The following is a 115,209-nucleotide window of genomic DNA, read 5'->3' on the forward strand; positions in this document are numbered from 1 at the left end:
TCAAAGGCGAGTCTAGGCTGAGAACGGAATCTCATTGGCTGTCTTTCAAGACTGTTTTCTCAAAATGAGTTCTCTCACACTCTGAGCTCAAACTCCACTTCAGAAGCACGTACATACACCAAACTTTCTAGACTTATGGCTAACAATATGTCGAAGATTTCTACAGAGGGGTTTGTTGATATATTATTCCTAGCCTGACTTACATGACATTTTATGCCTAAAAACATGGAAAAAAATCGATTTTTTTAGGGCTAGTGACATAATTTTCTGATTTACAGGATAACAAAAGTAGATATTCATAAATCCCTCTGTAAATGTTTCCCCATCTAATATCTGAACACAATGAAAACATCATTTTGAACCTAGCTGTATCCAATGCTCAGGTTTAGCGGCCTTAAAATGTATGCAAATTGGCGATATTTAATTAGATAATGCCTAATTTGCATATGTAAACATTAAATTACAGCAAACTTGTAATACATTTTTTTTCTCATATTAATGTAAGTAATCAACTGGGGTAGTTTCATAGTGATATCTGCTTGTTAAAAATTTTACCCTATTCACCTGTAGTGTCTCGCCTTAAACTGTTTAAGAGAAATTGCGTGCGGGAAAAAGTGGTAAGTGGAATAATAATAACTAGAAATGCAATTCCAAGGAATTACCAGTGCATGAAAATGCTAAAGTTGTGATGTAAAATATTAGCCTGGGTGTTCCCATGCTGCCTTGCGCGCGATTTGATTCACGCTGCTAAGGCAGCCTGGAGACCATGGAGCAAATTTTCGCCTGAGATTGGTTCCCCATCACAGAACAGGGGGGAAAGCAAGACGATGATGAGCTATGCACAGACACATTTGATAGACATCCGTGGCACCCAATAAACGGATCTGAGCATTTTTTTCAAATACGAGAAAATGAACATTTGGTTCCCAGACCACGTCTCATTGAGAAGTGTCTTCACGTTATGTGTAAGCTTATTGCAATTTATTCATCTTAATTTCCCTCTGTTCTCTGTTTGCAGGCAGTGAGTTGTGAGGACTGCTTCCCTGAGAACACTGAGTGCATTCTGGAATATTCCAAATGTGTGCCACTTCCATACAGAAGAAGTTTCAATCCCGCAAGAGTTCACTCACCAGGTAGACAGACAGACAGACACACACACGTAGAATAGCAAATAACATTATGTGTGTGCATGTATTTGTGTTTGTTGCTGTGTTTAGTTTATCCCCTTTTTTCATGTGTCTGTTTGTTGTTATGACTGTAGTGGGCTCCATCAACAGACCAGGGCAAAGTCGGTCTGTCCTGCTGCTACTACTACATGCTACTTGACTATGTCTGGAAGCCATGGCTGCTGCCCTCAACATGCTGTAAGTGTTTGTGTGTTTTGAATGAGGGCTATGTCACTGTGCACACTCTAATTTGTTTGACAAATGTGCAATGTAATGCATTAATACAGGAACTAATCATCATTATTGTCGTTTTTAATTATAGTCTTGAATTTTGAAGTTTAGCTGTGTTTACCATTATGTTGGTGGTAATGTAAATAATGTGTTGAATATATGCCAAACTAAGCATAATCATAATTTAGTTCAATCTTATTTTCTATTTACAGAAACTGAAACCCTTACAAATAAACTGATATCAATAATTAACATTGATGGTGGCAAGGGTGCCTTCATAAGGTAATTATCATTTTTGTTTGAACACCTGATTGACTTACCAACTTATTTTTTTAATGTTTTGATTTTTATCTTAATCAACAATACCATAATGTATAGCAATTGCTGTTTTATTTTTTTTAGGTGCCATCCAGCAAGTCCCAGCCTGGAGCCAGAGGCTGGCACTGCACGTCAGATGGGGGGAGGATCTATGTCAGAAAGGTGGTTTAAGCAAGAAGGAAAGAGCTTCTGCAGACAGTGTTGCAATTAGGTATGATACTTTTGAAAATTGATCTTAATGCCTTAATTAAAAAAAAAATAGGAAAAATCCAACCTTTTAAGGACAGCAATTTTCTAAGTGTTCCTTAAAGGTTGGATTTTTCTCTCTTTTTTTTTAAATTTTTATTAAGGCATTAAGATCAGATGATTTTTAAATGTATGTGTATGCTAAGGTTATGTAAACTTATGAGCACAACTGTAAAACATATCTCTGTTACTTCGAACTATTGCATCTATACCAGAAGAGTACGGACAAGGGCCCAAAATGTTTTAAAGGACGTTGCCCGCCCAGACCATGGACTGTTTAAACCACTGTGGTCAAGCAGAAGTCTCTGTTCTCACTCGAGGCAGGTCATTGAGAGGGGGCGAGTGTCACTGCGTAAGCCCCCTACTGCAGGCGAGAAAGCCATGTTGATTTGAATATTGATTGATAAATACAATAAAGGCCATGTAACAAATTTTATTGCCTGTTGTACAGTATATGAATTTTCATGGTAAAGTAAAATAAGTCATTGGGATTTAGCAGGTGTAAGTAAATAATGTAATTAAGTGTATGTAAAATTAATGTGAAATATTATTTAAGTTAAAGATGCACAATAAGCTCAGTACATAACCATCACTATCTCACATTTAAAACCATTACATAAATCACCATATATAAATCACATGATTAATTTTAAAAATAAAGGCATAAAGCCTATCGAAACGCAAATAAAGGCATACACATAAATGCCTGCAAAATTAGCTGTGTCTGGCAGTATATGGGCTGTATATGCATAGTCCCATGTTTGACATATCAGGGGGTATATGGGAACAAGAACAAGAGGTGTCCGGGGTCATATAAGTAGCTAATACTTGAAACATGGATCATATCAGGTGAGAATATGAAGTCTGAATATCTTGCATGTCGTCGCAGTCCCATTCAGGACTTTTGATATGCTCCTGATATGGCAATTGGCACTAAAATATCAGGAGCATATCAACCAATATATTTCCTGATATTACACATATCAGGAAATATATCACTATGATTATTCCCTGATTCAGAGCCTTTTCACCCAGTGTAGGTAGCATAACTCCTAAAAATGATTAGCTAAGTTAGTTAAGTAACATGGTTAGCATAGTTAGCATGCTAGTTAGCATTTTTAACAAAACTGTTAAAAATGATTAGCTAGGTTAGCTAAGTAATATGGTTAGCATAGTTAACATGCTAGTTAGCATAACTATTAAAAATGATAAGCTTGGTTAACTAAGTCACATGGTTAACATAGTTAGCATGTTAACATTGCTAGCATAGTTTAGCAAAACTGCTAGAAAATGTTTAGCAAAACTGCTAGAAAATGTTAGTTAAGTTAGCTAAGTAACATGGTTAGCATGTTAGCATTGCTAGCACTACTATAAAACATTAGCTAAGTAGCATGGTTAGCAGAATTACAAATCTTAGCATAACTGCTAGTAAACATTAGAGCCATTCCAACTTTCAGTTATCGTAAAATATCTACCTATACACAGCCATTAAACTATTTGAATATCAACATTCATTCAACTCCAGTCTGTCAACAACTTTTAAACGGTCTACTTTTAAACTATCTATTAAACTAGCTGTCTATCAACAACTTTTAAACTATCTACTGTCTATCAACAACTTTTAAACTATCTACATTCAGCTTTTAAACAGTCTACTTTTAAACTATCAACTTTTATTGAGCTATGCAACCACCATGTCTATCCTAGCATCACCGTAGTAACCATCTCTGTATTATCTGTTTTAACTACAACTTTACACAACCTTAGCATTTTCATGCACTGGTAATTCCTTGGAATTGCATTTCTAGTTATTATTATTCCGCTTTCCACTTTTTCCGCACGCAATTTCTCTTGAACAGTTTAACTTAGAAACTTCATTCAAACTTTGTAACGTAGGTCTTCAAACAGATCGGGTTGCTATGTCTTTTCAACTTTGAAAGTTTTATACTTTTTAAACTATTAAAGAAAAACTTTTTAAAAATCCCCATAGACTTAACATTGCCGATTGTGACATCATAATACGGCCTAAGGTTAAGTAACGTGGTTAACATTATTATCTTTGATAACATAGTTAGCATAACTGCTAGCAAACATTAGAGCCATTCCAACTGTCAATTATCTACCTAAATAATTTAACCATTTAAATTATCCACCTATTTAACTGTTCAATCATTCCAACTATATTAAACCTTATCTACCAAGCAAATCATTTAACTATATAAACTATCCACCTATTTAACTGTTCAGTCATTCCAACTATATTAAACCTCATCTACCTAGCAACCAATATAGTTTGTTTTTACTCTGTATGATATTTTACATCATATTTTTTGCATTTTCATGCACTGTAATTCCTTCAGGAAATGCTTTTCTAGTTACAGTGCATGAAAATGCACTGTACTGTTCTTCCTAGGCTTCCTTTTGTTCTTATTCTTCCTTCTAACGCGTTTAATGCAGCTTCAACCGTTTAACGTAAAAACTTTATTCAAACTATGTTACGTAGGTCTTACTTAGGACATGGGTGCTATGTATTTTTCAACTTTGTAACTTTTATACTTTTTAAACTATTAATTAAAAACTATCAGAATTTCCCCATTGACTTAACATTATGATTATGACATCACAATACAGCCGTTAAGCAATTAGAATCCTATGGCAGGTGTTCGGGCAACCTGCATCAACTGCCAGTCTCAGTAGCATAGTTAGCATGTTAGCATTGCTAACATCATTAGCATTTTTAGCAAAACTGCTAAAAATGATTAGCTAAGTTAGCTAAGTAACATGGTTAGCATAGTTAGCACGCTATCATGTTAGCATGCTAGTTAGCATAGTTAGCATAACCACTAAAATGATTAGCTAAGTTGGCTAAGTCACATGGTTAGCATAGTTAGAATGCTAACATGTTAGGATGCTAGTTAGCATAACTGTTAAAAATGATTAGCGAAGTTAACTGTCACATGGTTAGCATAATTAGCATGTTAGTTAACATAACATAACTAATAAAAATGATTAGCTAGGTTAGCTAAGTCATATGGTTAGCATAGTTAATATGTTAACATTGTTTACATGCTAGTTAGCATAGTAACTTGGTTAGCATTATTATCTTTGTTAACATAGTTAGCATAACTGCTAGCAAACATTGGAGCCATTCCAACTGTTAGTTATCGTTAACTATCTGCCTAAATAATTTAACCATTTCAATTATCAACCTATTTAACTGTTCAGTCATTCCAACTATATTAAACCTTATCTACCAAGCAAATAATTTAACCATATGAACTCATCATATTTTTGCATTTTCATGCACTGTATTTCCTTCAGGAAATGCTTTTCTAGTTACAGTGCATGAAAATGCACTGTACTGTTCTTCCTAGGCTTCTTATTATTATTATTATTATTACAGTGCATGAAAATGCACTGTACTGTTATTCCAAGGCATTTTATTATTATAGTGCATGAAAATGCACTATACTGTTCTTCCAAAATGTCTTATTACAGTGCATGAAAATGTACTGTACTGTTCTTCCTAGGCTTCTTATTCTTCTGATTCTTATTCTTCTGCTAACGCACTTAATGCAGCTTCAACCGTTTAACATAGAAACTTCATTCAAACTATGTCACGTAGGTCTTACTTAGGACATGGGTGCTATGTATTTTTCAGCTTTGTAACTTTTATACTTTTTAAACTATTAATTAAAAACTAATCAAAATTTCCCCATTGACTTAACATTATGATTATGACATCACAATACGGCCGTTAAGCAATTAGAATCCTATGGCAGGTGTTTGGGCCACCTGGATCAACTGCCAGTCTCAGGCTTTAAGCATACAAACTGGCCCTATTAAGACTACACATCCTGTTCAACTGCTTTCTGCCAAAAACTGTTTCAAAATAAGTCCTCAAAATATTTCACTGTTAAACAATTTAACCCTTTAAACTACTGAACATTTTAACTGTTCAGCCATTGTAACTGTTACTTGTCATCAACTATGACTCCTACCTACTGTAGTTAGTAAGCATGTTAGCATTGTTAGCATTTTTAACAAAACTGCTAAAAATGATTAGCTAATAACATGGTTGCATGCTAGCATAGTTAGCATGTTGGTTAGTTAGCATTTTTAGCAAAACTATTAAAAATGATTAGCTAAGTAACATGGTTAGCTAGTTAGCATAGTTAGCATAACTTTTAAAAATGATTAGCTAGGTTAGCTAAGTAACATGGTTAACATAGTTAGCATGTTAGCATGCTAGTTAGAATAGTTAGCATACCTACTAAAAACTATTAGCTAGGTTAGCTAAGTCACATGGTAAAGCATACTTAACATGTTAACATGTTGTTTAGCATAGTTAGCATACCTACTAAAATGATTAGCTAGGTAAGCTAATTCACATGGTTTTGTTAGTACTAGTTAGCATAACTGCTAGCAAACATTAGAGCCATTCCAACTGTTAGTTATCGTTAACTATCTGCCTAAATAATTTAACCATTTAAACTATCAACCTATTTAACTGTTCAGTCATTCCAACTATATTAAACCTCATCTACTTAGCAACCAAATAGTTTGTTTTTAACCTGTATGATATTTTACATCATATTTTTTTGCATTTTAATGCATTGTATTTCCTTCAGGAAATGCTTTTTTAGTTACAAAATGTCTTATTACAGTGCATGAAAATGTACTGTACTGTTCTTCCTAGGCTTCTTATTCTTCTGATTCTTATTCTTCTGCTAATCCACTTAATGCAGCTTCAACCGTTTAACATAGAAACTTCATTCAAACTATGTCACGTAGGTCTTACTTAGGACATGGGTGCTATGTATTTTTCAGCTTTGTAACTTTTTATACTTTTAAACTATTAATTAAAAAACTAATCAAAATTTCCCCATTGACTTAACATTATGATTATGACATCACAAACGGCCGGGTTAAGCAATTAGAATCCTATGGCAGGTGTTTGGGCCACCTGGATCAACTGCCAGTCTCAGGCTTTAAGCATACAAACTGGCCCTATTAAGACTACACATCCTGTTCAACTGCTTCCTCTGCCAAAAACTGTTTCAAAATAAGTCCTCACTACAATATTTCACTGTTAAACAATTTAACCCTTTAAACTACTGAACATTTTAACTGTTCAGCCATTGTAACTGTTACTTGTCATCAACTATGACTCCTACCTACTGTAGTTAGTAAGCATGTTAGCATTGTTAGCATTTTTAACAAAACTGCTAAAAATGATTAGCTAAGTAACATGGTTAGCATGCTAGCATAGTTAGCATGTTAACATGCTAGTTAGCATTTTTAGCAAAACTATTAAAAATGATTAGCTAAGTAACATGGTTAGCTAGTTAGCATAGTTAGCATAACTTTTAAAAATGATTAGCTAGGTTAGCTAAGTAACATGGTTAACATAGTTAGCATGTTAGCATGCTAGTTAGAATAGTTAGCATACCTACTAAAAACTATTAGCTAAGTTAGCTAAGTCACATGGTAAGCATACTTAACATGTTAGCATGTTAGTTAGCATAGTTAGCATACCTACTAAAAATGATTAGCTAGGTAAGCTAAGTCACATGGTTAACATAGTACTAGTTAGCATAACTGCTAGCAAACATTAGAGGCATTCCAACTGTCAGTTATCGTCAACTATCTACCTAAATAATTTAACCATTTAAACTATCCACCTATTTAACTGTTCAGTCATTCCAACTATATTAAACCTCATCTACTTAGCAACCAATATAGTTTGTTTTTACTCTGTATGATATTTTACATCATATTTTTGCATTTTAATGCATTGTATTTCCTTCAGGAAATGCTTTTTTAGTTATTTTTCTTCTTCTAACGCTTTTTCTGCGTTTTAATGCGGCTTCAACCGTTTAATGTAGAAACTTCATTCAAACTGTGTTACGTAGGTCTTACTTAGGACAGGTGTGGAATGTATTCTTCATATTTGTAACTTTTATACTTTTTGAACTATTAATTAAAAACTATTAACAAATTCCCCATAGACTTAACATTGGCGATTATGGCATCACAATAGGGCACTTAGAATCCTATGCCAAGTGTTCCGGGCCAGAGCCATATGGTTCCGGCCACCTCCAGCAACTGTCTCTCAGGCTTTAAGCATACAATCTGGCTCTCTTAAGACTACAGATCCTGTTCAACTGTTTCCTCTGCCCACCACAACTGTTTCAAAAAAAGTCAACCATTGAAATTAAGCATCTATGTCAGTTTCCATAGCAACCAAGATGACTATACTAGCAAACCACTGTAGTAACTCCTTTATTTCTGATAGTAGCCACCATGAACACCCTAGCAACAACCTAGCAATGACTTCAAGTACCCTAGCAACAGCCTAGCAACCACATTACATTAAAACCTAGCAACCAACGCTGTTTCAAAATAAGTCCTCACTACAATAATTCCCTATGAAATATTTGAACCATTTAAACTATCTAACTATTTAACTGTTCAGTCAATCCAACGGTCATCAGCTATGACTCGCGCCAATTGAGTCCTCTGCCCACAACTGTTTGGCAGCCTGGGCTTTTCAGTCAACTAGTGTGATCAACTCCCAATCTACATTCAACTTTTAAACTGTCTACTTTTAAACTATCAACTTTTAAATTAAGCTGTGCAACCACCCTGTCTGTCCTAGCGTCATTTTCATGCACTCGTAATTCCCTGGAATTACATTCTCTAGTTGCGGAGTAATATGATCAGCAGCACAAAACCCGTTGCCATTGACAGCGGTAATTATATGTTTGCAGCGGTAATTACATGAATTTATTTTACCGTAGAACTTTGGGAAATCCCATTCAAGTCAATGGAGCGTTCTACTAGCATTGTGAAGAGCCGTGTAATATTTTTTTATTCAACAATCTGGCTGTAGAACATACCCGTCAACATTTAGCTTTCCAAAAACGGGAGATTTTTTTTCCGGGGGGGGGGTTCAGTGTTTATACCGGATCTGTGTTTGCATATTTAATACGTTTCATACACGTGTTTCAACACTGCATTTCGGTCGTTGCTTTTACCTTACCAGGTACCCGCTTCCTTATTTGGGTTTTGGGTTGCCAGGTTTTAGATGCAGGGTTCCTACGCAGTATGGGAAAACCTGGAAAAGTATGGAATTTGATTTTAGTAATTTCCAAGTATGGAAAAAAGAAACAAGGGTATGGAGAAATATGTGTTTCCAGACTATTGCATCTACAGTACTAATCACTTCACTCAGGTCATAACGAACCATTCCTACTGTTGTGTAGCTTAAAGGCACACTATGCAGGTTTTTTAGCTTAATATGCAAGTTTTTTTAGCTTAATTTACCTTGATTTAACAGCTTCAGAGTCATTGGAATGGTTATATGACTTTTTTCGGGTTGAATGGTGGCCGTCTCGCTTCCCCTAAGCCTGTGAGCGGAAAACCACCCTTTGCAACTGTGGGCCGGCGGGCCGACGGCCTCAGTGTCAGGAAGTATAACGAGTGTAACGAATTGCTTTACTGCATTCAAATACACATACACGTCAGGCACTGGCTAGAAAAAGGTAGTGATGTTTCTCAGACATTTGTCATGACAGAGCCAGCGAAAAAGAAGCAAAAACCGAGAAAACGGTAAGGAAATTGACAATACTGCATAGTTTACCTTTAACTGTCAGTCCCCATCGTCAAGATACAACTATGATAGGCTACAACTAAGATACAACTAAAAATGACCCAGTTAAATGAATGAATATTAAGTGTCATTTTTTACTTCACTTCAGTTGTCCACACTTTTGTTTTCACCGAGTTATCCCAAACCAGATGTGGCCGCAATGTCGAATATGGTCAGAAATTTGGAAATTTGAGTATGGAAAAAGTATGGAATTTTGAAATGGAAAATGTGTAGGAACCCAAGATGACAAAACGGTTGAAATTGAAACTAAGTGATCGTGTATGTGTAGGGTGCATTTCATACACAATCTGCCAACCTGAATGCATCAATGATTTTAAAATGAAGTTTGATGGCCATGCAAATTACGGGAGTTTTCCGGGAGAAATAACAAAACGGGAGGGTGCTGGGAGATGACCTTGCAACACGGGAGAAACCCGGGAAAAACGGGTGTTGACAGGTATGCTGTAGAAGTGCAATCCCAGACAAAGTTTAAGTTGTGTTAATTTTACTGTTCATCGATATTCAGGCTGTCTTCCTCAGTCATCTCCATGGTCAATCTGAAACAACACAAAATAAACATCAGCCATTTATACCTTTTTGAAAATAGGCTAAGTCACAATTACACTCGTTTTTTATCATCAGTGAGTGATCCTGTTAGCGTTATCAATGTTTTTCCAAAATAGTTATTGTGATGGATGTTTTGCTCAAGCTAAGCTAGTATATTGCTGGAAAATAAATAATAGCATTAACCTTACAGTAAAGTTATCAATCGCTCGGCTGCCTCTGAATAAACCAACAGAGATAAAAAGCAGATAGCCTACCTTGAAAAGTTGAGCTGCGTCCTAGTCCAACCTCAGGCTGGCAAATCATGTCAAAAGATTGATAGTGAGCAAACCAAATATCCTTGATTAACGTTACTGCTTGGACTTCTGCATGTGTGGCAAGAATATGGGGTTGTCTCATAGCACTGTTAGTTCTACCAGAAAGACTCAGTAGACAGAATAGAATCAGTTAACGATTTAATTAGTAAAGGAACGGCTTGGATGCAAGCATGATAGAGTCCTGAATAGGTAACAGTCTTTGGCGTAGGCCCGTCTTGGATCCGTCCAGCGATGAGAGGATCTCGTCTCCTGCCGATGGATGAAGGCAGGGGCGGGGAGCCTACCCCCAAAAGGATGAGTGATGCCCGCCAGGGCGGTGACTCAGTAATCTGGTTCTGAGAGGAGCAGAGACATTAGTATACATACAAGATGAATTAAACAGCATGACTGGGCCGGGGTGAAGACGTTGTGCCAGGACGCCGACTTTTAAAGTAGCTAGGTGTTAACCATAAACCTAGGGTTGTAGTGGGGCCCGCAGCATGCTTTCGCTTTAGTGGGATTTAGAAGCTTGACGAGCTGGGCAACCAGCGTCTAGGGCAACCTAGACCAATGCGGCGGCCGGGCAACCGGCGTCCAGGGCAACCTGGACCATAAGCACTTCACGATCTGGGCGCCCAGTGACTAGCAAGCTAGTACATCGTGACAAGCCAGGCCACCAGCATCCAGAGCAACCTGGACTTTAGTGCTTATGCGAGCTGGGCAACCAGCGTCTAGGGCAACCTAGACCACGAGACGTGCCGGGCTACCGGCGTCCAAGGCAACCTGGACCATTAGCTGGGCAACCAGCGTCTAGGGCAAACCTAGACCAACGTGGACGGCGGGCGACCGGCATCCAGGGCAACCTGGACCGAACTGGGCAACCAGCGTCTAGGGCAACCCTAGGCGGCGTCCACGAGCGGGCAACCGGGCGTACAAGCGTGACCTGAACCATGAGCTGGGCAACCAGCGTCTAGAACAACCTAGACAGACATGACGGCGGGCAACCGCATCCAGGGCCACCTGGACCAAACTGGGCAACCAGCGTCTAGGGCAACCTAGACGAGCGTCATGAGCCGGGCAACCGGCGTCCAAGGCAACCTGGACCGAACTGGGCAACCAGCGTCTAGGGCAACCTAGACGAGCGTCATGAGCCGGGCAACCGGCGTCCAAGGCAACCTGGACAGTGAGCTGGGCAACCAGCGTCTAGGGCAACCTAGACGAGCGTCATGAGCCGGGCAACCGGCGTCCAAGGCAACCTGGACAGTGAGCTGGTCAACCAGCGTATAGGGCAACCTAGACCGATGTGATGGCCGGATGACCGGCATCCAGGGCAACCTGGACCAAACTGGGCAACCAGTGTCTAGGGCAACCAGTGTCTAGGGCAACCTAGACGTGCATCACGAGCCGGGCGACCGGCGAGAAGTGACCTGAACCATAAGCGTCGAACGAGCTGGGCAACCAGTGAAAAGGACAACATGCCCATGGCTGAGACTAAATCACCACAAGCTACCGGCATGCTGGGCCCCAATATGTTTCAGCGATTAGTGCAAGGCGAATGCCAGAATTTAACCACCGCCACCAGGATTTGTGAAGGTAAAAGAGGTACCGGAGTTAACATGGGAGAGCAACTTCTGAGCATCGAAAATGCCAAGAGGAGTTAGTTTGATGCATCCTGATGGATGACGTGGATAGCCCTTTTTGGCCGGCAGTCTTGGCTGCGCCGATGCGGAATGAGTGAGAAGGGAACCTCTTTGAAGAGAGGTTACATTTAAGCAGCACGTTAGCTAGATGGCTGCTGAAAATCAGGTAAAGTGTGAGCCGTAGTTTAAGGTAGTGAACGGGGACCAGGGAAGCAAAACATGATTAGGGTTAAAAGGTTAAACATGATGTACTCAGGATCAATGCAAGGGAATAGAGCTTTTGGTTTCAGATGCTTGGGACCAGAGCAATGAGTTAGTTGATATGGGTGCTTGAGTATATTCACATCGAAGTCATGTGGTTTAATATTTAGGATAGATAAGCATTATGACTAGTTTTGTAGAAGACTAGTGCTTGTGAAGCCAGATGTGTGTTCTGGTTCGATAGCTCACCTGCAGCGGCTAGAGTGAAATGAATGCATTGAGCTGCAGACCCAAGGCCAAGATGGATGCGTGTGAGCTACACCTTAGCACCTGCTCTTGGAAAGCCCCCCAAAATAAGATGAGCAGCATCAGTAATGCGAGGGAAGCATGACCTTGCGACGTAGACAAAGGACTTCAGGACAATTCATGCCTGTATGTGACAGGAGGAAGAAACATATGTAACTGAAATATGACGAGACAACGAACAGATGAGTGCTGGGGTACCACCATGGTGCTTATGCATCTCAGAGTGCAGAGGAGCTCTGAGAATGACCTGAGAATGAGCTCGCTATACCAGCTGCACCACTGTGGCAGGATGGTACAGTTTAGAACTGGCTGCTGGAGAGACAATGAGTAAAGGTAGCAATGAGGAGAGAATAAGCAATACATATCGCCCAACTGGATGCAGAAATTATATTAGTCATGCGCCAAGCACTGGCCCCTGAGTGAGTGGAGGGGTGTGCATTCACGTGACATTCCATGTGGCCAGGACATTAATCAAAGCGACTGACAATGTACCCTGGGAATCCAGCGTTCTCACGGAAGCGTTTGCTCAGGTAGAGACACGAGTCTGGCAAGGAGTATGATGCACGTAACTTTTGCCCCTTGCATCGCGGGGAACCAATATATGTGTAGCTGATATAGCAGGCCAGAGGCGATCTAAACAGATGACAGACGTAGTGTCATCCAATTGCGAAATCAGGCAGTTAACATTGACTGTATAGTGGTATCCTGAACCATGAGCTGGGCAACCAGCGTCCAGGGCAACCCAGACAGACATGACGGCCGGGCAACCGGCATCCAGGGCCACCTGGACCAAACTGGGCAACCAGCGTCTAGGGCAACCTAGACGAGAGTCATGAGCGGGCAAAGCGGCGTCCAAGGCAACCTGGACAGTGAGCTGGGCAACCAGCGTCTAGGGCAACCCTAGACCAGCGTGACGGCAAACAGGCTAAAAGCTAAAACAATTCTCCCACAATGCCAGTGCAATTAAAACAATTTACAAGGTAGAGCACAATAACGAAAAGTGCATCAGTGAGTGCTGGTTTTACACAGTCAAGAGTCAGTTCTAGACAGGTGATAAGTGCTGGGATTAGGAAGGCTAGTTTTAAGCCATGCTACAAGAGGAGATATCCTCGAAAAGCTGGCCGGAGATTTGTGAAGGCGGAGGGATGACCCCCTCCAGTATGAACTGGAAACTTGATCCACACGATTGCGTGATTCCGTGAACCGGCACTGCCATCCCTGTAAGAAAGTAGATGTTAGTGTGATATGTGGAACTGCTTCTCCATTGACGAACTGCATCCCCTCAACGGAAGAGGGGAGGCATGATGCACCTGCAGGGGTTATCAAGTTAAAGATTGGGAGGAGAATGTAAAAGGAACTTGCACGTCCTCCCTGGCGCGATCACTTCGGGTGAGCATATCTGCCAAAAACAAAACAGTGGAGAATGGAAATTAGAGTACACATTATTTGCAGAGGATCCTGCTAAAACGGCAATTCGAGTCAGCAATCAATGTGACTGATGGCGTGACTAGATGGGCTGAAATCACACGGACATGCAGAGACCCGTTGTGTCTAAAGAGAGTGCATGAAGGGCGCGGCGTTGGCCTGAAGGAGACTTGAGTCTGCCAGTGATGATGGACCGCTCCGTTTGACCTGCGAGAAGGAAGGAGTGGTTAGACAGGTGACATGTAGCATCGTCATCGGTAAAACAACCAGCCAACGGCTACGTTGGTAGTCGTGATCAACGAACTTCCAGCATAGGCCACCATTTAAACCACAACTAGCAAAATGTAAAATTGCCGACATAATCATGAACAGCTGGTAACCATTAAAACCAATATATGGAGTGCTGAAGCGACCCACTGGTGGGCAGTGAGCAAAGTGAGGCCTGCCATAGAATTCCTAGGAACCCAATACACGATACGGAATCAGAAAAGACATTTTAACCATACAAAGACGCTAGAAGGATATGTTACATACACAAATGACACAGCTTCTTAATTAAAAGCTCAACCATGTGGAAAACACCTATTATTGCATAGATAATAGCTTGTGTGACATACTGGCAATTGATGACCATGGGCCGGCGTGCCGTCATTTTGGTTCGAGCTTTGGTGTAAGACCCCCCAAAATTGAGAACCCAGATAGCTGAGAACGTCGGGGACGTCACGGCATACCTGGGACATCACAGATCAGCGGTAGCTGAGAGTAGTTTGAGCAACGGCAAGTGCATGCAGAGAATCACCCGAGGAAGGCCGTGTAGACTTCCTACCAGAAGGTATGGGGCGCAATCCCAGATGATTAAGCAGAATGCAGCGATGAACTGGCTTCCCGCAGCCATGCACAAGGAGTGATACCTGACCCGAAGGTCCAGCAGGCAAGTAGCCTAGCCTAAAGCCTATGCAGCCCAGCGAGCAGTGAGGCAAATTAAGAGGCTACACAAAAAGACAACTGGTTTGGCGACGGCTCAACCAAGGTAGACATCGAGATAACCACAGTGAGTGTAGAACATCAATTAAACAGGTCTTAATACAGGGTTGGGTTCAACGGCAGCGTGGAGCAGGCCAGCAATTTACAGCACAAATGCATAAAGGATTATAAAATCAGCAGGAATTATGTAAGGAGGCTTAAGTGAAAGTTAAACCGTGTCAGACAAGTCAGTTTGTTTGCTGCCCGCCGAATATCGTTGGCAAGCAGGTTGCATGACTGTGGGTGGAGTGTAGCCCAGCCTCGAGGAGCTTGGGAAGAGAGCACGATAACCTTACCAACCAGGCGCTGAAGCTTGAGAAATTGTTGCGAAAGCGACATGGGCCTGCAACAGAGTTGCGCGAGGGCGGCGACCCGCAGTAGGCTATCGTGAATTGAAGGCTGCAACAGCGTGGCGTGACTGGCTCGATAGGCAGAGATTAGCGATGAAGCGACATGCAATGGCCCTGACTGAAGGGACGACAGGTCTGAGCGCGCAACAAACGAGCGGTAGGATTGTAACAAATGCGCCACTGAGGGGCAGAAAGGCGAATGTAAAAATGCAGAGAGCCCAGGTCCACGGAAGCCTGAGCTAGGGACGTCAAAGTCAGCGTACTGAGAAGCAGAAGCAGTGTTAGGTGGTACATATTTAAAGAGCCCACTGAATTCCTATAGGCTAAGCTGATTGAATGAGTGAATGATCAGATTGCAGGGCTTTCGAAAAGTAGGCAAAGCTAAGATTGGCTCGATGTAAGCATGGGAGGAGTAAGCTACACTACGAGTCTTCCTAGTAGAACTTTTCGCTGAAGCTATCATTTCTGACACAAACAACAATTGACTACTTTTACCACTGCTAGGCAGAGATGGCAAAAATACCCACTTTCCATACTCAAGAAGAAGTACAAATACTTAAAAAAAATACTCTGGTTTAACTTCTTTACTCAAGTAAAAGTAACAAAGTACAGGCATGGAAATTTACTTAAAGTATAAAAGTAAAAGTAAAAGTAGTCTTGTGAATGACAACCATTTTTTATGCAACAGCACCTGGACAACACAAATGTTACCAGAGTGCAAGAGTGCCAGTCTCTCTTTTTAAATCTTCCCATAACCTGTTTGGCAATTTATTGGCTTTCTCCCCCAACATTGCACTGCCTACTTTAGAGGGCAGTGTGTTCTTTTGGCCTACCATCAAATGTTGGACATCTTTAGAAAGTTAAGATCCTGTAGTTTCTTAGGATGCACTGGAACAGAGTTACAGAGCCTAGAATATTGTTTTTTTCTTTCTGCGAGAGCATCTCTGAACCGATTACATTCCAGCCCTCTAGGTCACTTGATATGATTTTAGAAACACAATTGAGCCCTAGCACCAGCGAAGCTGTATGCAAAAGTAGATCAATATCAAATAAAAAATCAGTATTTTAGACCATTATTTGCCAAGGTATGCTCATGCGTTTTGTAATGCCTTATGGAAACTCCTCATAGGACTTTTGGTTACCCAAAATGCATACTGACAATAAAAGTCTGCATTCCTGAGGTTTCTTGTAGACTATTTGGATTGTGTGCAGTTTCTGATATAGGCCTACAGTAGAATGACTACACAAAATGGAAAAATTACACACATGGCACTATTTTTGCATTTTCTTTGTTGGCTTCATGCGTGTGTATAAGATGGACTATACATCTGCACAATTAATATTGGATAAAACAACATGAATATTTAATTCCTATGGATTCCTGTGAATATTTCAAGACCAGGAATGTAGTGGTAAAATAAGAGGTGGGTAAACTATGAATTCTGTGATCACAGTAAGGTATCAGATTTTTAGAAAAGGCATTCAGAACATGTTTGATGATGGTGCGGTTATTGTCAAATGTTTATGTAAATGTTTACGGTCGATTATTAGTGGAGTAATTTACGAGATAAAAGTTGATTCCATCACGATTGCAGAACGTCATTAGTTTCTGACGGCGCTACTCGACCAGGGATCGACCAAGGGAAAAAAGGTTCTGGGAGGGTGTTTGGCTCGGGGTCATGGTGCAAAGGACCCTAGGCTGAAATTACTCCGAACCATCGCTTTAAAACACTGGTCTTGTTTTCAAGTGCAATCAATAATTTAATTGTACATTTTGAAGAAACTTAAATCAGGGATTAAACTGTACATAGCAAAAAAGTCAGGGGACAGACATTTTTAAAATTTGGTTTAGGGAAAAATTTAACGCACATGCACTATTACTTCACAAAATCTCACTCCAGCCAAACACCCAAAGTTGGCAACCCTGTATTAAGTAAGTATAAGTAAGTATATATACTCTTTGATCCTGTGAGGGAAATTTGGTCTCTGCATTTATCCCAATCTATGAATTAGTGAAACGCACTCAGCACACAGTGAACACACAGTGAGGTGAAGCACACACTAATCCCGACGCAGTGAGCTGCCTGCTACAACAGTGCTCGGGGAGCAGTGAGGGGTTAGGTACCTTGCTCAAGGGCACTTCAGCCGTTCCTACTGGTCGGGGTTCAAACCGGCAACCCTCCGGTTACAAGTCTGAAGTGCTAACCAGTAGGCCACGGCTGCCCCGACTATTAGCAGGTACATTGAAAAAGAACGTTCAGCAAAAGGCCTAATGAACAGATTAATTTCCAACCAAAGTAGCTCTACTGCAGACCTTTCTTGACACTGATAGATGGTCCTCTTGTTCACAATTTTTGCTTCTTTGACAGTGTGCAGAGTCGGTGGTGATAGCCTTTCTTCACCTTGAAGAAGGCAACTAGTGTCGTGCTGCCAAGTGCAAGCATAAATGCTTATAGCGCTTTGGTGATGTCATACACTCTGCGTGCAGTGACCAATGGGTTGAGTGTGTAAAAGCTTTTACAGTTGTAGGTTATATAAAGCTCTAATAATCTGTCAAATGTCAATTCCATATATCCAAATTTCAGATTGAATGTGTGCAAGGAATATGGGACTTCATTTGGATAGTGATGAGAGGCTGATTGGGGTAGAAAACATTTTGTGTCCCCCTATTGTAAAGAGAATGTAGGCTAAGTTTGATATAGAACAATAAAGCATGGTCAATTTCAGAGCAGACGTTCAAGGAAATCAAGAAGATTGGAAGTAGGCCCAATATTTGAAAAAGACATTTCATCAGACTTTTTCTTTAGAGAGCATCGCCCCTTAAAAAGACATCTGTTTGCTTTGTAATTTTCCAAAACATTCAGTTGATGAAATCGGGGAGGTTCTGGTAGAGTATTTTCTAAATATTCTGGTGAGTATTGTAGGCTGTACAAAACAGACAGCATTCGTGCATGTAGAGAAAAGGATTTGTTGCGTTCTTGGATAAAATTTGACAAATCTGGGCTGCTGCTGAGCTACCCACATGAATAGCCTATAACAAAGTGCGTTGCTGTGTCGAGAGCACATCAAATCCCTCTTCAGTGGGAACAAGTAGGTCAACAAATCAATACACCTCTCAATGGTCGGCTCCTTAAGAGGTTCAAGTCATCTGGGGAGCACAAATACAGAACCAATGCAACAGCGTACTACATCTACAGTACAAAAAACTCTGTCGTACAGAGTCACTGGGCAGAGACTCCTAATCAATGCAAGTTCACTGCTTTCCGTTTTACACACAACATCAGAACCATCTTTTTTGAGGGTTTTTGGATAAATCAGTAGGCCTATGGCACACAGTGTGTAAAGTCAGAGGGAACAGGGACACGATTGGTACAGTAATAGGTGCCTTTTCTTTCATAACTATGTCATGTTTTTTAATAGAATGATGACTACCATGAAAGACACAGAGAGGAATGGAAGTCAGATGCGGTTAGAGAGACATGCGGAGTGTCGTTGGTCCGTGTTTGACGGATGACAGGCACGGTGCTGAGGGGCGGCTGGTTATTTTTATACTCCAAGAACACAGGCCAGGTCTACAGTCTCTGCCTTCAGGACACCACGGGATTCCATTGTCTTTCAGCCGTCTTGCGACATAAACACCTGCCCCGGCCCTCAAAATGATTATACACATGCCGCGCGGCTGTTCAAGAGCTTCCCGCGCACGCGGAGCGAGTGCATTCCGTTTCTCAGCTTTCAGCCTCTTGCTCAGAGCTCAAGAATCCCTCCGTCGAGTGCAGGTCTGTTTACCCTGAATTATACAGGACGTTTATGTAATCTCTTACTCTTAAAATGAACTTAATGCAGGTGGGGATAGCCTTGTGTGCTTCCTCTTCTCACCGGCCGTGTTCCAGGAAGATGTTTATCTCATAACTACCAGCCAGTGTTTAATTATATATGGCTCCTGTCCTCTGCCCAGACCTGCTGTACTCTACAGCAGGCTTCTGAATTTAATTGAGAATGACTCCTAAATTCCAATTCAATTCTTGAATTTGAATTGAATTTGAATTGAGGTCAAAAACAGGATGTAGAATTATACTGTCACAGCAGCCAAGAAGGCCCCATTCAGCAGAAAGTGACATTTCCCATGGTGGTAAAAATGCTGCTACCTACACCTCTAACTTCACACACACACACACACACACACACACAAAGCCTTTGGGGAATTGATGAATTACCAGGTCTCTGGGGAGGAGGGTGACGGTGGGTTGAGGAGTGTATAACGCTGTGATTGGCCTTTACTACGGTGTTCATTTTAGGACATCCTCAGACTCAGAAAAACATCGGTCATTTTCAGACAAAACTGCCTCAGCGTAAGAAAAACCTCTGTCATCCTCAGATAAAACTGCTTCAAACCAATCTGCCTCAGAAAAAGTGGAGTCAGGTCTCAGAAAAAATGCTGTCAGAAAAAGTGGAGTCAGGTCTCAGAAAATCAGGTCTCAGAAAAAACGCTGTCAGAAAAAGTGGAGTCAGGTCTCAGAAAATCAGGTCTCAGAAAAGTATTAAGTATTAAATAAAGACAAATGTGCTATGCCATGATGTAATACCATATAATACCATTATAAAACGTTAGCAGTTGTCATTGTCATTGCACAACAATAATAGACAGACATAAAGATAGACAGGTACTTGAAATGTAATCCCCAGGGGACAATAACTGCAGCGTTGTTGAATTAATTTGATATGAGATGTTATCTTAACGTATTTAGAGAAATGTGCCTTGTTGTTGGTACCTGCTATTTCATGTATTATCATAATGGTATTATATGGTATTACATCATGACATAGCACATTTGTCTTTATGGGGGTTTGGGAATAATGATGTGATGATAATGATGCGGTTTCTTACTGGTAGGTAGTGTACAACTGGGAAAGCGGTTAGCAAAAGTAAGAAATAATGGTCCAGGTGTCGTTCTGGACTTTTTCGTGGTGGAAAAATGTTTAACCCACTTTTCCCTAGCTCATTGAATGTACCGTAATCCTCACGAAAAACAAATTATTTTGCTGTATGTAGTGCGTAGCTTACTCGGTATGTGCCTTACAGCAGCTGCTAATGTTACTAGCGAAGTGAGGTTAGCTAAGTTACATCCATGGATTTCCTACAATGCGTATACCATTGGATCACTTTCTACCTTTACTTATAATTTCTACATCTAACCAAGCACCAAATATAACATGCCAGTGACCAGGCTTGGAATTTCACCATTCTGGGGGCAAGGCCACTTGGCCTTCAGTTGGGCATATTTGGTGGGGGGCACAAAGGCCACATGGGCACCAAGGCCAAAGTTAACTATACAGTAGTAGGCTATAAAAATTATCAAAGTTGTATTTAGCCTATTCACTGCAGTAGACCTGCATCATTGTATGAAACATTACAAAAACATGAAACATGACATATTACATTTAACTGTAAATCATCTGATCATCTAATAAAAACAGATATCTAGGCTATATATAACATTTATTTTATATTTGGCCTGCTATGAAATCATGTATTGAACAATTTAAATTTAAGCACAGCTCATCTTTAAGAAACTCAAATAGCCTAGATGCATGCTTAGCATTTTGTGATCAGGCTACTTTAATAAACTCTTAGTCAGCCGTCCTCTGATTTACCAATATCTAGGCGATATTTGTAACATTTATTTTGTATTTGGCCCGTTATGAAATCATGTGGAACAATTTAAACACATTGTAAAACTTAGCCCAAATTTGGAGACATCAATGCATGTCGAAATTTACTGCAAATTCAAAACTGGAACGGCTAACTGTACAGGGGACTGCTTTACACCTTTATGTTCGGTAAGGTCTGCTGTTTATTCTGATATGTGGTTTGTCATGTGTTAAAAGAAGGGTTCGTAAAGTATTCCACCGAGATGAATGGGTAGGGAGATCATGGACCTTAAAACCTTCAGTAGAATGTATGATTAAATTGAATTATATTATTTACTTTTCATGAACCGTTCAACAGCAATTATCGGCTAACATCGTTTAAAAGCTGAGAAAAAGCTCTTTCATGTGACATCACTTGTGATGTCTGTGTGATGAATAGGCGCGAGTAGTTCAACTGAGAAGAATGGGTGAATTTGGACGCACTTTCTTGCGATGTCACTTTCTCCACTGTGTAAAAGACTAAATTAATTTGCGCTGTGAATGCTAAGATTATTTTGACAGGCCGCAGGCTAAATAAAAATCGCTATTAGTAGGACACAAAGCAGAATATTGAAAGAAGGGGGCACCAAGGCCACCGTGGCCTGTAAACCTATGATTTTCAAAGGGGCTACCACGGTCGTCGTCACCGCCGTGAAATTCCTACCCTGCCAGTGACAGAATAACGTATTAAGCATAATATTAAACTCACCGTTCTGTATCCGTCGTCTTCTTCTGTCCCCACAATAACTTTTCATTTGAGACTTTTTCGCCTGACTCTGACTCTTTTTTTCTGAGACCTGATTTTCTGAGACCTGACTCCACTTTTTTTCTGACAGCGTTTTTCTGAGACCTGACTCCTCTTTTTTCTGACAGCGTTTTTTCTGAGACCTGATTTTCTGAGACCTGACTCCACTTTTTCTGACAGCGTTTTTTCTGAGACCTGACTCCACTTTTTCTGAGGCAGTTTGGTTTGAAGCAGTTTTATCTGAGGATGACAGAGGTTTTTCTTACGCTGAGGCAGTTTTGTCTGAAGATGACAGATGTTTTTCTGAGTCTGACACCTGAGTCTGGTTTTTCTGACGCTGAGGCAGTTTTGTCTGAAGATGACCGATGTTTGTCTGACACCTGAGTCTGAGGATGTCCTAAAATGAACACCGTACTTTACCCTCGGTGATGAGAATGCCTCTCTGCCCAGATCATCCTCCCAGGAGAAGGCACTCCGCTGGCCTCCCTCTCTAGCACAGCGCCGGCATGCACCAGTTAGCACACTCACTACCCGCATCCTCTGTGGGGCTTTGAACATTCTAACATAAGATTCCGATCTGCAACAATTCAAGGTTCTAAAATTCTATGTTGAATTCAATGAACCCAGATGTTCTGGCTTGGCATCAGTTTGTGAGCCTGAGTGAAGATATAACCTCAGAGATGAAGAGCATTCTGATGTATCTTTTGTCTTTGGGATCAACATGCCTCCACTTTAGTGCTGTCCCACAAAAACAATCGGCGTTTTTTGCTTTCTTAAATTAATCCTATGTACTGATCTCCATCATGCTCATGCCAAAGATACGCATGATAAATTAAGCTGCTGGGAGAGTTACTGAGAGAGAATACTTTGTTTCGCCAGGCTAAAATGTCCAGTATATTATGAGTCTATTTATGTGCCACAACTATTTTATGATATAAAGTAGCATACTAAGCCAAAGTTGGTTGACAGTTGATTAAGCCACAGGAGCATCGATGGCATATTTTGATGAATATTTGATGATTCCATGATGGCATGGTTTTGATGGGAGTGTAAACCAACTTGGCCTGCTCCTATTCTAGGGGGGGAAATCTACCATGGCTACCATACCTGCATGGCAGGGGGCTGTGGGGGAGAGAGTGAGGGGCTGCAACTGCACAGTAAAGGCGGGTGGAGGCCTCTGCAAAAAAAAAGTGACATCATGCCCTTTTGAATCAGATCATAATAATCAACCCAGCCTCAAAACACTACCGGCCGACCGGGAATTCTCCCGATTCTCCCGATTACCATTCCATTACTGCCACTGGTGTCTAAAGTGGAGCAATAAACAGCTAACTAGGGATGTTGCTGGAGAACGGTGCTGAGGGGCTCAAGGAATGCTATGGCATGAGACATGGGTATGGGACTTATCTAGGGACATGATACAAGGTCAAGGTCATTCACTGTAAAAGCAATTTACTACATTATTCAAATGCTTTCCTATCCCAGTCCAGTAAATGAAGGCCAGGACTCGCAATCTAAACTGCATGTGCAACACTCTCAACATGCAAAAGATCTCATTGGATAAATAGTGTTCATAACAGATGTAAACAGTGCCTTGTTTCCTGCCTCGGTAATTAGATTCTCTAATGAGGTATAGGTCATTACAGAGAGAATACAGAAGCTATGCAGAACATATACGTAGTCAGCTCAGCTACTGTGGGCCCTCAGTTATTCTTTCAAAGTCATTCCATTCACGGTTCATTTACAATCTAACAATGAGGCCAACCTGTTTTTGCCTGTAAGGCTCTGTGGCTTAGCGGCAGCATTAAAGATTGCTTAGGCTATGTGTTATTCACAATAATCGTTTGTACTCATGTAATGAAATGGTCTTCCCATTAGATCCATGATCATAAATGGCCTGATTAGCTTTAATTGCAAAAACGTTGATCCACCACTCTTGCCACAGCCTGAGAACAACTCCTGACCTTGTGTGAACTGCAGTGTTTTTTGTTTGTGTTGCAGGAGGGAATACACACACAATGAAATATGATCCAATTAGGTATGTGGAAACAAAAGGGAGGGGGGAGGGGTAGTCAACAACCCAGAATGACCCAGAATTCCTCAGTCTGACCCAGAACGACCCCAAAAGACCCAGAACAACATAATACATTCATATAGCTCTTTGAATACCCAAAGTGCTTTACAATGAAGGGAATAAATGTCACCGCAACAACCACCAGTGAACAGCCCCAGTTCACATCATAAACCCATTAGGGAGAAGACAACATGCATGAGAAGTGTGATTACATGTGCAGCATGATTACAGCGTATGGTCTTGTTCTACACTGTAAAAAGGGAAAGTCAGGGCTGTCCAATTTGTCAGTGTTACACAACCTTATTATGTTTGAGTAGTCATTCCAATTGAGCATTTATTTTTTCTTATTGAATCACATGTAAGCATATGCACTGTCAAAAAAGAGGGGTTGTCACAGTTTGAGCCCCAAATTATGTTCCTCTTTAAAACACAATGCTGTTACGCTGAACTAATACTTTGCCACAGCAACGAATTTATCCAATATCATCATGTAAGATCAATGTGACGCACTGAACTTCTGAACCAGGAAGGCAAGTGATCACATCCCTTGGTATCACTAGAGACTTTCTAATGAGGAGACACAGCACTCTTGAATTTCCCCTTGGGGATCAATAAAGTATCTATCTATCTATCAAAATATCCTCCATAGAAATGCATGGAGTTAGTTTGTAACGCCATTATGGCAGTTGTCCACACATATCACACCCCTTCCGCGGCAAAACGTCAACATGTGAATACATTGAGCCAATCATGTGCTGTATTGTGAATACATTACATTGAGCCAATAATGGGGTGTGTTGTGAAGACATCGTGCCAATCATGTGTTGTGATCTCGCTGCTAGAGCAAGATTAGTGTCGTGAAGCCTTGCGCACATGCATTTCTGCCGAAATAGACGCCCGATAAGTGCCCAAAAAGCGTTGCAATATGGCCGCCGAGTGGAGGGACTTGCCTAAAAAGACTTTGGTATCACCACTTCATTGTCTTCACATAAGTCTTTGCAAGAACAACTGAGATAATCAAGCAGCTAGTTGTGCCTGCAGACTAGAAGAATTTTGGAGCTGGGTTGTATCATATGTTATGCTTTGAGATGAGCCGTGCTTTGTTCCCACCATGAGTGTGTTAGCTATTGAGCATGTAAAATCAGTGGCGTAAAATCAATAATTCTTTATTGTAATAAGTGCTTCTGAATACAGTGGCATGACTTAATCAAAATGTTAAATCTCAATTGAGTAGCACTGTTGCAAGTTATCTTGAGTTATCATTGGCACTGCAATATTAGTGGCAACATGAATGCCTATAGGTACAGGTCTCAACTTGTATAACACAATGATGTTGAAATGACATGTCAAACTCAATTTGAAATATTTAATTGGAATTAGTGGCTCAAATTGGGTCACCACGGCATGAATGAATTTGTAAACAGAAAGAAAAATGCCACTTCAATTTTAAACATCTAAAATCCAAAGGGGTTAGCTGTAGCTTTGTGGCTTTCTGGGGCTCATGGATTATTTGGTAGCATTTCATAGTGTGATGGCTTTTACTTTTGCACTAGTTACTGTGTAAAGTTTGAGATGTGCCTTTTTGTTTTCATTTTAAGATTAAATTTAAACTTAATTTGAATCCAGTAGTAAACATTTTTCAGCTATATTGTTCAATCTGTGTCTGTTTTCTGAATGGTCTCTTTTTTTAGTCCTATAATGGAATGGCTGATTGTACGATAACCTTTTCACAGTTTGTGATAGAAATTATGTAATAGGCTACAAAGAACCAGAGATAGGAAGGGCAGATAGAGAATGACAAGACCTGTGTCAGGACACACAGACTCAGACAGAAGATTAAGTTCAAGGTTTTCAGAATTTAATGATCCACAAGGTTAAACAAGGAAGTCGTAGGCCCAAGGCTCAGCAAACACACAGGAGACACAAGTTAACGGAAATTAGGCAAAAGGTCCAAAGCACAAAAGATCCAATAAAGAGTTCAAGTAAGAGGTCCAGCTGTCGCAATCCAGTTCCGGCAAACACTGGTGTAGGCGTGGGAAGACTCTAGTGATTCTAGATTAGAGTCATTCTAGATTAGAGTCTAGTGATTCTAGATTAGAGTCATTCTAGATTACAGTCTAGTGATTCTAGATTAGAGTTCTCTAATTCAATAATCAGGGGAAAGTGAATGGGAGACATGAGCTATGAGGGACTGATTGATGCGCGTGGCTGAGGGATTTGTCGTGTTTGAAGGTGGGTGAGTGTGGCTTCTGGGGAACCTGAGAGTATTGAAATAAGAGTCATACGATCTAAACCTTCTTGTCACAGCGTCTAGCACAGCATCTAACTCACAAACTAGATTCAGGATACCCACTCGAACTAGGTTAATTGATCAACAAAGTGACATACTGTATCAGTGATGAGAAGCAATAGAAGATAGAAAATAGGTTTTTGTTGCCATGCATCTCCCCAGTAAGATGCCAACATGATGCCTACAGGCCGGATTCACAGACATTTTCTTAACATACATCTTAAGTAGATTCCTAAGAAAAAAATAAGAAGTTCCTAATATTTTCGTGTTTCTGAGGAACTTCTTTGTTTTCCCACTTAAGAACTTAGATAAGAATGGCCTGCATCGTTCAACAGTGCCCATACCCAAATCCACCACTGGACCTGAAATCCTGTCATGAATGACAGTTAACACAGGGTACAGTAGGTCTGAATATATGTCATTCACACTGATATTCTCCTCTCAGAGAGTGGAGGAAGGACTGGTAAAAGGCATCCTTTACAATGCATTCCCCTAGTACATCAGAGTTATGTTCATACTTTGTTGCGAATAAAAATGAAAGGACGCATATTTAGTTTATTACTGCTTATTACTTCTCAAGCAGAGGGGGACCTTGAGAGCAAATCTTGTTAAGGGTGTCTTTAAATTTTGCAAGGATCATTTAATCACTTTATCAATACCATATGGAAAAACCGAACACATGACGGCTGGACCATGAAGCCTACCATGAAGAGGCAGGCATAAAAGACACACATTAGTAAACAAAAACACCTGTGGCTCTGGAAATGGTTGGGCTGTGTGTGCATCTGACAAATTAGGCCCAGAAGATGTGATGTGATGTGTGAAATTCTGGATGTTGTTTTGTACAGGGAAATAATTAGGCACGCTTCTGTCTTCCAGTGTATCCAGACTTGGCCACGTTGGCGATCGTTCATGACGAACGCTCACCGCATTCTCACTGTTTGTCTGTTATCCATCAGCCTCCAGCCTAATAAGAAGGAATGGCAACTGAATCCATGCCTGTGTGAGCTGCCTATTGTGTCTGAGGGGGGGGGGGTGGGGGGGGGGTTTTGGATGTTGTGATGCAGCGTGCTTTTTCACAATGGTGTGCGCTAATTGCACACATCATCTACCTCTGAGGAGTGCACTCAAGCCCACTGTATAGGCACTGACAACTGAAAGATTTAAAGGCAGGGAGTACACACACACACACACCACCCCACCATGTTTCAGCATACTTTTACATGTGGATGAAATGTTTGTGCATTGGGGGTGGGGGGGGGGGGGTCAAGGCACCCAGCAGGAGCATTTCTACATGACTGATGTTTCTGGTATGACCCGATTTGGGGCCAGTGTGCAGGTTGTTTGACAAAAGCTGGTCACAGAAGGACGTTAAAAGAGAGCTGGTCTTAAAAAAACAAAACAAATTGTGATGTCAGCTAGCACCTGACAGATCCCCCAGGTTTAGGCTTATGAGTCTTAGGCTACCTGGTTATCTTATGAAGCTTAAGACTACTGGGTCTCGTAGTAGGATCGCCCACCCCCGGTCCGATGTTTATCTGGAAGAGCCTAGGGGTACTTCTGCTTTCGAAAGGGTTGGTCATTTTTTGTAGTTTTATATTTTGGAAAAGTGTGTATATCCCAGGCTTGTTTCAAAAAATAAACATAATATAAATGTATGTAGGTGTACCTGGTTGGGTGTACTGTACTGTATATACAGGTGTATGTAACATGGGGGGGACTCTAGCTTAGTCTTCCTCTTCAGTTGAATCATCACCAGGCCCTCCCACCATGGCTCCCTCTCCCTGCCTTTCCTCCCCTGACTGAAGCACAGGGACACAGCAAAGCAAGCAAATTGGATTTAGCAAAGCACGTAGCAGAGTCACGTCTTCAATGAAATAGCGCTTGCACTGCAGTGTGCCCTGTATTTCAGAGAGTATTTTGGATAACTTTACTGCATTATAAGGAGCCTGATGAGCTGTTTGGTGTTTCATGCCCCCAAAGTCATCTTCAAGGCAGCGCTGCATGGAAGGCACTAAGTTAAGGCGAGGGTTAGGGTTAAGGGTTAAGGTTAGGGGCCTTGAAGTCGACAGACGCAGCGCTGCCTTGAAGTTGACGGTGGGCTTAAAACACCATCGAGCGCCTGATGAACAAGAGAACGCAGCGTATTGTATTTCAGAAGTGCCACTTCTGAGAGGATCTTCTCCTCCCACTCTATTCTACTGGGCTGGTTGTTAATGGGCCTGCTGACAGCTCCTTTCCTTCCTCCTGACACTGATGAAGCCGTTTCCTTACTCTGCATACAAAAGTCCTTAAGTGCCTGGCAAAAAAACTGCCTCTGTATTTTCATCTCAACCCCTCTAAGCTACAGTATATCAGGCATTTGAGGTAATGCAATAAAAGGAGTCTTTCTCTCTCTCTTTCTGTCTTTCTGTCTTTCTTTTTTCTTTCTTTCTTTCTCTCCCCTCTTTCTGAGTGTGTGTGTGTGTGTGTTTCAATGCAGTGTTTCCCAAAGTTCAAAGTTCTGAGGAGTTTCTTTCTTTCTGGTTTTAAGACCAGATGTCTCCAGAGCCTCCTCAGGCAGAAGCAAATGTCTTTTTTTTCGGCTGTGGCTTTTGTAACATCAGAGGACCCCTGCTCAGGCCACTTCTGTCCGTAGTCATTTGGGTGCTCAGCAAAGCGGTGTGAGCTAACGAGATGAACAGTTAAAGCAGGGTGCAGTGTGCTGTGTCGTGTGATTCTGTGCTGTATCTCTCTCTCTCTCTCTTTCTGTGTGTGTGTGTGTGTTTGAGTGTGTGTGTGTGTGTGTGTGTGTGTGTGTGTGTGTGTGTGTGTGTGTGTGTGTGAATGTGTGTGTGTCATATTTGAGCATGAGCAATATATAGAGCACACCCACATTGTTTTTTCATATGTTGGATGCATCACATTTCTTGATGTTGACACACACACACACACATACACACACATACATACACACACACACATACACACACACACATACACACACACACACTTTGGGGGACCGGCGTATTTACCCTTATTGGTCTCCAGTTTGTCGGCAGGGCTGGGTGTGAAGATGACTGTTTTTTTTTTCTTTTACAGTGCACTCAGAGAATAGCCTGGCCTCGGCCTGCCTACGTACGGATCGCGAGGACTAAGAAATATCTATATGGCTCTGGTTGAATTCAATGAACTGCAGATATTCTTTAGAATGTTCATTTTCCAACATTCCTGTCATACCGGTGCGACGGTGCACCTTTAAGGGTTTTAGATAGCCATAAAGTGGTTGTTATGAAGTAGCCTACAGTATAGGCTACAGCTCTATTCTGCAGCGCTGTCAACACCATGTGAACAAATGCCTATCACTGTGGTCTCAGCTCATGAACAAGGCATAGACAAAACATATGGAAATAAGAATGAACACCCCTGTTAAAGCCTATAATAATGACTGACATGCTTCATAATCAGTCATCATAAGTCGGTGTGCCTTGGCATTTTTTGCTTTGACCTCTGATGTGCCTTAGCCCCAAAAAGGTTGGCAACCTCTGCAATACACAATCCTGTTCATTCAACCACTCACCACAGAGAGATGATACCTGAAAACTGAACTCCATGCACATTCGATTAAATAACAGCTATTACATAAAAGGGATTACTGATAACATTCAATTTACCCTACTCTGGCTTGTAGTTCAGACTTGAGCAGAACAGTCAGCAGAACTTGATTGACAGGTCTCTGTGATCTGCGTAACTGATCTATTTACACAGATGAAACAGCGGCATCTTGGGTACTGCTGTTGGCTTTCAGCTTTGGGCCTGGTGCTTGCTGTGCTTGAACTTGGTCCATGTTTATCCTCTTGATTCAAATCTGTTCTTGTGAACAGACAGTGGAACTAACATGGAGTCTATTTTGGTTTTTCCCTAGCAATGTTTGACTCCAAGTGCCACTATTTCAAACTTTATGATCAATGGCCTAAGGAGAAAACTTTGGCATTTGGTCAGAAGGTGGAGTTCAAAACAACCAAGTCTGCCTGCTGTTTCTCATTTATCACCTAAAAGTGCTGCTCTGCTAACAGTGGCGTCCAGTTTGACTAGAGACACTTCATCACATTTTTTGTTTGTGCGAATCCATTTGTCAGTGTGGACATGAGGTGGAGGCCAAACAGATGGACATACTGGACAGACAGAAATGTGGTGGTCCAGACCTGACTGGACAAGCATGAAGAATCAGAAGCATATGGTTACCTACAAAAAATGGTGTGAAAGTGCTCAGCAAACACATCTTGACGTGGCTTTAAATGCAACTAAGCACTAAGAATCGGCGACGTTTTACCTCTGTGAGAGTAACAGAGACAGCAGGGAGTGTTGCTTGGGTAAGAGTTGTAGGGAATACGTTGGGTGACTTCTCTTCAGAGTAAAAAACACTATCTAAACGGGCTCATCGAAGAAGACCTTGTATAAGATAGTACTTAGTCAGACAACAATGACAAACTATGGTGGTGACCGCTGAGCCACTTAGTCTGCTTATCTGCAGTGGTCTGGCCATTGAACCTCTCTGAAGGGCAAACTTCAAAAGTGAAAGGGAGAGTTTAATGGATTTTAGGGGAAAAGCTCAAACAACTTTTGAAGTTTTATTGAACCAAGGTCAACTGATGTTTGACAAAGCTGCATACAGCTTTAAGTCTAAAATATTATTTACGACGGCACAAAAGAACAATAACAAGACAAATAATAATAAAAAAAATGGTTGATCAGTTCTGTCTCTGTCATGTTCCTTCTTAACTTATCTAAACTTGCAGGTCATCCAGCTCATTTACCTCAAAATGTTACTGTATGGTACCACACGCGAGGTGCACCCAGTCGCCCATGATCGTCAGCGATGCATGCCCACTAGATTTATTTCAGCTTGGCATTTCACTGGACCGAGGCACACGCACAATGTTTCATATGCTGTGTCTGTGGGCAAGTGTGGTGCACCCTGCCTGGGCCCAAGTCCCCACATGCCTATGGTCAGACGAGACCTGCTCACAGATGTCATTACTGTGCCAGTCTATGTCACAACAGCCCCCACCATGAAACCACAAGCACATGTCAGATTGGGGTCGAACCAGAGAGAAGGAGGGAGAGAGAGAGAGAGAGAGAGTGTGTGTTGGAGAACTGTTTTTATTTGGACAACAACAGGGCTGTGGGCCTATCTAAGACAGAGGTTAAAGAGTGTAAGGGATTACGGGGGCATGACCCTAATATGATGAAGGGTTGAAGGGTTTCTTTGTCGTTGTATCAATATCAAGTGCACTAAAGTGAGTGACACATGTGCATGGATGGTTTAATATGTACAAGACTGCCTGGAATTGATGATCATAGCCAACATGGCTGCTATGCAAATATTTCCCCCGCGGTAGGGGAAGGGGCCCAATTGATTTGTTTGGGTGCATAGACTCCTGTAGTGAATTACCCACTCAGGCTACACACATATAATTGCAGTGTTAGTCAGTCTGTGTCCAGTCTACCTCATGAAGTGGTGATTTGGCACTACAGTGACAAGGTCTCAAGGTCTCCGTTGTTGCTGGAGCAGTGTTCTGTGTGGTGCTTTGTTATCCTCAGATCAGACCTCTTCAAGCCAATCTTTCACATCATGTTTATACCTGCAACCTAATTAAAGCACTCTCAATGATGGTATTCATGGTAGACCTCCCATGCAGGCTAAACCAACCCCAGGCTAGCACAGAGATTCAGACCCAAAGCATCTTGTAAGATGTCCGGGTCTGGAATAATTCTTGGAGAAATGGATCAAGTTTTATGAGCGCAGGGACTAGTACACGCTCAGAATCAGTGTCTGAATCCCAACGGTGAGTCACAAGAGGTGAATGTAAAATCAACAACGGCAACAAAAAAGCCTATCACAGTGCCCACCGTGGGCTGTAATAAACTTTATGTTGCCTCTGGTAGTATTGAATTTATTTCCGTTTTATTCATAGATTATATATTTGGACTGATTATTTGAAATAAGCAAGAAACTGTATATCAATTTTTTATCAGCAAAGATAACGGCATATGAACAACAACATAAAAAGTATTTTGCATGCGCCTCCTGCACAACAGCAAACATTCCAGTCTGATAGTTGTTCAATCCCAATGTTGACGTCATGTACCCAAACAGACATTTCCCCTTTGCGCTCAGCGCGCACCACACCACAAGGCGCGTCCCACTGTCACAACTTATTCGTGCGTCTACTGCATATCTGGTGCAGCAATTCTGGCCAGGAAGGAGACGCACATTTATTCATTTGTCCTTTAAATGTATTCTGTTCTTTCTATTTGGTATTGGATTACACGGTTTGAACTTCGTGGACACCATCAGCCACTCTCATGTCGTTCATCAGAAGATGAACGAAGTAGGGATTGAGGACTCAAGAACACCTTCAAGCCTTCCAAGGTATCGATCTTTGTCCGTTGTAAAAGTGTTTTTTAGTTGTATATTACGTTTGCTGTTTTTTCAAGGTTAGTAATGTGCAGTTCAAATAATCATAAGTGTCTAAATAAGAACATTGCTATGTGGGCTACAGGGTGACGGAGTGAAGAGTTTTCGGTACTGAAATAAAATCGTGGATCTGACTCTGATAAATTGCATGTGTAGCGTAATTTGGTTCAGTTCAAATATGCAATCATAACAACCAATCAACGATAGGGTGCATAATCTATTAAAATGCATCCTGACATGGTCCTGGCCCTTGTGGGACTTTATTAAACTGTAAATGATCAGACTTACTCCAATAGAAAAAAAAATGTTGTTGAAATAGCCCTTTGCTACCCAAATCGAACTTAATGATATCACATGTTGTCTTTTAATTTAATAAAGTGCCCTGCCATGTTAGTTTTCATAATTTTGGCCAGTGCATTGGTAGAGTTAAGAGTTTTGTCTTATTTAATCTGAATTTTGTAAGTTTCTGAGTCTACTCCACACAGCAGCTTTGCGCCCTCGTCTTAATAATTTTGCTGTGTGAACAATGGTCAATTGCTAATGTATTTTTCATTAATGCAGCAGGCTATATCAGTAAGCATGCTATTCGTATCATTCTATGATAATGTCCGCGATACGAGGCATTTATATCCGAAAGACTCGCGCTGGTTCGCCGCGTATCGCGTAGCCTACATTGGTGAATTTGGTGTCCGCTTGCTCAGCAGTCTGAGGGCTGTGTATGGGGGAAGCAAATGTAAATAAATGGACAATTCGTTTTACCGCGTAATATCCGTTAAACTAATTATAATTCATGGATTATTCCACTGTCAAGCCATTTGCCTGTCAACTTTCTTTTAACACTATTGTGAGTTATCACCTCGGGTTACAGTAGCCTATATAAGCAATGATTCCTCAAGAATTTTGAAGACCCTCCTAATTCATTGAAAGGTTTTACGTGCTCAGAAAAAAAACCTACGATGATTTGAGGAATGAAACAACAGGTGTGGCGAACCTCAGGCTTATGCACTTCATTTTATAGGCCATACCGACTTATTTGAACACTCTAAAGCACAAACATCCATATGGCACCGCGTCTATGTGATTATATGGGTATTTAGCAGTCATTGGTGGAGGTGTCATTAACATAAACTGGACGGCCTTGTAGTTGCATCCCAGCAATATTCAAGGCAGCGCTGCCTTGAAGGCGTTAGGGTTAGGTATAAGCCTGGTAATACCCACAGGAACGTTTAGCAAATTTGGGATTTGCTTTGCAGGTCTGAGGCCGTTGAAGCCCATTTCCAATGTATCTAAAATACAAGATTGCTACAGTTCTGAAACAATTGGGTAAGACTTTAATTTAAGTTTAATTTCACTGCTAGTTATGTCCCTGCTGGAAGTCATAAGTCAATGAACCTCAATTGAGAAGGGTCTGGTGTCATCGAGGCTAGTTAGGTATGGCAGCGCTGCCTTGAAGTCGGCAGTGGGGGCCCAAAAGACCATCAAGTCATCCCAGCGCCCTCTGAAATACTAAGGCTTACATCGTCTTCCTCGCGGTCCCTGTATATTATCATCAAACGGATTGTCTTGGCTCATGGCTCTATTCAGTATTATATGTACTGCAGGCTGTGGTCTAACTGTGGTATAGGACACACTGAAATTGTTTGTCACTGTCAGTCAGTTGCACACAACCATCTACCATCTCCATCATCAATTAAAAAAATCAATCAAAAAGCACTCCAAGGCATAATGGAATGAAAAACTCAGCAATATCAGTCAAACGTTTAAATTTGTGGTTGAAGGTCATGTGTTATGGTATGGCTGTGAGGAGCTGTTGTTAACAATACACAAGAGGTTTGGAAACAGCCGTCCCAGCTCTGTGTATTTTGAATACAGAAGCTGGCAAGAATGTTTTGTTTTCAGAGTGGTTTGTTTGTCTGTTTTTTTTTTTTGTCAGCAGGATTACAGAAAAACATTTTTATAGAACTTGGTGTGGATGGGTCAAGGAAGAACCCAGGGCAGATTCATGAATTTAGGTTCCCTTTCGTTAGCATTACTAGATAGGGCATTTGCCTTGGCAGAAGTCTGCCCTTCTAGTTTCTAATGCTTTCAGCGTTCTGTGTTTGTGTGTCTGTCTGTTTTTCTCTCTCACTCTATCTCTCTCTCTTTATCTGCCCCCCAGCTTTGTTTTTACACACAAATTAACTTTTTGCACATCTGACCTGAAGGACAGGAGGCATTGTGCATATTCAGAGCTTATGTAATGGCAGTGCATATTTATAACTTAAACTTACTGCAAATCCAAGACAGTGAGTCTGCTTATTAGGGGCTGGATGATGTTCCTCCGGTTTGACACTTGAGACGGGGGATCGGGGCGGATTGCCTCTCAGGCAGCCCTCTCTCTCTCTTTGGAAGCTCTCTCAGGAAATCCTCCAGTGGGCTTGCTTCCCTCTCCTCCTTAGCATTATGAAGGGCATCATCACATATTATTTGCAGCTCTGCCAGTTTACTGTAAGCAGAATTGCCTCGTCATACTTGTCTCCATGGAGACACACTCGGCACTGTGTTTAGTGGTACCAAGCAGGAGACAAGTCTACATTAAAGGAAAATTCCGGTATTTAGCACTTTGAGTCCCTTTTCTGGTTTGTTTTGGATGAACTAGAGTGGTGGACACCGAAATTTTGACGATTGGTCCTGTCTCGACTTTTCTGACTCGTTTCGAATCGCCTTTGACTACTTAGAGTGGCTGCCAACAGGCATGCTCAAACATGTCATAAAACAACCCTTAACGTTCGTTTTCAAAACTGTGCAAGTGGTGTTCGTTGATGTTCCAAAACAAGTAGAGTAGCGAAATACAGTTTCTGTCGTGTTTTATTTGGCATTTTGTAAAATCTCATTGATTTCTGTTGGAAGACTCATTTGCGTTGATATTATTAGCCACCGTCTATGCTTCAGGCTCAAATATTGAGCGGAAGTTTATCTGTGATTTGTGAGGTTGTGAAAAAATAGTTCCACAATAGCAAATAAGGCGGCTGGAAATCATACATTGCGCCCGATATATTTGATTTTAATAATCAGCGAACACCACTAACCACTTTCGGTGAGTTGCACAGTTTTGAAAAAAGCGAACGTTAAGGGTTGTTTTAGGACATGTTTGAGCATGCCTGTTGGCAGCCACTCTGAGTAGTCAAAGGTGATCCAAAACGAGTCAGAAAAGTCGAGACAGGCTCAATCGTCAAAATTTCGGTGTCCACCACTCTAGTTCATCCAAAACAAACCAGAAAAGGGACTCAAAGTGCTAAATACCGGAATTTTCCTTTAAGTTCAGAGCCAACAGGGCTTTGGAGAGATGAAACTTAATGTGATGTCAAGCTACGGAGGCCACAGAATGCCCTGAATTTGGAGGTTATATCAAGTGCAAGGGTCAACTGATGCTGTGGATCCACAAACATTTAAGCATAAAGACAAGGTTAAAGGCTGTGTGCAGTCTTGTGCTGATTCATGTTACTGTTTCAGTGACATATCAGACTTTGAGGAACTCATTGGTGGTAAAATGTTGCCATCACGTTGAGGTTAGAAGTCAGCCATTAGCACCTCATCCTTACTTGAAAACATAAACAGTGTCTCTTCCTGGCCCATAAGCAAATTTGAAATACCCATATTACTCATGATGCACTAAGGCTGGTGAGGCACTTGCTTTAAACCCAGATGAGTAAGATAAGAACTAGAGACTTGTAGAGTAGACTAGAGACGTAGACTAGAGTAGAGTAGAGTAGAGTAGAGTAGACTTGAGTAGAGATGAGTAGAGTAGAGTAGAGTAGAGTAGAGTAGGTAGAGTAGAGGATGGGTGGGGTAGGGTAGGGTAGAGTGGGGTGGGAGTGGGGTAGGTGAGTGATGAGTAGAGTAGAGTGGGAGTAGAGAGGTGGGGAGAGTAGAGTAGAGTAGAGTAGAGATGAGTAGAGTAGAGCAGACTAGAGACTTGTTGTTGTGGTAGATGGTAAGGAAAAGGGAAGGAATTCATGTTCAAAAACGATTATGAGATGGTTGGTCATGGTGTGTGATGTATATGATTAGGTGCAAACTCACAAGAACATCTTACATTTGTAATTGGAATTAAATTTGTAGTACATGCTTTTGTGCATATATAGCATGTGTATTATTAAAATAGTTTAATTTAATATGCTTCTAAAGTGTAAGTGGTTTTGTTATTCACTAAAGTGTAATGCCAGATTCAAGTTACATTTCAAATCTCTGCTGCACACTTTTAGAACCATATCAGACATATCCAGTTATGTTAGGTTTCCATTTCCATTAAGGAGGTGACACTCGGAGAGCCAACACTCATGGTCTGTTTGCTTTCTCCTGCTCCAGTTTGCCAATCGGGGTTTTGTGCCAAAATAACCCATCTGGCAATAGATGCAGAAAGCCAGGGTGGAAGGGCTAATGCCGTGGATCACAGAGCGACGTGAATATTTGTTTCATTTTAGTGTCATACATTTTTATGCATACATAAAGTTATTTCCTTCACAATATAAATGCTATCTCAGTATAGCTTGACGACGACAATATTGTTTGTAGTGCAAAGTGCCGTATATCACCCCAACCCTCACAAGAGGCCTGTACCCCACTGGGATGAAGAACAGAGTGAGTGAGTGTAGGGTGGGGTTGAAGTTAGGGTAGGGTTGGACTGGTATCTCACACTGTTGCCAATAACACAGATGAAGGAGGACCTCCTTCTGTTGGCTACCAATGTATCCACCGGTACAGCCTCAAAAAGAGGGAGAGGGAGAGAGAGAGGGAGAGAGAGACAGAGAGAGGGAAAGAAAGTGAGCGGAGCGACAGGGCCTATATATAGCCCCAGTATCAATAGTCTTGCTACCCCTATCCCTAGTGCAGACATGCCATAGTGGCGATAAGGGAGAGATAGAGGGGAGCCAATGCTTTTTCCTTTTTTGCACTCTTTCTCTCTCTCTCTCTCTCTCTCTCTCTCTCTCTCTCTCTGCCTCTGCCTTAACACACACACGCATACACACACCCACACTCACGCATACACACACACACGCACACACACACACACAAACATTGCATGCACGCGCACACCCACACACGTTGCATGCACGCGCACACCCACACACACACACACACACACGTTGCATGCACGCGCACACACACACACACACGTTGCATGTACGCGCACACCCACACACACTGGACAAGAATGCAATAAGTGTTACCCAGTGGAAGGGTACACCTGTGTGCAAGGAACATGACAGCTGTGCTGACTTGTTGTGACTGATAGGTTAATATGGTTTGGCACTGACGTGTTTCAGGCCAGTGTGCTAATCATGTTGGCTGATGCTGCTTTGATTGTAGTAAAGCGTGTGGGGTTCAGGTAAGGGTCAAGTAGCCTTCTGTTCACTTGTGTTCACTTGTGCCAACTCTCCTTTTGAAGTGCTACAGCTTGCACGTGAAGCCGCTATTTGGAGGTGTTTAGTGTGTTCTAGACGTCGTCCGATTGGCCGTGTGTGACTATAAAAAGCCTCTGACCGCTGGCGGTGGTAAATGGTGTATTCGATTTGCATCGACTCCTCCGCCTGAATCCACTTCCGCTCTCATGTCAATTCCATCCTGTGTTCTATGCATGTTGTGCTAACCAGATCAGAACCCAAGTTTATTAAATCTCTTTCAACTGTGTGTGTGTGTGTGTGTGTGTGTGTGTGTGTGTGTGTGTGTGTGTGTGTGTGTGTGTGTGTGTGTGTTAGTGTAAGAGCTTCCATAGTCCTTTGAGTGTATGATTGATGCTCACCTGCTCATTCAATAAAAGGCTTTTCAAATGGGTCATTTCATCCAGCAGTGAAATCACCTTACTGTACCTGTGTCTACAATCAGGGTCAGCAGGCTCTTATGCCACTAATGCAATAGCTTTCTGCTGTTTGCACTAAAAAATTAAAAGCTAAAAAATTAACTGTAGTCACTGTATTGCAAAAAATAAATAAAAAATAGAGCCAAAAATAGAGCAAAGATGAATAGTGGTGTTTGGATTGGTGGTTGTTAAATTCTGTTAAATTCTGTTACGCTTTTTGAATTCAACTAAGCGAGCTCTTTCACCTAATATTGAGTACTGACAGCTATCATTTGCTTCTTTGTAAAATGCGCTCTTTGTTGTGTTTGTGAATGTGTGCATGTGCTTCTTTATCCTGTATAAATACAACCCCATTTCCAAAAGTATAGGTAATGAATACCTTGTATCTTTACTTTTGAGATACTCTGAGATACTTTTTTTTTACTTTTCCAGCCTTTTGTTGCCACTTACTTTGATGAGTTGCTGGCATAAAAATGAAAATGTCCGTATATTGTTCAGAAGATAGCACAGAAGATTGTCTGTTTCAGCATTTGATATGTTGTCTATGTTCCTTTTGCAATATGGCTTTACTAATTGGTAGATTAGTGTGATTAGTGTGATTAGTGGTGTTTTGGGAACAGCATTGTGCAAAACACAAATAAACAAACAAGTAAAAATAGAGTGCTGGTTGTACAAAGAAATAAAAGTTTGTTTAGTTGCACAAGGGCACAGACAACTTTGTTTGAGTAGCATATGCGCTTGTTTGATGTTTGAGGAGAACTGCCAGTTTCATGGCATTTGGGCACCAAACCACTGCAGCTGTGAACCCAGCGTGACATAATAACGCAGCTGACGTGACTGCAAGTCTGGTGTCTGCTCGCTCGGGCTGCAGGGCAATTGTTTCTGCTCCGGGGGGCAAGGAAGCGACGCACCCTTTCTGCCCCTGATGTTGGGGGAACTAAATTGGATACAGTGGGGAATGAAATGAAATAAAGTACCAGAGAGGCACGCAAGCTATTTGTGTCTGGTGAGGTTTGTGTGTGCTTGGATTAAGTGTGAGTCAATGAGGAGACAGAGAGAGAGAGAGAGAGAGAGAGGAAGAAAGGGAGAGAGAGAGATGGAAAGATGGTGAGAGAGAGCAGGGGGAAGATGCACACTGCACACGCATGCTGGGAATGGGAGCTCCTGATGAGGACACGAATGCTCACATGCAAGCCAGAGGGTTCTATCTCTATCTCTGTCTTTCTCTCTTTCGTGCACTCTCTCTTTCTTCCTGTATCACTTCTTTTCTCACTTTATCTCTCTCTGTATTTATCTCTCTCTCCCGTACTCTCTCTCTCTGCTTTATCTCTCTCTTATGTTTTCTCCTGGCTTGTTTGTTTATCTCAGACCCTGTGTCTTCCTCTCTCTCTCTTTCTCCTTCTCTTCTTCTTCCTTCTTCTTCTCTTTCTCTTATCAGCATATCCATCCTCTCTTCAGTCTTTGCCCGTCCCTGGGTTTGCCCAGAGGTCAAAGAGCATCTGTCATCTTGCCTTCATGCCACAATGCCCCCTCTGACAGGACAGATTAACTGCATCAAGAGGAGAATACAAATAAAAAAAACATTTGATGATGAGATAAACAAAAGCATCCTCAAATTGTTTTGTGTCTCTCAGCCACTGTCCGTCCAGTCCTCTTGACCTGAGTCTGAACGCCTGAAGAGCTCTGTTTGTTTGATACAGAGCACCCTCCTGTGTGATTCACAGTGCCTCCTTCCTTCAGAGTTGGAGTTTTTTGTTGTGTCACTTTAGCAAAAGTCACTGGTCACTTTAGATGAATGCCAAGCAGTTGCAACCTTTTACTCAATGTCACTTTCACTTGGTCACTTTAGATAAACACGAAGCAAATGCAGATGCCCTGAGTAGGACTTCCTGTGGTTGGTACTCATCAGCAGAAAGCAGGCCAGATTGAGGGGCTTTTCATTGGGCTGGATCTCAATTGTTACAGCAGGTTGTCTAAAGTGGAACATCTCATTGCCCAGCTATATATCCCCGCTCTGCAGTGAGCAGGTTTGATTAAGGCAGGGATCACATTGGCCAGTGGCAAGTTGCAGATTTCCTATATTGTTCACTATGGTTAGGCAGTGGAACAGTTGGAGCTAGTTTTGAACAAGCTGACTGTTGAAATTGGATCGCTGAGCGCAACACGAGTGGATTCAAATGTCAGTTTAGGCAATAGAAAATAGACTTTGATTAAGGTGGAGGACAATTCCCTTTGAGAACAAGACTGGGTAAAAAGTGTCTCTGAGGTATACAGATTGAGGGATACATACTGTACATGGATATAAAACAAACCAATGGACACTATGGGTGGATGGAATAGGAGAGGGGGATTCTGGGAATAAATGTCAAATCTAAAGGATTGATTTGCTTTCATTAAGAGCCCTCTAGAGTGTGGTCCCTTTAACTCTCTTGCTTTCATTTATTAGGTCTTCAGCGATTAAGAGGAAAATTAGGTGGCCATGTTGTACTATGAGAACTGGTAAAAGTGGAAGTATTGAGTCTCTCTTCCTTTCTCTCTCTTTCTAACATGCACACAGGCACACATACAAACACACACACACACACACACTCTCTCTCTCTCTCTCTCTCTCTTTCTCCTTCTCTTCTTCTTCCTTCTTCTTCTCTTTCTCTTATCAGCATATCCATCCCTCTCTTCAGTCTTTGCCCGTCCCTGGGTTTGCCCAGAGGTCAAAGAGCATCTATCATCTTGCCTTCATGCCACAATGCCCCTCTGACAGGACAGATTAACTGCATCAAGAGGAGAATACAAATAAAAAAAACATTTGATGATGAGATAAACAAAAGCATCCTCAAATTGTTTTGTGTCTCTCAGCCACTGTCCGTCCAGTCCTCTTGACCTGAGTCTGAACGCCTGAAGAGCTCTGTTTGTTTGATACAGAGCACCCTCCTGTGTGATTCACAGTGCCTCCTTCCTTCAGAGTTGGAGTTTTTTGTTGTGTCACTTTAGCAAAAGTCACTGGTCACTTTAGATGAATGCCAAGCAGTTGCAACCTTTTACTCAATGTCACTTTCACTTGGTCACTTTAGATAAACACGAAGCAAATGCAGATGCCCTGAGTAGGACTTCCTGTGGTTGGTACTCATCAGCAGAAAGCAGGCCAGATTGAGGGCTTTTCATTGGGCTGGATCTCAATTGTTACAGCAGGTTGTCTAAGTGGAACATCTCATTGCCCAGCTATATATCCCCGCTCTGCAGTGAGCAGGTTTTGATTAAGGCAGGGATCACATTGGCCAGTGGCAAGTTGCAGATTTCCTATATTGTTCACTATGGTTAGGCAGTGGAACAGTTGGAGCTAGTTTTGAACAAGCTGACTGTTGAAATTGGATCGCTGAGCGCAACACGAGTGGATTCAAATGTCAGTTTAGGCAATAGAAAATAGACTTTGATTAAGGTGGAGGACAATTCCCTTTGAGAACAAGACTGGGTAAAAAGTGTCTCTGAGGTATACAGATTGAGGGATACATACTGTACATGGATATAAAGCAAACCAATGGACACTATGGGTGGATGGAATAGGAGAGGGGGATTCTGGGAATAAATGTCAAATCTAAAGGATTGATTTGCTTTCATTAAGAGCCCTCTAGAGTGTGGTCCCTTTAACTCTCTTGCTTTCATTTATTAGGTCTTCAGCGATTAAGAGGAAAATTAGGTGGCCATGTTGTACTATGAGAACTGGTAAAAGTGGAAGTATTGAGTCTCTCTTCCTTTCTCTCTCTTTCTAACATGCACACAGGCACACATACAAACACACACACACACACACACTCTCTCTCTCTCTCTCACACACACAGCATTCATTTATCTGGAAATAATGTGTGTTACAGTAGGAATGCACAGTAGAAGCCCATGTTTAATTATTTTGATCACCCCCATTAGTTGATGTTAAATGACCTGATATTACCCTGAAACTAAAGACCTGAACTAGTCTTTGAACACCAAAAAAATCACCAATCAACCCTTTCATTTATGTCAACAAGGCATTACAGGATGTAGGGTGATCTGACATTTGATTTTTCTTGGGCCTGTCCTCATTAGATGCCTAAAATAGAAATCTAGTGGCTAGTTGGGATTTATCAGATTCCTCCAATCCCATAAACCCTAGGCAGGATTTTGTCCTTTTTTGGGTTACACTGACTGACAACACAATGTAAAACCTACGTACTGTATGGGTTTATTTCATGTATTATCAGTGGATATTTGTGCTTATAGGGATAACCATAAGTTGGTTAATAACTTGGTAGGGAGCAAACAATTTAGGTGACTTTACAGCAGTAAAGATGAAAGACAAAGAGGTTTTTGGAGCCTTTGAAGAAAACCAGACCTGATAGAGAAACATAGAAGAATTTCTGGTGGAAATCTAAATGTCTCTACATTCAGTTGATGATATCCCCAGGGCACTGTCTGGTGGAGCAAACGCCTGTCTTCATGAATCCATCAAAGTGACTGATAGACTGATAGACATGCTTATTAAAATCTCAGTAAGTGTTCTGTATCTGTAGTGCACCCACAGCAATTAACATAACTCAACTCTTTGTCAGATAGCAGTTAATGACCTGATCTTGTACATATAGATAGACTTTTGACTTGTCTTGTGACTTTGAGGTATAACTTTTTAATACAGATTGTTATGGTTTGTGTTTTGTGAAGGCATGATACAGTGATGTTACAAGAAAAAGTGATCCTCTATTTGTAATTCAACTCGTTGTATATAACCAGTAGGTAGAAGGAGGAATATTTTTTCATCCCTTTACTTATTGACTGTGTGTGTGTGTGTGTGTGTGTGTGTGTGTGTGTGTGTGTGTGTGTGTGTGTGTGTGTGTGTGTGGTCTGTCTATTGTCGCAGTCATTTTAGAGATGGCTAGGTCATGGCCTGCCATCAACAAGCCTTACTTTCCTCCAAATCTATAGTGTAGCGTCACTAAGTGCAAAAGCCTTTCCTCTTGAAACGTTCTCTCCTCTCAGCAATTGCATTGAGATCGCCTTCACATATAAGGGTACATTGCGTAAAACACGTTTGGCAAGGAATAAATGCATTATAATCGGATTCCATGTTTGGCTTTTGTGTGATGCCGTTTACATTATTAGATTTGAAATCTCATAAATGCCTCTTTAAACCAATAACAGGTAACAGCTTATTTCATAAATCCACTCTAAGTAAAAGGCTTATTGTTCTCTCCAGGCCACCATTAAGCTTGTCCCCCCTGGCATCTGACCAACATGCCCTGCTACCAACTGTGTTAATCTTAATCTCTGAAAAGAGCTTGCTAGCGCCACACCGGATTCGGCCAAGTGGACTTCAGAGTATTAGCCCCCACTGTATTTATATTCAGACACTAGACCATCAGCCATTAGCCCTGCAGACAGTAATTGCATCAGGTATACTGCAAGTAAATTAGCTTAGCTTTAAATGTGAATGGGGGTTCGGGCGGAGAGGAGTGAAAAAACATGACCATGTGCATTCTGCACGGGCTCAGGGGATTGTCTCTCGAAGCAGTGGCCGTGGAGTCAATTGAGTTTCCATGTGTGACACGGGAGGCGAGCGACAAATTGGGGGAGGAGGTGGGGGGGGAGACAGCTTGTCTGCTTGCGTCAGAGATGGGTGATGATATCAGTCCATTTGTGGCCTGCTTGGGGTCACTCAGTCACTCACAGGCCGAACACCAGGGTTGCGCAAAACGGCAGGGAAGCCGACTCACACTCCTCTTGACACTGGACCTCCTGCAATCACAGTGCAGCAACAGCAACAGCGAGGGAGTAAGCCAGTGCAACACACATATCCACACACACACACACACATCCACACACACACACACACACACACACACACACACACACACACAGGCGGGAGTAAGCCAGTGCAAGTGTCACTGGGCTTTATATCGCGCCCTCCAGAGAGGCCGACCCAAAAATAACTGAACTGGCAAAAACACGATGGCGTGGGGAGCGAAGGGTGGTGGTGGGAACAGAGGTGTGTGCAAACGGAGGGGAAATGAAAAACATTGCTCGGCCTAAACAGAACGCAGTGCATTAGCGGCACGGAACTCTGTGATCCGCTGTCTGGACAAATGTGCCCCCGCACCCTCCCATAAGAAATTAGAGTGCTGCTCCTGACCGTACATCTTGAAGGAGAGAGGTGTAAAGAAGCGATACAGCCGTGTCTTTTCTTTCTCTCTCTCGCTCCATTCATTTTCTTACTCTTTTAGCCAGGAATGAATGTGCTGTGTGCTGTCCTGGGTTCTGCTTCTTAGTTGTGCTTGGCTCAACTATTAATAATAATGATAACAAGTAGTTATTCATTTGATCATTTTTACATTCATGTATTAGTACTGTAGCTACAGTATACATTATTACCATACAAGTATTCAAATATCCTCTACTTACTATTACAAAGTCTCTCTTCCTTCGGTACAAGCCATTACTGTAAAAGCAATAGAAAAAGAACACTGAAATAACTCTGCTGGGATTCTCCAGCCGCTCGGTGCTGTCTCCACTGTATGTGTGTGTGTGTGTGTGTGTGTGTGTGTGTGTGTCAGGGGGTTGCTGGGGGTAAACAGATGCTGCCCTGCTTCTATTTGGCTTCTGAATGTCAATCCTAACACAACACCAGCGGTTCACGCTATACCAGTATCCACACACAGATGTGAAAGGCTAAGTCTTACCTAAGGATATCTCTTATTTCTTCGAATGTGTCTGTGTGTGTATGTGTGTGTGTGTGTGTGTGTGTGCTGTGGATGTGAGGGGGCACTAATAAAGCATTGACTGAGAATAAGAGAGAGAGAAATACAGTAACCCTGACTGTGTTTGGGTCTGATGATTCAGGTGGTGACATGAGTGATCTCTGACTTCAGAGTTCCCCTTTTGCCCCCTGGGTGTGAAACCCGCCCAGGATTTGGCGTAAGCCGCCTGGGATTGGGAGCTGGATCACATCGGCCCCAGTCATGAGGGATCAGTGGTCCCCTCCCCACTCCTCTCCTCTCTACTCCTCTCCTCTCCTCTCCTGTCCACTGCTGCCTGCCTGCCTCTTCTCCTGCCTGATGTTTGATGCTCTTATCCCCCTGCAAGCCCAGCTTTATTGCCCTCCACCTCATGGACCAACGTATCTGCGTGGGCTTAGAGGAGGCTTTTTCTGAGTAGATTGCTTGGTGACAGAAAGTGTGTGGGGAGCTTGGCTGGGGTTTGGCGTGTTTATGAAGTGGTGAGCCACTGAGATGTGTCTGATGGGGAGGAGTGCTCTTCCTCCTCTGCTCTCTCACTACGCCTCCGTTTCTGTCTCCATGACGGTGTGGGACTGACTAGGTGTGTGAGTGTGTGTGTCTGTCTGAATATGATATGTGTGTGTTTGTGTGTGTCTGTCTGTCTGTTTGTGTGCGTGTGTGTCTTTAAATGTATGTGTCTGTCTGATTGTGTGTGTGTGTAGGAGAGAGAGAGAGTGTGTGTGTGTGTGTATGAGTGTGTGTTTGTGTTTAGCCCAGGCTGCATGCTGCAGCTCGTGTCTTGGCTAATTAGTTCAGCCCCAAAACAAACAGAGCCCTCCAGACTCTTTCACTCGAGACTTCTTTGCCTCATGCATGATCGCTCCGCGCTTCCTCTTAGTACAGAGGACACACACTCCTGCTCTCTCTCTCTCTCTCTCTTTTAATCTCTCTTTCTGTCTTTTCTCATTTGATTCATAACCATGCTCACCTCAGCTTACCTGCAGTCCAGCTGCCCGATGTGACTCTTATAATACTTTAATGTCAGTGTGTAGCTGCTCCCAAACGTATTCTTCCGGTCAGATCAAAACGTACGCTTCAACTGATGTTTGACGTTTTTTTATTGCATTTCTTCGCAACTTAAGCTCATTCAATCACCATCAAAACACCGTCAAACACCGTGAAAAACTGAAATAAAATACATAATACATTCTCACAAGAGCATATTGTACATATGTATGTTCTTAAGAGTCCATGAGTAAACATTCATCTTGCTCACGTATTAAACTAGTATTAATGGCCTTAGAAAACATTGCACTATTATATTACAATACACTCATAAAACAACATCACAAACAAACATACCGTGTGCGCCTTCTGACCAGAAATGTAGGAGTTGCTCTCACAATAACTGTTTACTCTTCCACTCTTTCTCTGGCACACCTAACTCTGTGTGCAGCGTAACACCAAAAGGACTTCATGCTCATTTTGCACTGCTATTAGTTAGGCTGATCACATGCAGCTAACTAGTTTGACCTATAGGTGCCACTATTTTGCAACCCTTGTAAACAAAACTCACATAGGCAAATTATTATTAATATTTACATTACATTATTGTAAAAACAAATAACATAACAAACAAGTATTTTAAAGAGTTTAAGAAAGAAAAAGACATGTGTTCTCAGCGACAGCTACACAGTGAAACCCCAGACAGCTCACCGGAGGACCGCTGTACATCTCCCGGGTATCTCTCTCTCCATCTCGTTTTCCCTCTCCATCTGTCTACCTACTGTATGTGTGTGTGTGTCCAGCCAGAGAATGTCTAATTAGGGGAGAACCTTCACTCTCGGAACTCTTCCGGTGTGGTACTGCATCTAGAATTTGTGGCGAGTCCAGAATGAATGGAGGTCTGAGGCTGTACCCCTCAAAATCCACTTTTCTCGGGATATAATTTTTTTTTCAAGTAATTTGAATATTGTATTCGAAAGGGGAGGCAAAGACAATACACTTGGTTGAGTATTATATTTTTTAAAGACACTTAATTGTTCTAAAAAGCCTTTCATTCGTGTCAATGACGTCATTCATTAGCATGATCATAGCATAGCATAGCATCAATGCTAGCGTGTTATGGGCAACAACGACCCAACCTGTAAGAAAACGAAAGGACATGACTCCTGGATTATTTCACTTTTGATTGATAATCCATATCCATTTTGCGAAAAATAAAATAAAATCTGAGGGTTTCAGTTGTTAAATAGGTGAAAACAATAAATGTAGCCATGTAGCTCAATAGGACCCCATGTATTTTGGACTCGCCCGCAATCACCATCTAGGTGAACTCTGGTGAACTGCAGCCAAATTCGGTTTGTATGGGATTAATAGAGAGTGGGGAGGCTCTCCGTAGACGGGCTCTGGTCCAGCTATCTGGCTCTCTCATGCACATTATTACATTCTCTCACAGATATGCTTTGCATCATAAAGCAGTCTGAACACTAAGGGTGACCACAGAGGCGTGATTAAATGTTGCAGCATTGAGTTTTTTATGAGTGTGGTGGCTGGTTGAGTTGATGAATTTGGTAGATAAGCTTGGCTGAAGACTCATTCATTTTCCTCCCAGCTGGGCGCGAGGGACAGAGGGCAACTGCACGACTCCGTCAGCTTCCTGTCTGAGCGTTACCAGCACGTGACTCCACTTTCACCACTGGTTCTACCCCTAATACTGGAGCAACCCCCCCCCCTAAGTTGGGCCTAATGCGTGGGTTGCTATGGCTATGAGCATCTGGGTGGTCATAAGTGCGTGTGTGTGTGTGTGTTGGCCTAAGTAGGAGACAAGGGGATAACAGACTGATGGTCAGACAGCAGAGCGGGCAGGAGGCGTCGGCAGGGGGGGGGGTCTATGTGAGGAGCAGATAAAGAAAGTCCATGTGCATTACTCCAAGGGAGAAATACGAAGATAAGGCTGAGTGTTAACAGAAGGCACACGAGAAGAATGTGGGTGGTACGGGTGTCAAAACCAGGCCTGTAAGAGAGACAAATGGCCTCAATCCATTTACGTGAGAGGCTCTCAACAGACAGTAATGCGTGGCCGTCTGCACAGTGCACCAAGAAACCGCTCTTTGTTTGTAATCTAAGTGACTTCTCCGGAAGCTTCTTCAGCTGTGCCGCTGCGCACAGTGCAGCTCTGGATCCGACCCAGCTGGTGCTCTTTCGACTGCCCTGGGCAACACAGACGGAAGGATGGATAGATGTACAGTAAGAGCACCAGTCAGCGACATCCTCCTCACTCCACCACACACCACCCCTCTGTAACACGTACACACACACACACACACACTCCTGAACAGAAGGATGTATAAGAGAAGTTGGATGCAGGAGCATCAACATATTCTCCACCCTCATCCCTCCACCTCCCTGGTCCCTGGTTCTTCCATTCCTGGTTCTCCTCTCTCTGGTTCCACTTCCCTGGTTCTTCCATCCTCGGTTCTCCCCCCCGGTACCCTCCCTGGTTCTCCACTCCCCGGTCCCCTCCCTGGTTCTCCAATCCCCGGTTCTCTCCCTGGTTCCTCCATTTCTGGTTTCCACCTCCCTGGTTCTCCCTGGTGCTGGTTGAGCTACTGGAGGAGCCCAGCAGTGGTTCCTGCTGTTGCCCAGGCCATCCATATTTCATGAGGGTTCATGAAAAGACAGCGCTGGATGCTGGGCACTGGAGCGTGGCGTGTCTGAGCAGCCATCCGGGAGCTGGAGACCCTGCTGCCCTCCATCCGCCACCACTACGCTGCCCCACCCCACCCCACCCCACCACTCCAAGCAGCTCCAACCAGCCTGTAAACCAGAGAGGTGGAGAGAGTGGATGGAGGAAGAGGAGGAAGGGAGGATTGAAAAGAAAGATGGAGTATGTGTGTGTGTGTGTGTGCGCACGCTATATTAATGTGGGAGGGAGAGAAAGAACGAGCTCAAGAAAGCCAAAAGTGTTGAACGTCAGAAGGGGGGAACCGAGAAAAGAGAGGAAGCAGGAGAAGTGGATGAAACAGGGATAGAGGGAGGGAGCTAAACGTGTTAAATAGGAAGGAGGATCAAAGAAGAAAGAGGAAGAGACAGAAGTAAAGATGGAGAGAGAAATACAAGAAAGGGTAGAGAGGAGGGAGGGAATAAAAAAGTGTCTGGAAGTGCCTATAAGTGTTTGCATATAGAAGATTTATCGCTGAGTGTTTGTGCAGTGCTCTTGTGTCCTCCCAGAGGCAATATCCTCATATATCAGTGCTGACCTGTCACACACACACACACACCCTCTCACGCAGACATACACATACCCACTCTCTCTCTCTCTCTCTCACACACACACTCACACAGACATACACACATACACATACCCACTCTCTCTCTCACACACACATACACTCACACCTACACACACACGCACATTGCTGCCATCTGTCTCTCTCCCAGCTTGAGGCTTGAGGCCTCCGGCGAAATACCTCAGTGGCATCTATGAATTATTTCTATCACTGTTAATGGCAGCTATCATAACTGTTACGGGTGGAGTGGCGTGATTTTCTCTGGCTGGCGTAATGGCTGCGTGCCCTCCTTCCCCATGTTTACCAGGCTCTCTGACCCGCTATTTTGCCTCGTCTGCTGTTTCGTGGGCATGTGAAAAGAGAAAGCGGCTTTCTGCAGCTTTCTGTTCAAACACCTCAAGCCTTTTGTGTTTTCGGGGTCGTAGTTGATGCCCCCTCAGTTTGTCCGCGTTCTCCCAAATGGCATTGCTGCCGAAGCAGCTGTTTACTTACTCCATCTTCATCACCACCCATCCCTCCGCCCCCACCCACTGCTCCGGGTGATCTGTACCCATGTTGGGAGGTGGTATGTAGGCTCGCTGAGGTGTGGGCTGGCCCCTGATGCGCTCCTGCGGTTGCTCAAACGCCCGCCTGATAGATGCCAGGAGATGGTCTTGAGACGGAGAGTAGGGATTAGGCTGGCATTCGCTTTGAATACAAACACGAGTGAGCGATGATCTACTCTTTGTCTTTCGTCCAACCTGCTTCTCTCCATTGTATGCCTTTCTCTTCTATCTCTTTCATCTCTTCTCTCTCTTCTTCATCTCTTGGTCCCATCTTTCTCTTTTTCTCTTGCTTTTTTGGTGTGTACACTCACTCTCCCTCTTTACCTGTTTATCTATTTATCTACCTCTCATCCTTTATGTGTGTGTGTGTGTGTGTTTGTATGTGCCTCCCTCCCTCTCCTCCTCTCTCATTGCTTCTCTCAGCTCATCACGCAACATTTGACACATGCGATGCGATGCAAGTACTATAAAGAAAGGAAACATACATTATTTACCCTCTTCCTGAGATCACGGCTGAGGCATGCCACTCTTAATCATTCTGACATTTCGTGTCACTGAGCTATTTTTTGGGTTTTTTTGCCCACTGTGCACATGGCTGGACACTGCTCCGTCCACCAGTCAGGGCAGCATGCCAGCTGAGATGGCCTCTCCTCACGCTGGAACCAGTGCCCACTCGGTTAGTTCACATGGCGCTGGCGCTTCACATGGCGCATGTGTGGGTATGTGTGTGTGTGGTGTGTTTGTGTGTGTGTGTGTGTGGGGGGGGGGGGTATGTGTGTGTGTGGGTATATGTGCGTGTGTGTGTGTGTGTGTGTGTGCGCGTGGGCCTCTCCTCACGCTGGAACCAGTGCCCACTTGGGTAGTTCACATGGGACTCAACACTCGCTCTCGTTGGCTTCCTTTCCTACTGCATTCCATGGTGGGATTAGATGGTGTAATCTGCATTCCATGGTGGAATTACTCTAAGTAGTTTAGGAAAAGCCTAATTTATGTTAGGATGTAAGTTTACAGTTTTTTTCAACTGCTTACACACTAAATCTTTGCTTGTCACACAATTTTCTAAACATGTCTTCCAAACATCATAACCCCACACCAAATCTGCAAAACCATACACTAATTCTCAATGGCCAATCATTGCCTTAGTATAGGCCTATGAATAGATATACTCTATATGTAGGTATGGACCCTTTCAGTCTGGCCCTAGAGGATTTCCGGTTGAAATGTTCAGAACCAATGCAGATACTTTGAAAGGAATGTTCTACAAAAAGTCGACTTTATGTACAGTAAAACTTTTTTACTATATTTTTGTGTCTCCCCAAGTTACCATTAGCTCAATACATTTTTCTATAGACCTATGAATACATACACAATGCTCCACCCACACACACACATAACACACACACACTTTTCTTTGGAAAAAGCAAAGTAATTTGATAATAGTCAGTCTTTTCCATCTTAGGCAAAATCAGCTTTTTCAGAACTCCATGTACATCTCGTGGTCATTGTATTTGGCTTTGCTTTGTTCTTGTTAGCTGTAAAATACTGTATTCGCAACAGCAAATTATTTGGTTTCAATATTGCTTGCATTTTTTAACTGTGTATTTCAACTTCTCTCTGTAGATACCGTAACTTTTACTCTTGTATGGAAATACATAAAGCCTATGAAAGACAAAAGAGTGTGTACACAGTGTGTACATGATGTATCCAAAATATCATATTATGACAAAAGTCTTTGCAATGTGAGGCGAATGTTTGATTTAAAGATGTGTTTATGACATTTTGAATGTTGTGTGTCATTTTGCTGGAGATTTGAGGCATTTTGTGTGAGCAATTGTTGGTTTTGTGTGTGGGGTTTTGAAAAATAGACACAGAGTTTTGAAAACGTGTGTAAACAGTTCTGAGGGACAGAGGGTGGTTTAAAGTTTTAAAGTGTAAAGCCCTTAACATTCAGGTTTAAACTCTCTATCACTAAACTGTGCTGTGGCCCTGGGTAACTGGTTCAGCTTTAGCATTTAAGCTCTGTCCCAGTGTGTACAAACATCCAAATGTGTGTGTGTAAAGAATCATGTACCCAAAAGCTCAATCTCTTGAGCTCTCATTTTGAGTTCTGAGTATGCTGTTTTGGCTGTGTGTGTGTCTGTACTGTACATGTGTGTGTGTGTGTGTGTGTGTGCCATACCCCTCAGTCCAAAGGTCATGTTGTGTAATCGTCCCTGTGATATGCCTTAACTGCTGTAGGTGGTGTGTGACGGGACGACAGGCACACACTGCTGCATGTCATGTGGGGAGCGTGGCGAGAGAGAGGGGGCATTGGCATGCGCCATACCAACCTCACCAGCGGCCTTTTGCCCAGTTCACACTTTTCTCTGTAAATGTCAGGGCGATGAGTGGTGAAATCAGTCACCGCGGCCCCAGCAGCCAAGCGGGCCCCTAAACTAGCACGCCATGCCACGCCAAGCCACGTCACGCCCACCATGCGGGTGATGAGAGGTGTCTGGGTCCTGTCCATAAGGGCCCGCCGCCCCTTGCCTTTTTCCACCTTCATCTGTTTACACAGACTATAAGCAAGCACAGGGAGTCTGTGACCCATGCGGCCCCTGCAAGGGCCTCTATCAGCGGGTGGAGAGGGTCTTCAGCGAGGGCCCGGTAGGGGGGTGGGTTTGGGGGCCCGGGCTTTCTGCCTGATTGCTCTCGAGGTGGTTATTTATTGGACTCCATTGGAAAGAACTCATGGAAGAGGAGAGAAGGGGGCTCGTGGGAGCGTGCATGTGTCGCGCGTCGTGCATGATGCAGCCAGGTGTGTGTGTGTGTGTGTGCGTGCGATGCAAGGCGTGTCGCGTGTGTTTGTGTGCGTGTGCATGCTTGTGTTTGTGTGTGTGTGTTTGTGTGTGTGGGTGCTGGGTCGGTGCAGGTCAGAGCAGAGAAGGGCCAGCTCCCGGGAGACACACACAGGCATTCCAACTGGATCAGTGGGACGCATGTCTGCCTGAGAACGAGAATGAGGATGAGGCCGAAGGAGAGAGAGGGGGAAACTAGCTTAGGTTGTGTCTAAGGGTGAATCCACGTGGGAGAAGTATACTTAGAGGTCAAGTCTCTGTTCGTGTGAATGAGTTTGGATGCTTTGTCCGTGTTTACTGAATAAGTAAGTAACTGGATTTGTACCTTGGCTGTATTTGTCAAATTAATATTTGACAAACTTTGAAGCCATTTTTGAGCTGCATTTCCTCCTAGCATCGCAGAAAGCAAGGTATTGTCATTTTGTCCCAGACAGCCGTGAAAAAGGCGGCATCCGCCAAAAGGCGCGCCGTTTGCATCCCTGACACACACATTTTGAAGTTTGAAGGCTCACATATATAAATCTCACTTTCTGACTCACACACACACACACTTACTGTATACACACACTTACTCACACTCACTATCTCACACAAATGCATGCTGTTCAGTTCAAGACAAACTCATCTCCATCAAGAGTAGAGGTAAGCGATTGCTCCCACGCCGGCCCACTGCTGTGTTCAGGCCCTGCTGCGTTCACACCTTGAGATTGTTGCGGACACTTCCCTTACCTCAGCCTGTGGACCAGGTCAGCCTCTCTCAACAGCACTTACAAACTTACAGGTCTACAGTGTCATGACCCTAGCATGCTTTTCTCCGTCTCTTTGGTTGTTATAGCAAAATACAGATCAGTTTTTAAAAATCACATTTTATACAGTCCAAAATCACACACACAAACAGGCACACACACACCGAACTCCTCTCCTTTATCTCGTTGCACAGATAAAGCATCTGACATGTTGATCATTCATATTTCCCCCACTAAAGAGTTGAGATTTAATGAGATTTATGGAGAGGGCTGGTTAAATATTGGCTCAGCAAATGGCACGACAGCATCAAAGCTGTGAAATGACATGAGACAATGAGCGTGTCTCCTCGGCCATAGTAACCACACCGTCAGAACAAACGCAACTAATTGCTGTGTGTGTTGCTGTCGAATGTAACAACCAAAGTAAATGGGATTTAGGTGACATTTCTAATTGTTTTCCTCTCCATTTATGACTAGAAAGATGATAGTACACCATGCACCCTTCCATGTCTCATTTGTGCACTAGGTATGTGCTATTTAATCACTGTACATTAGTTGTGTTATCCAGTTGAGCAGAGCACTATACTTAACGAGACCCATGAGGTGAATACTTAATTTAGTGAACCTCATTGAACTCTGATCTCCATATGCAATGGTTGCTATGTGGACATGCCACAATTAGTAGTGGTTTGTGATAAGGTTTTGTTAATGTTGCATTGTTCCTATGGAGATAAAATCATAAACTAAACTTAATAAACCAACATAACGTAATTAAATGAAACCACCTGAAAAAAACCTATGCACAGTTTCCTCTCTATGATAATGATGTTTTTTAAATATACACAATCACACACACACACACACAATTACACACACACACACACACATATCCACACACAGTTTGAAGAATTGCTTCTTGCAGTTTGTTGAATTCATTGGCATTACAGATGCCTAATTTGAATTTGGGTTGTGAGGCAACAGAATGTGCTCAGAATGAGCAGGAAGCCAGAGACATCTTAAAACAGCTGAATTATACATGCTCACCAGTTTTTTGGTTATTCTCCCAAGATGCTTTGTGCTTGCGTGAAATGTTGTGTAGAATTTTGTTTCTGCAAAACCTAACTGGCAGATAAAAGTATATTCTTCAGATGGGAGCGTGGAGTCAGCCAACACCATCAGGTGTTCACCTGAGGACCGTTTGATCACCTGAGCAAAAGCTTTTTACAGCGTACACTACATGCAGCCAAACATTTCTTCCTGTCACTTTTTGCCAAAACCTTGAAGTTAAGTGAAAAACATTATTACCACCATGATCAGACAGACATGATCAGCCAAGCCTAAAAAAGCTTACTGAACAGTGACTAAGGAGCAAGGCAGTAGCCAGGAAACTTGTGGGCTCAATTCCTGGCTGCCACCATTGTGTCCCTGAGATAGATAAATAAAAAAAAACTTAGCACATTAAGTGTTGACAGTTTGTTCAAAGTGGAGGTTTTCCGTAACGTGGCGTCAACCACTCTGACGGGAAAAGGCCATCCATGGGCGCTGACACAGTGGAAAATTGGGCAGAAAGAAGTTACGTTTCCCAACCAACCCCCTCCATATACACACATACACCCTCACCCTGCCCACTCAGGCAGAAAGGCACTTCTGTCCTGCACCTGCTGCTGCCACCTCGTCAGACGGGCACAGCGTTGACGGAACGCGACGCCAGTCTGTGTGCCCAGTCCACTCTCCTGGCACTGAGCCAGGACATCTAAAACCAGATGCCAGTCTGCATACCCCTTCCCTCTACCTGCCCCAACCAGATGCCAGTCTGCATACCCCTTCTCTCTACCTGCCCCAACCAGAGATGCCAGTCTGCATACCATTTCTCTCTACTTGCCCCAACTAGATGCCAGTCTGTATACCCCTTCTCTCTACTTGCCCTATCCGCTCTGTTTTCTCCTGCCTTGGTGTCGTGGGCATGAAATACTCAGCACCAGCCAGTGATTTGCAGTTTGAAATCTCTGTCTTATTTGTGTTCAATAAAAATGCTAAATTGCACCTTTGGGGTGATGTCTCCGGTAATGAGAATTCGTTGGGCGAATGCCACTCTGGGGGATGGGAACGACTTTGCCAGCAGCTCCAGAGAGATGCCAGGGTAGAATGCTGATGGTGCCATCTGACGTGACGTGACCAGTAAGCTTCATTAAGCTCCCATCTTAGTGTTGGTGGGTCTCTGCTCACAGCAACAAAAAAAAGCCTAGTCGTTTGGATTGGGCACACACGCTTTCTTTACAACTCTTCACTTTCATCATTCCAGACTGTTTCCTCACATTTTCTCTAAAGAAACTCTTTCATTTGTCTCAGCTCTGAGAAATGATGGTTGGCCAACATAATTCTGTTTCCAGACACTGCACACACAGTGTTTATGGGTTTGCTTTGATTGAGCCTGTGTCTTTAGTGTCGCTTAGATATGTGGACATTTCCCCTCTCTTTGACAGTGATGTCAAAAGAACATCCTGTTCATGGCCATGCGTGGCTTGGGAGCCCGGCTTTGTCCAGTTATCATAAAAGAATGTCATTTGGCGTCTCAGGTACATGTACAAAGCATTGCGATTGTCAATAAGATTATATGAAGAGCAATCAGTTTAAAGGGCAATTGTGTTCCCTATCTTCGCCTCCTATCTCCTCCCATTGCCACAATGCAGCTGTGAGCTAAATATTGACATGGTTTCTCTTTCACTGTTGCCAGTGAGATAGTGGAGTTTGTGAATGGATCTCGCTGCCTTGTCATCCTGTTTCCTGCTCTGGCATCTGTTCCTGAACAGGGTGTGGTGTGGTGTGATGTGGTGTGTTGCGGTGTGGTCTCAATCTATCTTTGGCTCGGGTGTGAATAGGTTTGACACGGTGATAAGATGCAGTGCAGGGTCGGTGCAGAGCTCTATGTTTTGGCACGTCCATGAACTCGTGAACAGAAGCTGCAGCAGGGGCGTGCAGAGACCTTTGAAGGGGCAGGGGCTCAAATTTTTAACAAAAAGGGCACATGGAACAAAATTTTCAGAAAACGTGTTAACTTTATTTAAAACGTGTCTTTAGTGGGCATCTTTGCACTGCAGAATATAATATCATGTTTTATAGAACATAATGCATACGAAAGCTAGAAAAGATTTCACAATTTGAATGGTGTAAACTGGAACTTAAGTTTTACATTCCCTAGCCTATAAAGCTTTAATCATCTGAACCTGAGCTGGACATTTTTTTTTTTTTTTTGCATTTAAATTCTAGCATTATGCTATTTCAATGATGATGGTGGGACAGGCTATTATATGGTTTAGCAATTTGCAAAGTAGTCTAATGTACTGATAAACATTTTTATATTTATTCATTATGTATCAAGAAGAATGGGTGTAAATAGCAGACAGAGCTGGAACACATTTTTCTAATTTCTCTCCTTGGTTCTAAAAATTCAATAGGAGTGCATGTACTGTAGGCCTACTGTAGCCAGGGCACAGACAGATAGGTCTTTTCAGTTTTCATTAGGCTATTGTCTACACAGAGATCATAGGCTATAAGGCTACATCTTATTGATTAAATTCAAAGCTAATTTTAATAGCCTAGAAATCTAGACGCACCCTAGCGGCAGCATAGATATGTTATTGCGTAGTCTGGCTTGTCAGGCTATAATTTTAATGTTTATCACAGTGAACTACCACCATTAGCAAGCTGGTGTCTTGCAGATTCACGTGCTGTGCGTGCCACTGAGTGAAATGACGCGTAATGTAGCCTACTGTAAACAGAGAACGACGTGTGGAGTTGGGTTAGTTAAACAACTACAGTAGCCTATGTCGTCGGCTTATGACGATTTAGAAAAGGTTTGCCTACTCTGTTTTATGAACTAGGTCTACTAACCTAAGCTACTAGTAACCTAAACAGAATATGTTATGAACGTTCAGCCTTAGATTTTCGAAGCTGCCAGTTTATTGAAATGGATGGACCATGACATGGTTAAAACGGGTTTGATAGCCTACTTCATTAAACATGAAACAACTTTAAACATTTTATTCTCTATCTCCAAGCTGAATACTATTGCATGTTCAGATAGGCTAACTGCCAAGTGACCTTACCGTGCTCCCAAACGTCTCCTGCAGCACTGTGCCTGCGTGCACCTTCTGAGAGTTCACTGAATGTATGACGTCACGGGTTGGTGGCCGCAAGGCATTTCAATTAACACACAAAATTGTTATTTTTGTAAATTTCTAATTTCACAAACTATTAATGATACATTTTAGCGAATATTCACGTTGGAACTAGCAGAAGTATTACACATTTTAAAAAGTAAAAAACGGGTCTTGTCAAAAGGGCACTTGGACATCAAAGGGGCAAAATGGCAGGTGCTAGAGCCCCTGTTGCCCCCCTTCTCTGCACGTGCCTGAGCTGCAGCCGAGTTGAGTGGGAAAAGATTGATTTATGGTGCCATTTAAGAGAACGAAGATTGAACACATGTCCTGATTGTATCTCAGAAGGGCCACAGAAGGGAGAGAGAGACAGAGAGAGTGGGATCCATGGCCTGAGGGCCATTCTCCAGTGGTGAAGGTTATTGAGAGGTTTGATAGGGAGATTTGTCAGGGACACTGTTGACAGTATGGGTTGTGCAGAGGGAGTTTGCTGATAGAGTGTCATAGGACAGGCTGATAGAGTGCTCTGCTCTATTGGGTTCACATAACTGTGGTTGACGTGGTTTGTTTCTAAATGCAGCTGATGCAGATTAAAAATGTGGGCAATGTTTGAGCTTTGTTGGGCCAACACACAGTCCCCACAATGGTTCTTGTTTGTGCTTGGTCATTGAAATTCATGGAAAAGGGTGTTTTCTAGTGTGTGTGTGTGTGTGTGGGGGGGTGTGTGGTTGTGCCTGTGTGTGCCTGCATTTGTATTACTTTGTATGTGTTCATTTTTCTTTAACTGGGAGAGGATGACAGATGATGTACTGTAAGTTCTTAAAAAAATATGTGTGTGCGCAACATAGTTTTTGTGTAGTGTGTGCACAGGTAGGCATCTGTCTATCTATTAAGCTGTTCATGTATGTGTGCGTGAGATGTTCTCTTGCATGTGCATGCATGTGTGGAAGGGTGAGTGTGAGTGCACACCTGCATGTACAGAACATATCACCCCATATCATGAATCTCTCCCTGTGCTGGTGATAAGAAACTGCCTGGTTTACCCCGAAGCATTCCTCCCTCAGCAAACCCAGCAGCAGCAGCAGCACGCCAGCAGGAATGTCTGAGCAGGAGAGGCAGGACAGTCCGTCTCCGTCAACTCTGTTTCACCCTCCTATCAGCTCAGAAGCTGCCTGTCCCGCTGAGTCGCTTGGATCCCCGTGTAGCGCGGGGGAACCACTCGAGTCTGTTGCCGCGGGGAACGGCGGCCAAGGTTGTCGGTTAAGTGACCGAGGCGGAGGATTGAGAAGCAGCTACTCTGACGTGACTGAAAAAGCACGGGGGAGTAGGGGGCCGTCAGTTACGGCGGTGTGTCAGCCTGTGATTGCTGATGTGATGTGTGAAAATTGCTCTCATCCCATTCCGTGACATCTTGGACAGTCAGTTCCAGTCAGCAATGGTCAAGCATCATATTTTTAGTCTGTTTGTTGCCAAGAGCCAAATGCTGTCTTTTTAGATACAGAATAGCAGAAGAAGTAATTTTAACTTCAGACTTGCTGTCTGTAGCAGGCATTGATCACAAATATCTTCAGGGAAGATGTTCACCTAAATCCTGCTACATAGATTAAAATGTATGTACTTGCAATTGCATAACAGCAGATTCTAGCATGCTCAAGTGTATTCCTCGGCCTGCTCTACAGCTGCCTCCAGTCTGGTCCTGAATCCGTCCGGTCAGAGCCCATCATCTCATTCCCCACATTCCATATTCATCCGCTCCCAATCCCACCACCGTAAGGCAGCCGATGGATTACAGCCACGGCATAGTTCCCCTCAAACAGTGACGCAGCTTTGCACATTAGGGTCAGGAGGACCACAGCAGACACATAAATCCCATGTGATTTCATCGCACGGGGCCTTGCCAAGCCAAGAGCGTCTGGATTCTCTGGATACCCCCCCACACACACACACACATACACATACTGTACACAGCATCCTACTTTATGCAAGCCCCAGCACTCATACCGTACTTGCGTGTCCATTGTGAGCTGTGGCTACGGTGCTGGCTGACGGCACTCTATGCTTGAGTCACAAGAGGTTTGCTCTGGTCTGCTCCCACTCAAACACTCTCGTTCCCTCTCAAACATTGAAACAAAAGCTGGCGCTCCTGAAACACACATGCTCCAGCGTAATTGCCCTGCACTCGGGTACTCTTGGCTTTATTCACACAGAGCCTGTACACTTATCGTCGCTGTAATTATTCCCATCCGTTTAGCCAGGGGAAACACACATTGTCGAAAGAAGAGATGGCCAAGTGTGAAAAGAGGGGGCTGCATGAGTAGGACTTTGAAAACGCAGTGTTGTAGAATGCTGTGGAGCAGAAGGGATTAAAGCAATTAGATCCTACATTTTGATACAGTACAGACATGGACGGATTATGAACTTTCAGGCCCCTGGACCCAGATGTATTAAGGGCCCCCCACTAATTGTCGCATATGTGGGAGGGGGGATTTGGGGGTCCTCCCCCAGACGTTTTTTTATTTGTTTGATGTGATTTCCTGTATTCTGGTGCATTTTGGGGATGGCCAATACTTTAATTCAATCAGATTAATAGCCTACATCCTAATTTGTTGATATTGAGGCAGTGATTCCATGCAAAGGCTTGGGCTTCAGGGCCCCCTGACCCCTTGGGCCCCTGGGCCTGGTAGGCCCGTGCAGTAATCCATCCCTGAGTACAGAAGAGAGGATACAGTAAATACCCCCACACAGGAGGTCATTCAAGAACAGACCACCAGCTCGTTGAGGCTTTGATGCCTTGTGGATAAAATCAGTGCAGCGGCCACTTTGTTTTATCACTTTAAAATGGCCCGTAATTCTTCACGCAGAAATTACAGTAACAGATGCACAGGCTCAGGCCTAAATAGGAAGTAATAGTTTGTCAGGTGTTGGTGTTCTTCATGTATGGTGCTAACTGCATCAGCTGTGATCCCTGGCCATTAGTGCCACTGACCGGTGGTGGTGGCAGACCTGTAATTAGCATGGCCTTTCAGAGGGAGGCCTAAACGCAGCCTAACGTGTTGCTGTCCCCGCCGCTGCACTGTCAAACTGAATAAAAGGTGCGAGGGCAGAGCCCTGAGATAGGGTCCTTTTAAGAGACAGATCGCATTACACAAGTCACACGTTTGCCAGGGTGTTTAAAGTGCATAGGCAACCCCATCAGCACAAGTCACACAAATACACACACATGCATACACACACACACACACACACACACACACACACACACACATACATTAGAGCTCAAAGGTATAGAGAACATAGAACGTAGGTGAGACATTGGCTGTCTGAGGCAATTATCCCACTGGTCATTTGGCTCCCAGAACTTCTACAGTATGTACTGTTTATTTGTGAACTTGAATATTAATATTGTCTGATTTTGATAGTGGTAAATAAAGCCTTTTATGCCTTTGTATTTGATGAAACGCTAATCACTTTGTGCAATTGCAAACACACAAGTTGACAGCCGTTAGATGAGCTGTCAGACTGTGCAAATGTTTACTATATAGACATGTATTGTTAAACTAGAATATGCGATACGACTCAGCAGCATAACTGCTATGTCAAGATTTGCTGAACTGATTGCATAATTAGCTACAAGACAATAGCATCAATCTAATGTTTTACAACCTTCGGATTACATGCTATTTGTCACAGTGAGTTTTAAGCCTAACCATAACCCAAACCCAGATGAAACCTAGGTTTATGGAAATGTCATTGCATAATATATTGTATAATGTATTATGTTTCATTTAACATTACATGACATGAAATATGAATTGTTGTGTAAAGGTCTCAAGGGGACGTTCACAAATGCTGTTTTGCTGTCGCTAACAGTGCGAGATATTGCTTTAGATATAGACCAGCTGATAGCTGTGTGAAACAATACACTTGTAGCCTCATAGATTTAGACTACAGGGCTTCAAGACATCTCAAATAAAAAAAAAAACTCTGTACCGGATTAGCAGTAGGCCTGTCTGTGTGGGTGGAATGTGTGTTTCATACTTTGTCAGACACAGGCAGATATTTATGATTTATGAGACGTGAAATGTGAAGTGAAATTGTGACTCAGCTTGTACTGTTGAGCATGCTGATGCAATGTGTGAATGGAGAACTGCTCTCTAGGCCTACGTGTGTTCCGTCGCAACAAATGTCACAGCCATACTTAAACCCTTACCTCACTTCACATTTCAAATGCTTTAATGCTGATAGATTTATACTGTATGTGCTTTAATGCTAGTCCCCAATCACTGCAAAATTGTTTAATTGTTGAATGAGCAATTTGCTAATGCTAATGCGTCCAAACATAGCTCTGTTTGGACACCTCATGGTGAAGATAATGGAGGGCTTCCAAGAACTACAGAAATGCTGCTATCTTTACCGCTAGTGTTTGAACAGATGGCAGTGTAAGGTCTCTAGTAGGGCCATTTAGATGCCTGTCAGCAATAAGTGCCACATTTATATTAGACAGGTCTTAAAGCTTAATACTGACCAACTGCATGTGAAAGATAAGATCACTGAGAATTTGTCAAATCATTACGACTTTGAGTTATTTTGACCCTTAACCTGACAATGCGTCGGGTTGTTTTCCTCATGTATATTTTTTTCCCTCTGGTGTCAAAAACAGGCTGCTTTGTATGTAACTCTTCAATCAGCAAATTCGACCTGTTCAGTTTACTCCCCGAGTCATCGCAGGACTTGAACTGTTACGCCAGTTTGTTTCCCCATGTCGGTTACATCACACCGCCATGCCGTCCTTGACCCACAGGCTCTGCTTTAGTTAATAAGTGGTCACTCCAGATCCATGACAGTACCCTCGCCCTTGCCGTGTCCATCAGGGTGTTTTTACATGCGTTTAAAGATTGACCCCCAAACCCTGTTTTTGCTCTTTTACACAGGGCTTCTCCTTTCAGGCCCTCTCTGTGTGTCTAGTTAATCATTCTACTTGATATCTGCAAGCAAGGCGAAAACTGGTCCTAAGTAGGCTAGTGTGCCGCCAACTAAGCTATGTGCGCTGGACTGAATCGTTGGCATGTGTGTGTGTGTGTGTGTGTGTGTGTGTGTGTGTGTGAGAGAGAGAGAGAGAGAGAAAGAAAGCATCAGCATACACGTGTAACTGTGTCAAATGTGTGTGTGTTTGGCAGAGAGCGTGTGTGTGTGTGCGTGCTTCTGTGAGGTTATGTGTGGGATGACTAGTCCTGCTGGCCGGCTGGACACACACACACACACACACACACACACACACACACACACACACCCCTAACCTGCTAACAGGCCACAGGGTCTGAGACCCCAGTGGCAGCCCTGCATCTCTCTCATGGTGAGTATTTAAATCCTCCTACACAAATATGCTCCTCGACAACCACCATTGAAATTCTATTCTTTTTTTCATTTATTTAAGATGGTCTCCAGAGAAAGCTTTCTGCCTTGGTGAAGCATGTTTAATGACGGGTGGATGAGCATGGGTTGTGTTCTGTGCTTCTGTGCACTGAAAGGGGTGTGGGCTGTGAACTGTGCAGTCAGATCTAGTGACAAAGAAACATGAATTCTTAAAATTATGGGGACATCATATGCTGGATCGTATAATGGAAATTCGCCCAGCAGATAGGCTAAACTTTGCATAATGTACTTGCCATTATCCTCATATATGCATAATTATGACCACCACACCCCCATCACCCCCAATACGTAGCCAAAAGAGATTTACGTCATGGCGTTGGAAGCCTATTTGTAGGCTGCGTCGGTGACTTATTCGGAATGATGTTGATTGCTACTGTATGTAAACAGAAATATGCTCAAAATGTTACATTACTTGCTTGTAAACAGATTAAATAGAATATTGACATTTAAACAGAATTTGGGCAATAAACTGATTCAAAACGCATTATTCCTGCCATGAAAACGTGCTGATAGTCTGTCTTTCACCACTTCATTGGCATACAAAGTTGTTTCGAAAGGGTACTTGGCTACATGGAAGTGAACGGTATGATAGAACTTGCAACAAGGCCAGTATGTACTGTAACAACAATGCCATTTCTGACAACTGCCTCCTTGATATCTTCACTTACATTCATTCTTTCATTCATTCATTCATTCATTTATTTAGTCAAAGCGAACTGAGTCCATGAATTTGGTGTTGTTAATGCCATGCTTTACCATTTCTCTACCAGTTGAACCAGAGGAACATGGTCTACGCGCTGGGTTGCTTTGGCTGTCTGTATCCCAGGGGTGAATAATAATAACAACACAGTAAAAATATGCTGCTTGTGAATGAACCGAGTTATTTTTACTCCAGCCTTCCAAATGTGACACTGATTGGTTTGATGGCCGCTTCTCGCAACCCTACTCAACCCCCATGTGGTTAGTCTGCCAGCCTCTTAGCCTGGCTTGAGCTTGAAACCCTTTGTTTGGGATTTCTCTTAACAACCAACCACTGGTGTGTTATGATATGAAGTGTGTTGATTGCTGTGTGTATATGCGAATGGTACCTCAAAACACACCACAAGGTCACTCCCTACATCAAAATCAAACAACAAACAAACAAAAGCAACGACAACAGGATATGGTGTCTTGCCACCTGCCCTCGACTGCGCCAGGAGAGACTGGAACAGAATGGAATTTGAAACGTTTTAGCCAAAAATGTTTCCATGGTAAAGGTGTTTTTTGCAGAAACGTTTCAGATTTCGTTCCGTTCTCCGACATCGGCTGGAGCGAGGGACGAGGAATGAGATCGATGCCTGGGTGAGTGACCATGAGTTAAGGAGCACCAGAGGTCACACACACGCACACACACACACACAAACACAAACACAAAAATATACACACATGCACACACACTCCCACATATACACGCATACACACACACACACACACACACGGCATTGCAATGCATATGTAATTTTGAGGAAGGCTCTGCCATTCCTCAGTGTATATAAACAGGATTTCCTCTTAATGTTGGACTCAGTCTTCACTTTCATGATCCCCTATTCTGTGCTGTAATTCCCCAGCACCCCTAACTCTGCTGTGCTCTAATTGGGTAAACATCAGAAGCTGCTGAACTCTGTGTGTGTGTGTGTGTGTTTGTTTGTTTGTTTGTTTGTGTGTGTGTGTGTGTGTGTGTGTGTGTGTGTGTCTCACTCACGAGACAGTGATGTATTTTGCACTGAGTTGAAAACAGGAAACAGAGAGCAGTGCATCCTGTTGGGTTTGAGATACTTGTGGTTTTTCTACAAGTCCACATTGATCTTCAAATATATCATTTTTTTAAATTGTTGTTTGGGTGATGTTGCGGTTCAGTGTTCTTAAGAACTAGTACATTTAAATAACACAAGGACCATTTATGCATGTTAGTTACTTTGCATTTCCTTGTGAGTTTGTGTGTGTGTTAGTGTGCAAATATATAGTATGTATCGTAACCCCCAACACCCCCAATTATCACCACTTTGTTTGGAAATTCTAAAACAATAATGTTTTTTAACACTTCAAAATAACATTTGCTAAATAAACCTTACATTTTCCAGTAGCCATCCGTGTGTAGATTTGAACCAAATCTGGTTTGGTTCTTAACGGGAGCATTTACTGCTTGAAATATCCGATTTTGTTTACCACGCTCAGAGTTATAGTGCTGGCCTGATGGGTCGCCTATTTACGCCGTTTCAACGGCACATGAACGGTTAGACCGAGAATTCTCGTCATGAAATTAAAATTCCACTGGAGCTCCAAGCGGTTGTGTACACGCAGCCTTACAACACTGTTTACAGCTCTTTGAGTCACGGTAAAATGTCATTTTTGGTACATAGCTAATGTAGATACACCTATGGTGTGGGTGCTTGCGTTTCTTTAGGAATCCGCCGTCTTGGTTTGTATAGAAATTGATATTAAGTGACACATACACGCAAGACGGTGGAAATACGGGACCGACGGTAATAGGGGGAGTTCCGATATCTGTCTGTGTTATGTAGGCTATGTATGTATGCATGTGTGTGTGCTCATGAAATATTAAAATATTATCCATGCATGTGTGCAAACTGTGCCTGAAAATGTGTATGAGAGAAAGAGAGAGCGAGAGAGCGAGAGAGAGAGAGAGCATGTATGTGTGGGGAGTGTGTTGACGGCCATGTCCCTGTGTGTGTTGTCCAGGCCGCGTAGAGAGCCCAGGTGAAGCCCTCGTATGAGCTGAGTGCCCCCACACCCCTCTCACCCCCCCTCAGCGGCGGCAGCTGCAGGACTAAGGGATGTCACAGGCCTTCCTACTTCTGACCCTGCTCACACTCTCCTCTAGCATCCAGGTGAGCTATGGATACACAGCATATACACACACACTCATCCATGCAAACTCACACACACACACAGACATAGACACAGACACACACACCCTCTTGACTGGATTTGCTTAGTGGAGTCTTAAGCACACATACACACACGCACGCACACACACACACACACACACACACACACACACACACACACGTTACTGTCACATGAACATGTTCACACACATGCACCAACAGGGAGGGGCAGACTTATATATATATACACACACATACACAGCCTGTCAAACAATGGCATGCGAATGCATACTGTATGTACCAACAGGGAGAGATATGTCAGTTACAGTAATACTCTCAGTTTTATGACAGGATTTCCTTAGCTAACATCAAAGAAGAAACATCTGTGTGTATGTCTGGGGTCAGACCAAAGTTGTTGCAGAGTGGCATCTTAAATTATGCAATTAGAATGTTATTACTAACATTAAAAGTCTTGGAAGAATGAACTCATGAGATGTTAACTAGTGGTGATTTATAGACAAAGAATGAGAGGGGTAGAATGATAATAAATTACTTGTTTTTGAAGAAAGGACTTCATACTTTACTGGGATTAAACTGGGACCCCGCTAGTGATGCTTGTAAGAACTATCAATAGAAGTTCATTTTAGTCCTCAACTTAAGTTTTAAACTTGACTTTAAACTTAACTTAAGCTTATCAGGGCCGTTTCAAGGAATTTGGGGGCCCCAAGCAAAATGGACATGAAGGCCTACAGGAACCACCGCATAGCCATACAGTTTAAGTTCACCCACAGTTTATATAAATAAAAAATGTTGACAGTGCAAATACTGCTGTTGCATATATATACTGTGCATTAGTTTTGAACATTTTGAACATTTGCAAAAACACCACCGTACCATAAAATCCAATGTCAGCTTCTTCCTCATGAATGGAGGATGAAGTTGATGGTGTACCTGGGAAAATAATTGAAAAAAATCTGAAATTACCTGTGAAATACGTTTGACCATTTCACTGTAAGCGTATTGGAAAAGGTCATTAACAGCTCAGCTCAGTGAGAGAAATTCACTCTACCTTCATCAGTGGAGGTATCCTTAGGAAGAGCCTGAGGGCTGAGAAATTTAAGCAAAGCACCTTGAGGGAGAAAGAAAAGATATGTTAGCATTTCCATATTTTGATATTTAGAAGGGATGCAGCTGCTTTCACAACTACCAATGCTTACTGTAAAAACATCCCAAGCTAATGTTATACATTGACCTAGGCCTACTTGTAGCTTAACATATCATTTAAGCATTCTGCTGTTTGAGGTGCTTTAAAGACAGTAAACAGCTGGCGTGCATGAATACTGCTAGACATGAATGTTCCAGTCTGCTTTGATGCACGGAATTTATCGTGTGGTTTTCCTAACCCCCATTTGGTAAATAGATTATCAAGGTCGAATAGTTAGTATAGCAGAGAGGCTATGACACTTTCATCAAAACCTATTACAAAGCTATAGCAATGTTATGTCATTAAATACGATAAACAGTGATTCTGGAACAGATTGCGTCTTCCTTATCCCGTTAATAAACATATTACAGTATGTAACCATATTCCGTCCGTTCGAAAAAAAAAGTTGCGCTAACTGTTCTAGTTTGTTACAAGCAGCATGGACCGTCAGGCATGTAGTTAACATAAACATTTTTTGCTAGGCTAGCCTTCCTGCTGCGACATTACACCATTTGTACAAGACAAGTAGAGCTATTTTATCCAGTGTAATTTATCACTTACCACTATCTTGTTTTTTCTTGTCATCCTCTTGCTTTCTCTTCTTTCTTTTCTGGCTTCCGGTAATTATGACTGCCGAGGTTTTATATTTTGCCGGCAGCAGAGATCACGAACCTGGATGGCTGGCTGCTGTCAGTGACTACTGAGAGGGGTCCCCTTGAGGGGGATTCCGGTATTGCCAGTAACAGTGTCGTCGCACTTTACTGCATTGACTATCAAAGGGGCGCTCACAGTTTGTCGTTGCATTTAATTCTTAACCAGTCGTTGTCTTGGGGCCCCTGGCCAGCTCGGGGCCCCAAGCAATTGCTTGGTTTGCTTGCCTTCTAGCGACAGGCCTGAAGCTTATGTTTTGGAATGTTCAATTTCAGCCATCTGTTAATTTACTACCTATTCTGGGTTTCGTTCAGAACATTGCGTCATCATGGATTATAATTAAATGATCATAGATCGACATTGTATTCTAGCAAACTTCCAGCAGGCTTAGTGCAGTGCAGTGGCTGCTTGAGAACACATTCAGAGCCCATGAAATGGCCCTATGGCAGGAGTATTATATCTGGCAGGGCTGAGCTTCGTCTGGTCCACTGTTGCCGTGGCTCTGTAATGCTGTAAGCGCCGCTAAATCCACCATGTTAAGAACACAGACACAAGTGTTCCCAGAGCCAACGCCGGGGGTTGATGAAAGCTAGGGGCTGTGTGTGCATCTAAACATAGCATCTTCGTGGCAATCGAACTAGAGCGTGATGCTAATCTGAGGAATGTGAAGGTTTCAGGGGGGGGGAGGGCAGTGGGGGCAGGATACTGTGGCACATTTAAACGCAGTCAAAACAAGCGAACAGATGATGTTATGTTATGCACTCTGCTGAAGTGTTAGATGAGGCATGAGAAGCCTTCCTGACCCATTTCATCTGAAATACACAACAGAATATGGCAGTTCACATTTAGCTCCATGATGCAATATGTAACATGGTATAATGTATTCTTGGGTGCATTGTTTTGTGTTATTTTCTTTGCGGCCGAAAAAATGACTATTCCATTAACTATCCATCCAACCAAACCAACCAGCCATCTTGTGCTCATTTACGCTACATTGCACCAAGCCATATGATGCTCTTGTTTCCACACAGAATTCAGATATCCCCAGTGTTGTGCCAGTTCACAGCTTTTCTGAACTAGTTCAAGTTCAGTTCATACATGCTCAAAGTGAACAGTTCACGTTCAAAGTTCACAATTTTAATTCTGAACTAGTTCAAAGTTCAGTTCATTTTACTTTTTTCGTGAGATATTCAAATATATACTTTTTTTCACACTACGAGCTAGAAATCACAATACGTTCTTTGAAGCTGCTCATTGTAGACATTTGCTCATGACACTGCAATTGTGGGTTTCTTACCAGGTGATGAAACTTGCAGCAGTACAGACAAGTTCTACAGTTCTATATGCTTTCTCTCACTCTCGTCATTGTTCTGTCTCTCTCTCTCTCGCTCCTCCAGCCCTTGGTAAGGGAGTTTTTCCTTGCCCCTGTTGCTCTTGGGTGCTCCTTGCTCTTGGGTGCTCCTTGTTGGTGCCCTCCACCCAATCCCAATCCTCCCCCACCTTTTTTATGCAGCCCTTGCCACTTAATCTACTAAACCCCTCTTCTACTGCACTTTTTACCTAACCCCCAGTAACTATATGCATGTGACAATAAACTTCCTTGTATCCTTGTACGCGGCGTTGCTATGCCTACCCCGCTCTGCTGCAATTCATCATGGGTAACGTTGTGCGGAAGCCAGTATGCTATTCAACTATTCTCAGCCGGACACTACGTTGCCCGCAATGCATTGCGCACACAATGTCAAAACCATTTCTGTCTGGTGATACATGATTAAGCGGCACCAGCGAGAATACAGGAGGGAGGAACTTTCTCTCGTTGCGTTTCAAAAGAGAAAACAGTTGTTACTCAGTTTTCAATGAAAAACAAATTCCAACGTTCATTTACAGTGATGTCTGCCGTTCATGACACACAGTGGCGCAAAAAGTGGGTATGCGCTATATGCGGCGCATAGGGGCGCAGCACCGTGGGGGCGCCAAAGCGATGGTAAAAATAATAATAATAATATTTGGTATATTCTATATGTAGTTACTGTTGTACGTTTCTCAATCATTTCTGCATTTCCTCAATGTTAAATAACATTTTAGAGGACTAACAGGCTAGAGTAGGCGCCCTAGCCTACCTCATAAGATTCCATCATAGAATTTTGACATAGAAAGGGATTAGAGCCGTGGCTGGAGTGAGCAGGTACCAGTAGTGAGTTTTCGTCTATGAAAGATGGATACAGCAAAAAAAAAAAAGAGGGAAAATGAGATGGCATGTCAAGGGATGCACAGTAGTTAAATAAGTGGATGGTGAAAAGCAACAGGTAGGATTTTAAAGTATGACGTCTGTGCTTGGAGGCTTGCAAATATTCATGTTAACAGACTAGCGTTTGCTAAGCATAGCTTCTACCGATTGAAACATTAACCTATTCCATTAAGATGGCTACCATGCTCATACTGAACTTTTAATGGCAAACTGCAAACAGAAATGTCACGCTAGCAACAACTCATTACATGTTTCCATTTCCTAACAATCCTAATATTAATAGCTTAATATTGTGCTGATAATGTGGCAAACAAAGGCTAGAGTTGGATCAGCCTTATCCTTTGTGAGCAACAGCTGGCAAAGGGACGTTATGAGAACGTTTAGACTCTCTTAAAGTCTTAAAGTGACAATGCACCATTTGACAATACTTCAAGTTCAAATTGGCAGAATTTCTTAAAAAAGAATAATTTACACTAATAAATTATGTAAATTATTGGCCTTTTGTTTTACTTTAGTTGTTTGTGTTTTTTTTTTTGCATACCCCTCAAAAAATGGGTAGCTGCGCCCCTGATGACACATAATGTGAACTAATTCACGTTCAAGTTCTTTATTACTTTATAACTCGTTCACGCACAACACTGGATATCCCAGATGAGCCCCCATTTTGTAATGACCTGGCTCCAGGTCGCAACAAAAAGAGGAGGATACACATGTTTAAATTTAAGAATTTATTAACCAATTCAACAAAAGTAATACAAAAGCAGTTAGACAAAAATATCAGTGAGTGGTCAGTAATCGGTATGCAGGTGAATGAATGGATGCATAAATAGTAGTGTTGTGTTATGAAAAACAAGGAGAAGGAAAGGGTGCACGCCTGCCCTTCCCTTCTGCTGGTATGGGCCTAAATGAGGAAATGTAAAGGGACAGGGAGAGGTGAGAACAGTGCCAGTAATTAAATGGCCAGAAGGACCAAGTAGCTGACAAGCCCACGGTGGTCACACTAGTCACACCTTGTGAATATGCATATGGCTCGTTTAGGCATTTCCATACATCCCTGTACTCCTTACAGGTGTCTCCTGCTAGACAGTTGAAAATCTTACTGGAGAAATGGACCATGTATCAGGACCAGTGCATCCAGAACATCAGCAGACACCCTCCAGTCACCGGTAAGTCCTTAGTCCTGCAGTACCAGTGCACCACAAAGGGCCTCACCGTAGACTCACTGCCAGTCTTAATGCAGGGGCATGCTGGAAGATAAAAGCCTGTTCTCTGATGTAAATGGCTAAGCTATCCTGTAAGGCATTGTGTGAGTCATATATGTTTGAAGCAGAGATGAAAGGATACACTGTTTGTCATTAACCTTCCATACAGACACCATACAGCCTGATAACAAGCAAAGACAAAACAAAGACCAAAAATAGGCAGAATTTTAGTTCTTTTGACAAAAGTGAACAAATCGATAAAAGCATGGGAAGATGGGAAAGATAGGGGCGGTAATTGAAAAGAGCACTTATACTGTATATGGGCATTTACCCCCCCCCCTCTCTCTCTTTTGCTCTTTCTCTGTCACCACTCTCCTCCTTCCTTTCTGTTGTGGTCAGGTGTTGTGTGCAACAGAACATTTGACAGGTATGCCTGCTGGCCGGACGGAGTGCCCAACACCACTGTGAGTGTGGCCTGCCCCTGGTACTTGCCCTGGTATTCGGACGGTAAGTGAGATAAGAGCCCTGCAAAGTGGACATGTGTGGTGGAGCTGAAGCTGTTGACCTTTGCAGGGTACAGTCCCACTGGACTTGATTGATGACTGAGCTCTTAACTTAGCTCAGCTGAACGATTTGGGGAAAATATTTAATTGCGACTTTTCTTCGACAGAATTTGTGATTTAAATTAATGATGATTTTAATTATATGATTACAGGTATTATCGACATTGTATTCTGACAAACTTTCAGGAGGCTTACAGTAAGAATTAGTACCTCTTCGTCTGGTCCATTATTGCCCCGGTTCCGTAATACTGTACACACTGCTAAATTCGTATAAACAACGAAAAGAATGCACACCCTCCGAGGTGCTGGCAAGGGAAAATAAACTAAGAAAAATTTGGTCACCGCACACTCTATCTCTTTTTCCTTTTATGTATCCCAACGTTTCGGCCCGACTGAGTGTGCGGTGACCAAGTTTTTCCTCACACTACTAAATCCACCATGTTAAGAGCTGCAGGGTACAGTCCCACTGGACTTGTTGGATGACTGTCTAAGCTCTTAACTTTTAACGATTTGGGGAAAATATTTAATTGTGATTTTTCTGACAGAATTTGTGATGTAAGTTTAGCTTCACTTCAAGATTCACTATATAATGCATTACCAATTAAGATAACATGGAAATGTGAACTGCTTTATCTACTAATCCAAGGATGAAGGCAAACATCTACACATTACTTCCAAATAAGATGGGACACATGTGATTTGGTAGCATGCAGAGCATGGTACCTTTGATTGACGAGCATGATTGTCTGTCAGACAGGGATGACATGAATTTCAAAAAAAGAATGTTTTCAGCTTTACTTTTTTATTTTCCTTACTAGCTTCACAACAGGCTCAGGCACACATATACGCACCATTTAATTTATTCTTTTAAGTTGAGCTGGCTCTTGAGCTTAATAATTTCATTACTTATAATAATTTTATAAGTAAATAACAATAAAACTACTTGAACTTGAACTTGAACTTGAGCTTGTGCTGAACAAGTCTTAGACCATAGTTGACTCAGTGTTGGAACAGACTTAGGTGGACAAAATTCTGGAAGAGTTCTAGATGAAGAGAACAGGCCAAGAGGAGTGATGACTGGGTTCTGGGACAATCCCAGATGATAGAGGACTAGGCTCTGATAGTTACTAGGTTATAGAACAGTCCTAGGTGACTTTAGGAAGTTAAAAAACAATGTTAGACAAGAGTTTACTAGGTTGTAAAATAGTACATGTGACTTTTGTAAAGGGTGTCTCTGTGTGTCCATTTGCAGTGCGGCATGGCTTTGTGTATCGGGAGTGTGGTGCTGATGGACAGTGGTTGCCAGAGAAGAACACAAGCGAGTGTGAGCAAGATGACCAGCATGGGGCCGAGAGGGTATGACATTATCCTTTAATGTGAAAACACAACATGAAGTCCATTCATGACATTTTATGTGAAAACACAACATGAGGTCCCCTCATTCAATTTTCACTTAACCTGAGTTTATGTATCAACTTATGCTCTCTCTCTCTCTCTCTCTCTCTCTCTCTCTCACTCTCTTTCCTCTGTGCTGTCTTATCCCTGTTCTCTTCTCTACTCCTTTCTCTCTCTCTCTCTCTCTCTCTCTCTCTCTCTCTCTCTCTCTCTCTCTTTCTCTCTCTCTCTATCTTTCACTCTCTCTTTCTTTCCCTGTGTGTTTGTGTCGTGTATGTGTGTGTGTGTGTGTGTGTGTATGACAGCACGGGAAGATCCTCAGTATGTTCCGAGCCATGTACACTGTGGGGTACTCCTTGTCTCTGGGCGCTCTGGTGTTGGCATTGGGGATCCTCATGGCTTTCAGGTAACACTTCATCCTCTGGGACTCCTGAAGCACCATGTCTTAGTCCTTACGTTCCACATACTCGACGCACCGACAATGTGACGTCACAGAAGCACCGTAACCATTTATACTCGCGCGTCGTGGTCACGACACTAGTTGCAATATTCTCCTGAACAGAGGTGTCGCTGTTGTGAAAAGATTAACGCTAACTACGTTACACAGCAGAAGAAGCTGCATTAAGAAACACTAGTAGCAGAGAATGTAAACGGGCTCTGCTATTATCTAGCCTCTGTGATGGTACTTCAGACTTTGGTTGCTACTTTTAGAGAATGTCTAATAGGAAGAGAATTGGCACTGTCTGGTTACTTCCGGTTTCTGGACTGGTTGCAGTTCCTCCTCAGATTCCACTTGAGGGCTTTCATGGCGAAAGTGCAGAATGCATGGAGGTCTATGGAGCTTTACCCATCAATATCCACTTTTCTCTGGATATAATTTTTTGAGTAGTAATTACAGTAGAATAAACAGTAGAATGTTGCATTCGCTAGGAGAGGCAAAGAAAATACACACTGTTGATTGTTATATTTTTTGAAGTTATATTTTCAAATATGTCAATGATGTCATTCATTAGCACAATGCTAGCGTGATATGGGCAACAACGACCCAACCTGTAAGAAATGAAAAGGACATAAGTACTCGTTCATTCAACTTTAGATCTAAAATCTATATTGAACCTGCATAGACTACAATAAAATCTACGATTCTTCTACGACAAGCAGGTGAAAGAGATACATTTAGCCATCTAGCTCCATAGACCCCCATTCAACCTGCACTCGCCCGCGATCACCCCCAGTGGAATTCTAATGGAACTGCAACCAATGTCGATACAATGAGGCTTAATAGGAAGTGCCAAGGCTCTCCGTAGACGGGCTCTGCTACTATTCACAACTACCACCATCATTATCATCTTGTTTCCAAGGTGTGCGCACAGGTAGATAGATAGATGGATATATAGATAGATACTTTAGTCATCCCGAGGGAAATTTTAATAATTTAAACAGTTTAGTTAGCTGGCTAGCTAGCTAGCAGCTGGATGAGTTTGTGTAATTTCCTGAAGTGGAAAGAGATTTTGTTCAGGCCTTAATAGATATCCTTTGTTTGAAAATAAATCGTTTCTATTCTTTCCTCTTAATTCCATGTGTTGTAACTCTCGCTGGTAACTTTGTTAACTTATCCAGCAAACTATTAAAAATTCACGACTGTAACAAAACACTGCAACTCTCGCTTGCCCTCGAACTAGTCCATCTTCCTGTTTCCGCTTTTCGCGCTTCGTCTGAAAAAAAAATGAGTGGTGCGCTACCTCGCTACCTGGCTAAAATCCTGGCGCGCCAGCAAGATCTACGTCATTTTGACGTCACGGTGTCGCGCTACCGGTCGGGTGCGTCGAGTATGTAGAAGCCCAATGAGTCCAATGCAACTTATCCAAAAGAGCTGTAGTTTGAAAAAAAAAAAAAAACAATGCAACTAATCTCAGCTGGATTGTGGTAGTGTACATCTAAAAAATGAAGCCATCGCTGCTTGTTCTTATAGCTAGCTGGCATGGCTAACCGATTCTTGAGGGCGGCGTGTGTATGTCGAATTGCTCTAAAGCATTTTGTGTTTCTCGCTCGTTCTCACTTCTCACAAGACTTCCTGATTCACAATTTGCCGGGACGCTAGTGCAGATCTTGCAAGGCTGGTTGAAAATGTTGCATTGTTCCCCTTTAATTAGCAGATGAACAAAGCTGTTTTCTTTTCTGCACATTTTTCATTGGCTTTGTGCACAGGAAGCTTCACTGCACCAGGAACAACATTCACATGAACCTTTTTGCTTCCTTCATCCTGAGAGCGATGTCCATCCTTATCAAAGATGCCTTTATTGAGAGGCCATTCCTCCACATCGGCCAAGACATCAACACTGATTACGAAGTGGACTGGCTGGTCACTAACGAGGTCAGTTGACCCTGACAGAGAGACCCAGACTAAACCGTAACCCTGATCCTAACACTTGCATTTTAATGTTAACCCTCACTGTAGAGTCCTGCCATTGAATTACAAAGAGTGGAATAATAGATAGGTTTTAGATCTTCGTAGATGGCGTCATAATTGCTTTGGCTACTTAAACATAATCACACTAGGAGTGTATTGTGGCATCTGATTGAGGGCCAGATGTATTAACGCTTTTGCGCCCACTTCAGGCGTATTTATTTCGCAATGTGCGTGTAAAATCTGCCTGTCACGGGAGCTGAAAGTGGCAGAATACGTTTGTCATGTCATGCATATGCATTCATGGGAGGATCCAGGGGAAAGTGGGAGTTTAGCATAAAAAGATGGGAGGGGAAGAGTAAAGAGCGCCTAATTATGTATTCTGCGGTATGTACTAAGACTGCTCCTGAAAGCGCACGTCTATTCTGCGCCTAAATACTTCCGCCTTGTAAAAGCAGGTGTTTATCCAAATTGCAGTTCAATGCGTCAATAAGAGAACCTTTCAAAGACAACAGAATCACTATTTAGAGCACCAGTTTTTGTGGTGAAAGTATTTGTACTACCAAAAGCAACCTTAACTTTCGTTGGCCTTTCGAATGTCTTACTTTCACTTTCATTCACTTAAACTTTCCTACTTGCTAGATTTGACCAATCTTCCATAGCCTACGTGCACAAGTAGTTTGAGTAGAACTACTGATCTTCATTATCTCCCTGCTTGTTTACATCTCATCATGTATGGTATTATTTCATGATTGCTAAACGTTTGATTCTTTTTAATGTTGTCATCAGTTAACTTCATTCAACTGCGGTTGTATGTGGCTGCTGCCATTCAGTTGTGGGCGTTAAGTAAATTGCGTTTATGGGCGGAGAAAAGCAGAGAAAGGCGCAGTTTACACTAAGGATTGAACGATTGATAAATACAACGGAAACTTGGGTCTGACAGCGTTCGTAATCTGCGGTGTGTCCATGGCGCTGATAACGCTACGTTCGCAAATGTACGTACATCTGGCCCTCAGTGTCTACATGGCTGTTCAATCAGATTTCAGGCAGTTTATGCCAATCAACGTGTTTATATGAGTGATTATCATTCCAAGTGAGCCTTGAATCTGATGGTAATTGGATTACATGTGCCCGCAAGTGTGCACCCTCATTAAATTTCAAGTCAAACCTGGAAATAGGATACCAAATGAGCATCATTAGGGCCCGTGTCCACCAATCAACCAACCAATGTTTGCGCTGACAGTGCCCTCAACCTCAATTTTAGAGCGCTTCAGTCAAGTGTTTATTGTTGCTAAGTTTTGATTGGTCAGTTGGTTGAACAAATTTAAACGTTCAGCGCTCTGAGCGCTGCGGAAAAAAATGGTCAGCGGCGAGGGCTCTTTTCTGCCGAGGGCGCTGAGCGCTGTGAACACTGAACTTCATGGGATTTGTATAGAAAATAGCCGCCGTCGGCGCAAAAAATGTGATTGGTTGACACAGGCCCTTAAGGTTCGTGGTTGGAAATTCTATTAGCAGAAGATTTTCATTCTACTCTTTCTTATTCTCTGCTTCTAAAGTGTGTTGAAGAGTGTGTAGCCTGTAACATGTATGTTTGTGCCATGCTCATGTTTCAGACAGCGGTTGGTTGTCGGGTTGCCGTGGTGATGATGCAGTACAGCATCACGGCTAACAGCTGTTGGCTCCTGGTAGAGGGGATCTACCTGCACAATCTGCTGGTAGTCACGGTGCTCACTGAGAGGAACTACTTCGGTGTCTACCTGTGCATTGGCTGGGGTGAGCAGGATAGTGAAGGATGGAAAGAAATTCCCCATCCTTTTCATGTTATTGATCAAATTAATTAAATGTTCAGCTTATTTAAAGTTTATTTTAATTTTGATATAAGTGATATTGTATTCATTTGTTTGTTAAGACCACCCTAGAGAACTGCATTTGGCAATTCAAAGAAGTATATGAATATTTTATTATTATTATTATTATTATTATTATTAATAATAATAATAATAATAGTTGTAGTAGAAGTAGTAGTAGTAGTAGTAGTGGTAGAAGTAGCAGTAGTAGTAGTAGTAGTAGTAGTAGTAGTAGAAGTAACAGTTGTAGTAGTAGTAGCAGTAGTAGTAGTAGTAGTAGTAGTAGTAGTAGTAGTAGAAGTAGCAGCAGTAGTAGTAGTAGTAGTAGAAGTAACAGTAGTAGTAATATTAGTTGTAGTAGTAATAATAGATTAGGTGACTAATCTGTGCCATGTTGCTTTTCTCTGTTGCTGACAGGCATCCCTCTGATCTTCGTGTTTCCATGGGTGATTGTGAAGTATCTGTATGAGAATGAGGAGTAAGTGTTCCTCACTTAACTGTCTTGTCGTGCCTTCCCAAGATGTCATTTAGTCTATTGAACAGGCCATTGCAGCTGACACGGACATATTTATCGACCTGTGAACATTTTTCTTGGCACGAGTGCCCACAAGGGTTTATTCTCCTCTCAGCTGTTACTGTCAAATTCTCATATTCCAGAAAAGACATTCCGGAACCCTCTGCCTTATAAGGTCACAGCACAACGGCATTTCAGCTTTTTTAAAAGGGTGCTGCGGTCAACTGGGCAGCACTCTAAAGTGTGACATGTTCCGTATGCTCTCTTAACCTGCACTCCGGCAGATTGGAAAATATATGAATTGACTAGAGTGGGTGTGTGTGTGGCCACGCTTGGGCCAGTTTGGTGAAGTGGCAAATTACACTTGTTGGCGTGAGACTGATCCTTAGGCCTCCTAGCAAATGTTATGCCTGGTAGTGGAATAGAGTGAAGTACATGCCTCCGACTACAGCTAAGGCAGAGCTTAGTGCTCAAGTGATACTCCTGGTAGTGGAATAGAGTGGGGTAGTATAGCCTACACGCCTCCGACTACAGCTAGGGCAGAGCTTAGCGCTCAACACTTTGTTTCATCCCACAATTGTCGCCGTTTGCGACCCGTAATCTCTTTTCCTGCGCGGGGCTCATATCAGGACAGGCGTATGTCCCCGCCTGGCCTGCTGCATTACACTGTATCTCTGCACCTCAATCTCTGTGGCATAGAGTCCCCAGGGTCTTTTCAGAGGCAAACACATCAACACAGAAAACACACACAAAGCATCACAAAACTAACAGGATGAATAAGAACAGCAGATAAGGGAGGACAATACTAATGCCTTCAGCAAGCATCTCATGGCTAATGTTGGTCATTTTAACAACAGTAGCTGAAGCCTCAGCACCTGTTATGGACTTTACTGGACTGACACCTAGAACTGTTGAAATGTACATGATAATAAAAAAGGACTTTCAAGAACAACAAACAAATCCAAATACACCTTAGCTGATCGTCTATTTTGTACCAAGGCATTGCTTATTGGTCTTCCTCAGGCAGCCCCATCTCCAGCAGCGAGTAGTCTTCCTCGTGTGCTACCTCAACCAGCAAACCTGGCTGCTTCTCCTCTTGCTCTTTTTTCTTCCTTGTTCATAATTTGACCCTGGATGACATAGCTTTTGTCTGATCCTTGGCCCTGTGGACACAGATTAAGGCTCCTTGACTGCCCACACACTTTGTGCTACTTTAACAAATATGAGTCCATTACCAGAGAGAGATAAAGCAAGAGAGAAAAGAGGAAGTACATGCCTCCGACTACAGCTAAAGGCAGAGCTTAGTGCTCAAGTGATACTCCTGGTAGTGGAATAGAGGTGGGGTAGTATAGCCTGCGCCTCCGACTACAGCTAGGGCAGAGCCAGAAGCTCAACACTTTGTTTCATCCCACAATTATTAAGCCGTTTGCGACCCGTAATCTCTTTTCCCTGTGAGGGGGCTCATATCAGGACAGTATGTCCCCGCCCTGCCTGCTGCATTACACTGTATCTCTGCACCTCAATCTCTGTGGCATAGAGTCCCCAGGGTCTTTTCAGAGGCAAAACACATCAACACAGAAAACACACACAAAGCATCACAAAACTAACAGGATGAATAAGAACAGCAGATAAGGGAGGACAATACTAATGCCTTCAGCAAGCATCTCATGGCTAATGTTGGTCATTTTAACAACAGTAGCTGAAGCCTCAGCACCTGTTATGGACTTTACTGGACTGACACCTAGAACTGTTGAAATGTACATGATAATAAAAAAGGACTTTCAAGAACAACAAACAAATCCAAATACACCTTAGCTGATCGTCTATTTTGTACCAAGGCATTGCTTATTGGTCTTCCTCAGGCAGCCCCATCTCCAGCAGCGAGTAGTCTTCCTCGTGTGCTACCTCAACCAGCAAACCTGGCTGCTTCTCCTCTTGCTCTTTTTTCTTCCTTGTTCATAATTTGACCCTGGATGACATAGCTTTTGTCTGATCCTTGGCCCTGTGGACACAGATTAAGGCTCCTTGACTGCCCACACACTTTGTGCTACTTTAACAAATATGAGTCCATTACCAGAGAGAGATAAAGCAAGAGAGAAAGAGGGAAAGAGAGAGAGGAAGAGAGAGAGAGAGGGAGGGAGGGAGAGTAGGATAGAGACAGTGAGGAGTAAGAGCAGGAGGAAGACCTCAAAACATTTAGAAGAGGGAGCTGTGGTTTGAGACATTTTGGGAAACTTCTACTCTGTTTGGGAAACTTCTGCTCTGTTTCCTATTAGGAATTGGATGGATGGGAACAACAGTTAGTGGACCCATTTATACAAACCATGTGAGAAAATATCCAATCAAAGAGTCTCTTTAATGTGTTGACACTCTGCATCATTGCTTGTTTCAGGTGCTGGGAGCAGAACATAAACATGGAGTACTGGTGGATCATACGCTCGCCCATACTTCTCTCAGTGCTGGTGAGAGACAGGAGATACTCTCCTTTCTTCTCTTTTCTGCTTCTCTCCTCTCAATCCTTTCCTTACAAGCCTTTTTAATGTCTCTCTCTCTCTCTCTCTCTCTCTCTTTCTGATGATGACTGTGAATGTTGTGTTTATAATGTGTTTAAAGCTGAACTGTAGGAAGGTGCCCAGAGATCTGCTCAAGTACTTACCCTCAACCTCTATACCCTGTTTCACTCCGTCACACTTAGTTAGCTGGTGCTTGCCCCTCGCATTAGCATCCAATACATTATTAAAAAGATCTCCATAATGGATTGCCTGTGGAAAGTAGGTTGTGAGTGCACTAAATCAAGATCACTGTATGACTGTGTTCCAATTCTCATACGTCTGTACTGACAATACCTAATATGAGTGGAACATTAGGTATGGTAAGTACAGAAGTATACAAATCGAAGCCCAGTTATGTCTTCCACTTCCTCCGTTTGGGGTTGAGGTGATTCTAGTTTGGAGTAGCACAGTGAGACAGACACTGCTGGTTCGAGGAAGCAGAGCTTCCCTCCAGACTCTGAGTCACAAAGTCACTCACAGGTTGATCAACATCGGCCTCTTGTGAAGGCCTTACTTAACGCATGCTTTCCATGGTCATCTTGAGAGGTCCTATCACACAGGAATTCCTGTGTTTGAGATGCCTCTCAGTGCACAGCTCAGTTCCTGCATTCTCAACACGTATCCTACGGAATCACTGTTCACTATTACCACCCCCGCAGCACTATTTTAGGGATAGATGGGAATGTGGTGTAAAAAGAAAAACATTTTACTAATGGCATATTTTAATTGCACACTTGCAAAACATTTTGACTTCACCACCATACTTCACCAGGAAAGCATGCCTAAAGCTGTTTTGTCTGACTGTGTTTGCTTTACTCTCTCCAGATTAACTTCTTCATATTCATCCACATCATTAAGATCCTCGTATCTAAACTGAGAGCACACCAAATGAGATATTCAGACTACAAGTTTCGGTAAGGGCCATTCTTAAATGCTACACAAAAATATTGTTATTTCATATTTGTCATGCTATTCCATATAATGTTGTCTTATTTACATTCAGAAATGTATGTAGTAATTTATACTCATAGAAGTATGTGTGTATTTCTTTAATTGTTTGCTTTTTGAATAACTGGACTGTAACACCTCTCTCATCCACAGACTGGCTAAGTCCACCCTCACCCTCATCCCCCTCCTTGGCATCCATCCAGTCCTGTTCTCTTTCGTCACCGACGAGTCTACCTCAGATCGCGCCTTAGGACTGCGCCTCACCAAACTCTTCATCGACCTCTTGTTCAGCTCCTTCCAGGTCAGGCGGTGACTATCAACACCTCACTGCTACCATCACCACCATCTTACGTAATCTCCCACATGCCCATGTCCACCAAGTCTAGTCTCATAGTGAGCATGCAAGATATCGTCAGTAGGACATTGGTGTCAGTAGTTAACAGCTTAATAATTGTATCATCGTATTTGCAGGTATGAACATTTCTGTCAGATAAATCAGCAAGACTATAATAAGCACGACCTATTAGGGTTTCAGAAAAAACATCATACAAATTTTATCAAATAGGATGAGATCTATTATTTATTTGAAAATGTCACATGTCATATTGCAGACTTTATATCTACACTGTGTTGGGTTAGGTTGGGTAATTTAGGGTAGAGTGAATGACTCTTTATGCCTGTATCTGCAACAACTAGGCCTTATCAAAATAAGAGGAATAGTTTATTCTAGTACATGAGAGACCCTTAAAGGAAATAAAATGTGTGTGTATCAGTATCAATATTGTCAATCGGGTAAAACATTGAATATTGGCAGACATCCAATATCGTGTATCCCTAAGTTCAGGGTTACGTAGGGTTCAAAGCTGTCATAATCGCAGACAGTATGTCGTTTTTAAAAAAAGAAGCAGCCCCATATGCTCGAGCTCAATGAGCTGTAAAAAGATGTGGCTCGAGGGGGTCGATCTCCTCATCGTGCCCTTTCACTGCGCTCAGACAAGAAGACGAGGTTTTTATTGTGTCAGGACTAATTAAGCCTAAAAAAAACTACACACCACGACTTGCCTGACTCATTTCCCAAGTAATAGGCAGCAGAATTGAAGAGGAGCTCAGATGGAATGTGTCGAGCTTCCATCATCCCAGGAGTAGAATTGCCACAATGAAGACGAGTTCATGCACAGGATGAGTGAGAGCAGGGGAATGACTGTTCCTCCAATTCCATCAGGCTTGATGTGATGTGTTAGACATCCATCTGCACAGCTTAGCTCTCTAGTGTTTGATGTAAAAGATGCAGAAGAATTCAAGCAATATTCCTTCAATTTGACCTAGTCTACTATCCTACGTATTATTGAGGCCAGACTAGCTCTTGCTGTGTTAATGTCGTTTCTGTCCTGCTGGTCAGGTTTTTCGGTTTAGTCAGTTTCAGAGTGCTTTCAAGGGTAAGCAAGGGGTTTTGTCAAGTCAAGTCAAGTCAAGTTTTTTTATATAGCGCTTTTCATACACAGAGGTCATTCAAAGTGATTTACATAAACAAAAGCATAAAAAGAAAACATAAAACACACAAGGTAATATAAAAGCAATAGCAGGGCAATAGTTTGAAAGTGTTAAAATATTGAACAGCAGCATTCAATGGAGATTCTTGAAGTAGTTTTGGATCAGTTTATTTTTTATGTGCAAGCACTCTTCAGCTTTGACACACTTCAATTGCTCCCTCTCTCCTGACATCACTTCCTCTCTCCTGCTGTGCCACACTGATGCTATTTGCACTCCATGGTAGAGAAATTATCCTGTATCATAATAATGTCATTGTGCTGCTAACATGTACACTTTGATGTGTCCACAGGGTCTACTTGTGGCCATATTATACTGCTTTGTCAACAAAGAGGTGAGTGAGTCCCTTGCCATACACATGCTCACACTTTATCTCAAAGATGATGTCACTTTCAGACATGCCCTGTTTCTGGAGGTTTCCTGTTGTATATTTAAGTTTGACTCACACACACATCCGTGAGCTCACAGAGGATCAATCATCTCATCTGTTGTGTGGATTGTGAGAATATCCCAGTGCTTGTCCTAAAACACACAATCTGCCCCATGAATGCTGGCCCTCAGGTGCAGTCGGAGATCCTGAAGAAGTGGAAGCGCTGGAAGCTGGGCCGGAACATCGAGGAGGAGTACCGCCACACGTACAGCCACACGGTGCACCTGCGCGGAGGCAGCCTGGTCACCCAGCCCTCCATGCTGCCCCTGCACTTCCCCGACGTGACCACCACCACCACCAACATCTCCACCTCAGCCACTAGCACTATGCTGACCGGCAGGCCCGAGGAGAAGCACACGCTGGTGGGCTGCCAGAACGGCATGGACCGCCGGACGGCTGGAGGAGGGGCGCCATCGCTCTTCGACCGCACCGTCTGCGAGAGCACACTGCAGGACGATATCCTGTTGGTGGACAAGGCGCAGTGCCACGAGCCTCCACTAGGGAGCAGAGAGAGCAACCTCTGAGAGGGGGAGGGGGTGAGGGAGGAGAGAGGGATGGTGAAGTGTGTTCCTGTAGTGCGATCTGCAGGGTGTCCACCTGCACCGCTTACTCGACCATCACACAAGCACACCTCCTCCAACTCCCTTCCAGCCCCAAGGCAGCCGTGGGTGTGAGACTGGAGGATGGAGCTGAGGGGTCGAGCAAGTTGCCCCTAACACACAAGCGAGCGTGTTGATGTGTGTGTGTGTGTGTGTGTGTGTGTGTGTGTGTGTGTGTGTGTGTGTGTGTGTGTGTGAGGGGTGTGTGTGTGTGTGTGTGTATTTGTGTGTATGAGGGTGTGTGTGTGTGTATGTGTGTGCCTGTGTTTGTGTGTATGAGGGTGTGTGTGTGTGTGTGTGTGTGTGTGTGTGCATGTGTTTGTGTGTATGAGGGTGTGTGTGTGTGTGTGTGTGTGTGTGTGTGTGTGTGTGTGTGTGTGTGTGTGTGCACGTGTGTTTGTGTGTATGAGGGTGTGTGAGTGTGTGTGTGTGTGTGTGTGCGTGCGTGTGTTTGTGTATTAGGGTGTGTGTTTGAGAGCACCGAGGAAGCTCTACCAACTCCACGTCTTCACAGGAGGAACAGGGCCACTGGTGTCCAGTGGTGTCCATCGAATGTTAATCCTTGCATCCCAAGATGTTACGTGCTCCAGACACTTCTGACTTGTCCAGAATAGACGCCGTCCTTATCTGCTGCATTTACCACATTTATATAAATGTAGAGCGGAAGACTGAAAAAAATAAGCTGTAGTAGTGATTTTAAAACACGCATCAACAGTTCAGAAACACACACCAAAACAGGGGGAAAACAAACGACAACAAAACAGAAGAGGACGCTCTCAAAAGACCTGCCTGAAAAGATCATTTTTGAATGGATGGATGGAGACATGATGGCAGTGGAGTTGAACAGGCCAGAGGACTAACTTGCTAATACCTCTGGTCTCTGGTCCCCACCACCACCGTTACCACTGTCATGCACCCGCTTTTGGTGCTGAACTGAAACTGCACTGGACACTGGACTGGACTGACAGATCTCCCCGGCAGCTGTTTTCTGTCCCCATAGCAAAGAGTCCCTAGAATGTTCTTTCAAGTGTGTGTGTCCAGAGTGGCCGAACAAATCAGTGTTAACACGTCGTCCCCTTTCCTTTCATCCTTATCAATTGCCATCACTTGAGGGGTTGGGGCTTGGCTGGGATCATTTGATTTAGACTAGCTATATGAATTGCTGGGACATTTCTATTTTGTAATATACTGTTTATTGTTGCTGTATTGTATGTGCTGTGTGAGGAGGTTTTGACACCGTATGTGGAGTGGGGGAGGGAGGTCTGAGCCAGTAATGCTGAATGTGTGCCTTTATTTGCTCTGGACAAAAGCCCAGGGGTATGTTTTTGCCATTGTGAAAACAAAAGCAGACCCCTATCTAAAAACGCACCTGGCTACCCACACACAAACACTATAGGACATGCCAAATGCATCCAGAAGACCAGAACACACACAGACCCAAATCCCTGGCTCCCCAAGCAGTGTTGTGCTATAATTTTTTTTGTGTCTGATATGTTTCTCTTTCTCTCATGTGCGATCAAATGTAGTAGTTCAAGCACACGTTTCATCAATGATCGCAGTGATCCTCAATAGTGTGAGGCCACAGGGGGCTAAAACAGAAGTAACAGCAAACACGCGTGACCGATGACCGTCACAGCAAACACGTGTGACCGATGACCGTCACAGCAAACACGTGTGACCGGTGACCGTCACAGCAAACATGCGTGACCGGTGACCGTGCTTGCCAAGCAGTCAGGCTCGAAAGAAAAAATAGTCAGGGCTCTCGTGCATTAGCCTGGCCCCGTCCACCTAGAGTTGGGGTCACAGCCTCGGTGGGAAAGCTTGTCACATCCCATTCCTGACAGGGAGGTTACACCAGACATGTAACTGAAGCATTCTGTTCACGGAGCGTCTGCTGCAAGGTTAGCTGCAACAGTTATCTGTAATCAATAGAACTGGCTACACCAGACGTGACAGCAGCGCATAAAACTAGTCTTCTAAAACTATTTTTACGCTCCATGAAAAGAGCACTTCACTTGTGGACGCGGTGTAGAACAGGCCTGAGTAAAGAGCGGCACCATCCCAGCTTCTAAAAGGAGCGTCATGCAGGTGCCAATCTGGTCAGGTCTGCATCGGGTCCCCTCACAGGTGAGGCAGAGCGCAGATTGTTGGGCATATTTGATTGACAAGAGCTTTTGCATTATTTCTTTCTTTTTTTTTAATCCTACTGTTGAAGTGGAGAGGGGAGGCTACTGTGTCAAATCCAGCTGAACAAATGACGCAGTAGTGAGTTGATCAAAAGTAGATTGGTGGAGAGATGTGGTTGCTGTTCTGTGAGCCTAGTCTGTTACACAGTACCAAGGTCAAAGGTCTTCAGAAGGGTAACCCAGCAGCATTCTGAGCTGAAATGACCCTTATTTATGAACATATGTAGTGGAGGAGGAGCAGCCTTCCTCCCCTCCTGAAACGCATCACCAAACACGCACGGAGAATGATTCCCAATTACTCTAAGGCTATTTGCACAACCTTAATTTATACTTGTTAAATATGTAGATATTTGCATATGCCGTTGGAGATTTAGGGCTAGTGTCTTCATCTGTGTTTTGAAGTAACTGAGCAAGCTTGAGTGTGTGTATGTGTGTGTGTGCATTTGGATGTGTATAAATTATCAGTGATGGGGACCATATGAATACCTATTGCTTGCTGGCCTGTGTTGTGACAGAGCGGATCTAGGATAATATTGATCGTGCCCAGCAAGCCTGAGCTTGCCCATGGATCTCAGAGGTGCAGTTTGAGTGCTTTAGCTTTCCTCTGCCTTAAAGGCACTATAGACATAGATGGATGACATGTAATAGGGAGTTTTGTTCATGCCACTCTTGGTAATTGTATGTGTTAATTGTTGGCTTCAAAAGAGTAACACTTTTATGAACAAGGAGACAGACCACCACAAGACTTTGGTGATATCTCTGGATTATCAGTGGATCATGGGATTTTTGTTGTTGTTGTTGTTGTTGATTTAAAAAAAAACATAAAGCCATCACCAAATGCCTTTCAGGCCTAGGGGGTTGAATGTGAGTCAATGCATTTTATATCCGCCCTTAACTTCTCCCCTTGAAGTTCTCACTTCCCTTTCTGACATCAGTATATCTCATAACCACTACTAATAGCCTGTTAGACTGGCGTGACAGATCATGGTCCCATTCCACGCGGTCTCACAGAATCTGTGCTAAAACAGACAAATTTGCATCCGCCCGTTCTGTTTGCCCTCTGGCACGCATGACGCCCGGTGGATTGACGAGACAACAAACCTAGCGCATTTACATCACCAGTGCATCTGTCAAGGAACCGCACCAATCAGAACAATCAACACTATCTGTCTTTCTCTCTCCTATGTTTCTCCTTTGCTCTTTTCACCAGTTGATGAATGCCCTTTCCCTGTTGATAAATATCTACAAGGCCAGACAGCAGCACAATTCGCCTTATTCAGGGGGCGGCCATTGTAAACCAAAACATGGCTACAGGGTACACAAACCATAGGATTGTTGTGTTCTATACATTCGCCTGTAGGTGGTGAAAATGCATATAGTCAGCGTACCCTGTAGCCACGTTTTGGTTTACACATACACAATGGCCGCCGCCTGAATACGACAAATTAATGCAGAGCCTGGAACGCAGACTTTGGATTCCTTTCCCAATATGGACACTGCTGTACATTACGTTATAATGGAGAGAGCCACTTTCATGTGGCCAAACTTGTGCACGCTGCAGACTTTTCCCACAGTCTGCCTCAATGGCCCCACTATACTCTAGCAGTCCTTGTATGGGTATGTCACATTTCAGCTGATCCCAGACCTGTACTGATGGCATCTAATAAGGCTGTATGGAGAAACAAAGAAAAAACAGACTTTGCTGTATATAGACATTTCGCTTCCTGTGCTGTTTTGTGTTGATTTTGTCAACATGGTGAGAATAAAGTCATGTACAAACATGTAAATGTCTTTGCATCTCATGAATGTGATCATTGGTACCAACATGCTAATAAACAATGAAGAAAACAAACTGTTCATTAAGAATATAATGTGCCGTCATCATGCCTGTGCTATCACCCAAAATAGCCATAATTAAAATGAAGTTCATTTCAGTTTATGAGATGATACATGAGAACAGTTAATAAACACAAGGTTTGATTAAAACAGTACTTAAAAAGGCTTGTTATGGCATACTTATCAGTGTAACACTAGCCTTTTTGGCAAGATGGGTAACTGCTAAGAGGGACTCTCTCTCTTTCTCTCTCTCTCTCTCTCTCTCTCTCTCTTTTCTAAATAGGGAAAAAAGATGTAAAAGAATACACCTGTTTTCTAGTAACATTCCTAAGATAAATGTCATGTAATTCCAACTCTGAAGCCTGAGTTAAACTCCATGCACTTACATAACAACACAGGAGGCTTTGAGTGCCAGGGGTGAGTTGTTGTCTTCTACCGGATCACTGACTACAGGTGTCGAGACTCCATCAGGTTCTCCTATGCGAACGCTTGTCCGAGTTACCACTGGCACAGAGCTGTAGTGGAGGCTAACATAATTTATCCACCCCTGAAATTTCAGAAATGGAGTTTATCCACCACTTATTAAAGTTTATCCACCTCTCAAAAAAGTTTATTCACCAATTGCAACTTTTAACATGAAAAAATCACACTCTATTATTCACATAGTGCAGCCCACCTTACCGTGATCACAGAATTCATAGTTTACCCACCTCTTATTTTACCACTACAGATGCGCAGTACAGTAACTGTGGAAACCAACCATCAGCTGTGAGCTCAGGCTGACATCACAAGAGGAAAGACGGAAAACAAACCATGTACCATACTGTTTAGCATTAATTAAATATTGTTTACAGATCACAGAACACAGGAATAACACCCACAACATAAATCAAGGAAGACTAGACAAAGCATCTACATATTTACTCACAAAGTGTTTTTAAACAATGTTTTAGACAACATTGACATGAAAAGCACTGACTCTTGCACCAAGTTCTGAACTTTGACTTATGAACTCACAATTTGTTATGTCCACTTAATACACGGAATGGACTTTTTGGATGAGGAGTAAATGTGTGTATGTGTAACACTGAAATAGCCTCGTCCAGGCAGCCATATTAATCCCCCTATTTACTTTGGGTCCCATTTAAGGCTTCTGTCTTGCTCTCAACAAAAGGAATCTGTTCTTTTTCCCATAAACACATTGAAGGGAGCTGCTTGTCTTCGATTCTTCCTTAATTTGGAAGCACTGGGGTTTCATCACGGCCAGTGCATCGACATAGACAGACTACAGCCATCTTTGCTCTCTGCTTCCCATGTTAAAGAGACGGAACACATACAGAATCACAATATGCATCTGCCATGTTCCCAAGAGATTTGGGAGTTTAGCCTGACAATGATTGGATAATCTAATCTCATCCGAGAAATGATTTTGAGATGGTGTTTAATTAATTGTCTTGATCAAGCTAAAAAAGCTCTCTTCCAAGAATGAATAATCTAGATGGAAAAGGATTGAACTAAAGGACTCTAAGAATACAATTTGGCACTACGCACACAGACATAGACTGACGAAAACAGGCAGCCGGGCCTGACAGACTGTGTCCAAGGCTGCTCAAGACCTGTGCTGCTGAACTGGGGGAGCCACTGAAGCACATCTTCAACTGGAGTCTACGTCTCGGAAAAGTTCCAACACTGTGGAAGACATCATGTCTCACCCCCGTCCCCAAGAAACCACACCCCAGCGAGCTTAATGACTTCAGGCCTGTCGCTCTAACATCACATGTGATGAAAACAATGGAGCGGCTGGTCTTAGGTATGCTCAGACCCCAGGTACGCCATGCACTAGACCCGTTACAGTTTGCATACCAGGAGAAAGTGGGCGTGGACGATGCCATCACTTATCTTTTACACAGGACACATTCTCACCTAGACAAGGGGAAAAGTGCTGTGAGAATCATGTTCTTTGATTTCTCAAGTGCTTTTAACACCATCCAACCCCTCAGACTGGGAGACAAGCTCTTGCAGATGGGTGTGGACGCTCACCTGGTAACCTGGATTACAGATTACCTGACCCGGCGACCACAGTTAGATCAGACTGAAGAACTGTCTCTCTGACACTGTGATCAGCAGCACCGGAGCGCCACAGGGAACTGTGCTCTCTCCAGTCCTGTTCACCCTGTACACATCTGACTTCTGCTACAACACTGAGTCATGTCACATGCAGAAGTTTTCTGACGATACTGCAATTGTGGGGTGTATCAGGGACGAGCAAGAGGAGGAGTACAGGAGCCTGGTGGAGGATTTTGTGCATTGGTGCAAACTCAATCACCTTCAACTCAACACTTCAAAGACCAAGGAGATGGTGGTGAATTTCCACAGGTCTAAGCCCGCTCTGCTACCAGTCTCCATTGATGGGGTAAATGTGGAGGTGGTAAGCACCTACAAGTATCTGGGTCTCCACCTGGTCAATAAACTGGACTGATCAGCCAACACTGATGCACTCTACAAGAAAGGACAGAGCAGGCTGTACTTCCTGAGGAGGCTGCGGTCCTTCAATGTGTGCAGCAAGCTCCTCAGGATGTTCTACCAGTCTGTTGTGGCCAGCGTCCTCTTCTATGCAGTGGTATGCTGGGGAGGAAGCACAAAGAAGAAGGATGCTGAGCGACTTGACAGGCTGGTAAGGAAGGCTGGCTCTGTAGTGGGAGCTGAACTGGAGTGCATCACTTCAATATCTGACAAAAGGACCCTGAACAAACTGATCAACATCTTGGACAATGAATGTCATCCACTCTACAGCACTATCAAAAAGCAAAAGAGCTTGATCAGCTGGAGACTTTGCTCACTGCCATGCACAACTGAAAGGCTGAGGAAGTCATTTGTCCCCAGGGCCATTGAACTGTTCAATGCCTCTCTAAAGGGAAGAGGAGAGATAGACTTCTCTGCTTAGTCTGTCTGCCTCTCCACCCTCTCCATGTTTGACTACTGACTGCCCACTACTGCTTTACTACTGTTTTACTACTGTTTTACTAATGTCCACAGCCTAATGTTTTCACTACTGTTTTACTGCTACACTGTTTTTCATGCTATATTAGCACACATGATCAATGGCTGCGGTCAGGCTTCTGCTACAATACTGAATGAATGAATGGCTATAACCCTATTACCTCAACCTGTTCTTGCACTGACATAGTTTTTTATATTACCTTGTCCACATTGTACTTTACTCTCCTATTTGTCCATATTATTTATGCTGGTCTCTAGACCTTATTCTTGTACTGTTGCACTGTTGGACTAATGTTGGACTACTTTTGCACCTTCACTATGACATTCACTCTCTTGAGCACCTTGCCATGCACACATAACTAAAGGACTATGGTTGGACTACTTTTTTGCACCTTCACCATGACACTCTCATGATCACCCTCAAGCACATTGGACTTTTTAAATGTAATTTATATAGTGTATTTAGTATTTAGTTTTGTTAGTTTTCTTATCTTCTACTGTCTTTATTGTACAGTGGAGTTTAGTTATATGTTTATACTTATGTTTACCATTTCTGCTGCAAGTGCATGTTGTGTGTGATGTCTGTATGCTACTGAGACCCTTGAATTTCCCCTTGGGGATCAATAAAGTATCTATCTATCTATCTATCTATCTATCTATCTATCTATCTATCTATCTATCGAAAACAAGCTAAGCCACATACCAGTGAGTTTTATTGTGAATATGGTGTATTGCAATGCTATGATTTCTGTGCTATGATTGGTTATGAATCATTCTTCTGCAGAAAAAGATCACGGTGAGCTCATTCAGTCAAAGTATCCAGGGAGTAGTATGGACTCAATGGGTTAGGATGTTTTAGAGGAACAGCCTCATCAAGTTAATGGCATGTTACATGATCAGAGATCTTAGACAGGTCTTTAGAGGTCAAAGCCACAACATAGTGGCATGCTGAGTACAGAACTATTTGTGGCATAATACACTTGTGCCACCACGCACACACACACACACGCACGCGCGCACACACACACGCAAGCCATTAATTCATGCCATTCTATTTTTACCCTGTTTGTTGAGGCTTTCCCTTGTATTTGCATCTACTTGTCTGCGTGTGTGTATGTTTGGGTTTTGTTGCTTTTTTTATCTTCTGATGTATTTTGATAAGGATGTGTGTGTGTGTGTGTGTGTGTGTGTGTGTGTGTGTGTGTGTGTGTGTGTGTGTGGGCTCTAGAGACGGTACACCCTGAAGCCTTTCTGTGTTGTGCTGTGTGTGTGCACTTCAGGATCTGACTGCTGACTGTCTCACGCACTCACAGTGTTTACTCCTTGCTGTTTGACCTCTGTGTTTTGATCCTCTATGACTTGAGCTTGTTTGCGATCCAATGATAGTGATCAATTAACACAAGTCCACCCTTGTCCTCCACTCCAAACACTCCGCGTCCCTGGGAGTCCTCAACACCACCATTGCCACCACCGACTCCAGCCCCAGGGCATTTGTTTCTGTGTGGGCTTCCGGGGGGACTCTGACAAACCGCGTTGGCATCACCGGCCCCAACACTCCAGGGCTTCTCGCTATACCACCTAATGAGTCAACACAGTTGGCACACACACACACACACACACACACTTCTTTGTCCACTTCTCTCCCTGCCAGGCCAGAGCTGCTATTCTACACGCTTGTTGTGTGTAATTAAAGCCCATCACCTTTTGTTGCAGTAAACATTCGCAGTGCCTCAGAACGAGACCGGGAAAAATTCCCACAGCATTAACACAAAAGCCCTCATGAAAGGTCAAGCACTTGGCCTCTTCGCTTGAGATGTAGCAGCAACCCACACCACACGTACGTTCACGTTATTTTTGTCTTTTGGTTTTTGCGACCTAATTTTGCCATCACTGGACATGTCGCTGTGGCAGATTGAGAAGTCGTGTTATGCTTTGGTATGTAATGAAGCGTGTAGCCTCTTATGTAAGGCTCAGAAGACGGGGGGGGGAGGGGACAACCATGGCCTCATTTGTTGGGCTCAGCAGACAGGGGGGGCTCTAGAGTAGGGGACAACCATAGACCAGAGCGCTCCCATATTTCCCAGGACTGTAAATCACTCACAGTGGTGTGCACTCATGCAGAGGACTATCTGTGTTTCTTACTTTTTTTATTATTATCATTTTCTCGCCACAACCACAAAGTCCATACCTTACCGGGAGGAGTACGATAAAGCATGTGACATACACGCTACAGGCTTATCTTAAGCTTTGATTTCGAATGCACGATGACTTTCCAATGTGCTTTCGCGTCTGTTGCTTTTTTTCATTTCATGTGATGTAGTCATCATTGCTGGGTGCTCTCCCTGTACCACATGGTGAGAGCAGACATATCAGACATTCCAGGCCGCTGCTGATAGCCATGTGAGAAATCAGGCTATGTCTGTGTCATCCTCTACGGTGAGAGCCTTTGGACAAACAACGCGTCAGATTTCCTGGCTTGCCATCTGCCTGCAATGTGATATGATGGCCATCACACTGAATATAATACAAGTGGTTTTCCAATATGATTTTAATTGTGGCAACTCTGCTGAATTTCCCTGTAACCAAATGAGACTAAACCACCTAAAGAGCAAATATGCATTTGCACATTTACATGCCAAAATTAAGTCAGGCACTGCCCCCACAGGGGGTGATATGTACTTAAATGCACTGCCATCCTCTGAATATTACTGTAAATGTGGCGTTGCCAGTCACCAGGTTACTTCCATCCCCTTGCCGATGAGTCCAGAGATATGGCTGGTTTTAGTTCATAGCTTGTATCTCCCAAACTGACCCCCAGAAGGATTAAGGACCTGAGGATTATCTTTCATTTCCATGTTTTCCCCGCTTGTTATTTTGGGCAGCTATTTTCCTATTCAACTGAATGGAATGAGACTACCATCATTTCTGTTCCCAAAAGGCCTCATGCCAAAGCCCTGAACGATTTCAGACCTGTGGCACTCACCTCTATTCTCTGCAAATGCATGAAGAGAGTTGTTGCAGAAGAACTCACCACTATGGTTGGAGAGAGTCTGGATCCGTTGCAGTTTGCTTACAAACCAAGATGTGGAGGACACCAGTCTCTCCTTTGTCAGGATTTTATTCATGGACTTTTCATACAGTAAATATCAACACACTTCTGCATCGCCTCCAGCAGCTATCAGATCTGTACATTCAGGCAGTGGAAAGGAGATCAAATTCCATTCTCCAGTACCCCTCCCACCCCATGTGTCTCTGGCCAACAAGTCACTATACACAAAAGCTTTCATACCCAAGGCAATACACACACACACAACATATATCTTACACAAACATCACACATAATTAGGACATTGCCTTCAATCAAAGAAAATGTTCTAACATGGCAACATGTTGGACAATAAACACTTTGGTATGGAATAGAACACTTTGGGATAAAATGGAACACTTTGGAATGGAATAGAACAGCTCTGGAATAGAAGCAGGGTAGGAATTTCACGGCGGCCACGTCGTAGCCCCTTGCGTTGGCCGTGAGGCCCCTTTGAAAATCAGAGGTTTACAGGCCACGGTGGCCTTTGTGCCCCCTTCTTTCAATATTCTGCTTTGCGTCCTACTAATAGCGATTTTTATTTAGCCTGTGCTAAATGCCGATGAGTCCAGACCCTGTGCTAAATAAAATTAATTTAGTCTTTTACGCAGTGGAGAAAGTGACAGCGCAAGAAAGAAAGTACGTCCAAATTCACCCATTCTCAGTTGAACTACTCGCAAAGTAGCCTATTCATCACACAGACATCACAAGTATCACATGAAAGAGCTTTTTCTCAGCTTTTAAACGATGTTAGCCGATAATTGCTGTGTTGAACGGTTCGCGAGAAAAGTAAATAATATAATTCAATTTAATCATACATTCTACTGAAGGTTGCGTCCCATGATCTCCCTACCCATTCATCTCGGTGGAATACTTTACGAACCCTTCTTTGAACACATGACAAACCATATATCAGAATAAACAGGAGACCTTACCGAACACAAAGGTGTAAAGCAGTCCCCTGTACAGTTAGCCGTTCCAGAGTAATCCAGTTTTGAATTTGCAGTAAAGTTCGACATACATGGATGTCTCCAAATTTGGGCTTTAAGTTTTACAATGTGTTTAAATTGTTCCACATGATTATCATAACGGGCCAAATACAAAATAAATGTTACAAATATCGCCTAGATATTGGTAAATCAGAGGACAGCTGACTAAGAGTTTGTGAAAGTAGCCTTAATGATCACAAAATGCTAAGCATGCATCTAGGCTATTTGAGTTTCTTAAAGCTGAGCTGTGCCTAAATTGTTCAATACATGATTTCATAACAGGCCAAATATAAAATAAATGTTATATATAGCCTAGATATCTGATAATATTAGAAGATCGGACGATTTACAGTTCTATATGTTATGTCATGTTTCATGTTTTTGTAATGTTTCATACAGTGATGCAGGCAAGGGCGTAGGTTTGGTCTCAGCTTTGGTGGGGACCCATCCACAACTCCTGTTGTCACGATACCAACATTATTGTTTCAATACCAATAGCAAGTGAAGAATCTTGATTTCAATACTATTGCGATTTTTTTAAATTTGATTTGGTTTGTATGATTTGTGAGATCATTCACATCAGTGGCAATCCTAGAATTTGATTGACCCTCCACACACACACACACACACACACACACACACACACACAGAGAGAGAGAGAGAAAGTGATGGTTGTCATAGGTTTCTTTTTCATATTTTGGAATTCATATAAACTATAAACTTATATTGTTGTAGTACTTATATAAACTTATATTGTAGTGCTTTGACACTCTCCTTGCGTGTAGCGTGCATGTCAGATAAATCCCCTTCCCCCTCCCCCTATGTTTTTCAGCAAATCATATGATGACGTTTCTTGTAGCCTAGTATACTGTTGTGCTGGCTGTCGGTCAGAATGATCAGCAGCACAAATGAGTTCGCTAAAATATTGGTGGGGACAATTTTGTCATCTTAAAATATTGATTAGGACTAGTCCTTAGCGTCCCACCCTAAAACTACGTCCATGGATGCAGGTCTACTGCAGTGAATAGGCTAAATACAACTTTGATCATTTTTATAGCCTACTACTGTATAGTTAACTTTGGCCTTGGTGCCCTGACATGTGGCCTTTGTGCCCCCCACCAAATATGCCCAACTGAAGGCTAAGTGGCCTTGCCCCCAGAATGGTGAAATTCCAAGCCTGAATAGAAGACTTTGGGATGGAATGGAACACTTGGGAATGGAATAGAACACTTTGGGATGGAATGGAACACTTTGGAATGGAATAGAATACTTTGGGATGGAATGGAAAACTTTGGAATGGAATAGAATACTTTGGGATAAAATGGAACACTGAAGAAGTTTCAGTTGAGAAAGGAAGGCCCTTTGCTAGTAAAATAGAAGGGACTTTGCAGCAGATAGGATTGTCCTTTATCTTTCATGATCATCAATCATGATGCAATTTCTGTCACATTGCAATTACTACACAATGTGGGATGCACACTTGACATTTGTTGTTTTTTGAGGAAATAACATTTTTCGAGTGTTTTTGTAAAGCAAGATGAATTTGTCAGATCTGACCATATTGTCATAACCAACAAAGGAATCGTCCGCCCTCAATACCAACCTCGTTCATCAAACCACACATCTTTTACGTATGTGTGATTAAATCATTTATTCATGTACTGACGCACACACACCCAGAATGGAATCAGCAACACTGCTTTTAATCATATTGTGAGCTAAAGTGTCACAGGGATGTCAGGAAACCAATTTTGTCCTCCCACCTGTGTCCCAGTGACGTGAAGACTAGTTTCTGAGCCGCATAATTATGGTGATAAAGAGGCAATTTCACCTATTGCTTTTTATATGAACAATCATTGGCCGAGTGCTTCCTGTTCAGTGTTTCTTTATATCCAAACCCTTAATACTTAATGGACTTATTCATGATGTGTTTACCAAGCCCAATGTAGTAAGTCCCTTGTGTCTACTAGAGGCAACACAGAGTTAGAGTTACTATGTGCACTCTCCACTAGATATGTGATGTGGCTCCAGTGTCTGTGTGTGTGTTTGTGTGTGTGTGTGTGTGGGGGTGCATGCACATATCTGTGTGTATGTGTGTGTGTGTGTATGTATGTGTGTGTGTGTATGTGTGTGTGTATGTGTGTGTGTGTGTGTGTGTGTGTGTGTGTGTGTGTGTGTGTGTGTGTGTGTGTGTGTGTATGTACTGTATGCAGCAACATGTAATCATCTGTAATGATAAATAAAAGTCAACATACACGTTAACCTAGATGCTAATAAGCTGTTGCTCTAACCCACTGATCTGTCCTGTCTAATAGGAGACATTAGTTAAACTTAAAATTAGTGTCCATGAATCCCGGTGGATTCTGTACAAGAAGCTAAGGAGCTGACCTAGAATCAGTGCAGGTGTAGGCATCGGAGCCAAACAAATCTCCTCCCAAACACCACTAACTGAATTTTAATCAGCCGTTCCATTACCCACACCACTTTAGAGAGTGATTAACTCTCCCTGTGGTCGACATGAATGATGCCTTTCCCATTTTAGTTGAGTATAAACAGTCTCATCAGTAATCACAGTGATAACATTAAGCACAAAGCCATGAATAAATAAATGTGTAATTGAGCTGATGGCCATGTAATTGGGCATTTGGGAATCTGTGACATGACTGTAATTAATTGATGTAATTAATGGAAGAGGCTTAATGCTAAAGTGTTATGACCGTGGTAAATTTGTTCAGTGAGCACACACACACACACACACATGCACACACACACACACAAACATACACACACCTACACACACACATGGTACATAGACAACAGGTGGTGTGTGTCCTCTTCACCTGTTACTTAGTGTCCGCATGGCGTCATTACACTCCTGCCCTTTGGCTTGCTCACTAGGCCCATGAATCTTCTGGGCGGGGGGGGCTATGTCTTTTCTTCCTCTTGTTGGGACACAGCACATTTTGCCACAAGGCTGTACTCAGCGTCTGTTTCCTACGTTACTGAAAACTCAACCCGGGTAAGAGCAGTGCGTCCCCCCACACCCTTAGGTGACGAGTGTGTATTGATCTGTGCACTCGCTGAACCCTGTGAGTCACTGTGAACGGCTGTTGCACTTCATCTCCCGCTGTTAGCAGGTTTGGGGAGGCAGCTCTTGTTGTCCTGTCGTTGTTGTCTCTGTTTCCGTGCATCCGTGTTGCTGTTTGTGTGGAGCCCGTGGAACACGAGCATCGCAGAGCCACAGGAGCCCAACACAAACAACTGGGGAGACAGTCGCGGACAGAAACAGACTGACAATGGACTCTTTCTGTCTTTATACCTCTCTCTCTCTCTCTCTTGCCTTCTGTCGCTCCCTATTACCCGTTTATCCGTCTTTGTCTCTCTTGCTGACCCTCTCTCATTTTGAGTCTCTCTCTCTCTCTCTCTCACTCAATGCCCATAAGCACAGATGGTAAGCTTTCATCCACAAATGGCTGAGTCTGCTTCCTCTAGCCAGATGTGTCAGGGACTCTGGTTCCATCCACCTGGAGGGCACAGCTGGGGGGCTGAGGGGCTGTTGACACAATCATCTTACAGTAATGTAGTTACAAGTGGACATAACGCAGATCAGTTGAGATACAGCATACTTCAGCTGAGATCATCATATTATGTAGGTAGTATTATGGGGTTCTAATGAAGTAGTCATTATCTACAAGGAAGATTTGATGCAATGCAAATGTCCTACAAGTGTTCTTTTCACACTAATAATTTCTACGAGATGCCTTGTAAGTGTCTGAGGTGTGTGTGTGTGTGTGTGTGTGTGTGTGTGTGTGTGTGTGTGTGTGTGTGTGTGTGTGTGTGTGTGTGTCTTAAAGCAACCTCTTACTGTATGTCACCAAAATACAGCCAGTATTTGAAGCTTCCATTCTCCACTTCTCTCCTTTGACTTCCCAAGCTGCCCAGTTTTGTCTGTGTGCCAACCACAACTTTGAGCAAAGGAGGCTGCCAGGACCACCTGCAATGGCATGGACTGCAATATGTATCTATCTATGTATTCATATGATTTGATTATTTATCTATCTATGTATTCACTGATTTGCCAGGTACACACCAGGATTGGTTTCGTCAGGGCCCTAAAAGACAGAGAAGTGCCATTGTATGGGGACGAGAGAAAAAAAAACCAAATTAGCTTTGGTTAAATAGGCATGGGAGGAAATTGCCGCAATTGTTTCCATGACTGGCATTTTTTTCTTTTTGACAACATGTAAATAAAGAAATGTCACAAAGACATACTTTCCAATGTTTTGAGCTCACCCTCACTGAATCACAAGGTTATGAATGCATGGTGATATTTTTGCAATGTAGTCTAACATTAGACCGAGATTACTTTGCTTCACTATACCTCACTATAGACGATGCAGCTCTAAGCTCTCCTCTTCCGTGCTGCTGTTGGGGCATTTGGGTTAAATGGTATCAGCACATGCAGTTCAACATCACGTCTCCTTAAGTACTATATTACTATATTTCCTCATTTATGTCATCATCACATCCATGATTAATGGAAATGTTGTGTAAAACACAACACGCCACAAAGAATGCTGCTTAGCTTACGTCTACATTCCTCCTCACTCTGGGAGAGATAGGTCAGTCTGGGCCGGCAGACCCTCTCCCTCCCACGTCTAATTCTCTGTCCCAAGACGTACTCCATCTCACTGTGCAATAAAAAAAAATATGAGCAAGCGCATCTTAACCAAATTGTGCACACGCTACATTATTGCATATCATGTGTCATTAGTCATTATCTAAATGTGTCATTAGTTACGCAAGATAAAGAAAACAGAAACTGGATTGGAAACAAAAGTAAATTCAGTTAATATTGGATTTTTGCCGGGTTTTTTTTACTGTTTTTGTTGGGCTGAACCACGCGTGGGGGCTGATACATATTGGCGCGCGGTGTTGGTAATCACATTTTATCAGCGGATGTAGAGATAGATGGCTTGTCACTCCCCGATTCTCCCCGAGGCTATCAAACACCGTTCAGCTTGCATCAAGGTGCCAAGCGATTGATAATGTCAGCTCGAGATCAGAACCTTAGATGCAGAGGGAGACATTGCTGCGTCCTGACACTTATGAGTAGGCCTACGTGTTCTAGCCTATGTTCTGGGAGGCTTTGAAGACCTACATGAGCATTACCAATGGACTTGAGCCCTAGCCTACAGGCCAATGTAGGCTATTTGCTGTTGAAATTAATAAATGGATAAACTGATAAATTAGGCTCACTGTTGTGTCTTCGTTTAGCCTAATGAAACCTAGTCTAGCGTAAAGCGTTAAATAAGCAAAAATGCCATGTCAAACAGTGCTTGGGGTAGCCTGTATAGCCCGGTATAGTCAAGACTGACGTCGATAGCAAAGCATTCTGGTTTGGGGAATTATTTGGTATGGCATGGCCATGGTATTCAAATATAGGTTAGGACCTACTGTAGATATGTTCAACATAGGCTGAAAGTTATGTTTAACGTGCCTTGTTTTAGTTATTAACCTCTAAAGTGATGTCAAAATCACAAACAACTTCAGGCGGCGCTCTCTTCCTGGCCCAGCTAGATGGTGTGTGTCCCCCCCGGTGCTCGTGGTTCAGTCCAACCACAAGGGCAAAAAAGGGAAATTAGAAAATTGACGCATCATTAACTTAACTGTGCTCAATTGAAAATCAAAATAAGCAACAATAACCCATTTACTGTGCCGTCCTAAAGAATGGATAACGGATTTTTAAGCCTATTTTTATATTTTTTCATGTGAATTCTGCAAATAGAACATAGCACTGCAAAGCGTTACACGGACCGCAAGTTCCTTCCCTAATTTATCGAAGTAAAATTCCGCTGTATTCTGCTCAAATGCTAAATAGGAATGAAAAGAGTGCCAGTGTACAAAGTCACTGTGCACTGAAATTGGAAAATATGACCATAAACCTTTAAATTGACATAAGATTTCTTTGACATGTAAACCATTGCCTCCTACTATGCAAACGTTACGTTAGCTGGACATACCAGTCTTGATTTGATAGCTAGCAAATTATGCTGATGACAATACTGGTTGAAAGGTACATTTCGTAGAAATTAATGTTGATTACCAATTCACATTGAATAGTAAAATGTTTTCTTTTTTTATTTTAATATTACTGTATACTATTTCTATATACTATTTATTATTACTAAAATAAGTGGACAACTGCAGGGGAAGATCAGTTACAATACAGCCTCAAAACTAGAATCTATTTTTTCACAGACAAGTCCTCGCATGCAAATTACTTGATAAAATGATACCCATATGCAAATTAGCTCTCACAAAATAATGCACAGAGTGTATATTTACACTAATTAAGTAAAAACGTCCATAATTGCTTTGCCATGATGTTCTTGTAAAGGTGAAGTTGCACATGAACGGAAAAAGGTAAAAAATTACCTAATTTGCATAATGTAACTGCAATATCCTATCTAAAAACATACTTTTGTATGATCATTTATTATATTTGATACAATTTGAATATTATTTGGATACAAAGAAGATTGCACACCAAACCAAGATCAAATCAGTAGCCACTGTGGCCCCAAAATCTCATGTGTTCCACGGTCAAGAGGTCTCTGAACCCATTGTACTTTGCAGAGAGCAGAGAGGGAGACCGTGAAGAGAGAGGCCAAGCGGCCAAGATAGCAGGCCGCCAGGATCATCCAATATGACATGGACGGCGACGTGTTGGCTGACCTAGTCACTGGTGATCAGCATCACAGACCGAGCTTGTGGTCACAGAAAAATTTAAATGACCGATAAGAGGCCTAGAGCAGTTTGCTGAGTCCAGAAACAAGCTGCTCAGTGGACAGCAAGTTGGATGAAAAGCTTGATATCACAGCCATGGTGATAAGAAAAGTGCTAACTTCCAGTTGGGCAAGACCTGGATCATCACCTCACACCCCTCACCAAACTCCAAGGACTCCAAGGACACCATGTGATTTCCACTGTGCAGAGGCCTCTAGGACTATCACCTCCTCACAAAGAGAAGACTATCACCTCCTCACAGAGAGTAGACTATCTCCTCCTCACAGAAAGCATACTATTTTCTCCTCACAGAGAGTAGACTATCTCCTCCTCACATAAAGCATAGTATTTCCTCCTCACAGAGAGTACACTATCTCACAGGGACAAGACTATATCCTCCTCTCAGGAAGTAGAATGTCTCCTCACAGAAAGTAAAGAAGAAGGAGGCTGCCAGGATCATCTGCAACTGTAGTGTGCTGACTGATAGTGAACATCTTCCAGGTCAGTGATGTCTTGAGCTACAGTAAACTAATCAATTGACTAACCATGGACCTGGTGTCTAAAGGAAAGCAATGTGAGGCTGGATGAGGAGCTCTGATCCAAAGGTCAAGATAAAATGAAGAAACAAACCAAGAAACCATATTCTGGATGGACAAGACTGCTCTGGTGAACTCCAGTTTGGCACCAGCATGCAGATTTGAACAAGGTTACAGGAAAGCATGTTACAGGAAAGCATGAGCTCATTCTTGATGTAAATGACAAGAACAAAAAAAAAACAATGCCAGTCTGCTCAACATGAGTCACAATAAGAATTGTGGACAAGGACAGACAAGGAAACATGAAACAGAGAGATGAAGAGAATCCTCACAAGGTGCAGCCCAGAAAGGGAGATGAAGACCAACTGGAAACCAACAACCAGTCCCTAGGGAGATAGTCCATCGGGAAGATTGCCAAAGTGACTCTTTAAAACAAGAGGTTTGGCCAGACATGCAGTATGATCGATGCACCCTGAGTACGGTATAATATTTGTGCCTCTTTGCTGAGTATGCAGTGGGATTTTCTTGAGAGCACAGCAGGATTTTTTGCAAGCACATATATTATATTTTAAGAGAACATATGCCTCTGAGCAAACAAAAAATCTGTTCTATACTTGTTCATCTCGCTCTCTCAACATTTACCCTGTGGGCGTTATCCACTCTCTTCCTGCGCTCACCTGACAGTATCAAGCAAGATCAAGCTTGCTTAGAGTGGTATGGTCATAATAAGCAATAAATGGCTGACTTAATCACCCTCATAAATCACATGATACATGCTACAAAACTATCTCTCACTATCTCTGACCCCTTCTCTCTAGACAAGGAGTTTGTGTATTTGATTTCTATTTAGCTCCAATGTCAGAGGATATCTGTGGTAACCTGTGGTAAGACGCAACCTTCACTTAAAGGTTGTAAACTTCACTTAACCTTGTTAACAACTGTGTCTAGAACACATTGTTGTTTGGTCGAAAATAGCAAGTTCAGTCATTCAAAACACCATCCAGTGTTACTGTAATGACGTCAGGCTATAAGTTGATGATAAAAAATTTTGTCCTGCACATTTACTAGAGCATCTATGGAGCTAAATCATAGAAATGATTGAGAACACAACGTATAATTAATGGAAGAAAATGTTTCTGTCGTGTCCCAATATTTTCTTAATAACAGCCTCTGCTCACGCGCAGGCGTGAATGAGAGGATTATTCCACCTCTGCACTTAAGATGAATAAAACATTATAATTGAAATACTCAGTTGAAGGCTGTTCAGGTACGACTACAGACTACAGACTACATTAGTTTGACTCAATCTAGTCAAACTAATGCAATTAAAACGTTGACAACCATGTTTGTGATTGATCATTGGAACTACGTTTTCTGGACATATACAAGGACGACGGTTCTAACTACAAAGATTGCAGCAACCCTTTCTAGAGGGTTACTCATATAAGAGCTGTTCAGCCAGAGCTGCTCAATCCAAAGAGAGGAGAAGAAAGCCAGGATGAAAGAAAGAGGAGATATTGGATACAAAGAGGAATGCAATGAAGAGCACCTCTCTGACATTTCCCTGACATTCAATATGAAGGATGTGATTGCTAAGTAACGAAAAATGCCATAATTCATTTCCTGTCCTTTGTCTTCACCATTCTTCCGATTGGGAGACAATCTTTCTGACAGGCAAATTTCTAATTTCACTCAATGGCTTAATTGAAATCTGTATGCCTCTTACTGAAATCATCAGAGCGATGGGTTATTTTGGGATTCCTATTTCAAGAAATGACACATTACATTTGCCTTAAATGTGCTGCCATTAGGTAGCACAAGCATCTGCTTGAGAGAGCACACAAAGATGAATCTTAAGCGAATAAGTGAATAGTAAGTGGGCTATTAGGGCTGTAAAAATGGCTAATTTATGTCAAATTATCATTCCAATCATCACCCCAGTCATCATTCTCTCTTTTAACTTCTGTTTGTTTCTCTCTCTTTCTCTCTACTTGCAGGACAAAAGGCACTCCTTCTCTTTTGGCTGTCTGCAGGGGCGCTGCTTTAAAATTTGGGCCCTATGACAGACAATAATTCTGGGACCCCCGATAATTTTATCTATAATATTATATGGTATATGGTTTTATATATAATACTAAGCTTTTCCCCCACTAGCGCCACCCCTGGCTTTCTGTAGTGGTAGCATGCATGGGGGATTGTAAATTTAGACAATATGTTGCTTCTTCTGCCCTGACCACAGAGGAAGACAGCTATGCTATGACCTAATGCAACTAATGCAAGATGGCTCTGTGCATGATTAAATACACAACCACAGCCATAATACACAGAAACAGTATGTCAAACTGTCAATGTTCAAATCACTACAGCAGGGCTCGAATTATCTTTTTGTCTTTAAGGGGGTCTCTCTATCTCATAAAAAGTTGGCACACCCCGCGCATAGCCTAACAAGGCGATACAATGAAATAGCCTAGGCGCAAGTGGCGCTTTTAGCAAGTACAGTATATGCGCACGGTAGGCCTAGGCTTTACCTTGACACACGCACACAACAGACATAGATTTTTCATAGAAATTGATTACTTTTAATTAATTTCAACATATTATTGATTATAATAGTCCAAATCTCATTTCAATTTCACAATACAAAGAAATAGACTAAACGATTTAGTCTGTGCCATTCCACAACGTAACTCATTTAAACCAGACCACCGTCTCAGATAGGCTATCCTCAGTGTCAAACACAATAATGCATGTAGTGTAACTTATACACAGGGGAAAAGGCACTAACTGGCAGAAATGAATAAAGCCAGCCAAACTATGTTCTGGTAGGCTAATGTGTTGAACCGTGGAAAATTAATAGACGAACAATTTTGGAGTTTGCACTGAGATATTGTCGGGTAGCCATTGAATATTCCGACATCAGAGATTGCTAACAGGTGTTTCAAAATAGCTGGGAACTTTCCGGAGCTCTGAATGGCAGAGGATAGCTAGATCATCAGACAACACAATCATTGTTGGCTGCATTATGGGCCATAATTTATGGCTTTGTCAATCAACATAGAATAGGAGAAGCGCAAGTTCAACAGCAAACAGGACTTTTCAGCACGTATCAAACCACGTAGGCTAGCCCAATGAACGCCTATGCAAATAGACAAAACACTCACATCAAAGCAGGGTGACTTCTTCAGATTTGCGAGTGCTGTCAAATCGATACGGTTTGCTCATATAGTCTAGTGGTGTGGTGGTGTGTCATGCTGCGTTCAAGAGCGTAGTGTAGGTCTACGTCTCGTAGCCTATATTTTAATTTAACGTCTTTAATGGTAAGAGATCGCACAGGGATGGATAATGAGCGGTTGTTTAAGATTAAATTACAATGCCAGACACCTTCAGATATGGTTTTTGACTTTGTTGCTTTCATGGGAGCCAGTCCTCACTCTATGGCAGCTCGGCTCCCTCTGGCTCCCACGTAATTCGAGCCCTGCACTACAGCTTAGACAGACAACGTCATCTAGTGTAATGTGTTTAGTCACACATTGCTGTGAGGGTTTGGATTTATTTTGTGACTGAAGTATCACGGTTTTAGCCCCTCACCCTATACAAGTTGTGTAAGCTGTGCTTTGCCCGTTTTGTGTCCTCGTGTATGTAAGGGTGTGTGGTGTGTGTGTGTGTGTGTGTGTGTGAGACAGAGAGAGGGGAGAGAGAAGGCACATATAAAGAGGGTTGGGGGGGGCACATTCGCCGCTCAGAGCACACAATTTGGCATTTGCAACCTTGTTCCAATCAGAGCTGTGAGGGGACGCGGAGGTGTGTGATCCCCAGGCCACAGCCATTAGAGGTGAGCTTTCACAGCTGCCGGCGCTGAGAAACACTACGCCTCACTCGGTTGAGCCGCGTCGGAATGTGCAATATATAAATGTGTGCTATATATAAAACACCAAAAAGCTTTGCAGATATTGGGTCAAAGCTTTCAACTCACCGGTTCTGTCGAAAGGCATGGAACGGCACGGCAGCTATCAATCACTGTAAGATGAGCATGCTGTGATGTAAGATTCTCATACAGAGAGGAGGAATTCATGTTTTGGTTGGATCAGTTGTGTTGTTGCTGTCAAACAGGGACACGTGTAATTAAGCCCATGCTGAGATGAGTGGAATATTTTTATATACATTTTTGGGGGGTTTTTTTTGCCATTTTTATATTATGACAGTGAAGAGAGTGACAATGAGCGAATGGGAGAGAGAGATCTGGTGGGTCCCCTTGGGCACATGGTCCTGAATGTGGTACATGAGCCTCCGAAATCATTAGGCTGAACCCTATGAGAAACCCTGAGAACTGTGACATGTGGAGTAGTTTGAATAGGCTACCAGAATGTCTACTGTAGGTGCCCCTCTATCGTGTACATTATTTCATACAATTGGGAGGTCATGGTAACTTGACCTGCTGCTTGAATATCAAATATATCACAGATAGTGCAGTATGAGACTGTATAGAGGGAAAGTTGAGTCCATACGGCAGACTCAGAATAGCAATAGGAAGGGTGGTGCAGAGAATTCGCCTAAAGTAGGCCTACACTGTTGATTGCAATGTCATGGAGCTGCTAATCTGGACTGGCTGACAAATAGGAAGAATATCCTTTGTCTCACTCAAGCTAACTGTGTGAGCATGTTCCTACAGAGAGGCACAAGGTGTTTGGCGCTAACACATTTAGCTCCTCTAATAGAACCATCAAATAACCATCCATAAACATTAGGCTACGTTTGTTAGGACCTGCACAATATGTTCTAGAATCTAATGTGTATAGCCTACATAAAATGCAGGGGAGAGTGGGGTTCAACCAAACACATTTTGGTTTTGGTTGAATAATGTTTTTAAAGTAAATTTGTTGAGCTTCTTTGCCTTCACTATGACAGGACAGTGAAGAGACCCACAGGAAGTGAGCAGGGCCTGAGCCAGACCCGAAATCGAGTCCCTGTGGACACACAGGTATGACTGGCACGGGCAGACTAGTCTGATCAACCCTTTGCAACTACGTAAATGGTCTGTGTTACATTAGCCTGTGTTAGTTTGTGCCCCACGCTGATCACAATTTTAAAAAGCTCATATAAAACCAAAGACTTTTCAATCTGTTCCTAGTGGATTTCCAGTTGAAATATTCAAAGCCAATGTAAATTATTTTCAATTAAAATGAATCAGACTTTAGCGTAATGCTAATGCTTTTGTTTTGTTTTATCCTCAAGTTACCATTAGCTCAATCAGAGAATGTCTAATAAGCCCGTAGATGGGCTTTGGCTCAATGTTGTTTCCTGTGCCACCGGAAATGCCTTAAGAATGCATCTGTTTGTTAATGCCATTGAAAAGCTAGGCCTATAAGGAAATTGTGTTAATTACAATTAATTATTTACATTAGCAGCATTAAGCACATTAAAAGTACATAACAGCTAAGAAGCATGAATCATTCATTGATACGATTTCTTCAGTGAGACTTAAAATTAATTTCCTTGGACAAAGTCTTAACCTTCTGACACTGTTCCGGTCAAAAATGACCGATTTACACATTCCATGATATCCTTCACAAAAGGCTTTTGCACACATAAACTTTATTTTGACTACTTTCTTTGAATTTTGAGTGATTTTTTCAACGTAGAAACACTTCTTTTGTTTACGGTCAAAAATGAATGGGAAAGAGGATAATTTTCATCCAGGAGATAAAAGACATCTCCTTACACACACTCCTACAACTTACCACCAATGTTCCCACACACATGCATGCATGCACACACAGAAGCACACACACCCACACACACACACAAACAGACACACATACAGTACACACACATGTACACCCACTCACAGACACACACACACACTCAGTATATGTTGTCAGTTCATGTTGTCATGTTGCCACTTGTACATGTGAACCACCAATGTTCGCACACATAGGCATTCACGCACATACAGAAACACACCCACCCACACACACACAAACAGACACACACACACATGTACACCCACACACCCACACACACATTTATAACACACACACACACACACACACACACACACACACACACACACAGTTCATGTTGTCATGTTGCCACTTGTGCAGGAAAACCACCAATGTTTGCACACATATGCATGTTTGTACACACACGGAAACACTCACACCCACACACACTAACAGACACACACACACACACACACACACACACACATTTTACCCCTCTCTCTCACACACTCACAGACACAGACACACACACACACACACACACACACACACACACACACACAGTTCATGTTGTCAGATCATGTTTTCATGTTTGCACACATTCACACACATACAGAAGCACACACACCCACACACACAAACACACATGATGTAAATGTTAATGTTCTAATAAGGGTCTGTTTACAATAATGTTCTATTAAATAATACTTTTTTGTCATGGTATTGGTATTTAAGAGCAGTTAAAACTGTCCGGTCAAATTTGACCGCGAACAATAAATTAGGGGGGGGAGCAACGAACAGTGTTTAAAGGTTAAAGACACAAACTAATGGGTTTGTTTCCTTACCATAGCAATGTTGTTATCACTCTGAACAAACTTGACATGCCATCTCCCCGAGGTAAGTTTTTCTTGTTTTGGTTGCAGGCCTAGTGGGGATCCCAGTGAAGACATTCTGTGGGAACCATTTTGGATGGGCATGAACTGTGACGTCTGGCAACACCAACTACATGTAGGCTATTTTATGAAATGAAAAATGTCACCACCTACGCTAGGCTTAGGCCCTGTTTACAGACTGTTTAGACGACAACGAAAACGATGCAACCAGTGATGTTTTTCTGAGTTTGACCCTGTCATTTAGACGCAAACTGAGGTTTTATCCCCCGCAAACAGAGTTTTTAAAAACTCCGGTCAGATTGTTTTTTGGGGAAACTCTGTTTGTTCGTTTGCGTCTAAAGAGGTACAAACAGAGATTTATTTATTATTTAGGCGGAGATTTTTAGTCAGTTCAAAAGAGAAAGAGGAAGTGATTCGTTGCTGTTGTTGATATTTTCGGGATTCTGATTGGCTAACATGGGCTTGAATTTCTCATTACATTGCCACGTACAGGTTTGGCATGCTCTTGAAGGCATATACCCAGGTTAGTGTAAAGGAAAACTTTTCTGAAAACGGACAGGTGTGCACAATGTTATTTTTGAAAACGGAGAGGGTGAAATGTCCGTTTATGAAAATAGCCGGCCACGTGTAAACGTAGCATAACATGTAGCACCTTGCTCAGAGCTGCACTGCAATGGTCTCTTGTCACAGTTGGCTACTAAACATGCCATGACATGTATAGGCAGTCTCAAATTGGGATATTTTAAATATATTTTGGATATTTTCCCAGCTCAATCATGCTGCAATCGATGTTCCTTCCTTTTTGTTTTCTATTTTTGTGTCATGTGTGCATCATAGGCTACAATTAACACGTTTGGCATGTGCTGAGAGAGTTAAATCGATCGCCTAGCAAGCTCTTCCATGAAGACATCCTCAGTCTGAGCCCTTGGCCTCTTAGGTCATCTTTCCTCAGCAAGGTGACATGCTGCTTAAACAGACGCAGAAGAAGGGGGAGGTGAGTGGGGCAGGCGCACGTTCATCCCTTGCTCAGATTTATCAGTTCGTTCCTGCCCCCAGGGACACTTCCGAGACACTTTAAGTGCTCTGCATTCACAGGAGCGCCTCAGTGCACGCGCTGACTGCTCACAGAGGCTAATGCGAGTGGAACAGACCACTTGAGCGTCGACAGAATAAGAACAGTCTTTGGTGCTCACGCCGACTCGCATTGTCACATGTGAAAGCTCTGTTCTTATACCGGGGGTATGGCTAGACCCTTAGGTTAAATGTTTCCGTTCAGCGCTTCCTGGACAATCATGTAATTCTCATTCGTAGGCTACTGTAGCCTACCTCACACGCTTGAGCGAGTCAATGCATTCCCGCCATGAGTCTACTCTCTTTTGAATTATAAACACTTGACGGCTTTGTACTGCCAAAACGACATATACTGAACTACAAAGTGAACTAGAAATGTATAGGACTTCAAATAGCCGAATTGAACTAGTGCAAATCGTTCCAGTGTCTGTATAAAGACCTTCCGTCCACGGAAAATGTATTTTGTGTTATGAAAGTGCTTTTTTTGAGCATGTGGAAAAATTGATTGCAGTTCTCTTAATCACAGGCTACCAAGGTATGGTTGTAGGCAGTGTAGTCTATGTGATACGCAGACCTACGCAGTGTACCCACTTAAAAAGCATCACCATATCAGTATACCCACTTGAAATAGGCAAGGATATGTATTGACCTTTGGGGTTGATCACAGTATAACCTACAGCTAACTAGACTACACCACTGGTTGTAGGCCTACAATATACCTTTTACAAGTCAGCATGGATTTCCTTTTGAACAAGAGGAAAGACAGTGGCATTAAATGACTACCAAAGTGCTATCAACTGCCTGCTTAAATATACAGCTATCATCCATCCCGTCAAAGCACAACACAGTAGGCTAACTCTCCCCAATTAGTCTGATGGGACTTTCACCACACTTGATCTGTGCTTTTGTCTCATAATGTGATGCTCAAACACATACATTACACAAGCACAAATAATCAAACCCATACAAGAGCCATGTTTGCAGAGTCCAAAATCAGAACCATTCACTGAAGAACATATTAAAACAGCTGTTAATGTTTAAAATCAGAACCATTCACTGAAGAACATATTAAAACAGCTGTTAATGTTTAAAAGAAAGAAAGAACATATGAACAAAGGGTGGTAGAAAGAGACTGTGTGTAGATATTAGTTTTCTGCCATTTATTATTTTCTCTCTGCCTGTCACCAACAAATGAAATGGTGTTTACAAACCTGCACAGTCGACTCCGGCACGAAGCAATTCAGGACCCTGGCCAGAGACTTCACCAAAAATGCAAATTCCGGAATGTGAACTAGTGAACTCTACTGTTGCAAATGATGTAATAGCTGACCTACATGGCAATATGTTGCACAACAACAACACATAACTTGAAATAGGCCTACATGTGATTTTTTTGTACTTTCACTTCATCAGTAATTTGATGTTCTTTAATATATATCATGTTATATCAGTGCCTTGAACTGTGTGTATTTACAGAGAAAACATCAAGTCTCCGAATATGACAAAGTGAGCAGGTAAAAGCAGTGCTGAAGAACGTCTGTAAAGGGTTTTAGTTTTATGTTATGTGTTCTTTTTTTAATGTCAATTGGATTCAAGTTTAATGGATCATTTAAATATGCACATCCCTAATGTTTCAACTGCATCAACTAATCTACTTTATAGAGCTAATTCCATTAAATAGTTAATTTGCTCAAATCATAGTGGTTTTTGCTTAATACGTTTGAAATGACAACAAATCTAATTGTAGAGTGAAAATACCTTTGCTGTTATAAAAATGACTGCATGGTTAATAGAAATTAAAATGTGCATTAAAAGACAAAAAGACTCAGAGAGTCGCCCTTAATAAATAGGGACTCGTACGTTTTTATTACTAATGTTTCCTGTCTGGGATTTGATGGATCCCTCACAAAGCTGATTGCTTTCATTTTGCATTGCGTATGTGCTTGCTCTTGTGTGTTTAGGCCTCGGGCTCTGAGACATGTCCACTGTTGAAAGTCGTTGTGTGGTTGAATTCAATTGAGTGTATTCACCTAGCAAATGCTTTTACCCAAAGTGCGGCAGCTAAAAGAGCATCAGCAGAAGGAAAACCATAGAGATTCCACCCGTCACACACCAGCTGAGAGCCCACGAGGCACAGAGCGCACGAGGCAGTGTTGGGGAAGACGACGCAGCGGGTCGCTGCATGACTGCTGCATCTTGGCTCTTCATGTCCTAGAGACATGTCCTGTCTCATGCCATGTGGATCCGACCCATGTGGCACTGAGCCACTGAATGTCACCAGCCGGCCTCAGACTGGAGGGGACACGCGTCTCCTTATAGTGTTTCCATTGAGTGGTATGATTCAGTTCAGTACAGTGCAGTACAGTTGGGAATGGTAAACCCTGACCTGGCCTGTGTTTCGACTGCCAACAGTGCCCTTACATGGTAGGCGGTGTGTAGGCCAGATGCTGATAGCCGCGTCAGTGAGATAAGTAGCGTGACATCATACCAGCGTGACGACAACGAACGTGGCACAACAAAACAATGGAGGACATCCGGCAGCTTGTTTTTTTGGAAGGGACATGTGTTTCCTTAGTTTTTTGGAGGGGCTTTGTATGCCTTTAATCGGATAGGGCGGTAGAGAGAGTGACAGGAAACAAACGGGAGAGAGAGAGCTGGGGTAGGAAATTACCTGGGTCGGACTCGAACCTGGGTCCTCGTGGGCACGTGGACCTGAATATGGTATGTGCGCTGTGACAAGTTGCGTCACAGTGCCCCCCACGTGTCTCTTTAGTGAGCTTGAGCCCCAGTGGTTTCGTGACAGAATTGAACCCAAATATCCCGCCATACTTTTGGCTGCTCAGCACCCTTTTGTTTCCACCAGCTAGCATCATGCTATTCCTTAACAGCAGCTTCCTCCTGGCTGGAGAGGATCAGAAACAAGAATGAATCCACTCACTCACATTATTGCAGTATTACTGTTATAATGACCACACACAAATTGAGAGTTCAGTCAATCAGGACTGCCTGGCAGATGTTGTATCCCAATGGGACCATCCTGGATAAATAAAGGATAAATAAAATAAGATAAATCACTCGATTAGCAAAGCACAGAGACTCCCGTTGCTTCAGAGCCATAGGGATAACTCTGATAAACCCTTCCCAAACTCCTAAACGTCCTGTTAAAAATGCACTTCAAATGATATAAGCAACTCTTCATCATGAAGCTGTCCTTAATTTGGGCTCTCTGAAACTCACTGGTCCAGAAGAACAACCAGTCAGCATCATGCGCTGGGTCCAAGGTCATCAGAGGAGACTGTACCAATCCTTAGGAACATGAAGTGCTCGCATGAATTTTTAGAACTATCTTGAAGCATCAACAGTCTGTAGACAAGTTATGTGCAGGCTTATGCATGTCCTGGATTTAACTGAAGTAGCCAGTTCTGGTGTATCTCATGGTCTTTGGTTTTACAAACTCTATGAGGACAGTGAGTCATAAAATGTGCTGTTCCAATGTAATTGTGAGTGAGGCTCAAGAAAGCTCTTTTTGCTTTAGCCTGCCAAAACCTCAACATCGGTTCCTAGTGAAGATATCCTCATCGAGCTTCGACTTGTTGTCACAGATGGAGTCCAGGCCCAGATGTCTGTGCCATGTACTACTCCATCCCGATATGTTTGACATGGAATGTGTTGAGAGCTAAATCTTGATGGAAGAGCAGATCTCTCGCACACCGTGGGGTTTTTCGTGCACTCCAGCATTCCAAGCTGTCAGGGCCGCGAGGACATCTGATGGGTTGATGGGATTCGGAACAAGGAATTCAGAGAGCAGGAAGTTTGTTTTGGAGCTTCTAGAGAAGTCCATCATGGCATTTCACACCTCAGCGCTGACATGCAAGAACCCCATATAAAATATGTGAAGATTTTAAAGACATTCTTATTATTAACAGCTTGAAAGTAGCTTCCTACTTGAAAGTAACACTTTCTATGAAGATCATCATTACAATGATTTGTAAAACTTTATGTCACCATTTATGTATATTGATTTATGTCACCTCATACGTCTTATAATAATAATTATTAGAATGCTCTGAGATTTTCGGCCCATATTTATACGATCTGGTACATACATTAAAGCTACAGGTCATAATTCTTTATGAACATTCATAGAGTCTCATGCTTGCTTGAAAATGATTATAACAAATATTCTAATGACTTATAATCACATTATCATGTTATGAATGTATGCATAAGTCATTATAACGATTCCGTTACACTGCTCTCACAGAGTCAGATGTGTATATTTTTACACACAGTGTAGGTCTATACTGAGACACCCCATTTGGAACGTGTTACATTAGGGAATTATTGTACGACAAGTGTGTGTGTGAAGCATCCTAAACTAAATCTTGTTTACTCTGGTTATTCTCTGAGAGTATAATTGCCAGAGGACTATGTGGGCCCTGATACAACAACAGAAATGAGCTCGTTGTATGCATCTAAGGATTCATGACGCATCCACATTTGTGATGAATAGCCTCTGCACAAGGAAAACTACAGAATTCTCCTTCTGTCTTGTTGGCATTAGTAATTTACTTAAGAAAACAACAACTACTACTTGCCTGTCAGGAACACTCATAGTCATGTAAACTAAAAATATGACCGTGTAATCGTAATCGACATTAAGCACCCTGCAGTGCATCAGTGGCTTTAGAATATGATTCATGTTAGTTCCCTTAAAGTGAATACCCCGGCATAGCAACTGCCCCTGACAGGAATCTCATCCCATTTCAAAATGAACTGTCTCTACACTTGCAGTGTGAAGAAGATATATACGAGTAAATACTATGTAACGTCATATCCTTTAAA

The 115,209-nt window shown here is 42.7% G+C and overlaps 1 protein-coding gene and 1 long non-coding RNA gene across 6 annotated transcripts in view; both read left to right on the plus strand.

Annotated features, from left to right (window-relative positions):
• Nucleotides 1-2,392, plus strand: part of LOC125296413 — a 6,785-nt gene extending 4,393 nt beyond the window's left edge. For 3 of the 4 annotated variants that reach the window (XR_007193746.1, XR_007193749.1, XR_007193748.1), the window contains 5 exons: nucleotides 1,019-1,133; nucleotides 1,262-1,364; nucleotides 1,610-1,679; nucleotides 1,800-1,926; nucleotides 2,177-2,392. This is a non-coding gene — a long non-coding RNA (uncharacterized LOC125296413). The remainder of the gene's footprint in view (nucleotides 1-1,018; nucleotides 1,134-1,261; nucleotides 1,365-1,609; nucleotides 1,680-1,799; nucleotides 1,927-2,176) is intronic. The other variant, XR_007193747.1, reaches the window with a different exon arrangement.
• A 30,025-nt stretch (nucleotides 2,393-32,417) lies between these two features.
• Nucleotides 32,418-84,462, plus strand: gcgra (glucagon receptor a). 2 transcript variants are annotated; one of them, XM_048245757.1, is made up of 14 exons: nucleotides 32,418-32,632; nucleotides 66,003-66,151; nucleotides 71,324-71,420; nucleotides 71,856-71,963; nucleotides 73,272-73,375; nucleotides 73,720-73,820; nucleotides 75,623-75,788; nucleotides 77,435-77,594; nucleotides 78,086-78,146; nucleotides 80,575-80,644; nucleotides 81,560-81,648; nucleotides 81,836-81,983; nucleotides 83,523-83,564; nucleotides 83,792-84,462. In XM_048245757.1, exons 2-14 carry the CDS (start codon nucleotides 66,098-66,100, stop codon nucleotides 84,182-84,184), a joined length of 1,593 nt encoding a protein of 530 aa, XP_048101714.1. In that variant the 5' UTR covers nucleotides 32,418-32,632; nucleotides 66,003-66,097; the 3' UTR covers nucleotides 84,185-84,462. The 2 variants fall into 2 exon arrangements, with proteins under 2 accessions (XP_048101714.1, XP_048101715.1); XM_048245758.1 differs by lacking the exon at nucleotides 32,418-32,632 and adding an exon at nucleotides 33,959-34,000.
• The last annotated feature ends 30,747 nt before the right edge of the window (nucleotides 84,463-115,209 follow it).

This window comes from Alosa alosa, chromosome 6 (assembly GCF_017589495.1).
Source record: "Alosa alosa isolate M-15738 ecotype Scorff River chromosome 6, AALO_Geno_1.1, whole genome shotgun sequence".
Lineage (NCBI taxonomy): Eukaryota > Metazoa > Chordata > Actinopteri > Clupeiformes > Clupeidae > Alosa > Alosa alosa.

Excerpts from the sequence above, each read along its gene's own strand:
- gcgra (XM_048245757.1), top strand. The coding sequence starts at position 66,098 with ATGTCACAGGCCTTCCTACTTCTGACCCTGCTCACACTCTCCTCTAGC. Across the intron at positions 73,376-73,719 it reads ACCAGCATGGGGCCGAGAGG|CACGGGAAGATCCTCAGTAT; the intron begins GTATGACATTAT and ends TGTGTATGACAG. Across the intron at positions 73,821-75,622 it reads GGGATCCTCATGGCTTTCAG|GAAGCTTCACTGCACCAGGA; the intron begins GTAACACTTCAT and ends CTTTGTGCACAG.